The following is a 121970-nucleotide window of genomic DNA, read 5'->3' as shown; positions in this document are numbered from 1 at the left end:
CTGTGTAGATCTGAGTAGTCAAGAGATGTGTGTTTATTACAATTTATTTTGCTTATACAGATCATGATTTAACAAAGTACTTTGTGATCAGTCATAACGAAGGAGGTGCTAGCCACAGGTCGTTCGCCAGAGTGATGAAGAACAATCATAAACCCCTGCCTTATATAAACTTTAGATCAAATGATTCCTCTGAACTCTGTTGATTGGTCAGCACTGCTCAGTGACAGTTAAGACAATATAACCCCCCAGGTCAAGTGACCAAAGTCTTTTGATGTCACGGCTCTTTCTCTAAATGAGGACAGTAAAGATACCCTTAATGAAACACAAACAGGACACAGGACACAATCTCCTCTGCCAAAAAGTCAGGGCTGCTAGATCAACTGATCCATCTACCCATCTCCCTTTAAGCCTCAGAACTCAAACATCCCCCAACCTCCGTGCCCCTAGCTTCTCAATCAGGCATCATAACCCAACACCATAAATACCTTAAGACCAACTGCAACATCCATTTGTTTAAACACAACCTCAGTCTATTAAAAAATACATTCTTAGTAACTATATCAAAAAATGCCATCACAGTCCCTTGTCTTAGGGGATTCATACTTTCCTTCATAGACAAATCTCCCAATTTAGGCCCACTCTGACCTTTAACAGCCAGCTGCACTAGGCTCCTGGGCGTAAGGCCACAAATATGTCTCATAAGTTACACACATGTTCTTCTCCCCCACTCATCCCTTAATTATTCAAATCTTCACATTTTGGGTTTTACTTCTTCTACCATTGTTTAGGGATAACAATGATCAGTCAACAGCTTTGCATCTGGTTTCCAATAATATAGTATACTAAAAAGTGATTACAAGTTTCAGTAAATCCATAATCATTAACCATCTTCATAATTACAACAGTGTGATGTTTTTTTCCCACAACACTTGACAAAAGTTTGTTATTGGAATAGTCTTGCATTTCCATTCTACTCAGTGTAGGTAAGGTGAAAACGGGTCTAATTAGTTATTATTTCCATGGATTTGTGTTTAAAAAGGCTAACCCTAGACAACTACCGAACAAAGTTCTCTGCAGTGCATTAAAAGTTATGTAGTAACCCATTACTGATCTGAAGTTACACTACATTTAAAAAAAAGATTTTGTTAAACAGTATTTGTATTTGTAACCGACAGTTTTGGAAGTCATAAATAGCATGTCATGGCAATTATACTGTAATTTTAATTTGGTTATACATATAAAATGCAGGATTACATAAAAGTTACACATGATAACAAATTGGTCATATTACTGAATGTGTTGAGGGGTCAATTAATTTAATCCAGTTCTACTCATCTAGTGGTGGGTAACTCATCTAGTGGTGGGTATCTTGATTCTCCTAATTCTGAATTTTGTCATTGTCACTGCCCTTTAAGGTTAACACATTCAACAAGTACTTTTACTTACAACTACAGGGACTCCTGTAGACGTAAATGTCAACTCATGCTTGGCATGCATAGTAAACATTCAGAATAAAGGTCACAATTAGAGCAGCACACTTCTGGGTCAAAGTGCACATTTTATTATAATCAAGCAAGCAGTTGGTGAACTCTGCTCCCATAAGGTACATGGGAATGGGAAATGGGTTAGATGGATGTTTGTGTCAAAGTCAGGCTTTCATATAAATTGAATTCTATTTAGGTGTACCTAGTGGTTCTCAAATGTTTTAGACAGGCCCCCCTTTAAAATTGAAAAAAATGTGTCTGAAGTGTGTCTGTTGCAGGGTACTTATGGTGTTAATTGAGGTGCCCAAGGGCTCTGTGAATGGCTGTTATATAGTGGTTACATCAGCAAGCGGATTTTCGGATTTTGAATGGAAGTGCAGACCAAATCCTCAATACAAAGAATGTGGCTTGCGCTGCATGCTTAACCCTTGTGCTGCCTTCGGGTCACATGACCCAAAGGTTCATAACGAACATTGTTGTGTTTACCCAATTTTACCCAATACAAAAACAAATACAAATAATTTTCTTTTAACCTTCGCAATGTGGGGGGTCTGAGACAGCCCAACGGTTAAAAGAAAATGCTTTACTTTGTCTTTGTATGCGGTAAAGTTGTCGCAATACGACGGTGGGTCACAACGACTGATGGGTCAGAATGACCCGAAGATAACACTAGGGTTAATACATTTTTGTTCACCCCCCCCCACACACACACACACACATTTTTCATTTAGCACAGCCTCCTGGGGGGTGTGTCTCCTACGTAGAGAGCCATTGGTCTTGTTGATCTTCCTTGACTTGAAATGAAGTTCTCAGTCTGCTGTATAGAATACATAGTTTTGACCTGAGGAGCTTTTTATTTTATTCAAGTACGGATTCCGAGGCAGCTATTTTCTGACCTCCAGCATTCAGAGAGCTTTACATTTGGATTTCCCCACTAATCCTAGTATTCTGTTTAAAAGGTTTTCTTCAAAATGAAGTTTGAAAATGTTCTTGAGGAGACTAATGGCTTTGGATGGTTCCAAATGTTGATCATTACTCTGCTCTGTGTTCCTCGGGTGATTCTGCCTTGTCACTTCTTGCTGAATAACTTCATTGCAGCTGTACCCTCTCACCACTGTGACCTTAGCTCTCTGGAAGATGGAGTAGTCTTTAGGAATCTGTCGCAGGGGCAAAGACTGACCGTGGGTCTCCCAGTGCAGGAACATGGATCTACAAGTTCATGTAGGATGTTTGCAGAACCCCAATTTAAACTCCTGGAAAATGTTTCCAGCCATACTGAATTACCTACCATTCAGTGTAGAACCGGATGGGTGTATGACAAGAGCATGTTCACCTCCACACTGGCTACAGAGGTACAAATATATGTGTTATTCAAGAAAAACAATGATCTCTATACACCGCAGTACTTTTGGCATCACATTTTGACAAGTTTGTGGTCTGACTGTACTTATCCAGCATGTACTTGACATTACAATACCAGATTTCAACGAAACAACTATGATGATTACATTGGATATTTGCATATAATTGCACAACTCTTTTTTATTATTTTATGCATATTTAGGGGCACTGGGCCAAGTCGTCACAGGCTCAAGTCGTCACAGTGCCTTTTACTCTAAAACCAATCAAGCTTGCCAAATGTTGCTCCTTGTGATCAGATGTTATCTAAGTTGGGTAAAACAGTCTGAAAAGTCAACTACAACTAACCTCAAAATGATTATTGTTTGCAATGAAATTCCCAGTAGCCTATTACCTTTTTTGTGAAGAATTCTTAAATGTTTCAAATGACAAGAAATGCTTTAGAACTTAGGACCTAAATAGTATGAGTCAAATAGTGACAATTTGCCTCATCATGTGGCAACTTCCCCCTATATTTAATCAGTAATACAAAAATGTTGTATATAACAAAGTAAATTACTGTTTTAGAGAGTACTGTATTCAACAGTTTTTCAATTCAAAGATTTTTACAGATATGCAAAATGTCTCTCCATGAGAATAACTATTTCCACATACCTAAAAAGTATAACAACTTGCGTAGGTCTCTCTTACATATCATTTTTATTATATATATATATTTTTTATCATTTAATTGTTTCCATATTACTTCTTAACGGTGAAAATGACAGAAAGCATGGTGTGGGTAACTTAGAAGAAAGCATACTGCCTCAACTGGTAAATGACTAATAGGAATTTTGAGTTCATACAATGTTTATTATGCTCAAGTTGATTATTGCTCTCTCTATGAAGTGGGACCTTGTCTGTGACAGAAAAAGCTTGAACAAAGCAACAGCCACCATCTTCTTTGTTGGAGTTATGTTTGGAGCCATTATCTTTGGTATCCTCTGTGACAAGTATGAACTTCCTTCATAGCTATCAAATGGTTTTTAGTTGTGATGTAGTGACTAACCGCATAAGCTGACGTTTGCTGTCTAAGAAATCAGTTTAAAGGAAAAGTGATTTTGATTCACGTAACTTCAGTTTGGTATTCATTGATACTTTCATTAACCTCGGTTTTAGATAGTGTGATTTATTCAAAATTAATAAATGCCTTCCAATGCATTCATTAATGTAACACTAAATGTTTGTTTTGCAGGTATGGTAGAAGGAGCATTTTATTGGTGTCTTACACAATGGCCATCGTATTTGGAATGTCCAGTGCATTCTCAAACTCCTTCATAATGTTTGCAGTGTTGAGATTTCTCACAGGCTTTGGACTCACAGGAATTAGTATAATTTCCATAGTTCTGAGTAAGTAATTGACCTGATAAGCCAACTTCACCCAGAGCAGTTGATATCTGATCAGATTTTGTTATGTGTCTTCTGTATCTAAGCTAAATGTTTTCTGTTATGCACTTTCACAAAGAAACTTGATTAGTACTGATTACATACTATTATTGTCTGTCTAATATTTGTTTCGCTGTATTATTTCAGGCATTGAGTGGGTGGATGTAAGACACCGGGCATTGATTGGCGTGATTGGCAGCATGGCGTGGACTGTTGGGAATATAATGCTTGCAGGAATTGCATACTTAGTGAACGATTGGCGGATGCTGATTGTGGCTGTTACTGCCCCTCTAGGTTTTGCTATCATTACCTGGTGGTGAGAAGCAAAATCTTGTCTTCATACCACACCACAAATTCACATGTACTCCTTAGTAGTTAATGATTTTTTATTGTAAAGTAATTCAAGATTTTATGATGTAGAAAGTCACAATGAGTTGTAATGGTTAATTTGTTAATATAACCTAATCCTTTAGATATTTAATCATTGCAGGTGGATCCCTGAGTCTGCCCGGTGGCTTTTGGCCAATGGAAAAGTGGAAAGGGCTCACTTTTACCTGGAGAAGTGTGCCCGGTTTAATAAAAAAGATAACTTTTCTTCAAAAATACAACTTGCGGTAAATGTAAAAATTCATTCAATTCATTTTGTTTACAAATATTCCATGCATAAATTATAACTGGCTTTGTGATTGCACAGATGCTGAGCTAACACTTTCCTTAGAGCCTGTCTAATATGACAACAGATAACCAGAAGAAGACATACTCCTATTTGGATCTTATAAGGACCGCAGGAATGAGAAGGCTGTCACTACTCACAGGGATAGTTTGGTGTGTAAAGCATTGAAGCATTTAAACATTTAATAAACATTTATTCCATAAAAAGTAATTTGTTTATGTAAACGTGTCTATGTAATCACACTTAACAGGTATGGCGTTGCATCAACATACTATGGGATTAGTTTAAACATTACTGGCTTTGGCTTGAACATCTATCTTACCCATTTCATCTACGCTGCCATTGAAGTACCTGCAAAGATTATTGTCTACTTCTGTCTGAATTCCACTGGCCGAAGACGTTGCCAATCCGGCACTCTTCTTCTAACTGGAATTTGTATAGCCATAAATATCTTTCTGCCCAAAGGTAATCACTTCAAAAAGTATTATATTTTCTGTAATATAAAATGAATGACCTTCAGTTGGCACATCATTATTACCAATAATACACCATGTACAGCCTTGCCATAACATTAACAGACTTACTGTAGATAGAATTATCAGAAGTCGCTCTGGATAAGAGCGTCTGCTAAATGATTAAATGTAGAAATAATTTCACAAATACTAACATGTGAAAGGTTCTTTCTCACCATTTCGAGATTTGCTTTGTTTTCCGATGTTTTTTAAAAATTGTCTTCCGGTTCTGCTAAGGTATGTGGTACCTGCGCACAATTGTGGCTGTGCTTGGAAAAGGCCTATCAGAAGCGTCATTCACCACAGTCTTCCTGTACACCACTGAACTATACCCAACAGTTGTCAGGTCAGACATAGCTTTGAGATTTAGATTTGTAAATGATGTGTTGATTTTTTATTTTATTTTACCAAGAACACAATGGAAAGCCGTAAAAAAAGTTCATTTACCTTGTCTAAACAGTATAAAAAACTGGAAGTCATTATACAGAAACAACATATATCTGAGTATTACAGTACAGTTAGCTGACATTAAATTAAGTTTGCCACAAAATAATGGTGCTTTTAATACCAATGGTTGTGATTCGTCAATTTTGTTCCAAACAGGCAAAACGGCATAGGCTATACAAGTTTTATGGCTCGTTTGGGCGTGTCAATGGCGCCTCTGATTATACTACTGGAAGATGTGTGGAAGCTACTTCCTGAGGTTATCATCTGCTTTTTTGCCATCTTTTCTGGGCTTGTGGCATGTCTTCTCCCAGAGACCTTAAATGCAAAGCTGCCAGAGACCATTGAGGACATTGAAGAATCAAGGTAATCCAAGAATTCCTATTCATAGCAAGAAAGGTTAAACATGATTTATGTGTTCTTCTTGTACAGTATACCTTCAGCTAGGCAGTCAGGATCAGGTCTCAGCCTTAACCTTCACACTGGAATAATTTTTCCAACAACAACATTTTTTCTTATACTTTCAGAAGTAATACCATCTTTAAATCCCACATGGAGACTCTTGATGTTTCTCTGAAACCAAGGAACCAAGGAAGTCAAACACAAATCCCTTTGGGAAATGTGTAATACGTGTGTCCTCAGGATCTGAATTCGGATGCATTTATAATGAGCATACAGAGTACACTCAGATTTTTTAAAACTAAAATCAAACCGTCCAATAATTATTTCACGTTACAAATTAGATGAACTTGTTTGAATATTGAAGTGTTGTCTTAGTATCATAAAATCACCTGCATGTACAAAGGAGTTGTTAACATGCAAATTTAATTGACTTGTGCGTCCCCAAATTTAAAATAAATGCTCATGAGTTTTAGAGTTTTTATTGATGATGGGCTGGTTCCATATGTGGCTTATATGTGGCTTACTCTGTACTTCCTTTTTTTATTTCATAAAACCACAGTTAAATATTGCATGCATTTGTAAGCAAAGATTGTTTCGTCAGATGGTGAACAGAAAGCATATAACATGACAACCCACTTTTATATAAAAAATAACAGTAACAGTAAGTTACAGAGGAACTACTATTAGCAAGAGCTCTCATTCTATGTCTCAATGTCATTGGCAGCGTTCAAGAAACATAAAATAAAAAGCCAGGTCAATTTTATATGGTGTTCATCAACCATTGATGCACATGCTTACAGAGGGATCAGCCTGTCCTTCTTAGATGAAACCAAAGTTAGTATTTCTCCTTCAGAGTTGTGTTGCTTCAAATCTGCCCTGTGCCATTAAATTCACATACATCCTAATGGGAGACAGACACCATTATATACTACATGCACAAGCTGTTAAATTAGTTTTGAGTTGCATTTATTTTTATTTAGCTAACTGTGTGTACTGTGGCAAACAGTTTGTTTAAAAGACCAAGCCGGGTTGAAACGTCAATGTTCAAGTTTACAGGCCTTAACATATATGTACCTGATCAAGTACTGTAATAAGAGAAACTCCTCCCCTGGTCCTTGACGACAATCTCCACAATATCTTTTCGAGTGTTGCTAGGGTCACTCATAGGTCTCGCTCAAGTGCAAGCAACAGGCTGCCCTCTCATCCTTACTGTGCAACATCTCAGAGCAGGAGCTGTCCCCAATCCATACAGCCCGACTTCGGCCAGTCAGCCTCTTCAGCTCACTGGCTAAAGATACTCCTTTACGTCGATCCTCACGAACAGGTTTAGAGTGAGCTTTGACATGGGGTTCCCGCATCTAAGCACAAAAAACGATTTCATTATCCTTTTTTTATATATAAGGTATATAGGCACAGGCAAAGTCTGTCCTGTTTTGATGTAGCCAATTATTGAATTGTTCTGAACTCGAGTCATGGTTGCATGAATGCATTGTTTAGCATCATAAATAAAATACAAAATACAAACCAATGAAAGCCTTAGTATCCCCTAAATATTCCCAGTCAAACATCAATTTGGTTTATGAACTAAACCACCTTAAAGGTACCCTAACATACATATGCGACCTGATGTCGTTTTATGTCCCCTCATCTCATTTACCTGAACTTGGTCCTTGAGGCTGAGGATGAACTTCCCTGGCCCCCTCCACCTGCTCTGAGCCTGCTGCACACGTTCATGGTCACGAAGGACCCGCTGATGGGAGGATTTGGCAGAGAGCCTGCGCCCCCCCGGCTCTCTGGACACCTCTTCCACCAGCACATAGTCACACGGGTTGGTCATGCTCATGTGAAGGCCTGACTGTTTGGCCTTTAACAATGTCTGCAAATTGGATGAAGATAAACAACTTGCTACCTATCCAACAAGTCAAGTCAAAGACATATCATGTGCAAGGGTTAACCACCAACGATTCATGTCTATACACACTGCTGTATTCAAACTACACCGTAGTTGAATCCAATTAACTTTATTAAATCCCGAAGGATATTGAAGACTACTATTAAACTATGATCACATGTAAATGATTGGTTAACTTGAATTAGTTAGGACATTTAGAATAACATGTCTAAATGTTGATTTACTCCGTTACAGAAGCTCACCTGTTCTATGAGGTCATTGGCTGTGCTGCATTTAGACGTTTCAATTATAATTTTTTGCTGCTCGGGACAAACTCTGTGTATCTGGACAAGGAAGGTATTATCTTCCAATCCAGTTATCATTTTTTCTTTCACCACACCGTCATTATTAAAGCACTGAAACAAAAGAAAAAATGTAGCTTGGTCAACGCAGAACTATACCAACTCCGACTCTGTTTAGCTAGCAGGTGGGAAGGCGCTGAGACCTTTTCCCGCTTTTTTAGGCACAGTCGGCACAGATAGCCTTCGTTGGACTTCCATCCTTGGACCACCCGTAGAATGTCCTCCTCTGGCCTGATGAGGCGCTCCTGAACCAGAGCCCCGCCCTCGCTCCTCTCCCGGGGCATGGCCACCCTCTCCTCCTGCAGGAAGTAAGACGGAAGGGAAAGCAAGGTGGAGGATGGGGGAGCTGAGAGGATCTGGGGAAGAGAAACTGGGTTAATGGGGTTAATTTATTTAAAACTAAACATTATATATTGTTAACCAAATTAGAAAATATTCGGCAGTCATCCTGAAAATTCATAACAGTTGCACAACAAATGTATGCTTTACCCCAGTTCTTTACATTAAGTAAGTAAGGCAAACAGGTTGCAGCACTAATGCCAGATACATGGTTATATGCAGTAGATATACTATAATACATTGTACTCACATTGTTCAAGAGCTGTCCGGCTGTGGTGTTCGCACTCACGCTGACCACTGTGAAAGGCTCTGGACCAGGCACTCCATGAACAGTGACTTTATACCGCTTGGCTGCTCGATTCTCATCTGTTCTAAAGAGCTGAAACACACACAGAAAGAGTGAAAGAGTGAAACAGAAAGAAGGATTAAAAGAGAGGGAGATAGAAAGAAAGAATGATCAATTTCCCAATAATGATGATAAATACTATATGTAATACTATTTTATCATATATAATACTCATAAACTCAGATGCATGTCAACCACATCAGGTCTCAGGAGCATGACTGCTCAATGTTCATCCCCATCAAAACAGTCAGCTGCTTCACACTCACCGCAGACGCAGGCTGTGAGCCACCTAATCCATCGTCTTCAGTTCTGTGGCTGTAGATAAACAGACTAGAGACTGCCACTGCTTCATTTTGCTGGTTCCTCAGCTGCAAATGTCTATATCCTGCGAGGCACAGCAATTTGCACGGTTTAATCATTTGGCTGATCTACCTTCATATACAATGATTTATTAAATAGGTTATGTAATGTTACTTTATAAATAATTTTCATTTACAAACGTTTAGGGTGTAAGCTATGTTAGCCAACCTGTTCTCAGGGCTCTAAGTGGCAGGGTCCTCTGAGCAGTGATCTGGGAGTTATGTTCAACCACAGTGAAGCGCAGGAAAGCCAGGTCCTCCATAAACACAGAGAAGGTGAAACTTTGGTTCCAAATGGGATTGAGAGCGTTGCGATGGATGGATTTGGAACGGAAGTGGCACCCATCTGCCTGCATGCCCAGAACATCCACCTCGATACACGGACTACTACAGGGGTTTCCAGGGCATACATTCTGACCCGAGATAACCTGATGAAAAAAGAGAGACCAAAAGATGACACACAGTTGGTCAACATGTGTAAATCACATATGACACTTTTTTCAGTCCTTTAAATATTTGAGAGTATATTTCCTTGTATAATGACCAAAAGTAGACCACAGACATGGACTTACAATGAGTGAATACAGAGTAGGGCTCATGCCCACCGGTTCCCGTTCCAGGGGACGGAAATGGCGGTAAAGGGGGCAGCTGGGATCCCATAGCACAGGGGGCTTCAGGACGTAACCACACCCCCCATTATTCTCAAACATGGCTGCGCTGAGTTGGAGGGCCATGTCTATGACAAAGAAACATTCAGATAGGTAAAACAAAATATGTGAAACAAAATAAGTAAAACTTTGATTAACTTCAAAAGTAGTTGCTGCCCTGGTATCTGATGTTACCGGTTGCTAATCCTTTGGTGTGATAGCAGTCAGAGTTACTGATTAGCTAAAGTTGTGTGCAAAAATAGAGGTAGACAGATTGCTAAATACTTTAAGGTGTGTCTAACTTCACAGATGTGCATGTTGTTTCGATGTTTATAATGTGAGTTGATATGCCTAAGGGATTCCTTGGACCAGAGTTTTGGTGTCACTAGCTCACCGTCCGTTTGGTAGTTGAGTGCGACCATCTGGATACCATGGAGCCAGAAAAGGAGGGGGTTGGGGTTGGTGGAATCAATACGAGTGGCAGCAGGGTATGTGCGGAGGAGCTGCCTGATGGTGTGCTGGATGAGCTTTTGGGAACTGAGGCGGCAGAGGCGCTTGGCGGCATTCTCGTTGACTGAAGACACGTGGTAGCATTTGGGGGTGCGGATTAGTGAGCTCAGGGAGGCACCGATCGTCAGAAAGGACGAGGTAGGTTCCTCTGAGCTGCAGCGGGCTGCCTCTGCTGTGGTTTCAGATTTAGGTGAGGATGCAACAAAGACATTTCTTGTCAGACAAGAAATAAAAGTATTTACTGTGTCTAGTAATTGGCAAAACATTTGACTTTGCTCATCTTTTAATGTTGACTGCAGAATCTTGGTGAATGCTGTTCACAACAAAGAGCCTGGCCCAAGGGTCAGCTGACTCAGCTAACTTGTGAACGGTACCTTTTCCTGGTGTACGTGCCGCTGTTAAGGGGTCCCCTCTGCCAGTATGATTACCAAAAAAGGACTTCCTTCTTTTTCTCTCCTTTCCCCTTGGGGATTCGGATGGATTGAGGGTGGATAGACCTAAAACGAGGTGGATAAAATATATTATGGTTCTGTTCTTACTGCCACACTTGTTTGCTGCTGAAGGGACAAGAACCGAATTAGACCCTATTTAAGTATTGCAGTCTTGGAGCGCTATATACTTATTACATACTGTGCATAATCGAATGCCACTTGCATGTGAAAATCTCATAAAAGTAGAGAACCTGGGAATTTGACAGCTTGGCAGTATATGATCAAATCTGATAGCTCCTGGGCTATCTGTCGACCTTCCTTCTTGCTTTGAGGCAAATTGAACTCTTCCTCCAGCCCCACATCAAAGACCTGCGTTTGTACAAAGGATAGATGTCTGACAATCTCTTTAAAACAAGTGAAATATATTCATCCTATGCAGAATACCAATTAAAACTGAGGATAACTAAATAAAGACAAATACAAATATAAAAAATTTGTATAAAATGTATTATATATAACAAATATCTCACTTTTTCTCTGATCTGAAAGGAATTGTCACCTTTCTTTGTTTTCTTGGAAACATCAATGCTATGCTCCACTTGAAGCTTCTCCCCGTGCAGCTGTTTCTCCTCAGGTGGATCCTCAAGTATGTTGTCTGTGGAAACACTTACACATCTTACATTTGCAGCCAAAGTAGAAAGCAATGAAAAAAGAAAGAAAGAAAGAAAGAAGGAAAGAAGAAAAGAAAGATTATGAGAGAAAGAACACATTTTGTTAAGGTACCATCAGATAATGATTCATAATCGTAGTCAGATTCGTCTTCCTCCTCTTCTTCATCCTCCTCATTGCTGTGACTTGGGAAGCTGGGAGCTATAACATTACTAGCCTGGGAATGCATCTGGGCCAACTGGTGTGCCTATAGAGTGAAATAATCATATAGGATTAATGGGACAGTCTGGTACTAACTAAACATCCTTCATAATTATGAATAATGATCATAGCAGATGGATGTCATGTGTCAAGTGCCACCCCAGATCACTCGACTTGGTCATCAAATCACATGGGATGTCTTCCCACCACCTGAAATTGAATCTGTACAAGACAGAACTACTGTACTCTTCATCCCTGCCACGAGAGCTCTCACTACTCATACATTAACTTAGGACAACCTGGACTGCAAGAAACACATTGGTGACATGATGCAGACTTGTTCATATTCCCTACGGAACATAAAGATCTGTTTCTGACAGAGTACTAGACCCAGCTGCTCATCCAGGCCACAGTACTCTGCCATCTTGATTACTGTAATCCCTCCTCGTCGGCCTACCAGTTTGCGCCATATGCCCTCTGCAGATGGTCCGGAGTACAGCCGCCTGCCTAATTTACAAGCTACTCAAGAACTCAGACATAACGCCCCTGCTGAGATTGCTCCACTGGCTGCCAGTCGCCTAAAGGATCAGGCACCAATCCCTGACACGTGCCTATGCTGCAGCCAACAGGACCCGCCTACCTTCAGGGCATCCGCAGGGTTTCAAGATGCACTTCTTCAAGCTTCACTTCGACCAACTTTTTTTTTCACGCTCGGGCACCAAAAGCAGCACTTAACAGATCCTCTATTCCTGTGAAACCTGCAACTTTGTCCCTTCCCTGCACTTAGTCTTTGTGATTTTGTTGTTATATGATCTGGCACAAAAGGGCACTCACAAGTAGTTGAGGTTGCACTTAAGATAGGCCTGTGTTTTTTCTGCTGCACTTTCCTAGGCACTATTATAATTCAGACATAATTTCAAGGTAGCTATTGTAATCAAGATGGTATTGGTCCTATCCAGGTCTGGACTGGAACTGAAAAACGGCCCGGGACTTTGAAACGCAGACCGGCCCACGACTGTGTATTATTATTATATATATATATATATTTTTTTTTTTTTACATTATGCCGCAGCCGTTTGACCAGCCGTTCGGGAAATCTCCTGACTCTCCCGACAGCCAGTCCGACCCTGGTCCTATCTAACTATGAAGGAAGGAATCTCTGTGTCTGTGTGACAGTGTTTCTTGCAATTGTCTCAAGAATTGGGCACTGTATGAAGTTTGAAATGTGCCAGGTGTATTGCTCAGGGCCCAGGAATGTGCAGTGTCATCTGTTAGATGAACAGTATGAGAAAAATAAATATAAACACATTCAGCCACAGGCGCTGCACTATTCTTTGAAAACACAACACACACAACAACAAGCAACAATACTCATGGAAACTGGCTACTGAACAAACAAACTTGGAAACAGGCGCCACTTCCTCACTGAACATTTGATTTCTCCCAGTCACAGTCTGAAGTATATATCTTGGGCATGGCACTAATATAGTTAACCAATTGAGATGTTATTGTTGCACTGTAGTAATCTATTTTTCTTCAATATCTTCTGTATCGTTCTTTTGTTTCACTGCGCCTGTTAGTAGAGATCTGGTTACTTTGTGATGTGGCTACAAACACAGAATGTTCCTTGACTCTGACCAGTGAAATACTTTAGAACCATGCACTTCTGATCCCTGATGTTCTACTGTTGCCTACTTTGCACTATTTTTACATTGATTTGGATAAAAGTGTCACTGTAGGACAAGGCTTTATCTGGCTCAAGGAAATTTAATATTTTACAAAATGTAGGCATTTGTCTTGTGCTACTTCCACCTGGGTCTCTTTATCATGCACTGTTGCTTACCTTCTGTTTGAGGATGTCCACTGGTGTCTGGTGAGCTTTAAGCTTCTTGTTTTTCAGTAAAATCTTTCCCCTCAGTTGCCATGGAGATGGTAGCAGGGGATCATCAGAGAAATCACTCTCAAACAGGAACTTTGTCACCAGCTTGTCTCCAAAAACAGTCTTGTCGTAATGCAAAATAAATTGAGAATGAATCAAACAAAGAACAAGGCACATCTTACTGTCAAGACTTAATCAGATTTTTTGAACACCCATCTACTGAGTATGCACCTTAAAGATGTCGGCCATTTTGCGTTGTTGAAGCAGAGAGCAGTGGTTCTCTATGGAGAGCACGACAGGCATTTCAGAGTTTACAAAGGCTGAGCGGTTCACTGCATCCACCACATCCTGTGTAGATAAAATGTGTCAATTAAAATGACAAGACATGATTATTTTAATAGATAGGTAATTGGATTAGAAATACAGACTGCTCGAGTGTACCTTTTTTTTTTCTTTGTTTATTTAGATTGAGACAGTCAGAGAGGAAAACAATCATAGGAAAGCAGGGATAGACAGGAGAAGACATGCAGGAAATGACCTGTGCCACAATCAAAAGACTACATGAGCCATTTAATAATCAACAAAGAGATGAAAAAAGGTGAGAAAAAAAAGCAACCTTAAAAGGTATGCGAGTGGTAAGAGTGTGGCCATGGTAGATGATAGGCATGCCATCATCACCGTCCCAGCAGTCTAGCTCCACACTTCTGCAGCCGCTGAGCAGGACCTGGTGTTGGATACAAAATATAAATGCAAGCAACATCTGCACACGTTTCTAGCGTTTTGGCTTCTGGTCTAGGGGTAGAGTCATAACATGAGTGACCAAGATGGTAGAGGGTGTCAGTGTGGGCACATCGAGCAGAGGTAGTGGTACAGAACAAAAATAATGGAATTATTAGAGCAAAAATAATGATGTCCAGCCAACTGTACATGCCACAGAGGACAAAGGAACAATGAATGCTACCAAACATATGAAATAAATAAACCAGCCTGCCTAGACTGCCTACAAGGACTCTAAACTAGCAAGAAAAATCAATGGGTGGCATTCCTAATCTAGTGTATAATAAATGTTAGGTATGTGTTGGAGTGTAGGCTGTCCTTGGTCAGCTAACCTTTTCCAAAACCCCTGTGACGTACAACCAAACAAAAATGAATCGCTATACCGGGTATAAAACAATAAGATGAAACTAGTTAATTTAAAAAAACTAACGCAATTACAAATACAACCAGCACAACAAGTTGACAAAGACACACAAATGTTTTAAACTGTTTTTTTTTTATGGGACTCAGATACGCCTATGATTGGCCGGATGAAGTTGACCTTGAGGGATGGGAAGATTTAACCAATAGCAGCAGGACTCCTGAATTATGAATGAGCGTTTTGAGAAGGAAACACAAACACAGAGAACACAACAATACAGACACGTTTGTGGCCATAACAGTAGTGTGGTAAAACAGTAGGCCAAAGTCACACTCCTTCCTATGTGGTTGGACAGTCAGTTGAGTTGGTTCCAGTTGGTTAGAATTTGTAAAGACGGCTTAGTATCCAATTAAGACCTTTTTCAGTGGCAAAGCGATTGCTCTCACCTGGCTGTAAAGTTCCACCGATGACTCTCCCTTTAGCTGGTGGCCTGTAAGATAGGTATTGTGGGAAGACGCAATGTAATAGTAAGACAGTGGATATTGAAGGGCTTCCACCTTCACTTGGGACTCTTCTATTTTGAAAGCAAAGTTGTCTTTATCCGTCAAGTACCTTGCAGGAAAAATAAAGAAAACATTTGCATAATTATTTTATTTGTAGCTGCAAAATATTATAATCATCCACAAAAATTACACACTTGACGTTTCATGGTACTTTCATGATACATGGTACTATAGAATTAACAGCTTTGTATTTCTTATTATTTGCCACAACAGTAGTACATACAAACCTAGCAAATCCCTCAAAAGATATCCAGCCTATCTGACGCATATTGGCACACGGTTCAAATTTCTGAAAAACAAATGTTTCCTCCATTCAAACTTTAAAAGCGAAAGAAATAACCACTTCAAATCTAACTAAAATGAAGGAACATGTTACTCACCTGGATGATGCTTAGGACCTCATCATAAGAGTAGTTCTCCCCCTGAGAGTTGATCAGGAAGTCATTCAGATGTAAAATACCCATGCCCAGCGCCCCAAGAGAAGCACTTTCTACGCCAGTCCCATTGGTCACTATGCTGGCTGCTGCAATGGCGTCAGAAATGTGCTTCTGGTTCTCTGACATATGTCTCTTATTCCAGATGGACAGGCCAAGGTCAAGCCCATTCCGCATCAGAAGGTCTAGTGCAAGGGGCAGAAATGTGCAAACTTGATTTAAAGCAAAGATGTTTCGAAACAATTCACACAATTAATTCAACAAAGCACGTCAATCCAGAACCTAATCTAAATCCTGTTTCAAATATGAATAAGTGAATGTGTTTAGGTGCATCATTCAACACACCCAGGTCCGGCTGCAGTCCTGTGACACTGTCGTCTACACTGAGGTTGGTGTAGAGGGGTGCAGGTTCAGACACAGAGTGAACGCAGGGAACAGCATACATATCAAACAGGTCTTTCAGATCTTTTCGGCTTCGAATGCTACACACAAATCAAAACAACAAGAAACCTTTGATGCTATAGTACACACATTTGACATAATATCCTACATGTGGACGCATATAAGGACTACAGTAAATATAGGTTTTATAAAACGTCACAATAGGGGGCAGGGGTGGAAGCAATAAGTGGAGTTTATAAAGGGACAGCTGAAGGCTATGTTGGCAGACCATTTACAAGATCAATGCTAACATCCATCCCTGGAAAACGAAACCTCCCCCCTACCAAACTTCACTTGCTTAATAGCTTGTATCGCTCAACCATAATGAAATTTACCTACATAAAAGTACCTAGAACTTTGATGTTGTTACTAAAGATATTACTATGTACCGGTAGTTACATGGTAGCTAATGTAATCTTCATGCGAAGTGTTGCCCATTCGTTTACTTCAGGTACAGACTGCCAGGCTCAGGAAACAGATGTTTTTTTTGGCAAACTTGACCAGACAAGTCATTTTCTTCAAGTTGTCAAGTGCATCCAAGGATGTACTTCAGGGAAACTTTCTTTTGTAGGGCTGATTACCTGAAGGACTTGAATAACTCAACAAACTCTGCAAAGTTCATTGTGCCATTTGAAACCATTAAGTTCTGGAAGCTTTTGGACTGGCTTTTTCCTGGCCTAGGTAGGGGCTGATAGACCTTGTTACTGAAAATAGAGAAATGCATGAATAAATAAATAAAATGTTTATTTAAGGATTTTGCAAAACTGGTGCTATCATCTCCAAATATTCATTAGCGTGCAGCAACTGGTATGAACTTGTACATTAATGGTTATGTAACCACCAAGAAATACCCAACGACAACAACATCTTACCTCGATGTGCCCTTTTGACTAGAGAAAGCTGAAGTGAAATGGGATGGTGAGGGTCCTGTCACACTCATTTTGCGAGTGGATGAGGAGCTAGTGGAGTGGGGGGGAAGTACGGCCTGGGATCTACTGGGAGATAGAAGAACAGGCCCAGGGAATCCACCAGAGACACTGTCATCTGTAGAGAGGGATGTGATCAGAGGTGCCCGGGGTAGGAAACAACCGCAGAAAGAAGCAGAAGAATAAAAACAACTAATCTTTTGGGTCACATGATGTGTCACTAGCATACTAAATGTAAGATGGATAGATACATGTGCTTGATTGATGGTCTATATTTAAATTGCAGTTTTGTAAATCAATTCCGTTGTGTAAGAAATTGCTGATGAAGAGGTCATTTGGGAGAAGGATACTGCTCTAATGCATCACTCTTCATCCCAACACACCTATGCCTTGTGATGCATACTCCATGGCAAACTTTGTGGAATCTATGGAAATGAACCTTAACCTCACCTGGTTCATTCTGGTGTGTATTGTTTGAGGGTTTGACCCAGTTTCTTCCCTGTGCATCCCAGCCTCCCTTCACTTTCTGAGACGCCATCTCGTCATCTGTAACTTCACTGTCACCCTGTCACCATACAAACACACAACAATGCACAGGCATACACACAACACCAAATTACAGACCCATTCATCAGCAAAACAAATTACACGATTCTCCCTGATAACAAAAACCAACAAATCCTTGATTTTCCAGAAAATAACTGGAAATCCTGCCTTTGGGAATATTTTACAGACTTACTAAAGATTTTGCCAGTCATGTTTAAATTTTTCAAGTGTAGTCACATTTCCTTACCCTCATGGGAGATTTCTTTTTCTTTTTGTTTGAACTCATGTTCTTCTGATTGGTGGTCATGATGAGTGGGCTGTTCCTTTGAGCCCCAGACCTGTCCATGCCGGTAGCACCCACATTCCATCTCCTGCCCCCAAACAACTCAATGGCCTGGGCAAGGGTAGGGCCCTCATACCTGCCATCCTCCTGGAAGTTAGAAATAAGTCTTGCATCATGTTGTTTTTCAGTTCATAAATGCTTTTCCATTATTTGCTTCTGGTGGGTGTTATTGAAACCAAACAGTTACCTGATAAAGGTTGACATATTTCCTCCTCAGCCACTGCAGCCTCTGGTCTGGAAACTTCCTGATTTTTCTGATGGCATCTAGAAGTGCCTGGAGCCCACTGTGAAGCAGCCTGGCAGTGTTTGTGGGGGCCACAAAATGTAACAGCCTGTTGTCTGTGGTGTGGAGGCCATAGAGAATGGATACAACATTTTGTTGGGGGCACAACTTGCATGAGAGCTTGTTCTGCAGGCATGTTGCCTCCAAGTCTGCCCCCGGATGGCCTAGGAACACAGCCTTGGCCACCCAGAGATCAAGGAAACCGTCCACCAGGCCTTTCAGCACCGCTTGGCCGCAGTAGTGGGGTTTGTAGTGGGGCAAGCTGTGGAGCTTACTGTCAGTGGGTCCTCTGCTACTGTGGAGCTTAGCCCAGGTGAGGACACAGTTGTCAGGCTGCAAGCAAAGCAGGCAGCGGGCAGTGAGGCTGGAGTCTTTGTCATAGTGGATAACCGTGGCACCCTGCAGGAGGAACTGGTGTACTTGGAGGTGAACAGAGAGAGAGTACCAGGGGATGAGCTCCGTCCCATGGCTGAAGGCCTTCTGAGCCCTCTCTGTCCAGTGGAGGTCTGCATCCATATTCTTACCATCTGGAAGGTCCTCCTCTGGGTCTGAGAGATCTCCCACCTGGAACCTATAGGAAACAATATTGTTATTCTTTTTGTCAAAGCAACTTATATTACAGGCTGAGATTTGAACCTCTTGATATACAGTCAAGTGCGCTAACCACTGAGCTACACCCATCCCAACATTGCAAGATTAATGATTTCCCATAATACCATTAATCTTGTGTTTAAATCATTGCAATTGGGCTGCTAGATAATTGGTTCAGCAAACAGAAAACTCACTGGTTGCACTTTCCATCATTGAGGGAGTTTTTACAAGGTACATTGGAGTTACTATTGGTGTCACCCTCATCCCCATCCTCTAACTCCAGAGTTCTATTGCAGCTGCGAATAATCTGGAGAATGTTGTTGACTGTGGCCTCCTTCTTTGGTTGGTTGAGACCGTCTGTCCCGATCCGTTGCAGAAAGTTGTCTTGGCCTTTGTAGTCTGAAATAAACTACACCACAAAAGGACATGCTTATTGAGAGAAAGAAAATTAGATGTAAAAATATAATTGCACTTTGACTTCATCCATGACCTGGAATTTGTAGTCAATTAAGTTTTTACACATATTAATTTTGACATATGATAGTATGGTACTGGTTACTGTAATTGCTATTCAGTATTCAGTTACTATTCAGATATACATAACATTGTTCACCTCAACATTGTTCTCTTGGAAGTTGAGGCTGATCAGGCTGGCTGCATCATCCAGGGCTGCTCCCAAATCTTTGAGGAAGACACCACAGAAAGGCACCACCCTGCAGCCTGGGATATGGAGAGCCCGGCTCACCATCTGTCTATAGTCTTCTGAGGTTTCGTGCTGAGCCATGGCATCTTTCAGGGCATGCAGGGTCTCAATATCCCTATGGTCCATGAACTTCCACATCTTCAGCACCTTACGAGACCTACAGTACAAATCAGGGCCAATCAATTTAATGCCATCAATACGATGACAAGATGCTCCCCCCCCCCCCAAGTTAACCCTCACCCTATTCAAGACACTTAATGAATCTTGCATATCAAAATACCTCATTACCAGATGATCAAAACTACATATACGTAGGTTAACCAATCTGCAGACTTTCTCTCATCGATAACAGGTTGGTGGTCATTATTTAATCACAGTTATCTACCTGAGTCCTGCTAGGAACTCCATGACAGTGTTGTAGTTTCCCATGTTCCAGCAGCACTTGGCTGTGTGGACCAGGCAAGAGAAAACCTCTCTCTTCTCCTCCATGGGGCCTGTATTCAGAATGAGCCATGAAACCCAAGAGCTCACCTGAAAACAGACAAATAAGAAATCATTTCCAGATTGTTTTTCAATATATGCAACAGGGGTTGAACACAAAAAACATATTTGCTCAAACCTTGCTTGCACAGAGCAAAATTCAATGTATGCTATAGTAAAGCCAGTATATTTTTATGTCCTCAGGAACAAGGAACAAGATACCAGGAAAAAGGTTATACCTTTTAATGAATGCACACTGAGGTGGATCTGATACAAGGCAATGCATCATACTATACAACACTTAGTCTCTCACCTCATTGAATCGCGAGACCAGGTCCTTAACGGTCTTACATTGTTGACTTTTATGACTTGAGGGCAATGATGAGAATCTGGATGAGGAGGTTGAAACGTATAGAGGATGTGGTCTTTGCACTGAAAGCTGGTAAGGGTGGCCAGCAGTGGTGCTCAGGTCTTTAGTGAGGAAAAACAGGTAGTCGAGTGGGAGTATGCGCCTGTAGAGCTCCAGCTCCTGTTCCATCAGAATATAGGCTATTTCTTCTGGGAATGGGACCAGGTGTTGGAGCTGAGCTAGCTGGTGGCTAACTTCTACTAGGGGTATCACACTCCAGCCAGCCATGGGTGGGCTTAGCTGACGCTCTGAGAGTGGAGGTAGTGTCAAAGGAGAAGAAAAAAAAGAGTGGGATTTAATTCACACCTACATGTAGTATTCATGATATGCACAGCACAATAGATGCTAGAATAGTAAAAATATATCTGTCAAGGACGATATTGGGCAAAGGCTTTTAATGGGAATAATTGCAGATTCTCATAGTAGAAACAATCATTCTTGGATTTCAATAATAATGACAATATCTATGCATGATCCATTAGAATGTGGGTTGCAACGAAATAACTATTCCAAATGAAAGTAGTATACTTTGATGAATGCATGTAAAATGATAACAGGTCTAAGTCAAAATGCATAGGTGTTGAACCTTTCAGAACTGCCCAGCCTGAGGGACTTGTAGAGACATTTAAGGGAGATCTGAAGAAGCTCCCTTCATCGCTGAGGAACAAAACACCTTCAAGAAGTGGCCCTGAGATGAAGGTGGAGATGGCAGTTCTTTGTAAGGTGACTCGAATCCTTGGCCCCAGCAATGGCAATTCAACTTCTCTCGGTACAGCTGAGGCCAGTAAACTTGAGGACTTGTATAGATATCGCAAGTCTTTAGCCCACAATTCTGCTTTCAGTGCATGGAATGCCTGCAAATACAGCAGCACACAAAACATTTAATTTTGTTGCAGTATAAGGCCTGCGATAGTGAAATGTACAAGAAATAAGTACTGAAAATATACTTTTTTATACAAGCAATAAGACTGACAAATGGTCAACTAGACACATATACATCATCAATAAAAATAACAAAGCCTACCTACCAACCCTATGTTACTGTGCATATGAGTACTCGGAGAGGAAATTGGAAGGATAGCCGAAAAAGAATAGGAGACTGGCCGGTACAACCAAACTGACAATGTACTTTAGCTAATGCAAATATTTACCCTAGGAGTCCAATATCCAGAAATTATTTTCACATCATCCCCTCCAAATGTTCCTTTAAAAGGAATGGAGCTAAATGCACTCTCTTCAAAACTTGGGACTAGGATAAAAGCCAAACCTACACCATAGCAGACATTGGACTGGTGATGTTTACATGATCCTTAGCTCAAAGCTTTCACATTTAATTCTTAATCCTAAAAAAGGTCTAAGCATAACTTAACTAAAGCGTTGACACTGAATTGTCAGAATTTTGGGGGGATTCAAACAAGTAATTTGTCAGTGAAGGCAATCAAGAACAAGAACCCCATCAGCAACCAAAACATACGGTTCTGGATATCTAGGGCAATGACACTTCTATTCTGCAGATCTGAAGACTAACATTGTTGTATTGTAATGTTGTGTCAGACAGCTGACATCTGTCACTGGCTGATAAGTACTGTACCTGCAATCCTCACAACAACCAACCTTGACATTCAAAGGACATCTTCCCTGAACATTGCTGTGGCATTCTCTTGTGTCTGGAGAGTATCAGGCTTGACTAAATATTTTGTTTCCAGGACATTTGCGTCCCCTGCCCAGAGTGGGCTGGCCAAGTCCTTATCATTGATCAATCAGCCATGTTTTGACATGCATACCGATACCTGCATAGCTGCACTGACACCACAGAATCATTCCATCAAACTCTGGGACTTGCTTCAAACGTAAGTGTCCACAGATATAGTGAATGTCTGGCCAGTATTGGAATAGGCAGTCCATGATCTATCATGTACTGCATGATCATTTTGAAATAAAGTAAGCTACATAGCTACCACTTGCACAATCGTTTACATATTTTTTACATTATGTATAAGAAAAACTGCCAGATCAAAGTAAATAGGTATAGAACAGTGAAGGACCCAACTACAGACATGTCTGACTTAGATATTTTTCTGTACGTTAGGTGAACTTTCCCTTTAAATAACTGAAACCTGTCAAAGATGGACCAATGCTTTTGAGGAACAGGTTAACCAATTCCAAATGTACTGGAGAACAAGGTCAGTTAAACGAAAGATTAGATTCAAGGTTTTGTTTTGTTCAAGGAAGACATAGACATTGCTATAGGTGAGTCACTTTTGTTAACTGTACAGTATCTAAAACACATATACATGTATACGGTATCTTAAATGGTAGCCTCTCAAATTATTTGCCCTGATTAAAAACAAAGACCTACATTAGAATGCTTTGATAAATTCTGGTGGTATTTAATCTACCATAGATATAAGTACCTTAGATATAAGGTAAAGAGAATGTTATTTACCATGGAGATGTACATAAGAAGAGGTCTTCCGACAAGTAATTACAATTCTTGACCCTAGCTGAAAACAACCCTTTTCTCACATTTAGTGTAAATGTTGGGAAGTTGGATCTAAAATTGAGCTTGCATAACAATAACACTATACACTAATAATAATCAACTGTTTGCGTATTAGAAAGAATTGCCTGTCTGAAGGTCTGATGTACAAATGCTTCACAAATGTTTGATCAAAAGACAAACAATCCAACCCCCAAAAAATGTAAATATTACTTACGGAAGACGATTATGATAATTTCCTATTTCCATTTGATTGTCATCAAATAAGTGGAAAACTAAACAATCAGATTAGTCCAAAAACTGTAGCAAGAGTGTTGAGAAAGGAGTGAACAGAACAGAGCGAGAGAGTGAACAGTCAGTGTTGGTGTTTTGGGGGAGGTCCCCTATTGCTAAAATATATGTCATCAGAAAAGTAAGGTAAGAGTAGTACCTTCAGACTATTAACAAAATGGGCTACGATGTCCTTATTAAGCATGTGTATTTCTGAATTCTGATTTGTTTTGTAAATTAACTTGTTGAAGAGGCAAGTGAAGATGGAGAGTGGAAAGATTACTATTTCATGTTTGTTTTTAATGAATGGGCTTGCATTTCTCACTTTGTCCCAAATTATGTTTGATTCTAAAGTTATTTTTATAACCCTTAAATTGTACAGCTCCTATGACAAGTCCTGCAAAGAGTGTCTCAACTGTCCTTCTGTGTAAATGTAATTATTAAATTTTTTTCTCATATAGGTATGTCTACAGGTTTGCAATTCACTATCAAAGCCTCATTGATGACACCCTTGTAAAACGTACTTATTCATTTTTCACACATATTTGACACAATGCATCTTCCCCAAACCATTGTTGCCTCAGAGGGAAAATACAAATTAATTACCTTCGCAACCTAACGTTTTGGGGTTTTGGCATAAGAGCATACATTCTTGGCATCCCTTGCACCTCAGGTTAGGGTGGCCAACTTGTGATGGGTGTAGTACCTGGGACAATCCAGACGTGGCTAGTTGTGCTGTTTTTCGTGAGTGATTCCTGATGTTAGTTTTAGATCTACACAACTAACCACTGTATGCATGACAGAGTTCTTTGAGCTTTAATTGATGTTAATCTTTAGAAGCATCTGTTCTTTTTTTTTGTGTGTGGGGGGGTTGTTGTCTACACTTTTGGTGTAAATTACTAATAGAACTGGGTGTAGACCCACTGGAACAGAAAGCATCTATGACATTGTCTCTACTGTCTTACAAAATAACCCTTCTTGTTCTACCTCTTTAAATCACCCTCCAATCTATGAACAAACAAATGAATCATTTTTTACCTTAACTCAAAGTGAAACACTTTGCAGTCTGGGTGTTCCATTAGCACTTACAGAACTGCTCAAATTGTGCACTTAGTCCAGGGAAGTCACAATGAGGCCCCTTAGAGGATTAATGTTCAGGTAAAAATCACTGCTACCTCCAAAGACATGGGAGTTTTTGGTAGAGTAGAATAGATGTAAATATGGATATTCTTTTGGTGACACTGTCTGTTGCACTTTCACCACATTCCTTCTTACACTTGTTACACACTGTTAAAGATTTTTCTAAAATGTTCATTAAATATCTATGCTACTGTGTAATGTGTAGTTATACATGTTAATATACATTTCAGGAAAGGACTTACCTTGTTGAAAAGCTGTCTTTATTTTTACAGCTTGAAACATGAATGTAATGTTACAGTATCTGTTTGTTAGTTAGCTACCCAATACATTCATACAACACACAGTATTTAGTTAGTATGTTACACTTACCTCCAAAAGCCTGCATCCTGTTTGTAGGATATGTTGAGAACCTTGTAAAGTGTCACTTTTCAAGGTTAATCTGTATGTTGTGTATCTGCCCAATGTTTTAGATCCACAGGATGACTTAATGCGCTCATTCCACACCGGAGGCACACTCCTGCAGATGGCACCCCAGGCTTCTTCGCCAATGCCACCAGAAGGAAGCTTTCTCACAATGGCTTTGGTTCCTGTGCACACAGGCTTCTTCACCTCCCGGTTGTCTCTCCAGAATCTACGGACTAGGAGTGTTGAGCGTTCTCTCTTGGTCTGTGCCATGTCCTCTTCTGTGTCACAGTCCAGAACATCTAAGGTCATCTTCAAAGCCTTAGTTCTGTCGCAGGACTTGTTGACAAACAGGGCTTCAGAGAACCTTTGGGCTTTGCTAATCACGTTGACACTTTGAGGGCTAGAGTGTCCATCTCTAAGCCTGTGGCTACAACTGCCATTCCCCTCAACAGCAGATGGGGTTATCTGCTCCATGAGGAATACCAACTGGTAATGCTGGCTGGCACAGAAAAACCTTGACTCATCGTCCCCTTGAGAAGGTACCAGAGTGCCGAGAGACACAATAGAGAAGAGTAAGCAAACTAATCACAAACAAAATGCTTATTTTACCCAGCCCACTTTGATAGACTTGTTTTTTGCCAAATGTGGCATAACCCCTTTGGCATGTGTTATGGAGCATTAGTGTTATTTTCCTATCCAGAGCTTGGTTGAAATTTATTTGTGACTTTACGTAAGTATTTCCTTGGGTTGTGGTCTGAACTTTAATTTAGGCTTTAATCTCAAAATTATTTAAAACACACATAACATCTTAAAGAATCATAATTTCTTACCTCTTACTGTATGTCAACCATTCTTGTTTTTCTCATTTTCGTTTCTTTCGTCAACAGCAAAGCCCTCTGCTCCTAACCAAGTAGTTTGAATCTCCCACTGTCCATAGCAGAAGCAAGGAAACTAAAACCATTGAGTGAGGGAGGTACGGAATGGGAGAAAGGCAGTAAAAAGTTTAAGGAAATGAGGGTCTGTAGAGACACAGACTCCAGGGTGAGACTCACTGCCTGGCAAGGGGACCAACTTTTCTCCTACAGCTTAGTGGGACATTTTGCAATCACATTGGCCTGCACTTATACTAAAAGCTCCACAGTATTTAAAGAGGCAGTTACAGAACAAAGGCTTGCTTGTATGGCATTTATGTAACCTAAGATTTTTCAGCCAATTTAACTGAGTGTGTCATAAATGACAGGTTAGTCAAATGGTCAAATGATTGGCCGTGTACTGTAAAAAACAAATTCTGACAATAGCTTGTACTTACAGCTTCACCTGGGTGATAAACAAATACAAACATGATTCCCTGATAATACTCAAAACAACTACAAAGTTAAGCATCAACCATGTCAGTTGATTACCATTTACAACATTCTATCACTGTTACAATTTCCAGTGTGTGCTCTGCCAGGAGTAGGCCCCCCCCCCCCCCCCACCTGAAATACCCTAAATATTCATCATCTATTCCCTTTTACTTTCTATAAAAAAACATAGGAAATTTTGCGCCAGGCAAACAGACGATATTGGAGCCTACAGTAACTTGCATATGGAACTGGTTAGGAGGGAGGGCCAACACACCAGCAGAATATTGCATAAAACATATCCTTGCTGTGAGAATATTTGTAGGGGGAACACTGAAGCCAGCATTAATATGGTTCCATTTCTCTTCAGTTTGAATCTGAACCCGTTTTTATTGAATCAACAATATCCCACAAGGATATAAACATTACACCAGATCATAATGCATGAACACATTTCCCTTTGTCTACTAGTTTTAACACTTGGGAGCAAATTAGTATTAAATTATAACATTATAATCAAGATTATAGTAAACTAGAGGGAACAATTTATGGGGAAATTGGGAGGTGTGCTTGCGTCGGTTGCTGATGGGTCCGTTTTGTTACTGCAATTTTATTTAAGTGATTCAATTTTAACTGATCTGTATATTTTAAATAAGGATGAATACGTATTTATAAAGATGGCATAGATTAAAAATCATATTTGTTGCTGCTCATTTACACTTCAAAATACAAAGATGTAGACTGAAACAGGGTTCTTGTCATTTCCCTTAGTGCAAGAGGTAATGGTGATAGGAAAACCTAGTTACATGTTGGCATTTCTGCAGCTGTGTTGCCGTCTTAGGTAGCTAGCTAGCCATCTCCTAGAAAGTCAACAAGCTGCTGAACTAATGTCCTAGGCTACTAAAGCTCTAAACAGGAGTTTCAGGCAGGAGACTGGGTGTAGCAGATGGGTCCTCAGGGTTAAGAGCAGATCCCTGAGGTGCTTGGATAGGTACCCCTGCCCCTAGTGGCAGCCTCTGGAAACTGATGGCTAACAGTCAGTCCAGCTGCACCCTCTGGGCATTGTGCTCGACATATCACCAGTTCAACAACTGAATACTTTCACAAGTTTTATTGGAAGAATTAAGCTGGTAGCAAAGACAAGAAACTTGATTGCAGCAAAAAACAGAATCATAGTTTAATAGAAGGGCTAGTTTACCAGGCAGGAGCCTGTCGATGTGGTTGGAGTCCTCAGGGCCTGAAAAGGAGAGAGCTGGGAAAGGCAAGAAGGAGGGTTACAGGAAGTACATCTGAGGGTGGAATGGGTTGAAATGTGGTCCTCTCCTGAACAACTCCACATTAGAGAACAGCACCAAGAATGTGCAACACAATACAATAATTGCGACACTTGAGACTGAATTTGCGTTTACTGAATCAAATGCAGACTAGGAATCAAACATCCTCAGTGACAATGGAACCCTTAAGACATTCCATGACTGCAATCTTGGGCAAAGCCTAAAACACTGGTCTCTTCAACTACAGCATCAGTTCTATTAAACACAATATGCCTCCAGTCTACCACATTCCCAGGCCTCACTACCACTCCAGTCATGTAGTACTGGATCTCCTTTGGAGAAAGAACAGAGTTCCACATGTAGACATCAGTCAGAGAGCCAACAAAAGACTCTGCAGCATCAAAACTGCCACCATACGAGTCCTGCTCCTGACCCAGAACGATACTGGGAACCCCATCGATACGATACCCAGGGCTGACCGACTTCCTGGGGCTAGGCTTGCTGTTCAGCCACACCTGGGCCAGTCCTGTAGTGGTCTCCCAAGTGGCACAAATAGAGTTCCACTGATTCAGCTCGCTTTTCAAACCAGGGAAGCGCAACGCTTGATTATTCACCAACACGTAGTAAACATTTGGCTCATCTCTCCACAGAAGAAGGCTGTTGGCTTGCTCTGGGCTGGCGAGAGAGAAGAGACTGGAACTTCCACATGAATCAGTGAAGAAGCGCAGACACACAGTGGTTGTGTTGATGGAGGTCTGTGTTGACTCAGGGTTGACTCTCACATGAGTGGTGTTGGTCTCCCCAGGGAAGGTGAACATGCTCTCAAACAAGTCTACTGGCAAAGGGAAGACATTCCAGAAATGGTTGAGTCGTGACAGCAAACTTGCAATAATTTAATAAACATTTACCTCGTCTTGATATTAATTAGCTAAGTCCATTTAACATTTATAACTTGGCAAAGTCATTTGACCTGAAGCAATTATATTGTTCAATTATATAATGTTCAGAAATTAAGTCTAACAGTTTAATGCAGACTCCATTTTTGTTGTGACAGTATCCCTCCAGAAACATCACGAACACATAGTCTTAAGGATTTTCCAGCACAGCATAGAAATTCCCTCCACTACATTACAATAGGTGCACTGGGTACCTTGGTCATGGCCTACATCGCTCTCAAACATGCTCCCTCCTGAGCAGCAGACCATCAGTGTGACGAGGAAAACCAGCTTCTCCATTCTGTTGCCTGTTTCTTTTACTATGAATACTCTACGCTGCCCAACTGGTATTTATGGGGAAGCTATTTCAGGCATGGTACTGGACCTGGCAGCTGACGTCACTCACACAATCACTGCAGATGTGCTGATTGAAAGTCTGGTGTTTCTCAGGGTCCCGGGGATCTACTGCCCTGCATGGTCTAGATCAGGGGTGGGCAATTCCGGTCCTCGGGGGCTACTGTCCTGCATGTTCTAGATGTTTCCCTCTTCAACACACCTGATTCAAATGAATAGGTCGTTATCTCCTGCAGGAGCCTGCTAACGAACCATTCATTTGAATCAGGTGTGTTTAAGATGGAAATGTTTGATCACAACTCAACCTGTCAAACATGCAGGGCAGTGGGTTCCCAGAATCAGCGTAGAGGAACACTTCTATTATCAGTTGTTGTGTAGATTCATGTGAGATGTCTATCTCAGTTGTGAATTATTCCCTATTATTCAGTTTCTCACCTTATTATTTATATTACACATACATTTATATATGTCTATTTAATTTAGATTCAAAATGTCGACATTTATGTTAGCACAAACGTATTTGAGTGTATTTTAATGTATATAATAAATTATAAATTGGGGTTCGTTAGCAAACTAATGTTGACCTATCCTTTTTTCATTATTAATATTATTATTATGAATAATATTTTTTTTATCTTGACCATCTTACGGCGGACGTAAAGCGGGCGGTGACGTTTCAGGGGTACCGTAGCTACAAGCGGAAGTAGAAACCAAAGTCACGTTTCCTTTCAAAACCAAGAACTGTTTAACAAGCGAAGCTACGTACATGATAACAGCTAGCTTTTGATTACTATTTCCCCAACTGTAGCCTGGTAAGTACATTTAACAAATTACAATGAAAATGTGATGATATATTTAACCCATGCAGCAAAAGTTTAGTCCGCTGACCTCTACTTAACGCTGCCCAGTTAGCTAGCTAGTAGTGCGAGCTACAAACTGAATGTCATATGCGAGAAGCTTGCTACTGGTAGCTAGCAACACATTGACGCCATGGAGTTGGCTACAGTGTATTTTGTGTAGCTAGTGTTTATAGAAGATGACTGGTATCTCTTGTATATTGAACATCTAGTGTGTTATATTAGTACATCAGTAGAAGCAGCAGCTAGTTAGCACAGTCATTACTGTCACTAGCTGATTAGCTGTAGTTTATCATCTGATTTTCGTCCAACAACACACCGGAATATATGGCATTTTTTCCGGGTTAGGTTGAAACAAGCCCCATACTCACAGCCCAACGGAGCGGTATCAGACTCATATTCTGACTAGAATTATGAGTATGACAACGTCAGGCTACCATTTCTCACCCATCACCATGTAATTCTTACGCTTCTCAACCATTTCTCACTCTGAGAGACCCCCAAGATCAGAACCCCCCCCCCCCCACACACACACACGTTGTTTTGTACCCAATCGTTGACAGGTATGGTAATCTCACGACGAACTCTTGATAACACTTGAGATCCCTGTAGTTAGCTCAAATTGATTTCAAGCAAAAACGTTGGTTGACGTTAGTTGGCAAAAACGTCTGTGTCTCCCTACACTGACGCATACAAGTGTGCTTGTTGGCCAATCGAATTAGAAAGCATAGGAATTTAAGGACCTATGATCACCCAGCAGTCTATATATTGTGTTAGATGTAATTACCTAATACAGGGGTCACCAAACTTTTTTCTGCGAGGGCCAGATCATTTTTACTTTCTTTAATGTGTCTGTAACAGAAAATGACATGGGCTGGAGTGACTACCAGTATTATTGTGGAGATTTTATTATTTTAAATGTATTCATTATGCTAGATTAGTTTATTATTTTGTTATGCACCATACATCCGTACATATCAAGGGATATATGGCCTATTAACCCTTGTGTTCTCCTCGGGTCGTTCTGACCCATCAGTCATTGTGACCCACCGTCGTATTGCGACAACTTTACCGCATACAAAAACAAAGTGAAGCATTTTCTTTTAACCGTCGGGCTGTCTCAGACCCCCCACATTGCGAAGGTTAAAAGAAAAGTATTTTTATTTGTTTTTGTATTGGGTAAAATTGGGTAAACACAATGATGGTTCGTTATGAACCTTTGGGTCATGTGACCCGAAGGCAGCACGAGGGTTAAAAGAGCATTATTACTGTCGTAATGACCTTTTTTCATATTCATTGCAATTAAAATCAAAACATTTACTTAGTTCTGCACATTAATCAGTGTGAACTGATTAACTACGCGGGCCCCTGACCTAATACAATACAATTTCATTCAAGACCTGAAAGTAAAATGTTCCTTTTGACTTGTGAATTGACAAAGGTCGCATTGGCCTTTTAGAGAGAGTTTACAGGCCCAGTCTTGTCAACATCTAGTGTTACAAACTGCCTTGTTTGTGTTCTCAGGGCTGTGTGCTAGACCTCGCCATGTTCCTCACCATGGTTCTTCTGAGGAAAGGCATCCCTGGAAAGCAGTGGATTGGGAAGTACCGGCGTCCCAGGGCCATCACGTGGCAGATGAAGCGCAACATGATTGTGCATTTGGAGCGTGAGGCAGAAAACGAGTACTGGATCAGCCGGCCATACATGACACCCGAGCAGGAATGTGGCCATGCTGCGGAACGCCGTGCCCAGTCTTGGTCCAAAATCAAGGAAAACAAATTTGTCAAGTTCCCAGAGCACAAGTACATAGCAGACCACCTCAGTCACCTCAACACAACCAAGACTTGGTCCAGTTAGTGAGAAGATGTATTGACTGTGTGGTCATTTTGGAACTTTCTGTGGTGTTATTTAAACTTTCATGGTCATGTCTGTATATTATTTGTGATCTTTAAATGATATCTTGATAGTGAAAGTTTTGTGTATAAACTTTACTGATGCAATTTCAACTTAAGAAAACGTCTTTATTTGATACCTTTTCATATAAACAATGTGCACAGTGCCCCCTCAACATGTTCACACCATCGGGCAATGATTGTTACAAATTATGGTAGATTATGACACATGAATTATAAGTGGGTAGTATCAAAACCTGTGGCAAATAACCCTTGTCTTTATATGTTCCACTGGTCATCTTGGGGACTAACCCCATCTTTATAAGCCATACCAGTGTGAAGCTTTCAACTTGTATTTATGTTCACCAGTCTCTAAAAGTGAAACACTTCCATTAAGACAAGCTACTGCTTAAATAAGTATACTTTACTCAACACATAATGTACATGAAGCTGATGTGGGGTGACATTTTCCTGCCTCAGCGTAATGTCGGCTATGACAACCTAAAGGGTTATCGAAGTAATGTCCAACGGCCCTGGATGGATGCAAAACAAAGTAAAAATCAAATGTGTGAGAGTCGAAGGCTTGACTGCATGAATTAGAAAAGCCTACATATGATCTCAAATATGGTTTACTACCTAACTATGCCAGCAGATGGGGCTCAACGCGTGTGGAAGGGAATCTCTAAATCCCCAAAGCGCGCTACCGTAGTGCGATTCGAATAGGCGCACTTCAGTAGCTGGCGCACCCGCTTCAACAGGGGGAGTACTGTTTCAGATGGGTAGAGGACCTTCTTGGAGAACCCTCTGCAACCAATCTCAGTCAACAGCAGAGGAGACCATGAAGGCAGTTGTCTGGAGTAATCGCTCTGCGGATAGACACAGTAACCAGCTGTACCGACCGCTCCTACGCACGGACGACTGAATGAAGAGCCAGAATGGCCGGAGGACGGAGAGGACTTGTAGCCCCTCAAAATACTTTTTTAGAAAATATTGTCAGACGATCAAACGGTAAGAACAATTTTGTGCAATAATTTACTTCGAATCCTTGCAGGATGAATCAGTTCCATATGAACTTTTCCTTTCATATATTTGGCCCGCATCTTATAGCCTACGACGATGGAAATAATTATTGTCAAAATGTTTTTCTGAATTATTAACTTAAAGGGAATTTTACGTTTGAATATCCCACACAATCGCATAAATTATAAGACTATCAAAATGGCAGAAAGTTTGGTGTCTGCACCATTCATCCAAGTTAATGAAACGTGCGGCACCAAATCTATAGAATATGCAAGGAGTGGCGATGGATACACGTGACGTTCAAATGTAGTATTTCAAATCTTATTTCGTTTTGGAAGTGTTTTTTTATTTTTATTCCATTGAGTCTAACCTGTGGCCAGTTTATACTTTTTTGTTTAATCAGACATTCTTTCGTAAGGTTATTTCCATTTGGAGCTGAATATAAAAATTTATATTTTATTATAGACTGTTAATCTCACATTAATCTACACAAATTATGTAGAATGGTCCTATTCTGTTTCCAGCCTGCATCACTTCCATAAAATGATGATGTCGATGATAGGCTACCATTTAGGTCGATTAAAGGTCCATACATTTATACTTCAAACGGGAGAAGGAATGAGGAATATAAACAAATAGCCTATCTTAGGTCCTAGAAAAACACAGTAAATGTTAAAGCATAAACACGTTAGAATCTAAAATATGTACTTATGTGTGAGAAGAATGCACTTTCTTGTCCCAACACAACTTTATAGTAGCCGGAGACTATTGAAATCTTGAAGTGTATAAGACAAATTGACACACCATGCAGAATGAATGGGCCTACCTGCTACTCATTTAGTGTTAGTAAGTTTAAGGTGTTAGTCCACATAGAAATGTTGGTTGTGATATTACCTAAATTATATGATGTATTTAAAGCTTTAACATTCTTCTTGTTGCTGCTACTGTAACCATTTTTCTTTTCAACTTTTCAGTTTGGACATTATCACATAGACAGACAGGTATAAAGCATACTTTGGAGTGCTGCTTTTGTTTTTCCTTCCTCTAATTTCCCTCTTGACTCTTTGTATACTAAACTGTTCTATACCAATAGCTGTTAATTTACAAAGCAATTGATCCTAAAGATGCCATCCTGGTCTGGGTGCAGACCTTTTCCACTAGCTAACCCATTATTCTTACAGCTAAAATAAACACATTTTGTAACACATCAGCAAATGATGAATCATACAGATACTTGATTGAACATTGATGTCAGATGCTGCTGTCATCTATCAACATCATCCCTGTCTACCATTGTAAAATGGGACAGCATCACCACTAACAATTGTAAAATAACAAATGTTGGCATGGAACGTCTTAAACCCGTATACTGTAATTGTGTTTCTGTCAGTAGTTCTAGTGACTGTACACATTTGAAGGAATAGTATAGGGATGTGTGTATTATCTCTATTCATTATTTGGGACATAATGTTTTGTCACCACAAACCCAATTTTCTCTTCATTAGGTCTAGTGTATTATGCATTCATTAGGTCTAGTGTATTTAGTGTAAGGTCTAGCACCCTTTTTTTCGTAATGCTACAATGGATGGACCTTATGCTCTGTGTTTTCACTGCTATGTGAACAACACATTAGCACTAAGGGATTCAATTTAGTGCTCTGAAATTGCCTTTTCCATAAACAATACACATTTATCTCAGAATGCTGTGTCCATAATAATTGTATTTGTTGTTGTTTCCCCTGGATAAGCCAATTTCTCTTTCCTACTCTCTCTCGCTCTCTCTCTCTCTGTCTCTCTCTCTCACTCTCTCTTCCCCCCCAATCTCTCCCCACACAATTGTCTATTTCTCCATCATCACCCCTTTTACTTTCTCTCTCCGTCTGCACAGCTGTCTATAGCTAGCTCATGTACATGTAAGCTGATGACAGAGTAACTGTGTTTCCTGTGGTCACATGGTTGTGTCAAGGTGCAGTCTAATTGCCCATCAGTTATCCAGACAGCCATCACTGGAGACAGGGAGTTAGATCTAATGAAGCAATTTTCTTAACCCTTGTGTTATCTTCGGGTCATTCAGACCCATCAGTCATTGTGACCCACCGTCATATTGCGACAACTTTACCGCATACAAAAACAAAGTGAAGCATTATCTTTTAACCGTTGGTCTTTCTCAGACCCCCCACATTGCAAAGGTTAAAAGAAAATTATTTTTATTTGTTTTTGTATTGGGTAAAATTGGGTAAACACAACGATGGTTCGTTATGAACCTTTGGGTCATGTGACCCGAAGGCAGCACAAGGGTTAAGCCATGTTTACTATAGTGTTTGTCAATTTTAGCAATAGCTAATACAGCGTCCCTTACACTGTCCCTTATATGTCTAATTATAAGTTTAAGGGGACATGTATTAACATTCCCCTCAGTGCTTGAACTTGTTGTCCAAGTTATAAATGTATAGTTGTTGTTTGAGTTAAAAAAGGAATAGTCTTAACTATTACAAAATAATTACTCATGGTATTGACTGTTTTAGCTACATGAAAATAGCATACCTTTTGTTGTTAAAATCAAGGAGTTGGCTGCTAACTGATTAAACTATTTTGACATTTTCACAAGTTTATTTGATATGACTGGGATGTGTCTTAGATATTTCATGTATTTTCCAAGAGGATCCTTTGTAGGCTTACCGTCTGTATAGGAAAACACATATCAGTCAAATATGCATGCATTTCACTAAGTCATCTTTACAAGCCATCTTTCCAACTATGACACAATACCCCACAAATGATACAATGTGCGGTAGAATTCCATGAGTAAGTAACTGAGAAACGTTCCTCTTTATATATAAAATTTTAGTTGTGCACTTGCATATTATAAGTGTGTTATTGATGACTCTGTGACAGATGTCTTTGCATATCTGAAAGAAATCACATCTTATTCAAAAGGCGAATAAGTTCCTTGAGTTAATAGTGCAGGAGGTCAGCTACCCCTTCAAGAGTAACTCGCTTTACTCACCCTCCCTACATGCAGTACTTATTCAGCACTGAGGGTAAGGATAGTCTAAGACTGAGATAAGTACTTGTATGTGAACAACTCTGCTGCTTCACCACTCGTGTGACATTGTGGTTGCTTCCATTGCGTACTGACTGTGTTGTAGCCCTAGGGTTAGCGTCAACACTTTTTTGGTTCAAGCAAGTCCGAAAATCATTGACCTTCAATTTGTGATTTTGAATCATTGATTTTCATGACCCACATGTATTTTCCCCCCGATTTGTGAATTGTATCAGTTCATTAATTGATTTAACATTTTAATGAATTTGACTCCAACCTTGCTTCCCCTCACCTCTATTTTCATGTATCATGAAAATTGTACAAAGCAATAGTTGAGAGAGATAGCTTTTAATTTCAGGATTATTTGCTTTGTCATTTTCTTCCACATCTTAAACAGATACCAACTTTGTGCTGGGAAACGCTCAGATTGTGGACTGGCCCATCGTATACAGCAACGATGGCTTCTGCAAGCTGTCTGGTTATCACAGAGCAGAGGTCATGCAGAAAAGCAGCACCTGCAGGTAGGCCACCATTAAGTTATTATTGTTTTAAGTCACTTATAGCTTCTCATTGTTCTTGAAGACATGTAGGGATTGGTACCAATAACCCGATAGCCAAAAGCTTGTGAGGTTGCCTCCTTAACTCTGATGCTGTAAAGATATGAGTTTGATGCCTATAAATGATACCCTCTTCAAGTGAAGGAGTGTAATAATAATCTTTTTTTAGACAAAGGATTTAAGTACATCACAGGGGCCTGCCCTACCCACGCTTAGTGTGCTGAAACATGTTCCTGTCTGGTGACATTAGATCAGCTGCCTTTGGTAGACGTTGTGACTTTGAAGCTCTGAAAATACTGCCTCATTAGTATTATGCTATCTTTCACAGTTCCCAGAAAACTCCACATTTATTTTTAGACTTACCCAGAACCAACAGCTCCTAAGGATGGGGATAGTAAGGCAAAGTGGGTAAAGAAGTGTAAAGATGGGGTGTATTTACCATTTCACAAGTTTTCGAAAACAAATTCTTAGTGTGGAAATGTATTTGAAACATTTGTTGTTGAACAATTTTTTTTGCTACATATCTGTCAGCGCAATTGGCATTGTGGTATTCAAAACATCCCAACAGAGATTGAAGAGTCCCTGGACATAATCCCTGAAGTATCATTCCAGACTCCCTGACAACAATCTTACTGCTTGACAGCTTGTGGGTCCTACAGGGAAAATCCATAATCATAGCAAGAGTAGGTTGGCAGTGGATATTTGTTGACACATTTTAGGAGAGAGAGGGTTGTTATGAAGTCGATTCTAAATGCATTTTAAATTTGATTATGATGATGGTGGTGGTTGCAAAATGGATTGGCAAACTAAAGTAATGAGATTTTGACTTCTATTCTGAGCAGGGGTATCTTGTAATTTGAGGGTCTTGCCTTACACTTTGACACTTTGTCTTGTTTTGGTTACCAGTGTTTCTCCTCATTAACACGTCTCTGCTTGTTTTATGTAGATAATAACATACAATATTCGAAAGGTTTTTGCTTCATGTTTTCCAGCTTCATGTACGGGGAGCTCACGGATAAAGACACAAGTGAAAAAGTGCGACTAACGTTTGAGAATTACGAGATGAATTCATTTGAGATACTCATGTATAAGAAAAACCGTAAGTGCCATGTGCAAAGACTAGGTTTTGGCAAACCCTTATCATGCAAATGTGTTCAGCCATCCCTAATAAACGTCACTGTTCAGAGACTTCTGGAAGCATCTGTAGCCCTGTAAAACTACTAAGACTAAGACACAGAAAACAAAAATCATTAGATGAAAATAGTGTTGATGTATTAAGGTGAAGTGGGGGGGGGGGGGGTATTGGCTAGAAAGTAGTGCCAAGATTAATGTTGTTAAAAAATGTTCTATGTATTCCTGTGCACCTTTGAATTATTCTTGATTGCTTATCATATAATAAACAAAAAAACTAACATTCTATCTGATGAACAGAGACCTAGATTGTAAGGTAGGAACAAATTAACTCTCTTTGATTTGATTAAATTGATGAACATTGAAAAATAGAGCAAAACGCTGAGCTATGCTACATTGATGTACAAAACTTGTGCCTGTGCTCTTAAAGGGAAATACTTCATAGTAAAATGTACTGGCAAGTATAAATATCGACGATGGGTTGAGTAAAGATGAATTCCTCAGTGTTTTCTTCTGTTTCAGGGACACCGGTATGGTTTTTTGTGAAAATAGCCCCCATTCGCAATGAACAGGAAAAGGTGGTTTTGTTTCTGTGCACATTTAGTGACATCACAGCCTTTAAACAGCCTATAGAGGATGACTCTTCCAAAGGTAAGTTTTATAAGAAAGCAGTGTGATTATCCTCCAGTCACTCGCTGACCCTCATTCACTGTTGAACTGGTCTATTTGTACAGTCATTTTTGCATAAATCCTCTACTGTTAGTCTACATGTCAGTTATGTCTCCTTTCCCCATGAACCATTTTGTGTAATTGAGCTTCAAATTGTGTTCTCAGGTTGGGGAAAGTTTGCCCGTCTGACGCGCGCTCTGACCAGCAGTAGGGGGGTACTACAGCAGCTGCAGCCCACTGTTCACAAGGGAGAGAATGTCCACAAACACTCCCGCTTGGCCGAGGTAGGATCATTCCTGTCACATTTGTATTTTCTTTCCTTGTGGTCTTTCTTGTTTTCCTGCATTCAGGTGTCATACTGTTCCTTCATTCAGAGGCTGTCAGCCATACTGAAGATATTCCATCTCCTTAACATTTGGCAGGTGCTGCAGCTTGGCTCTGACATCTTGCCCCAGTACAAACAAGAGACCCCCAAGACTCCTCCCCACATTATTCTACACTACTGCCTCTTTAAAACCACCTGGGACTGGGTCATCCTCATCCTCACCTTCTACACCGCCATCATGGTGCCGTACAATGTCTCCTTCAAGACCAAGCAGAACAACGTCACGTGGTTGGTGGTAGACAGCATTGTGGATGTCATCTTCCTAGTCGACATTGTGCTCAACTTTCACACCACATTCGTGGGGCCAGCAGGTGAGGTCATCTCGGATCCAAAACTGATCCGAATGAACTACCTAAAGACGTGGTTTGTCATCGACCTGCTGTCTTGCCTACCCTACGATGTCATCAATGCCTTCGAGAACGTAGATGAGGTCAGTGCTTTAAGCAAAAGGGTATCCTTGTTTTGCTTCTTTTTCTATTACTCCATATCTCTTACATTATATTGTCACTGTTCCTTCTGGCAAGCCCATCAACCTGCCTTCTGTCTTCTGTATTTCACATGCATCCTCACTAAACTATGGAGCTGTTTCAGTCAGAGACTCAGCCTTCATGCTGTTTTGACAACAAACAACAAAAACTCCTTGTTGTGATTTGCATTTACGACCATAACCTGCTTACAAGGAGATAAGCGAGAGAGGAGGTTTTTTTTTTCATAAAAAATTTCAAAAGCATTGAATAGTGCATTATTTCCTCCCTTATTCTACTCTCAGGCTTAGACTATGGAGCCAATAGACTGGCTTATGGCGATTTAAGCTTAGAGAATATAACTTTGGTGTCAATTTTTTTCCAGTATATAGCTCTGTTTCTTTATAATATGTCTGCTTTCATCTTGGGTTTGAGTGTTGGGTGTTCTGAGACTCAAGTCTCACTGAAGTGTAGTGAAAAGCATTGGTGGCTCTTTGGGGTTTTTTGGGGGGGAGGGCGGATTAGCTTCTGCTACTTACTCTTTATGAAATAATGTTTTGTCAGGGCAGTTTGATGTGTGTTATAATTGGACGTCGGGGGACTTATGATTCCTGTTATGGAAGCTCTCTGTGGAGAGGGTTGTAGCTGCAGAAGCATCATTGGCCAGGCGTGCCTTAAACACAGCTTTTGTTAGCAGTAGCATTCAGCCAAATAACAGCCAAATGAGCAGTTTCCATTTTCACATAACTATTGTAAAGTTTTTGTGAAGTAACTGTAGCATGTAAAACAGGAATTATATACTTCGGGTGTAGTTATTTTGTGTGGTTTGAATCATAAGAATGCTATGTCTCCTTATTAATCTCAGTTGCTGTACAGGTTTAGCCAGGGAACCAGACCAATCTTTGAGTTTATGGTTTATTTGCTCTGGCAGATCGGTCTGACCAACAACCTCCTATTCAAACTGATTTCCACCCGGCCTGAAATACCGGGCTAATCACAACCGTTTATCATAGGCCAGGTTTAATATGATGACAGAGGAGAGCCGTTGAGGCATTTTCATGAAAAACCAAGGTTACGATTCTTTGCTCTGATTGGTTGTATTTATCCAATTATATTCAATTGTGTCCAGAGGCATTTTGGTCTGCGCCCATTGGTAACAGCCCTTGGATGTAGAATATGAACTGAAAGGTTCCAGACTTACTATTCTGAAAATTGGTCTGGCAATGCCAGCCAGGCTACTGAGGCTAGTATCTTAATGGTTACAAGTTTTGAAAAAGTATATTAGACAGAGTATTCATTTATAAAAAATACTCTGTGGCTAATATTATGCCACAGAGGTTTATTTACCATAGAGTATGTCAGGCAATACATCTTTAACATGTGCAAATACAACCCCACATACAACACTAATCAGCCAATTCATAGTTTATTGTGTCGGGGAAAGGTCATATTTTAATTAACAGATTGTAAATTGGATTTATTGTCAATCCAATGAATTACTCTGGTCTCTTTAATATTAGTACACAAATGCGCACACATGCAGAGACACCCACAAACAAACACACACATACGCACATATTTTTGCTCTTGTCAGTTGATATTAAGTTTTTCCCTGCCCTGGTAGGAACCAGTCACTGGTTTGTCTACAGTGTGCATGTGTGTGTGTTTGTGTGTGTAGGTGTGTATGTGTGTGTAAGTGCTATGAAAGCATTAAATGGCTTGACGTGCTACTCAGACCCATCACAGACTGAGTCATTAACTCCTGAAGGCCATGTATTCACAGACATCAGTGTAAAATGCTTAAAGGGCTAGTTATTCAGCAGTGGGCAGCTCTGTTCTTGCAAGTGCAGCATTCTGTCCCATTCTAGTCTTTCAACGTTTCAGCAGTCTTGCTGCTGACAGTAGGACACTAGGACATTCATAGTAAGCGGTGTTGTTCAGTGTTCACCTCTGTCTGATATTGGCAGTAGTGTGTTACTTCATTCATTTCTGCTCCATTATCATGCATTTAGACCTGTCTTTTGTTGGGATTTTGATATTTTCCTCTGGCAGTCGGGTCTAGTGGGGCGGAATGCTCTTACATTTACATTTAGCAGACGCTCTTATCCAGAGCGACTTACAGTAAGTACAGGGACATTCTCCCCGAGGCAAGTAGGGTGAAGTGCCTTGCCCAAGGACACAACGTCATTTGGCACAGCCGGGAATCGAACCAACAACCTTCTGATTAATAGCCCGACTCCCTAACCGCTCAGCCATCTGACCCTCTTAATTGGATAAAAAAAGAAAATGAAAAGACAAACCATACAAGTTGTATTAATGCAGGCAGTCAGTCATTGAAGGCATGAAGAAAAGATTATGAATGAATGTAGGCCTACTAAACATACTACTCCACCACACAGGACCCACATGTGAGGGGATGATGACGTCTAGCCTGTGATTCTTTTAGTTTTTGGGTAGCTTTTTCTTTAACATGAATATTATTTGCAGCAATGGACATGTGTGAAATCATCTGTTATTTTTTGGATCAAATGTCTCCTCTCTTCTTTTTGACCATGCTCACTTCTTTCTTTTCTTCCTCATCCCCCTGTTGTGTTTGCATGGCCCCTTCCTCCTCTGCCTGTGTTAATGTATGGAACGTGGAAGAACTGGAACCACCGGGCTGTCACTCAAGTAGGCCTTTCATTCTAAAACTCACTTTGAGTCGGTTTGGGTCTTTGATAACGATAAACATTGCATTACAATATAATGTGCTTTTATCAAGCGCTGGAGGGATCTCTCTTTCTTTCTAGCTTTTCCTGTTATCTCTGTCTCTCTAATACTTAGTCAGCTAAATATATTCATAAAGTATAAGGTCAAATTTGTGTGTGATGTTTTGCTTGTGTACAAATGCTTAATGTCCAAGGCATTTTTGTAATAGAGTATGTTTTATAATATAATAAAATACATTGTATTTAAAGGGTTTTAATGGAACTGTCAGCATACTCTAATCATGTAAAGATGAGTGAAATAAGAATAACACATACTGCACCTTCTCCACATTTTTTTAAAACAAAATAATGGCTGAGCTCAACAAACGCAACTCAACTGGAACAAGCAGACATACCATGTCAACATCCATTTTTCTTCTTTCAGAGATCTCCAAAAATCCATTCTTTAATCCTTCCCATGCTCCTTTCTTTTCCTTTCCTTATCTTTATATCCCCTCTGTCACCCACATTCTCTCTGCCCTTTCTATTTCTTTCTCCTTGTGCTCCCACCAATTATTGCTTTTATTACAAATGCCTCTTACCCTCACTGTACCCACCCTTTCCTCTGTTTCTCCCTCCCCCTCTCTCTCTCTTCAACAGGGGATCAGCAGTCTGTTCAGCTCTCTCAAAGTGGTAAGACTGCTTCGATTGGGTCGGGTTGCCCGTAAACTAGACCACTACATCGAGTATGGGGCAGCTGTTCTGGTTCTTCTGGTGTGTGTTTTTGGCCTGGCTGCCCACTGGCTGGCCTGCATTTGGTAAGGTTTTACCTGATCAATAAATGCCCTACACACAGATTAATCTGTTCAGTCGTCCTAGAAATGACATTAAATAACCTCGCCATACTGATAATAACAATAATACCATTTGAAATAATAAAACAAGTAATTATTGGGCTAATATCATCAATCGATCTTTACCTTTAAGTGAAAGACCCAACAAACACAAAATAAGCATGATCGTTGTCTCATTGGTACAGGTACAGCATTGGGGATTATGAAGTCATTGACGAGGACACCAACGTGGTTCGTACTGACAGTTGGCTCTACATGCTGGGAGAGACTGTTGGGACACCATACCGCTTCAACGCCAGCGGCTCTGGAAAGTGGGAGGGGGGGCCTAACAAAGAGTCTGTTTACATCACCTCCCTCTACTTCACCATGACCAGCTTAACTAGCATTGGCTTCGGCAACATCGCCCCCACCACGGACGGAGAGAAAATCTTTGCTGTGGCTATGATGATGATTGGATGTGAGTGACATTCCATTTTTCTTTCTGTGCTCCATGATGTGTGGATTGTGTGTCCATGGCCTATTCCTCAGAATTGTAAGAAATATACTTTTAGCCCTTTTTCCTTACCTTAAGCATCCCAGTTACTGAATGAATCTTGTTACTATGAGCAAGACTTCCTACAGACAGAATTTCCATTGGTTTCAGAACTTAAACACCATTACTGTAACAACATGTAAACAAATTTGTACCTAACTCAATCCAAAACATTTGTGTTTGTCAGAAAGTGTTAGTGGCCACAACCCAGTATTTACAGTATTACATTGAGCAAGAACAATGACGCACAACAATGAATGAAATGAATGAACATTTGCCTTGGAACATCATGTAGCACCAATTGTCCTAAGAGCCATGTTAAAAATGGATTCCATTAACTCAGTAGCTTATATCTCCATTCTCTGTCTGCATGGATGGCACTACTGTCACCCCAGCCAGGGTAAAGAGGGCATGGCACAGCAAGAACACTGAACCTGATCGAAACAGCTGCTCGGGGAGGACTTGAAGTCCTCCTTCAGCAATTCAATTTGTATGAATGTGTTCTCTGGTTTGCGATCATAGGGCTAATATTTCCATAATCTGATTGTTAGACTGGAATTCCATAAAATAGGGATTGGATCACCAGAGCAGAGATCATTTTTACCCAGTGATTTGACAGTTGGCTTAACACAGACAGGTCACGTTGCCTGACTATTGGATAAAACTCAGAAACCATTCCTAAAAAAACCTATTTAGATTTGACCAGAAAAATCATTTTCATCAAAATCTTTGTTTATATTTCATTCATAAGGGTGGCAATCGTTATATTATGTTTCAAAATATATTTGTCCTACTGTACTTCATAATTCAAGATGCATGTAGAAGTACATTATACACAACACAGGTGTGATTAAGATTATTAAAACAAGGTTTCTAAAACAAATGCAGTACCCTACTGTAATGCTCCATCTCCTGAGACAGCTATAACAATCACACCCGTTTTCGAGATCACCGATATTCCGCCTGCCTTGTTTTCTGCTCTGACAAGACAGGAACCTGAATATTTACGACACGCAGACTCATGCAATGTAGAGCACAAAAGATAGATCTGTTATGTATGCCTCTGAGTAGAGTAGCTGTAGAACAAAACCCAGGGGCGAAAAACAGGCACTGCCTGGATCAATTTAGCGCAACTCTCCCCGCAATCCCTCTGCAGTCACTCTCCACCTAGCTACCAGCTCTTTCAGCTGTTCTTCAACCCTGGTTTCCATGGTGAAGAGAGACTTCTGTCAAACTTTGTCAGAGCCAGTGGGAAATAGTAAGCTGTTGGCCTACTCTGAGTTAGGGCTCAAAGGAGTGTGCGTAATCATATCTTCAAGGAGCTGACACAACAAAAGTTGTCTCATGTGTTATAAAAATCTGATGATCTTCAAAGAACATAAGCAGAACACAAAGGGGACTCCTCTACACGGCTGAAGCCTAATCTATGTCTTTTCACTATAAAATATAAATGTCCTGTGTTCTATTTTTACCGTTCTGCGGTGGATCGGTGTTGGCAGCCGAAGATCACAGCGACGACAGTGGAGGGCTATACATCTGTCCTGTTGCTATGGCAACAGCTGGCCTGGGGCATTGGTTTCCGACAACTGTCTTTAACTACCTTCAAATGCTGCAGCTGTTTACAAATATATTATACAACACAATATCTTCCTAACACAGCTAACACAATCTGATTTATAGACTGACTGGCTTTGCGGAGGGATTCTGAGATTTTCAGTGACGGAAGTGAGGTTGAGAAGTCTTGTTACTGAAAACAGGTTGAGCTGTGAGTAATCTAAAATTAGCCCGACTTGCAGGAATGGAGGCTCCTTGAGACCATGATAATCTTCTCAGAGTGACCCAACACTACATATTTATTGCTGACCTCAGGAGCTCTCAGTCAGTAGTGGAGGACTACAAGAAATTACAGTGTTCCAACTAGTGAACACCTACTGTCAGGGGGGATTTGAAAGATGTAAGATTAATCATCAACCAAAACCTAACTATAAAGTTGTATCCAAACCATACCACCACTTCAAGCATACACAATAATTAGAATATTAATTTAAGCTTAATGTTCAGCAAACGGTTTGGTTGAAATATATATACATTTAGGCGGTTGAATATTCTTTGTTAAAACATTATTGCAAAGATCAAAATCCAAGAATGTCACTAGTATAGCAGGGGAAATAGGGTTTAGTTCACTCAGAGTGTGCTTTGAGAATCAGATGGGTACATTTCTGATATCCCAGACACACACCTGCATGCAAGCAAGCACACACACACACCACTCTGTTCCAATACACAATCACACATACAGTTTGCATCATGAAATCTTTCTATATCTATTCTATTCATATTTAATTCACTCTGGAGGCGCATAATGAAGAGTCCTCCTGGAATGACTGTTCATAGTTCCATGTACTGTACATGCTTGTACAATGTTTCAGGGGAATAAATATTGGATTATTAAATTCACAACATTGATTTCTCTATATACACTTCTCTTTCCGGCAAAATGCACAATATGCTCACACATGAATGCATGTGCGCACACACAAACAAACGCACACACACATATTCACATACAAACAAACACACAGGTTTACTACCTTCATCTAAGTATGATTAAAAGATGAGGGAGGCTTGTTCCCTCTCAGTCCCTTCCAGCAGGGCTAATTAGGACCTCAGCACCAACAGACCACTACATACACAGAACAGAGCAGGCACCAGATGCCTTTGATCCATACACACTCCAGGTGTTGCCTTCCAGTCCAACCACCGTGAGCTAGCACCGTGGCATGCCTCCAAGTCAAGTCACAAGCACCTTAAAGCAAGATGTGATTGGTGGAAAAACTGTGTCTCTCTGCCTGCTTGTCTGTTTATCTGTCTGTTTGTCCGTGTGTGGAAGAGACACTGGAGATGTTGTGTGCCAAGTAGATTAAAACCACAGAGTTGTTTACTGAGAAGTTAGAGTGAGAGTGAGTGAGAGCGCACAACTTGTGTGAATGACTGCAGTCAAATGGACCTTTGTGTCGTCTGATCTTCACCTTCAATCACAGACAGTGTCAACGTGATGATTTAATATTCTGTCACATACTGTCGGCTTCAAACGGCATGCAGGATAAACTCATGCAAGAACATCTTTATCTAACAAAGTTGAAAAATACACAATGTCCTCATTACTCTAGGACTATGTTGCAAATAAGTAAAACAAGAATGAAACATATTTTTTCCGATTGGAAATACAAGTGCTGTAAAATAAATTATTGATCTATCTTATTGCAGTATAAAAGTCCTATTTTAATTGCTATTAACTGATAATGATTATCTACAGTATGTATACTCATTATTGCCATTACACCCTCTGTGTGCATTATCATATGCCCGACACATTCAAACAAAGAAAAGAAAAACATATTTTGATGTACTGTCTTCAGGCGTAGTTTCCGAATATTTGTTTGGAGGCCTGTTCATAACATATCTTTCTTGGTGGCTCATAATGCCATGGATGTACTTTGAAGTCTTGTACAGAACAGTACAGTGTTGAATCAGCAGTAGGGGATCCTGCTATTTTAGTCTCTTTGGCTGTTGGAGCCACTCAGCTTGAGAACCAAATCTGTTCTTTGCCCACGCGTTTGATCTGGGCTCGACGTAGTTTATATTGCTGGTCTGCTTTGAAAAATGACTCCTATTGTGGCTTAGGCAGGTCCTTTCTCATGCTGTTATTCTAGTGATAAGGGGTCAATGGCCACATCCACTTATGCATGGTGGGCACATTGCTTCATACTGTTAGACTATCATTTAACCCAATGACTTAGTTTGTGTGTGCATGGATAGCTACCAATCTTTACAATCCAAACTCTATTAGTTTCCATCGAAATAGCCATTGACTTAATAGATCTTTTCATGTAATAAATTATAAGATCAAGTGCATCATCTATAAACAGTGATTTCAAATGTGCACAGAAGCAGGTCCAATCCAGTGGTTCTGGTTTTCTATGTACATATATAGCTTGATACGAAAATTATGCTAGAAGTGAGTGATGTTGGCTGTCATCGATCATTGACAGAGCCTTTCTTTCCCATGATGGAATTGATAAAACATGAACTCAAAATTGGCAAAAGGATTAAATCAGTAGGAGGATCTAAATAGCACTATGCAACAATTTAGTTCAAACATAGTTACTGTCCATTGTTATCTCTGGGGCAGTAGGCTATTAAAGATTTTCCATTTCAGCATTCCAGTGAGACATTCAAATTGAGGTTGACGCCTTCTCGTTTGATCTGGAATAAGCACTTGGACCCCTATCAACTAAAATGGAAATTAAAAAGTAGTTTCTGTAAATAGATATATGATACTTCTGTAACGTGATTTAAATGCATAGCATCATTATGTATGTTCCTACCATTGATGGGACATCATGTCTCATACTGCAGCAGTGGAAAGAATGATTGCTTTCCTCAAGGTCTTTTGTATCTTAATGGATGATTTCTTGCAAGGCTATTTCAACTTCAGCATTTGGCACTACAGTTTATAAACATTTCTTCTTCCTCCATCAGGAGGAAACCTATTGTTGTTTCATTTATTATTGTCGTTAAAGAGAGCAACATCAGGAATGGTCAGGAGCCTATGATTTGTTAGTAGATGCTCATAGTTTCTTCGAGGTACCCAGGACCTTTATGATTCTGCTGACTGCAAAATTCTGAAGGAGGAAATGAAACTCCCAGAGGGGGGACATCCGGAATATCCACGCTGTGGCCTAAACGCTTGCACACGGCAAAGTGTGTTTGACACTGATGGACATCTGCTGTCAGAGAAGCTCTTTGTTTCTGTCATATTTCTGTCTACTTTCCTAACTAAATCTGAAAGTATTCTTTTCCAAGCTTTGTCTCTTGACTACCCCAACCTTGTTTATAGCCTTAGTCAAAGCCAACAGGACTTAATGACTACAGACCCGTAGCCCTGACCTCTGTGGTAATGAAGTATTTTGAGCGCCTGGTGCTGGCACACCTCAAATCCATCACAGACCCTCTCATCCCTCTCACCATCATCCCCACCCTGCTTCAGGACAAGCTCTCCCAGCTGAACGTGCCCGACTCCACCTGCAGGTGTATCACAGACTCCCTGTCTGAGAGGAAGCAGTGCGTCAAGCTGGGAACACAAGTCTCTGACTCCCAGTCCATCAGCACCGGATCTCCTCAGGGCTGTGTTCTTTCCCCTCTCCTCTTCTACCTGTACACCAACAGCTACACCTCCAGTCATCCGTCCGTCAAACTCTTGAAGTTTGCGGATTGGGCTCATTGGGCTCATCTCTGGTGGGGATGAGTCTGACTATAGGTGGGAAGCTGACAACCTGGTGACCTGGGGCCTCATGTATAAAAGATTGTGCAGCTTTCATACCAGAAGATGGCGTACGGCCAAAACTCGAAAAGTACCTACGCACAGAAATATTCACATGTATAAAACCGGTCGTACACCAGGTCCTGCGCACCTTTCCTTTATAAATCACAATCAACATGAGATTGACCGCACATGAACGAGCCACTGACCCCGCCTTGCCTCCTCCCATAAATGAAAATGCAGATGGCCCATAAATGCGCTCCTGAGGTCATTTCTTTGTCTGAATGACCGTATTTCTTCAAATAAACGCCGCCCTCGAATAAACGCCGCCCCAAAAATGAACGTTATTTAATAAACGCCGCGGCCTTTATTCGAAGAAATACGGTAAAATGGCTAAACACGCAAAAAAGAAAACATTCACAGACTGTGAGATCGAGGTTCTGACAACAGAGGTGGAGGCGAGAAAATGTGTCCTGTTTGGCGGCCTGTCATCAGGTATTAGTGACAAAAGAAACTCGGCGGAGTGGAAAACTGTCACTATTTGCGACCTTTCTTGTTTTTAACCTGTAGCACCTTGAGATTTAGCTAAATGTAAAGTGCATTACAAATAAAATCATTATTATTATTTTAGGGCCGTAAATGCTGTGGGTTCTGAGAACCGGACCATGGCGGCAGAAATTAAGAAAAAAAATGGTCCGATGTAAAACTTGAAAGTAAGAAACGAGTGGTGGCCCATGGTAACAGCATGGCAGCCATAGGGTTAGCGCGACATGCATATCCTGAGTGATTTTGTCGTTGTGATGGCGGATTAAACAGTAGCCTATATATATCATTTCCCGTTTTGGCATTTTGATGTGATCATCCATCAAATTTTTTATGTTTTTGGAATAGTCAACGTCATAGAAGTATGACAGTAACTGTAGTGGAAACTTTATTTTGTAATGTTTGGTGAGTTTCGGCACTTTTCAGTTAGAATTCGCCATGTTACAGAGCCAGACAAGACTTTGCGGACGGTCCGCACATTCTCACGTCTGCTCAAAACTTTCTGTGACGGCCCGCACATTCTTACGTCAAGTAAATCTTTATACATCACAAAGTGTGCGTGAAAACCAGCGTACGCAAGCTTTTTGTACGTACGCAACGTTTATACATGAGGCCCCTGGTGTAGCCAGAACAACTTAGAGCTCAATGTTCTTAAGACAGTGGAGATAGTTGTGGACTACAGCCCCACTCACCTCAATAACCCTGTGCAACTCCCCCGTCAACACTGTGTGTTCATCCGCTTCCTGGGCACTATCCTCTCCCAGGACCTCAAGTGGGAACTGAACAACATCTCCCTCACCAAGAAAGCACAACAGAGGATGTACTTCCTACGGCAGCTGAAGAAATTAAACTTGCCAAAGACAATGATGGTGCACTTCTACATAGCCATCATTGAGTCCATCCTCACCTCCTCCATCACCATCTGGTACACTGCTGCCACTGCCAAGGACAAGAGCAGACTGCAGCGTATCATCCGCACTGCTGAGAAGGTGAACCCTCGGGGACCTGCACACCTCGAGGACCCTGAGGCGAGCGAGGAAGATTGTGGCCAACTCCTCCCACCCTGGACACACTCTGTTTCAGCCACTCCCCTCCGGCAGAAGGCTGCGGTCCATTAGGTCCAAAACCTCACGCCACAAAAACAGTTTCTTCCCATCCGTCGCTGGCCTCTTCAACAAGGCCAAGGGCTCACACTGACTTTAACACTTTATCTGCACAATGACACCCTGTCCTATTTGTATTTCTGTATTTTTATATTGTATATTATAGCTATTTTATATTTTATTTTATTCTACATTTTGACATACTTTAGCCCCTTAGTATTAGTTAGACTTTGTACCTTTAGTATAGTTAGACTTGTACACCACTTATTTAAGATTTATGCATCCTATATGTTGAATGTATTTCATGTTGAATAAAACCCTTTTTGATTCTGATTCTTAGAATACAAACTGTTTGTCACCTTGTCTTTGTTATTCTTGTTATGGATGCCTGTATTGTTCTACTGCTGACCTACAGTGACACTGTCACTGTAGCATTTCAATGACAACTGAAGTCTGGCATATGGTAACAATATTTTTGTCTGACTACTGGACAGTTGAGTTCTCAAAAAAGGTTACTTAAAAAAAAACAATTGGCATACTGTGAAATTAGGATTCAATTATGTTTTGAAGACATTTCCCCCTAAATTCTTTCAACACTGTAGTTAAAGAGTGCACTACTCCTTTACTATTAAATAAATCAATTGACATATAGTGATTACTAATACGTGATAATCCTTGTCATTTTTACTTAGTATAATAAAATGATAACCATTTCATTCAATTCCTATCTTTGCTTAACCCACCTTCTCAGTCATGTCATATCATCCTTATCTTCCCCAGCCCTGCTGTATGCCACTATCTTTGGAAATGTGACAACAATCTTCCAGCAGATGTATGCCAACACAAATCGCTACCACGAGATGCTGAACAGTGTCCGGGATTTCCTCAAGCTCTACCAAGTGCCTAAGGGACTGAGTGAAAGAGTTATGGACTACATTGCATCCACCTGGTCCATGTCTCGGGGCATAGATACTGAAAAGGTATCTCAAACTGTAAGCCAGATATTCATTACCTTGCATGCTGTTCCCATGTTGGCTTTTACTGCATGCTAGAGCTTGCACACTTGGTTTGTGTTAACGTGGTATTAGGTAGCAGACCTGAGCAAAACTTAAGTTGATTCAAAAAGACTGACATCATGCAGCACATGGTATTGTCCCAGAAGTGCACAAACAACCTGACATCGTTTACTCTTTGCCCAGGTCTTTTTTGGTACATAGTGGTTATTATGTGGGATTCATTGTGGTGTAGGTCTATGAATAGAGGGGGTGCATTTTTGTAAGTAAAAAGTTGAGTCAGCAGTTTGATGTGGCCAAAAGCAGCTTGATGACCTTTGATATTTACACAAAGAGTGCAAAGCACAGGGTTTCATCCTATTGATTGGCTTATGAAGCTTTATGTAGGTGTCCTGGTCTACAATATTGATACAAGCATGATTATTTTATTGACATCTTTTTTATTCTTCTTTGTTGGAGTGAGTGAGATGTATTTGCTTTGCACTACTTGTTAGTATCAGAAGTCTTTTGGCTAAATATACAAAGCAGCATGAACAATCCACACAAACCTAAACACTTTGCATAAAATGTTCATATTATTTAAATATTTTCAAGTATAAGAGCGTGTATTTGACTAATATTAGGCCAGCCCAAAACCCTTTGTCCCGCAACCAGTCCACCCATCCAATACACCAAGAATATTTCAAATGTTCTCTTTTTGAAGTGACATGTTGTACATACATACAACATAAAACTCTAAAGAATTGTCAATTGTGTGTGCTTTGTCTTACAGGGTATTATTTTGGTTACTTAATGTCATCACATGACGATGACAGGAAGTCCACTACCCACGTTTTAAGAACATTTCTGTTGCTGTTGCCCATTTCAATTAGGCATGGTCTGAGCGCACAAGTTCACACCATTGACTTTTGTCCTATACTTTGAAATACTTGTGTTAATGTATGTAGGATTTGCCTCCAGGGGAATAGTTTTATTGTATAGCAGTATCAGGGACAACTTCTCTCACTTTATTTCCTTTATTTCTCCCCACCCACCCTCCCCTCTTCAGGTGTTGCAGATATGTCCCAAGGACATGAGGGCAGATATCTGTGTCCATCTCAACCGGAAAGTATTCAAAGAGCACCCAGCTTTCCGATTGGCCAGTGATGGATGCCTCCGAGCCCTGGCAATGGAGTTCCAGACTATCCACTGTGCCCCAGGGGACCTCATCTACCATGCAGGCGAAAGCGTGGACAGCCTTTGCTTTGTCGTGTCCGGGTCCTTGGAGGTCATTCAGGATGATGAGGTGGTGGCAATTCTGGGTGAGTTAACGGCCTTTTCAGAATCAGAATCAGAATCAGAATGGGATTTATTCGCCATGAAAGTTTGCACAGACAAGGAATTTGCTTTGGCAGGAAGGTGCATACAATAAACATATACCTAAAATGTAAATATGTGGACTATCTATACTAAGGGTACATAAACTAGCAGTACTAAGTGGGATTAGAATAGAATTAAATATACAATAAAATAAAATATAAGTTGCCGTAAATTACAATATAAAAATACAAAAATACAAATATTACAAAAGATACAAATGTACAAGATACCATTTTGTAATGCAGTGCAAAAAGCAGTGTGTTTTAAGCAAGAAGTCATTAGAGTCAGTGTGGTCCCTTGGCCTTGTTGAAGAGGCCAACAGCGGAAGGGAAGAAACTGTTTTTGTGGCGTGAGGTATTGGTCCTGATGGACCGCAGCCTTCTGTCCGAGGGGAGTGACTGAAACAGGGAGTGTCCAGGGTGGGAGGAGTCGGCCACAATCTTCCTCGCTCGCCTCAGGGTCCTCGAGGTGTGCAGGTCCTCGAGGGTAGGCAGATTGCAGCCAATCACCTTCTCAGCAGTGCGGATGATACGCTGCAGTCTGCTCTTGTCCTTGGCAGTGGCAGCAGCGTACCAGACGGTGATGGAGGAGGTGAGGATGGACTCAATGATGGCTGAGTAGAAGTGCACCATCATTGTCTTTGGCAGGTTGAACTTCTTCAGCTGCCGAAGGAAGTACATCCTCTGTTGTGCTTTCTTGATGAGGGAGCTGATGTTCAGTTCCCACTTGAGGTCCTGGGAGAGGATAGTGCCCAGGAAGCGGAAGGACTCCACAGTGTTGACTGGGGAGTCACACAGGGTGATGGGGGTGAGTGGGGCTGTGTTCCTCCTGAAGTCCACAACCATCTCCACTGTCTTAAGAGCATTGAGCTCTAAGTTGTTCTGGCTGCACCAGGTCACCAGGTTGGCCGCTTCCCACCTATAATCAGACTCGTCTCCACCAGAGATGAGCCCAATAAGGGTGGTGTCGTCCGCAAACTTCAGGAGTGTTGCACTGTTCAAACATGATGGAACCTTTGTGTCGATCAATGTGCTATTGCCAGACTTGGAGATGACGACATCCAAGATACAAGTGTGGCAGGGCGTCATTAGACCCTTTTTACTAGGGCACGTGCCCCAGTATAAATCTGCTGTGCCCCAGTAAAATCTAAAGTTTGAGTTTTAACAATTTACTTTATTAGTCAGTGCATTAATTTAGATTAATAATCCCAGAAAAAATTTACGCAGTATCCCAATCAAAGCTTGTAAAACTGTTTAACGGAAAACACAAACCGATGCATGCAGAATTCCATGTCAGCGCACACTTCTGAGCTTGCCTAATAGCCACTGCAGCACACAGAAGTCCAGGTGTCAGACTCCGCACACAAGTTAGAATTGAGGTAGGCTAAGAAAACATTATAAAACTAAAGATAGTTTCTAAATGATAGGCCTACCGATCATCTTATTTTGACTAAAACATAAAAACAATATTACATGAAACTTAAAAAAACAGTATTTGTGCTCAAATGAATGCGAAAAATATATAGGGGCCTGTGCCCCAGTAGAGTTTTATGTCTAACAACGCCTCTGAAGTGTGGCATCCTGACTGGGAGCAAATATCAACATCTTAACTCACAAATTGCAATGGGTGTGTAGCTGAGGCACAGGAGAACTGGTGTTATATCACCCAAACAAAATGGTCTCTGAGGGAGCAATACTATTATTACATAGCCGCAAGTAGCACAGCCATGGTTCTGTGTCAGGTCCTGTCCCTTACCTACTATTAGAGCTTCCTCTTTGGAATGATTGGTAACACTTTATAATAAGTCAACGTTTTTTGGCATTTACAAAGTGTTAACTAATAGTTAGTTAATCCTTTATAAAACATTTTGAAACATTAACAATACATTATTAAATAGTTAATAAGCTTATTATTAAATGCTATGTTAATCATTAATAAACACTGTTAAACATTATGGATTTGATTCATAATACAATTCATAAGGTGTTTGATAACTGCATTACCATACTTTATAGACAGCTTGTTAATATAGTTGCAAACCTGTAGTTTATAATCTGTTAATGGTACATGAGCTGGTATAGAAAGCATTAGCAAATGGTGAACAAACCATTTACATTACCTTTACAAAGCATGAGTAAATAACTAACAACATATTTACTTATGTCTTTAATTAATGTATGCCAAGTCGAATACATGATGTACACTAATACTTAGCAGATGTCTTAACAACTATTTTATAAACACTTACTAATGATGCAACTTGTGATTAGTAATGCAAGTTATAAAGCATTTACTAACTGTTAGTTAAGGCTTTTGTGTTATTTATTAAGGTGTTCTTGTCCATTCTCAAACCTCACATTCACAAAGGTATCATAACAACTATTTTATAAACACTTACTAATGATGCAACTTGTGATTAGTAATGCAAGTTATAAAGCATTTACTAACTGTTAGTTCAGGCTTTTGCGTGACCTAATCTAAAGTGTGAACTATCTATGCCTTATTAAACATTTATAAGTTATTTATTAAGGTATTCTTGTCCATTCTCGAACCTCACATTCACAAAGGCTGAACATAGGTTTCTCAAAAGGAAACAGACACAACACAATGTGATACACAAAATTACTATTTTATTGAAGTAATGACAGGCATGTGTCTTACTAACTACAGTACTTAGTTAGCTCTACTAGCCGAGAGTGACAGCGGTCGATACGTTATAACCTCAGTTTGATATTTCCCGGCATGACCGAACGGTCGAGGTTAGTAAGTTGTTTATTATATGGCATTTTTAGCTCTTTTCATTTAAAACCGTGGTTTTGTTCAGCTCTACTCAAGTCTTCACACGGTGTGTTTCAGGTGTTAGCACCTACAGTACTGTACCTAGCAACCAATCTGAAATCTGAGCAACCAAACCTAGCAATCTGCCTAGCGCTTGTCGTTTATATCTCTGTGTTCACGCTTTTCTGCTCTTTTAGGAAGTTAAGAATTTCCTCGTCGCTGTTGATGTCTTCATTGTCATCTGGATAGTAAAACCCCTCGATCTCGCTCATTTTGAAGATGACATCAGCGGAGGGCAATAAGAATACGTAGCGTTATCAGACCGCAGGTCAATACGCGCATAGAATATAAAGACTTAATACGCGGCTGGCATGACTACCCATTAGCCAATCAGAACGCTCGTACTGTTGTTGCAATTGAACCAATATGCTGTTCTTATTGGATCAGAAGACGTTCTCAAAAGAGTTGTTGATATGTTGCCTTGGAGATGTAGTGACGTCACCAGTACAAGTGCAGCTGATTGCTCCGACAAGATGGCGTCTGCTCCAGATTCGCAGTGTTTGATTTGGGATCTTCCCACATATTGTTGTAGCGTTAGTATATAAGAAACCAAATGTTTACTCTTCGACAGGTCAGGAAACGCTTTGTCGCCTCAATTTGTTAAAACGATTTGTTTGTTTGTAACCCTCGACCTACGGTCTCGGTTAACAAACGTTTTAACAGATCTCTGCTTTCAAAGGCGTTTGCAGACCTGTCGAGGAGTAGCTAGCTAAACATTTGCAGTTTATTACAGCCATTTTTTGAAAATAAAATACAGCTTTGGGTAACCAACTTTTATACCAATTCTACTGTATTGCTTCTTAATGGAAATAAAATACTATTTTATTACCCAGGTAAATAAATTAACAGCTATTTCTTCTAAAGAACAAAAACACAACATCTATAGGCCTATAGTCTTTCTATAAATGCTTAATAAGGCATAAATAGTTCACACTTTAGATTAGGTCACGCAAAAGCCTTAACTAACAGTTAGTAAATGCTTTATAACTTGCATTACTAATCAGAAGTTGCATCATTAGTAAGTCTTTATAAAATAGTTGTTAAGATATCTGCAAAGCATAGTGTACATCCTGTATTCGACTTGGCATACATTAATTAAAGACATAAGTAAATATGTTGTTAGTTATTTACTCATGCTTTATAAAGGTAATGTAAATGGTTTGTTCACCATTTGCTAATGCTTTCTATACCAGCTCATGTACCATTAACACCTTTTAAACTACTGGTTTGCAACTATATTAACAAGCTGTCTATAAAGTATGATAATGCAGTTATCAAACACCTTATGAATTGTATTATGAATAAAATACATAATTTTTAACAGTGTTTATTAATGATCAACATAGTGTTTAATAATAAGCTTATTAACTATTTAATAATGTATTGTTAATGTTTCAAAATGTTTTATAAAGGATTAACTAACTATTAGTTAACACTTTGTAAATGCCAAAAAGCGTTGACTTATTATAAAGTGTTACCGAATGATTGATATAGTTTTCACTGGATAGTCTATTATCATTTTTTTTCTTCATCGTTTTCGTGTTTTGGGGGTAGTTGTCACAGCTATTACCAGCTTGTCACCTTCCATATGCTGGTAATATTGTAGCTTTGAATCCTCTTTTTCCAAATTAACATTTAGGATTAGGAATATGCAAGCACAATTTTATTTTACTAGTTCTATTGTGTCTGTTCAAACTAAGCAAGCATACAATTCACCACATGCACTGTACTGTAGCACTCACCTAATTGAGCCATTCTACTGTATTGTAGTTTGAGATATTCGATTTCCACACATAACCTTTTACCGTATGTATATGTCCCAGAGGAGTGAATGAGTAAGAGCTGTATGGTACAGTTTCACATTTCTTAACCAAAAAGGCGTTGATATTTTTTGTGCTTGTATGTTTATGATACATGGATAAAGGGCTGATTTAGCATTTCACAACACAATGAACCAGGGCAGTGTACTGTGCACAAAGCATTGGATGTCAAAATGTTTGTGCCAGTTGGAGGTTGTGTTTGTTTGTTCCAAGGAGTTGATCAAATGCAACATGTCTGGGAGCTGTGCTGTTTCTGACAGTCATATGTCGGTTGGAGCGGCAACCATGGGAGCAGATTATGTATCATTTGAGTGTTTTCAGACTACAGTCACTCCTAGAAGATTCTAGTAGCTCAATTCTAAGATATTTGGAATAACTTTTGTTTTACATTTGTTTCCACATTTTTGCCAAATGAAGTAATTGTCTGTCATGTAGTTCCTGCTCCCATTTCTATCCCTGCTTAATTATCCCAGTCAGTTAACCTACTAGATCTATCCTGGAAACACAGGACATCTTTAAGATGAGTATATAGTATCTTGTCTTTTAAATCCAACATTTACCAATTCCATCAACAAGCCTCCACTTTCCTGCTCTCTGAAGCCACTTGTGTATATTTCACCTGACCAGACGGATCATCTGCCATCAGCTTCCTAGCCAGAGGAGTCTGGTTCTTCTCCTTGAACTTTCTGTATAAGACTTTGGCTGAACAGGTCTGGGTGCTGCAATATTCAATGCTCAGAAACCAGATGTTCCTGTGCTACGATTGAGTGCCCTCTCACACTGTCTCTCAAAGTGTGTCTTTTTAAAGGTGTGTCTTCTGACGTGAAGACATTTTCTCCTCCATGTATTCTGAATGTCCAGTCTCGGACGTTACAAGGGATTCATTGTCCAGTCAGTTGGGCTTGGCTCAGAAATGTAGATGCAAAACTTTAGGTGTGTTTGAAAGTATATAAGGTGCTTTGTCTGTCGCTGGCATGATTTGCCAGCGACATACATTTCTGCACCCCAAACACTTTTACCTTCTCTCTCCATCTCCATCTCTCATTCATGTCTTCAATAAATCTTTGACATTTATTTTAGTGGGTGGTCTGTTCTTTGAGAAATTGACTTTGTATATATTCCACTGAATTATGGAACTACTTGTCCAATGGGCTTGTGTTAGAGAATAACCCCTTGGTGTTAGGTCATACAAGCAACTTATTTTATGATTTTTTTTTCTTTTTTCTACTCCTACAGGCAAGGGAGATGTTTTTGGAGATGTGTTCTGGAAGGAAGTGACCCTTGCTCAAGCATGTGCCAACGTGCGTGCATTGACCTACTGTGACCTCCACGTCATCAAAAGAGATGCTTTGCAAAAGGTTCTGGAGTTCTACACCGCCTTCTCAAACCATTTTTCTCGGAATCTGCTGCTTACCTACAACTTGCGAAAGAGAGTGAGTATTATTTTTGAGTTGCATCTTCTCTCTCGTTGAATATTTCCGTTCTCCCTGCCTCACAGAGAAACATTTTTCTCATCTAATTCACGGTTTTCATGTCTCTCCAATATGTAACCTTGGCTTCATCGATGCTCTGTTTTCACTCATGTCTAAAAAACCCACTTAAAGGATCCTTTAAAATAACAGTGATATTCAAATATATATTTGATTATGTGCTGCTTAGTACTGTTTTACTATAGTCCTGAGATACTTTGTACGTGTAAAACATTGTAATCCGTTTCAGAAATGTTTACACAAGCTTTTCCAAACATGAGGTCTTCTGATGAAACATTATTTTAATGCTTCTCTGAGAATGGCAGTGGATCAGGTGGAGGGCTGTGTTGAACACTAATTGCTGTCATTAGGTTCAAATTGAGGGATGCTCACAAATGAAATACAATAAAGACTGCCAACATAAAGAATAGTGTGCTCGTGTCTGCGGAAAAACATGTGGTCATGGATCACACAGCTGAGCCTCTGTGGGGGAAATGAAATAAAGGGCACATCTACGGATGCTGTTCAGGATTACTAGTGAGTGTGCTAGCAATTGAGGAATATTGATGAAAGGCTTGAATGTAAATGAGTGCTGCACACAGTCCCACTGTGTCCATTTCCCTGTCCTGCCAACTGTTGAATTAAGACACAGAAGAATAATAGGCTGACAATTCCTCTTTGAATATGACTAAATAAATAGAAATACATCAGTCAGTTTTAGCAAAACCATACCTGTATTCCAAACATAAGAGCTGAATAGAGCTGTACGGGGAAATCGTGAAGCACTTTCACCAATGTTGACATTTTAAGTGCTGAATGTCATTTAGAATTGTGTCTAGCTGATCTTTTGGCATATTGTGTGGGTGTGATGTGAAAACTGATGTTATTATGAGCTCAAATTTTACACTTACCTGAAAACTGATGCTGTGTCTGTACTCAGTGGGAAAGTGTGCTCGTTGCTGTAAAGTACTTGCTGTCAATGAGCTCTTGGAGGGCTGCCTCTGGCAATACGATCAATAATGCTGCCTTGAATATCAAATGACTGGTTTGAGGTAACTTGAGTAAAGGAGAGAGAGAGAGCGAGAGCGAGAGCGAGAGCGAGAGCGAGAGCGAGAGAGAGAGAGAGAGAGAGAGAGAGAGAGAGAGAGAGAGAGAGAGAGAGAGAGAGAGAGAAAGGTGTGTAAACTGTAATCTAATATATGTATTCCAAGCAGCCTCTGAAAACGGCTTGTCAATTGTTATTATATGTAATATATATATATAGATACAGTATCTCAAAAATGAAGGTCCCTCTGAATTTACCACAGCATATTAACGATGTGAGTTCTAAAAACAGGAGGTGTACTGAGTCAAGGCTCAAATAGCCTCACTGTTAACTGGTTTAGGACATACTGGAAACCCAGAACAACACTGAGAATCGTTTTGTTAAATGATTCATACATTTAATATAGATAAGATACCTTATACAGACATGAAATGCTAGGGGGATTTCCTCTGGGGAGAGGTAATCAATGTACTCTCAGCCCCCAAAGTACTATGTCTCCGTAATTAGAACTAGGGAGGCAGCAGGTCCTAAATATGCCCTTGACTTGTAGATCTTTAGAGGTCTAAGGTCATAGTTTTAATCATCAAGTTGGGTTAGTCACATCATCTAACAAGGTCTAACTAGATTTAATGAATCCCAACATATTTTGTAGACCATAGCCAGCCCAATAACATAGACCATTGATTCGACTGTATCTTTGGCACTATTTAGTTTGTAATAGATCTCACATTAGCCAAACTAAACACACAAAATATGCACTTTCATTCTTAAATGCATGTCAAGTAAAAACAATGGTTAAGTGCAGTGCATTTGCAACTAGGAATTCCCCAATATCCAGGGTCCCAGTACTTAAATCACAAGAAATGTCCCAAACAACCTCTTATATACAGTGTACATACCTTGATCGTAGGAGTCACATAAAAAAAAGCTGATTCCAGTTTTAGCAACACGTGGCCAAGCATCTGTGTAACACTGACCAGTGAAATAATTTACAATATAATTTTGAAAACAGATGGCTGATATTAGATCTTTCAAGGTCTCTTGTCTCAACTGACTTAATTAAATAAAATAGCATTTGATGATGCAACATTTTACCAGGGATTTATTTGTTTACCTAATGCTTTGACCAAGCCAGCCCCACACTCTCTCTGAGGTGAGAAATTCCTGAGGAATTAGTTACCTGTGTATTTGATCTTACTGATGATAATTGTAGAGTGAAACACCTACAATTACAGTGTCTGGATCCCTAGGCACACGCACACACCTTTCATCATCTTGTCAAGACAATTCAGTGTAACCATGAATAATCACTGAAAACACAAAATAAAGTTGTAATACTCCCACCCCTTTAGGCCATCATAAACTTTAGTACTTGAATTAGGATTGATAAGAAATCCTGAAGGTAACGGGTGTGCGCCTAATGTGCACAAAAACTGCAAAAAAGTAGTTCCTATGTAACTGCAATGTTGTTACAATAGGAATTGACATGTAGTTACATGGTAGTTAATGTAACCTTTCTGTGAAGTGTACATCTATCTATTTATCTCCATCCATCCATCTATCTACTGTATCTTGGCATGACAAAAAAGATTACAGAAGTTAACATCTGGTAGGCAATCTCGTAACTATTCTCAAGAGTGAAAACCATAAGAGAAAATATGTAAACAAAGCAATGCTTCAGTGCTTTAACGCTAAACCCTTGAGTCCTCCGAACAAATTCAAGGAAAAAAGAATTGGTTCAACGCAGCCATCTTGATTTTATGAATGTCGCATCCATGTCTAGGTTAAAAAAGACTGGGGCTGGAATAGCTACTGTTTATCGAAATACAGTTAGGTCCATAAATATTTGGACATTGACACAATTTTCATCATTTTGGCTCTGTATACCACCACAATGGATTTGAAATGAAACAATCAAGATGTGCTTTAAGTGCAGACTTTCAGCTTTAATTTCAGGGTATTTACATCCAAATCAGGTGAACGGTGTAGGAATTACAACACATTGACACTTCAGAATTCATCCTACTGCTTTTGTCAGCAGTCACATCATCGATAAATACAAGGGAACCAGTTCCATTGGCAGCCATACATGCCCACGCCATAACACTACCTCCACCATGCTTCACTGATGAGGTGGTATGCTTTGGATCATGAGCAGTTCCTTCCCTTCTCCATACTCTTCTCTTCCCATCATTCTGGTACAAGTTGATCTTGGTCTCATCTGTCCATAGGATGTTGTTCCAGAACTGTACAGGCTCTTTTAGATGTTTTTTGGCAAACTCTAATCTGGTCTTCCTGTTTTTGAGACTCACCAATGGTTTACATCTTGTGGTGAACCCTCTGTATTTACTCTGGTGAAGTCTTCTCTTAATTTTTGACTTTGACACAGATACGCCTACCTCCTGGAGAGTGTTCTTGATCTGGCCAACTGTTGTGAAGGGGTTTTTCTTCACCAGGGAAAGAATTCTTCTGTCATCCACCACAGTTGTTTTCCGTGGTCTTCCGGGTCTTTTGGTGTTGCTGAGCTCACCAGTGCGTTCTTTCTTTTTAAGAATGTACCAAACAGTTGATTTGGCCACACCTAATGTTTTTGCTATCTCTCTGATAAGTTTGTTTTGATTTTTCAGCCTAACGATGGCTTGCTTCACTGATGGTGACAGCTCTTTGGACTTCATATTGAGAGTTGACAGCAACAGATTCCAAACACAAATACCATACTTGAAATGAACTCTAGACCTTTTATCTGCTCCTTGTCAATGAAATAACGAACTCCCATGAGGGAATAACATACACCTGGCCATGGAACAGCTGAGCAGCCAATTGTCCAATTACTTTTGGTTCCTTAAAAAGGGGGGGGCCACATATAAAATGTATTGTAATTCCTACACCGTTCACCTGATTTGGATGTAAATACCCTGAAATTAAAGCTGAAAGTCTGCACTTAAAGCTTGATTGTTTCATTTCAAATCCATTGTGGTGGTATACAGAGCCAAAATGATGAAAATTGTGTCAATGTCCAAATATTTATGGACCTAACTGTATAATCTATGGTTCCTCCAGGAACGAAAAAAACATGAGCAAGGGTTTCCCTTTGTTCTGAGCAGGGTAGTGGACATTTCTTAGGCAGTAGACAGTCTAGAAGTGATCTAGACAGTTTCATTATATTGGCAATTTGGTTTCAGTGCAAAGCTGAGGAAGTAAAGATGTGGAACTGATTTAACATCTGTGGGGTTTCTGGTTACTGCTCTGAGACCATAAGATAGACGTAAACCCCAAATAGCTCCAGAGTTTAATCTCATCTATGGCGTTTGTATAATTTGAAAGGCTTAGTGTAAGACAAACTGCTTCTGTGATGGCAGGGACATATGGGCTAATTAAATGAATAATTCACCTAGTCATTCAAGTGAGAGGTGGAAGAGACAGTAGAACATGTGCAAACAACAAACATGTGCCCCAATTAGATAAGAAGTTTAGCTATAAAATGGATGGGACATTGATTTACAGTATTATCGATCTGACAATGCATCATTTGTTTAATTATTCATTAACACCGCACCAAAGGACTTTGAACTGCAAATCAATGTTTGTGTCTCATAAATCAACAATATACTTTACCAACATAAAAATACTTTTATTTTATAAAATACAACATTTTATGGTTAAAAGCATTCTCAAATAATATTACCGGGTACACGGTACTCATGAACTGTACTGTGCCATTAGCCCCGACTAACTCTCTTTCACCAACCGTGACCAACGTGAGTTTTTCTGGGAGTTTTCCTTGCCTTCCTTGAGGGTTTAGGTTGGTTATGGGGCAGTTCTATGGGCGTATGTGAATCCCTCTGTGACATTGCTTGTAAAAAGGGCTATACAAATAAATGTTGATTTGATTTGACTAACACACTTAAAAGGTTGGAAAGTACAGTTCCACATTCTGTTTGCATGTGCAATAAAACCTACAGTTGAATCACTGCCCTGACAGGCTAATGTAAACCCCCCAAAGCCCCAATCTGATCTCCCTCTGTCCGTTCCTGCAGTGTCAGCACACCCACTGCTGAGAAGAAACCTGCTGAGCTGCCGTTATGCTCTCTTCCCGCCCTTACGGGCAGCAACTCTGCAACCAAGAAGCTAAATAAATAACAACACCATTTCCTCATCTTCACAAGACATTAGACACCTCCCTGAAAATAATGAACCTAATTAAGCAAATGAAGTGAAACCTCAAGTAAAACACAAGCCTTGTACTCTGGGAGACAGCATAGTTTATTTACAACGTCAAAGACACATCTTATATAATTCCAACCACCACATCTTAAAGAGGCAGAAAGGATGGAGTACACTAAAAGACGAAAGAGTGAATGTTGAGAGAGTAGGGGGGATGGGTGGCCGGAGTGGACAGGGGAAAGCAGTGCGTGCTGACTGAAGTTGTAGTGACAGTTTCCTTCTCTTGCATCTGCAGTGTGTTTAATAGCTGAGGGCATATTTATAGGGCTAAACTAAACTCAAATGATTAATGTAGACAGCCTGCCTCCCTCTCAATAGCATCAATCTTACCTAGAACTGTACGGATGTGTAAGAAAAATGTCTTGTTTTACCAGACCATTTCCTGTGTCTAGGCACAATACCAGACATTGACAGAGGACTATGTGCTAGGTTAATGTGTACAATGAACTAATGAGAAAATACCTGATAGGGGTCATGTTTAACTGGATATAGAATGGTAAAAACTGGATATAGATAGATTGAAATGGAAATGTTTCTAGTTGTAAAAACACAAAGTTCATAGACAAATATCTCATAAACATTCACTTTTCGGGGACTGAAGGAATGTGTACAATATAGAAGTGAATAAGCTTGATATGGAAAACTAGACATTAAAACAATGTAACTTTCCTACTGTGGATTTCACTTGTTTCCAGGCTGTTCAAACTCAGGACAAGCTGCACTGCAGTCTTGGCCTTATTGACATGTTTTGCGCCCCTCCCCATGATACAGAAGGTGACCTTTTGCCATGTGGATCCTTCACCAGAGTTGGCCCTTTGTGTGTAACCCTTTCGACCTAGTCTATTTGGCTCAAGTGCACCTTGTGGTGCTGAACAACACCTTGGTCCACAGCCGACAGGACTGCCAAATTTGGCTTTATGTCTCCTCCAACAGCACATGTTGGGATATTTTATAAATACAATATTTACAAATAAAATACAAATCCCAAATAGTGTAAAATGTCGCTAACATCATGCATGGTTGGCTGGTAGTTGTAAAACATATTTCGTGTAAATCTCGGTAATAGTAGCAAGAAATATTAATATATATTAATTGATCAGATTTAAAGGCAAATTTGAAGCAAATATAAAAGTGTGCTGTTGCATTTGGACATTGTTGTAGTTCAAGTTAGTTGCAGCTGTAGTGAAGGGTTCAGTTAAAGTAAAATTGTAATTTAAACTATTCAGAGCTGTATGTGGTTTCCTGAAGTATGCTTTCAGAAGTGCATTTGATATGCAGAATAAGAACAGTTTTCATGCCCCAAATTGTCTATTATTATTGATTCATTTAAACCATTTATTCTGACTTGTGAAAGGCCGTGTACATGGGAAAGTGAGGAATCTATTCCTGAGTAAAAGGCTTTCTGGGATTTGGGAAGTGAAAAGAGAACATTGCTTTCAACCTGGCTAGATATTTTATGCTTTTGATTAAAAATGTAAGAGCTGCAAGGCAGAAAGATCTGTAGTTGCCAAAAGTCTTTCTCCTGACACAATGACAATCTACAAAGAGAGACACTTTATTATATCTAATTAATGTTTATTTGAATATCTGTTTGTTCTAAACAAAACCACACAGTTTATTTTTATTTAGCCTAGTCTGATGTCTAGTTTGATTACCTATTTTATTAACGTTTATGTAATATTTGTACTTTTTATCCAAGAGTACGTTAATTAGTTATACTTACAAAAATCCAGCATCTTAATTTAAAATGTATTTTAGCATTGTCATCTTGGATGGATTGTCGAATTAAGAATCATATTAGCAAAACAATCCCAGCTGCAATAAGACCAGAGTGGTCTCAGCAATAATTTCGTTCAGTGGGTTTTATGACTAACTTGAGTGCTTGGTTCATAAAACTGACTAAGCCTATGTTAGCATAACAGCCCCATGAGAAATTAACAGTTGAGCCACAGGCAAGATATGAACTTCAGAGCTATTACAATATTCTCTTTGTTGACCTTTATCAAGCTCACAGATGTCTTAAAATGCATTCAAGAGGATTTTATTTACTCCAAATGTGAGAATTGAATACATTCAAAAATGTATTCAAAGCTAAAGTGTAGATGTTGGTTAGTCATTATCTAAAGGAGCAGGACTTTTAATCCAAACAAAACATTGAAGTGATACGGAACTGAATAACACATCCACATCCTTTGGTATTTGGCATTTGATTGTGACGTGGTGCTTTGCTCGAGGGTTTTCAAATATCTTAACAGCCTCTAGAGAGGTGAAATACATGATCTATTAGCAGACCTGTTCCACCAGAAAAAGGAGTAACACTATTCATTTTAATAATGCAATTTTATTGAGATTCTGTATTCTAGGTATGTCTCGAGTATGCACAAATGTGTTGAAGTCCGTGTTCATGTCAATCCACTGACAGTATAAACTGACATAACTGGACTTATGATCTGTGGTTATGATGTAAACATATAGGCCTTTTTGTATGTTGATGAAGGGTCTTTTTCTTTGGCAGATTGTGTTTCGAAAGATCAGCGACGTGAAACGGGAGGAAGAAGAACGCTTAAGGCGAAAAAACGAGGCTCCATTGAATCTCCCTCCAGACCACCCCGTGCGTCGGCTGTTTCAGCGCTTTCGGCAGCAGAAGGAGGCCCGTGTAGCCGCTGGAAGTACAGACGCCTCCGAACATGACCTGGAGAAAGGATCAATATGTGTGGAGCCTACTTTCAATCAGGATGTCATAGCGACCACCAGCATTGTCACAGTAACAGAAAGCCCAGCAACACCTATTCCAAGTGTGTCTGTCTCCTTCTCCTCCTCCATGTCTGGCACCTTGGACAAGGCCAAGCTCCAGGCACCGACTTCTGTTGCCTTTGTAGGCATCCGGCACTCTGAGCCTGCTAAGGTCAAAGGTTGGGGTCGATTCAAGGATTCTATGTCTAAGCCGGACAATTGGAACAAGGTTTCCAAAGCAGAGTCCATGGAGATCCTTCCAGAGAGGACCAAGGTACATGAGTCACAGACATCCCTCAAGAAGACGGACTCCTGCGACAGCGGTATAACCAAAAGCGACCTTCGTTTGGATAACATGGGCGAAAACTTGCGAACCCCCACGCAGGACCGCAGTCCTATTCAGCTTGAGGCCAAGCATGCCTTCTACCCCATCCCAGAACAGACACTCCAGGCTTCCCTCCTGGAACTCAAGCTGGAGCTGAAAGATGACCTGAAGGCCCTGAATACTAGAATGTTCAGCTTGGAAGCCCAGCTTGCAGAGGCACTTCGGCTCCTGAAAGCCAGGAAAGCTGCGGGCGGCTCACCCAAACCACTGTTCGAGATCTCCCGACCTACCTCACCTGAGTCAGATAAGGAGGACATCTTCTCTTAAAGAGGAAAAGAGGTTGGTGAGACCTAAGGACAGTTGTGCATGCTTAGCTGAGGCCCATTACTCGGTGCCTTGCTGACGCCTGTGCATTCACTGGTCGACAGAAGTGCAATGCGATAAACGCCGCACTCTTATCCTCTCAAGGAAGTCATATAGGTTGTAGCCCTTGCAGCTATGATTGGACTAGTGGTCGCCAAGGAGATATTGGGATCCATACAAAGGTATGGATACAGTGGCCAAGACCACCTTGGGTTTTGGAACCAAAGCAGCATTACAAGCTTAGAAAACCTGATGAATGCGACACACTCACAAAATGACTTTTGTTCATGGTACGCCAAGCATCAGCCGTACCCGTTGGTAGCGAGCATTTTTATTTTAGAATGTAACAAACAAATCAGTGTTTATGTTCATCTTTTCAGAATCTCAATTTATATACTTAAGACAAGGTCAGGTTGCATCAAACAGCCTTCTTGATTAGAGTCATTTTCTCACTGACAATGATCCATTTCCTCCTCCTGTAATAATCTTTTGTTTACATTTATATATTTGCCACTAATCTTATAGACTGTAATAGATAGGTAGGGGAGGAAAGTGTACGGTAAATAAGTTATTACCACTTACATGTGCTTATCTAAAGTCTGTCACCAAGCTATGGGTGTGAGATGCAAATCCATTTGCTGGAAGTAGGTTTGTTTCATAACAGTGTACTCCAATGATGGACACTTTGTGCCTGTGAGTTTAGCATGGAATAAAGCTGTTGGTGTGTCTCACAGATATCAACAGGGACTGTGGCATATCAAATCTGTAAAATATCCTTGATAGTTGGTTACAGATATATGTATATTGTACGGCATTTGATTGAAGACGTCTGAATTCTTACTTCAAAAGTTGTGATGTACAAGCCGTAAAATAATAAAGATTAAATTTAGGGCCAAGAAATTAAAGTTTTGAGGTGAAAACTAGATTTCCTATTTGGATATACCATACACACCAATGCAACGCATAGGTCTCCACACTTAAATCATAGCAATAATTATGGATATATTTCTGGTTTGCAAATCTGTCCTACAATGAAATGAAGTATACTGTGTGTGATATATTGTAATTACTGCAAACCATTGTTGGTATTAACCAATATTCGAAGCAAGTCACACAGGAATGCAGACTTCAGAATATACTGAATGACTCGAATAAGTCACTGAGTTCAGAGGAAGTGCATGTATTGCTGACATTGCTAAGCAATAATTATGAATTGCTACAATGTGTTCAACCAATGAACTTGTTTGTGTCTTTATAATACTGAGAAGTGAAAGTTGGGAGAATTAAAATCATTTTTTTACATATTATAAAGTCTGTCATGCTGTACAGCATCTCCAAACTGTGGGTTCCAAAAGGTCATGCAGAGAAAACAATGGGCCTATACATAATTATGAACTTGCTCCACATGGCCTCTATAAATGGGAGAACCAGTGAATAAAATCATAACATAGATCGGACCAAGCAGCTTACCTCCACTTACTTCGTCACTGATATGACATCTTGTAAAGTGGCACCTTTTTTCAAAAACTTTGCTAAAACAATGTGACAGTTTGAGTCCTAACAGTTAGATCAAGGAATCACGTAGACTAGAGCTTGTTTGAATATTATCTTAGGAATGAACCATTGTGTTCAGTGAACCATCCTAAAATGTGTACTCAAGGACACACATTATTAACTTACCTACGCATAATTTTTGAGTTTCAATTCTAAATGAAATTGGCGAAAAAACTTTATTTGAAAATGAGTTTTTGGTCTTTCAATTCGAGCATGTAAGGTGGAACAGTATGAGAGTGGTGCAGTTCAAGCTATTTTATCACGTCTGGATGGGATGTAATTTTTGAAACTACACTATGCATTACATAGCTCAATTGTTTCAATATATTATAGCATGCTTTGTAAAATGTGTGCTCTTCCACAAAATGTCCCTGGGTTTGACAAGTGTTCACATTTTAAATGACTATGGGCGTTAAAGACTCAATGTTTTACTTCAGACAAATAGGGTTCATGTTGGGCTCACACCAGATTGCATTAAAACATTTATAACAAACCTGCCATGATAATAGCAGACCTGTAAAGAATGAGTTATAGTGGGGGGCACCATCCACAATTCAATACCAGAAGTTAAACTTTGATCCAGATGCTCCATTACAAGATATCAGTGACCATCCTGTTGCTTTTTCTGCCTGTCTGCATACCAAGCCAAAAGCACAACATTGTCTACCCATAGCTTGCATATCTAGTCTCCATCTCTGTTTCTTGTTCCTGACACATAGCTCTATGGCTTGTTTGCACAGAACTATAAAGTCGGTCAACACAGCCTGAATTAGCATGCTAGATAATAGCCCCAATACATTACACCATTTTAGATTGACTCCAAATCTTAAAATATTGAAACATCTGGCTTTTGTCTGCATTGATAGTTAGTGCCACTGATCTTGTGGTGTGATTCAATCATCTTTGAGTTGTATCTGTGTTATATCTTGGAAATATTGAGTAACTCCCTCTAAAAGAATGGAAGAATAATTAGATGCGGATCCATTTACTACAAGAGCTGTGTCAATGTGATTGATTTTTCATGATATACAAATGATAATCATGGATACTCTATAACAATGGTGCATCACGTTGGCTAAAATGTCAACAACTTGCCTAAAAAGATTACCAATAGAAAACCAGTCAAAATGAACCCCTGAGGAACTACTTCAATAAACCATGTTAGCATCTATTGCATTAATGCAACTCTTTCATGTAGGCTGTAGTTAGATGGAAGCTTTAAATCCATCTGGTTACATATAGTTACGTATCTCTAACTTCCTGCATGAGCCAATGAGCATAATCATGTAACCCGTTATACAACATCCCCATATGCAGTATGTCTTGTCATGCACCAAAGTATCTACATCAAATGTTGCACTTCTGAAAGACATGAGCATGAGCACTCGTTGAACAATGTGAAACTGTTTGTGGTCTACTGCTCAGGTGTTCTTGTAGCACTTTGTAACATTACTATGGAATGTCATGTTAGAAGAGAGTAAAGTGGCCGACTATGAGGAAACTCATGTGATTTATGCACATGTTGGTAGATAAATACATTTTCTGTGATGAAACATGTACTTGTAAGCACAAAGAGGTATTTGTAATGTAAACTGCTATTTATTACAATAAATATTTTATATAAATAACAGACTTTTTACTGTTTATAGGAAACACCTCAATATGAACAATCACAACAAAAATGTACAGCAACATATTGGGACCATCTTAGCCAGAGTTAGTTATGTTGTGTTAACATTCAGAAACATATTGTCTAAACAGCCATATTTTCATAAAATGAAGTCAGTACATGCTTGTGCCAGATATTTTTGAATGTGGGCCCCTTAATGAGTGATGACATCCTGTATTCCCAGATGACAAAAATAAAACAAAAGACAGATCCAGAGATTGAAAAAGGGCTACCATTTAAAGGAGAAAATGCTTATAATACACAGTGGTGCACAGGGTCAGTGCCAAAGATTAAGTACTGAGTGGGCATTTGACACATCATTAAACATGAAAAAACTGATGACAAACAGGGTAGACAAATGAAGGATGGGCTTCTCTTGAAGCCATTACCTGTGATGAAATTATTTGTGTACAGATAATCCTTCACTAATAGGGTTGCATGTCTTACCATAAGCTATTTAAGATTTAAATCCACAGATGTATTCTCTTGGCAGAGCTGTTTACAGAGCTGATCACAGACACATGTAAGTCCTTTCAGTGTTGTTGTAATTAAGCAGGATTCCTCTCTGATATCTCAAACTAATCTGATTTCGAGACACTGTTCTGATGCTACCTTAGAGACAGATATAGGATTGACACAGCTACATAGGTTTCTCAATTAAGAACATGCACCTTAGCTAGCCATTTCAAACACTGTGACAGAAAAGCAAAGTATGCTTTAGTAGCTCAAAGATAGAAGGAAAATGTGATACATGGAATATAAATGACTCACGCTATAACCATTTACAAAATTGTATTTTATTTTCATGTATGATTTATTGTCAACTGACAACTGTCAATTGAAGATTACGTTTACTTATCTATATATACTGTGTACAAAATCATAAAAACACAGTATTTATAATTATTCCATGACATTTACATTCTGTTTTCTTAATGTCACAATTCATTTTAAAATATTTAATCTGATTACAAAAGTAGTGATGCACAGAAATCTACATTTCTAACTCAAACCCAAAAAGTGCAATTCAGTCATGTTTCCTACAGATTAGGTTTTCATGTTGTATTTGGGATTCAAGTTCAACTATTTGAAAGCAAATAACAGTTTATCCTCAAATGTATTTCGAAGTTATCAAACTGAATATAAAATTGTATTACGGATACAGACATTAACAGTGTATTCGTGGAAACCTTCCTAGTTGAACACTAAATAACTTAAATGTTATGTTAAGGAACATTTGACAAACAATTACTTAAGTGAAGCTTGCCAACACTTAACTAAAGGTCACCTAGACACAAGACAAGATTCCTCCTCCTATCAAAACCAGTGTGTTAAAGACTCAGAGTGTTGCAGTTGTTCTTCCACTCTAGACCAATCTGGGCAAAGCAGTAGAGGAAGGCCAGCATCGATGGCACCATCGTGGGCCAGCCTAGGGAAACAGAAACATGTTGAGATGCACTGAAAAACACATATTTGAAGTGGTGTTGAGAGCTGTGGGATCCATTTGCAACGTTTACAAAAAAAAAATCGACAGTGACTCATGTTTTTCAATGTGAGATTCACTGCCCTTGACTCATGTTTTGTGCAGAACATGTAAAATAACACATTTTCATTGACTGCACACTGCACCTCCCATTTATACACCACACATTTAGGTGTGTGTGTGTGTGGGGGGGGGGGGTTGGTAAAAAGTACCAACAAAACAAAAAGGTTTGATGTGTGGGAGTCAGGTGGCTGAGCGGTTAGGGAATTGGGCTAGTAATCCGAAGGTTGCTGGTTCGATTCCTGGCTGTGCCAAAATGACTGTGTCCTTGGGCAAGGCACTTCACCCTACTTGCTTCGGGGAGAATGTCCCTGTACTTACTGTAAGTCGCTCTGGATAAGAGCGTCTGCTAAATGACTACATGTAAATGTGTGCCTTCAGTCTCTCTTCCTCCTCACTGGGCCTGTCATTTTAACACAGCATCAAGAACCTGTCAGTCTCCATGCCTGTCTGAATGTCTCTTGCTTTTGTCACACTTTTTACCCTTTGTAATAAATTATATTCAACTATAAAAAGCACAACATTATTACAAGACATTATTTTGATACATAGTCAAAACGTTCACTATTCGTCCACACTGTACCCCAGCCAGGTGCAAACTGGGTGGTAGTTTACAAATGTATAATCTAAATATCTATAGTGCCAGTAGAGTTAGTTCCTATCTAGTCACTCTTACAGTCCAGTATTACAGTACAAAATAGTTTCTAGGAGGAGCGTCCTGTTACCATTAATTGCGCTTCGCCATTAACGTTTCAACTGGTTGCTGTGATTACATTTTAGAAGCTGGAAATTAGTCATGATTTGAATTAGCTGAGAAGGAAATATTAATTTTTTAAGGGCAATTGTAAAAGGAAAGGATTAAATAACATTTCAAGAAATGGTCCATGAGTGACCGCTTTGGGATGACTTTGCAGTTAAAGTTTGACTGAAGAAGAAGAAAACCTGTTAAGACTAGCACATTTCTGGGTTCCCTAATGCCATCTGTGGTACCAAACCATTTCTGCTGATACAGTACAAATTACAACCCGGTCTCTGGATTTCAAAGTGCAATGCCCCAACTTTTTCACAAGAGCTGCCAGCTTTCCCCCTCCTCCTCCACACATGGCCTGCCTCCAACCTCTCAGTGCAACACTTAGGGAGTGCACACCTGCGCCCACAGAGCACAATGGCAGACGCACAGCACTTCAACGCTCTTCACCCTGTTCAAAATCTCATTAGCATTTCAGAATTGACACAGCCCACAGCTGCAGAGATACCTTCTGTCTGAGGTAGAAGACAACAAACAGGAGCCTCACTAGTCAGACAATTAGACAAGGTAGACAAGGTATGAGCAATTAACCTGTAGTAACAACATTACAGGAGCAGATATGTAGTTACTTGATACCAGGATTAAGAGGCATAAGTTATTATGTACATCATGCAAGTGTGAAGGGGGGCACAGGCACTTTAGATTTAGGTATTGTAGCATAAACCTTTAGCCACCCACTGGACCCCACCCCCTTTCCCCATACCGTGTTCTACTTGTGAAATAGCCTATGCTGTTAAACTGCACTGCCAGTTCACTGCACACAAGTTCCTATGTCACTATATGCTACAGTGATAACAACTTGAAGTGTGTTATAAATGTGGTAACCAGTCTATTCTCTGATAGTCCACTGACAACTACGTCAAAGGTAAGAATTTCCAATAGATTAAAAAGGTTATTTTACATTGGTTAACCATCTCAGAGAGTCCTAATTGAAATAAAAAGAAATTCCTGAAGGTGCAAATTGGCCTTCGAGGCATCTCACACCGTTGGGCTAGTATACGACATGTGCAGACACTAATTCTGTCTTTGGATCAAGTCGTCCAGAGTCCAGCTCCGGGAACTCAACACACTTCATTATCACCCTCAGTATGGAACATTGTTATTCTCATAATAACCTAAATTATATTTCAGACTCATCCTGAATACTGTTCTATTTATCATCCAATTGACAATAAACTAAATGGCCCTGATTGTTCTCACACTGAGACAAGGAATGCACTCAGTAAACTGCAGAGATAATGGGAGGGGGGTGGTGGTGGGGAGGAGGATTACTTTCAAGGTGGGTGTGCGTGTGTTTTGTGCATGGTTGTACGCACTAAATCCAGCAGGATCAGAACTAAGTCCCTGGAAAACTCTTGTTCTTGCAAGGACCAACTGACTGAAAATTATATTTTCTTTATTCTATCATTAAAACCACTACTAGCTTAGCTTTAAATACATGCAAGAATGGTACAACAAAAAACCCATTCAAGGTTACCATTTGGCACACGAGTGGGCATTTGGACTGTGATTAGTCTGGAGATGACTTTAATTACATATTATTCAGGATCTAATCAGCCAGCGCTGAAATTAGCCAAACGTGGTTGCCTTTGTCTCCTGATTAGAAAAGAGAGGTCTTTATTAAGAGCATATGGGGTGAAAAGGGCACTCCTGGAAGGGATACAATTTTGCATCTGAAATTCTACAGGCAACAAACAATATGGTACGTATTTTAACTGGAACAGACAATCTATTTATAATCAAGCCATCTAGTAGATCAGTCACACCATCTTTTTTGATAATTTCTGGCCCCAAAATCTTTTTTTAGATTTTAATCTTCTCTAATGGACTAAATAAATGGATATTGTATTCATTCATTTTATAACATGGCAAGCCAACATCAGTAAGACAACTTTCATGTCAAAGCAAACTGGCTTGTTTCAAGAACTAAGTGTGCACAAGTCTGACTACTGTCATAAAGCTTATGAAAAAGGTTTATCATCCAACTAACAGCGAAGGCTAGAATAGGCGGTGGACGTGTAGAGAAAAGAGGAAGCAAATCTATCTGCTTTAATAGGACAAGGCTGGTAGCACTGTTTGCTTTCATGTGACTGCTTTGAATCCAGAGGTTGCGATCCAAGCCAATTTTAATAGAGACGCTGGCATTCTTCTTCTTGACTGTGATTGTCGGCATAATTATCAGTGGGTGGGCATTACTACATAACAGACATCCTCTTAGTACAGTTATCAACATCAGATCATTTAAGCAGGGGTATCACATATCACAAATGGTAAATTCAAACAATCAATATCCCTTACTAGCCCTTTGGTGTTTTGTTTAAAATGGAATAAAAGGGTGAATGGTGGAAAACAAAAATCAGTCATTTGAAATACAATATCCAAGTGATGGAGCCAAAAACATAATTCTCCAAGTTTCAGAGGCAAGCACCTAAATCACGGTTGCAATTAATAAAGCACCTCTAGTGAAACTAAAACATGTTCCAGTTAGGGTTTTATAATCAAATTAATTGTCAACGGGACCAGTCATAAAATATTTCATCTAAATCGAGGAATAACAGTTTTGGGAGTAGGCAGTACCATTCTTCAATTGTGGCCAGGGTAATGTAAGTCAATTTTAGCACCATTAAATGAGTCCACTGAATTATTTAAAGGCATTGAACATGTACAACTGTGCTGTGTTTGTTAACCACTCATTATCTGTATGCAAATACAATCCAGTTGACCACGCACTGTCTCCCCTGAAATATTTTTCAATGACTTGATCATTTGTTACTGAAAAACCTTGAAATTGTCCACCATTTTCACACAAAAAAGTCTAGCAATTATCTTACGACGTCATGACAACACATTTAGGCTCTTACAGTTGTGGAGACTTCAAGGCCTTGTGTTGTCAAGGGCCTGATTGGCAAAGGAGTGTTGAGAAACACAGGATGGGTAATCTGGTGGGCTGTAACACGGTTGATATATTTCTTTCCCCAAATGACTCAGAAGGCCAGTGTCTTTGGAGATAAACAGTCCATATAAAGAGTATGTAACATTGAGCAAGTTTCAATGGGGGATAAACCTTATAAAACCTTGCATTCGACTCAGCACTTTGGGGAGGAAGGCATTCATCTCTGGACGTAGCAGCTTGATTTCAGATCACATTCTCCACTCCACTCTGTCTCCACTCAATTCATCACTCAAAAATATTGATGTCCTGAATGAATGTGGGGTGGCTGGTAGAGGGAGACAGAGAAAAAAGAGACAGACAGAGAGAGATGCCCTATAATGGGAGGGACTGGAGTCATTGCTTTGGGCACTAATTGAGCAGAAGAAACGAGTCCCGGGGGACATACAAGTGCTGGCACAGCACTTTGTTACAGATGTCTCCCAGAACTGTTTGACACAATGTCACCAGCCACCACAGCATTCCCTGCACTCCAGCACTGCCCTGCCAACCACGCTCTGTCCCAGCAGCAGAGAGAGCATCTCTTACACACACACAGCGTGCGCGAGCGAGAGCGAGAGATAGAGAAACTAAGGAGATACTGAAGAGTAGTATGAAATATCAGTTTCTTTTTTTTCGGGCAATACCATCCCGTTAAGACTCCCACCTTTCATGACCTGTCTATATCACCAATTGTAAATTAATTTTATGCTTTATTTTCCTATTCATATCCTGCATGTTATTTAAACAAGTCTATTATCATGAGATTTGAAGAACTTTTCAATACACTGCTTTGTCCACTTTTAGCCTCTACAGCAACAATTCCCAATCCTTTAGCCCACACTTTTCTTTGTAAACCAGAGCTTTTTCTTAACACAAATAAAGCTAAATGCAATTGCTGTGGGCAAATAGAGGATAAACTAAACACTGACAAGTATAAATGAAGACAGATAACCTTTGGATTTACTCATAAATGAGTATCGGTGGAAATCAACAGGAGAGCATGGCTTGGCATAACCTAAAAAACTCAAATTATTATCACACAAATTAAATCAACAGATGCTGAAAGTGAAACCCCATGCTAATATTGCCATTTGTATCCCTGGTTTGTTCACCGGAAGACGGGCTCACCTTGTATGATGACCCTTTTCCAGAAGATCCTGCCGACGTGTATCCCTCCGAGGAAGACAAGGTTTGACAAGATGAGCATGGCGGTGGAGACGGCGAAGAGAAAGGCCGTGCAGCGTCTTCTCATTGGGGGCGATAGGCCACGTTCCTGAAGGAGACAGAGCCAGTGTTCGTGACCGAGCGTCGCGCTGCCTGTTTTGAGGGTAATTGAATGCATGGCAATCCTACTTACAATGGAGGGAAGGATGAAGGGTGAGGTTAGGAGGGCCCTCAGTCCGTTCTCCACCAGAACTCCGGCCCAGTTCATCAGGGCCCAGTACTGCAGGTAGTCATGTCCCCCGTGCCAGAGACAGACGAAGCCAAAGGCCAGACCAGTGGACATAACCTTCCACAGAGGGCCATGGTGGGATCCTCCCAAAGGAACATAGACATATCTGAAACGGGTTACATTTACATTTAGTCATTTAGCAGACGCTCTTATCCAGAGCGACTTACAGTAAGTACAGAGACATTCCCCCCGAGGCAAGTAGGGTGAAGTGCCTTGCCCAAGGACACAACGTCATTTTGCACAGCCGGGAATCTAACTGGCAACCTTCAGATTACTAGCCTGATTCCCTAACCGCTCAGCCACCTGACACCTGACTGGTTACAGCAAAATTGGATTACCGAGCAGACTGTAGTCCAGGGGAAGCAGTGTCTGCAGTCCGTATATTTGGGACTGCAGTTCTCAGGTCTTTAGACAGAATATTCACATGGCTTGAACTGTCAGTGTTTTGTAGATGTATACTTTTCTATAGAGGCCCAAAGCAAAGACTGTTTCCCCACCTTCAAGAAAAGGCTTAAGACGCACTTGTTCCGGGAGTACAACGGTACTTAGGAATGATTTGCTGTTCCTGATGCTAGTTTCCTCCAGGATCACAATGACTCTTATTGAGAGACTTGTTGTTCTTGTTGGTTAGTTGTAACTGATTTAAAATTCTTGTACCCGCTGTGAAATATTTTACTGTTGATTGCTTTTTTACAGGTACACTCTTGCACTTTTTGAGGTTCATGTTGTTCAATGGTAACTTGTTTAACTACATGCTCTTATGGTTCTTCCCTTTGGTGCTTGTTTGTTTTTTTCACAATGTATGCTCATGTTTTCGATTCCCGGTCGTGCCAAATGACAGTGTCCTTGGGCAAGGCACTTCACCCTACTTGCCTCGGGGGGAATGTCCCTGCACTTACTGTCAGTCGCTCTGGATAAGAGCGTCTGCTAAATGACTAAATGTAAATGTAATGTTTTGGCTACCCGCAATGTTTGGGGCTATCTCTTTGTTATGATCAGTGACCTATGCACTTTTGTAAAGCTCTCTCTTGGAAGTCCCTTTGGATAAAAGCGTCTGCTAAATGAACAAATGTAAATGCTAGTGTTATTTTACCTTTCTTTACCCTTCTAGTAACTTGTCATTGAGTAGTTTATTTGTTAGGCCTTCCTTGTACATTCCTTCAGCAGGGCAATGTATGAAAGCAGTTCGAATAATCATTTTATACCATCTCAATTGTCCACCCCAACAAAGCACAACTGAAATGTATACTCCCAGCTTGTAAGGAGTAATCTACACAAGACTACAAATAAGGTTTCTGCCAAGCTGTGTCCCTGTCTCTGTGGTGTTAGGAGTAACTAAGTGCCACTCACCCACGGCATGAAGTTATTAAACAAAGAATTGTAAGATGAGCCACAGGAAAATAGCAGATGACACAAGGTGTATTATAGGCAAGCAAATAATTTGAATATAATATACATAATGGTGTTTATTATAATTTGCGAATTGTTAATTCTGTGTTTGTCTCAGACAGCCACTGTAAACATCTCACTATTTAGCTGGGTGTGGATGTGCAGTGATGTTGTAAAGTAGATACTGGTTATTTGTTTCCCCATCCCCAGACCCTCCTATCCCAATCATCTGAAGGACACAGGTAGGCACCGCTTCCATTTGCATTTTATGTCTTGGATCTCACTGAAACAAAAGCTCACAGAATCCTTTCCACTAATTCTTTAAGAACCCTCTTCATAATTGCATGTGGGTTGAGACCATCGACTCAGCAGTGTTGATGAGTTGATGCGTATTGCCCACACTAACACACAGTATAAGTGGAAGGAAAGTGACAGGGGTGCCTAATAAGAGCCTGAAGAGACATGAAACACCTACACACACTTTGGAAAGGGAACGCTTCAGACCGTCTAAGAGGATTTAAAACTGCATTAGCACCACTTCAGATCCACTTTAGAGAGGAGACAGAGGGTATTATGCATTTCATTTTACATTAGCAGCATCATTGTCACACTTTCATGTTTAATCAGAAACACTTTGCACAGTAGGTGTCAGAAACTAAGTTCACATTTCAAAATACCTGAAAGACCAATTTCAGCATGGAACTTACATGTGAATGGCTGGGGATACATCTTTAAGATGAATAAAACATTTTTTTAAGAATGTTAAGCAAAAACTAGATTCTTCTAATAGCTGGTCATCTTTGTCTAATATTGCTACTATAATGTATTTGTAAATGCTCAAAATGAATGCTCGCAGCATGATATGGTTGAGGTGAAAAGTAATCCCTGTAACAAAGTTAGCAGGCCAACTACTAAATCCTGCTCTTCTGGAACATCTGTTTGTAAAATATACTCTCAGATATACACATTGTGTATATCTGACAAAGACCAAAATAACACATTCAGCTTTCTGTTCATTGTGAATGGGGGATAGAAAAAATATGATTGTTATTTAAAGTAAATAGCACTTATTATTTATGTGCATATTTAACAGAAAAATATTCCTGCTACAAGCTGTCCACCTGCATTGAAATGATGTGATGCATCTCATGATAATGAATACATGCATGTTCTGTTTCTGATAGTGCAACAAAGATGGAATCTGTAATGCCTCAGGCAGGAAAATGTCCAAAGACAAAAGCTAAAAAGAATACATGAGTCCTCAGGTGTAAATCGCTGATGGCACAGTAGGCTAAAATGTATATTCTTGGTAGTTAGACAATTAGACAGACAGTCATTTCCTCTATCCCACTCCCCTTTAATAAAACAATTGAACATCAAGTCACTGGTCGTGTTTTGAGTAGAAGTGACAAAATACAAATAAAATTGAATCTTGACATTCATTGGGCTGAAGCAAATGCCTACTGGTCTGATACTACTGAGCCACCCATCATCCCAGGCTCATGCCTATTCCTTACACCCCTACATGTACAAACTCAGACAGACACCCCATCCTCCCATCCTGCTACCAATTCCCACCCATGACTGATCAAATGGATCCACACCATACTGGGCAAAATGCCAGGTGGAAGAGAGAGAATGAATAGTGCTGAATAAAATTCCCTTTGTGCTCTTGCCTCCATTTTTCCAATCCACTTTACATCTTTAATAAAATGTCCATTATGGAAATGTGAGGCTGTTGAGCAGACAGCTCACTTTGTGTTGAGTTCTCCAGTCCCATACAACAACTAATGATATCCTACATGGAGCACTCATTAAATCAACATGAAGAAACATTTCAACAGCCCAAAAAGTGAAAGTACTTCATATTAATGCAATGTGAGGGTTACCAATAACCAACCACCTTTTAGCAAATCAAAACTATTTTACCCCATATGGAATGGACATATTCATGTCAGTGTTGCTTAATATGCTTCAACAGTGATGTTCCTCCAGCTGCATAAACTCAAATGTACATTTGTATTTCTTCAGGTTGAGTAACTTATAGTGTTTAACTTTATATTGATATATAATCTTACCTGATCAGCCACAGATACAGCCCTTCATCAAAATGCCTGAAAAACAAGAAACATTTGTATGAAAAATAGAGATGATAGTTGAAATACACACAGATATTGTAGAAAACCCATCGAACCCAACAAAATATTTTTAATTGGCATTAGGTATTTTAAATTGCAAGGCAGCTGGTTAGCATTTTTATAACAACCACTGAATGCACATTGATTAATTTACACTATCTGATAACATTTGGTGAAGAAGTTTGTTTTCTTTTTACCAACAGGCTGCATTATATCTCTATGCAAATAGACTGGGCTACCGTTGACAAAGGTAAACTGTAATATAACCCATCACTATCAATAATATTACTTTAACTAGAGAGGGTACAATTTCTGGGGAAATTGTAGGGTGTGCTTGCTTGCGTCGGTTGCACAGGGGTCCGTTTTTGAATGACATTTTTTTTTGCTGCTCATTTACAACTGAAAATACGAGTGAAGTGTAGAATGAAATAGATGTCTTCTCATTTCCCCTGCAAGAGGCAGCCTCATCGTTGAATCAAAACGAATACATTTGGCAGACCGGTGTAAAAATGTACCTAATCTCTATGACTTAAACGTCATTTTAAGTTTTTCCCTTCTCATGATATTTTCAGGCATTTAGCCTACTCATTGCATTCATTCATTAATAAAGAACCCCCTTTGAAGATTATTCTACGACGTTACCCGGCAGTAGAAGATGGAATCGCGATTCAAACAGTACCATCTGCTAACTGAAAATATGCCCCCCAAAACGTAAATAAGCTTGACATTTATTTAGTGGAAAATCGCTCATTCATAAAAAGCTCACTGGTAGCGATCATTGTCAGTAACAACGCAAAATGCGATATAGCCCTGTGTGGAGAAGCTGCCCCGGTAAATTGTACTACTACGGTACAGTACTAGACTACTGCTGTGTTCGTCTTGGTAGCGATTGCGTTGGTTGAATTGGATTTAACGTTCCGTTGTACGGTTTAAGATGAAATTAATTATTTTCATGAACAGATTGACAACGTTTAGGCTGTGGCAATGAAGTTCAGGTTAGTAGTTAGATAGACTTTTGATTTAAGTAAGGGGAGTGCCGAACATGTTCTGTCGCCGTTTGACTTCCTAAACAGCTGTGTAGTGTAGATGTTTTTGTAGTGTGTCTCACGTAAGCTACAGCGTTGCAGTGAGCTACACTGGTTTGAAACCAGTTAATGTTAATTAAACCAGTTAATTACCATTTCCACAGGTAATGGTAATTTCACCTACAAATCGTTTACTAATGTCAGAATAAACCCTACAACGAAAATGTATATGTGAGGAATGTTTATTTTAACGATTGAAAACAGATAACGCTACATCATAGACCACTGTAGTATGTGTTGCCCGGGCAACACAGGCTAATGTCATGATGCTAATACTTCAGTGAAATAGTAGACTACTGTTTCCGAAAGTAGATGTACTTCCTTAATAATATCAGCTTATACTGTACATTACACATGACAATTGTGTGTCATATCACAAAGTAAAATGAGTAAATAGTTATCACCCTGGCCTCTTTGCTTGTGGCGTTTCTGCAGCTGCCTTGCAGTAAAGCTATAGTTAGCCTAGCTATCCCCCAAGTTAACAGATGCGAAACGAATGTTCTGCCAAAGGTAGTCACGCGTGTTTTCGTGACGTTAGTGACGTAGTGACGTTAGTAACGTCAGTGACTGTGGCTAGCAAATTAGCCACCGTTAGCTTCACTTTTCGCCACAAAAACTTAACTTCAGCCTAAACCATGCAACGGAACGTAAATTCCAATAGAAGCAACTCAATCGCTACCAAGACGAAACTTTTGACACCTACTTTGTCTATGTAGGCCAAATATTGACTGAGTTTTAGGGGGGCAAAAAGAATAATAATAATAATAATAATATATATGTGAGAGAACAAAGGTTGTGCCCTTGCCGAAGGCAAAGCACACCCAATGAGCAGTGTGCTTTAAATTATTATTTTTTTATCTGTGCTTTCGCCAGATAAAAACTTGTACACTTGGGCTGAGGATATGAGCTGACTAAAGATAGACATTCTCCATTTCTCCAGTAAGTAAAAAATATCGAAAAAGGGGTAGCTAATTATGTGTGTTGTGTGTGTGTGCACTGCTCTATATAATGACTGCACTAAGATATGTGGAATGCATCACAAGATAGAGGCAATCCCATTTTAGCGCCATGGGGATACCCAGCAGAATAACAAAGGTGGGTGCAATGCAGAGCAACTGAGGGAGGGTTAGATTCAATCAATGATTCAGTGTACACAATGGACACATAATTCAAGCATTAACAGCCACAGACTATTTGTGGAGTTACATTTTACATCTGTTACATTTGAGCGCTTCACACCTTAGACAGTCATGTTATCAAAGACAGCATTCCTTAGACGTCACAACCAAAGTAACATTGTGAAATTCATATTACGGAATTCCTTTAGAGCTAACCCAGATCAGCCAGCAGGGTTTGATACTATCAGAATTTCATTCTGGAAGGTTATAAAGGATAAAGTATAAACAAGCAATAATGTTGACCTTTATGATGCCTCACATATTAAATACATACTTTTCAACATTTCAAACTTGTTTTCAAATTGGGATAGGATTCCAATGTATAAAGGGCATTCACAAATGCTTCAGTTCAGCATTTAGGTCCAGTAAACTAAGTTCATACTGCCCTCTTCAGCATGAGCTTGATAAAGCATTTGAAATGTGACAAACCTGTTTGGTCTTGTTCTCAAATAATTTAATGTTATTAGGTCTTATAATACTCATGGATTTGACTGGTCTAATATGTCTAATGTCTAATTAGACATATGTAATATGTCTAATGTATAATATGTCTAATATATATGTCTAATATGTCTAATATGGTCTAAATGACTAAATGTAAATGTAAATGTAATATATTAGTATGTGTGTGTGTGTATGTGTTTCAAACCCACCTCCACATCCCTGTAAAACTGTACATGATGCTGACACAGCGAGGAAGTTTTGGTGGGACCAAGTTGTCCAGTGTAGCCAGTAATGACGGCAAGCCAAATAAAACCAAATATTTCACATAGAAGAACTGGACAAGGGCTAGAGCCAGTCCACCTACAGGAAATAGTGATAAGGTGAGAGACAGAGGGAAAAAGAGTGAGGGGACAGTCACCAGTTCGCTGTGTATTTGTCTTAATTCATTCAAAAAGATGAACAGAGGAAAAATGGATGTAGGCCGGCAGTAACACATTCTTACCCAAGGCCCAAGGGGGAAGGATCTCCAGGTAGGTTTCATTGGTCTGAATTGAGTGCATGTACATAAAGTGGATCATGTACTCTGCTGTCAGCCACCACACAACTATCCTTCCTGCTTTGGCCAGCAATGGGAGGAGAGTCATTTTATCCCCATTCTTCTCAGCTGGTCTCTGCATCTACAATATGGGGATGGTGAGAAATATCCTTATATAACAGTGCCTTTGGTAGGTACACCTTGCCTAGGGCACCAAATAGGACCGGCACTGGTGCAGACTGTGCAGAACAATGCACTGTATTTTCTCCAGTAACACATGTAGACAGAGCAGAAATGACTAATGAAGACATGCTAAATACTGAAGTGTATTATTTCCATATTGAGTTCTTGCCGCTAACAGACAAGCAGACGTTTAAAACCCTTGTGTTATCTTCGGGTCATTCTGACCCATCAGTCATTGTGACCGACCGTCGTATTGCGACAACTTTACCGCATACAAAAACAAAGTGAAGCATTTTCTTTTAACCGTTGGGCTGTCTCAGACCACCCACATTGCAAAGGTTAAAAGAAAATTATTTTTATTTGTTTTTGTATTGGGTAGAATTGGGTAAACACAACGATGGTTCGTTATGAACCTTTGGGTCATGTGACCCGAAGGCAGCACAAGGGTTAATTTGACCACCCACTTGTGGTTCCTATCCTTAGTTCAAACTTCCCTGTGCTTTTATTAAACACGTACAACTCATTGGATGAACCCCTTTACCTGTTCGACGAAGTCTTTGAAGGTGACGATGGGTCCATTGTAGAACAGAGGGTGGTAGAAGGAGTAAGCAGTCAACCAATAGATCTGCACTAGTCCTCCAGCCTCTAGTGGGTGCCAGCAGTGCTCGAGGCTGAAACTGATGAAGCGGAGACCACAAACGGCAACGCTGAAGAGTAAGAGGTAATACTCCTCCTCTGTCTCATACCAGCTTCTCTGTGGGAGACAACAAAATGGTTACTTAGCGACGCTACACGCATTAACCCTCGTGCTGCCTTCGGGTCACATGACCCAAAGGTTCATAACGAACCATCGTTGTGTTTACCCAATTTTACCCAATACAAAAACAAATAAAAATAATTTTAGTTTAACCTTCGCAATGTGGGGGGTCTGAGACAGCCCAGCGGTTAAAAGAAAATGCTTCACTTTGTTTTTGTATGCGGTAAAGTTGTCGCAATACGACGGTGGGTCACAATGACTGATGGGTCAGAACGACCCGAAGATAACACAAGGGTTAAGGCATGACTGGCATCGCTCTTGTTTTCATGTCATGGAGTCCCATTCATGAAACATCGCAATGAATTAGATCCTTTGTAGCACTTTGCTGTACACTGTGGAGTTATATGTGGAATGTTCTGGAAGCGGTGGGACTCACCTTGAGCTCCTGTACAGGGGGAATGTGGAGGGTGGAGAGCAGCAACAGGGCACAGCACCAGGACATGCTGGGTCTGCAGAGCTGGGCCACACCCAATGACAGGCCTAGATGGACCATTATCACAGCCACACCTTTAATACCCAGAGTGCCACAGGCTACCAGGAGGCCATACCCTGAGACCACCGCCACCTTGAGCTGGAGAACAGCATACAGAACATGTATTTAAAGACTATGACACCAGGTTCATCTGTACTTTGCATATGTCACAGGCATAGCCTTGTCACTCTTCAGTGATGGTTCCTCCCGATCTTGCCCACACCGGGGTTCGTACTAGGGTCTTCTGACATACAAAAGTGATGACCACCTCTAATAACACCTCTTTTGCCAGCTATGACACTAGATCTTCAATGGTGGAGGGTATTTATGAACCAATTCAACTCAGTTACACACACTATGTTTAATTATTCACCTACTCCAACCAATAAAAGTTGTTGTGCCTTCTAAGTTATAATTTGCAAGATCAATCACAGCACAGTCATGTTCGCCTCAATATGTTTAGCATTTGTTATTTTTACCTTGGGAACCAAGATGGAGGACAATTTGGAGACCACCGCATGCCCAAACAAAGTGCACAGCAAAGACTTCTTGGCCCAGTTGCTCCAGAAGCTCCATTCAAAGTCATTTGGGTCCTAAAAAATATTCACATTTAATAACACTGAACAGTTCCATCTTGTACTTCAGTTGAATTATAATTGTTACAATGATTACAAGGAACACCAAGAGAGTATTAACCAAAAGAAAACTCACATTCTGGAGAATGTGAGTTTAATGACCGAAAATATAATCACCTTTTTAAAACCCCCAAGAAACCCTTTCTGAAGTTGGAACTCTCTCTCCAGTCCAGCTTCATGCTCTGGAATAAGATGGTAAACAGTGCCGTCAGTTGTGTAGCATCATTTAGACTCTTTATTATCATTATAAAAAGTGTGATGATGTTAACAGATTACATGCAACTCCAATAACGCCTACAATTACAAAGCAAGTTAGAGTACGTTCTTTGGATTTGAGGATGGCCAAAAAGGTTAAGGCATAACAAAACAAATATATACTTTGAGGTGGCAGAAATAACAGACTATTCAGACTCTGCAAAGACTCGCTTGGCCTATTCATTGAAATACATTTAACCTATTTACCTTTAGAGAATCTGTGCAGTTCATAAAAAGAGTACAAATGGGAGCCGAACGACAAAACCCAATAAGCGCATATCTCAGAACGTGGCAATGCAGCCAGGCGAGACTTGGATTTGGATGCCATTCATGTCTCGGTGTGTCTAACAGTGAAGTAATAGACGCAGGAATTGGTGCAATGGCTTATTAGATGGGTAAAGTCTACGTGAGAGGATCTCCCAGAACGAAAACTTGTGATCTGATATAGGCTCTGAAGCGAACCTGCGATTGACGGATTGTTCATGCCTTTGCAACGACACAGGCCAGAATGACTCTTGGACGGCACAAAGCAAGTCTTACTCAACAGCTACATAAAGTCGTTTTGCTGGTCCTTGCAGTGGTTTTAAGTTGCCAAGCGAATAAAAGATAGAGACACAGCTTCTATTTTTTGAAATTGTGGAAGGCTAATGTTGCGTAGCTATACATCTTCGCCAAGAGTTGGAGTTGATACTAAGCTTTTTCCGGCCAAAGCGAAAATTTAACATTTAACTTGTCGAACACTGCGACGTTTGGGTGGTTTGCGCGTCCATCAAGGCAAAGGGGGGAGCTCACATTAAAGCTACAGCTACCTTGTTTCGTAGGCCTACTCATTCGAAATTCATCAAATTTGTTGCCTTCAAGCAACAAATAAGCAAGCCTTCCGCGACCTCAACAAACACAACGACACATACGAAGCGAGAGAGAACGAGCGAAAGTCGTACTCATTCCTCGTCTTCTGGTTTGTTGTGGTCTGATAGTTTAGCCAATGTGGAAGCAAGGGGGAGGGGTTATGCAAATGAAGGGAGATAACGTTATTTTGTTGTAGGCCTACGGCGGTTGGTTGGTGCTGATGGGGCGCTGAGTAGGCCTATGTATCGCTGCCTGATGCTTGTAGCTTGTTCCCAAATAACAAGTGTAATTGAGTGTTGAGAATGTTCTCCAGATGGGTACCTGTGATGATTAGTATTCTGTGGTGTTTAGCTTGTAGTTGTGTGGCGGTGAGTAGGGGCGGATCTAGAGATTTTCATTCGGGGTGGCAATGGGGTGGCAGAAGGAAGTTGTTGGGTGGCCTCCTGGAGGCGAATCAAAACCCAAAGTAGGGGGGTACAGTACTCCCTATGGTAAATGATTAGGCTATAACATTAACCCTTTCACACGTAGGTTCTAAATTCCTTGACTGGTCCCCCAGAGTGAGTTTTTTATGCGCGTGAGTTTGGATCAATCTCAACGTTCCAGAAATTGATTATGACGCATTAAAATCGAATTGCTATACAATTTAAGTATTTATCGGTTCGCATTTTCCATTGACCTAGTTTGCACCCCGTATTAGTGACGAATACTCCATTCATTGGTTGTTTTGTTAATCCACCTTCTCGTTACGTATTTCTTCCGCTTCAGGGGACTGGCGGAAACCTTCAAAATAGATATTTTGGCTATTATTCTGGTGACTGAAGTATTTGTATAACTCAAATTATACCACCCATATAGTTTGCACGATACTGAGATGAAAGCATGAACTGTTGTATTTCACGAGGTGATGTTTTTGCCAAACTAGCTAGCTCGTAGTGTAGTAAAGAGTCAATCAACAAGTTAGCTGTTGCTAATTTACTAGGCTATGTTACGTTGTTTGTGTGGTCGGATTATAACGAATACAAAATAATTTGGATACATCCAGTCAGTCTAATTTGATTTCTATTCATCGTTTTGTTTTCTCTAGCTGGCTTCCATCTCGTAAACCTTCTGAGTTGGCAACGCAGCCAGTGTTCACAAAATAAGTTACTGGATGGAAGCCAGCTAAACGAAAACAAAACGATACATTACAATCCTAGTAATACGTTAGACTGACTAGATGCACTTGCATTACTTTGTTATAATCCTACTACACAAACTACGTAACATAGCCAAGTAAATTAGCAGCAACTGTTGATCGTCAACCAAATTGAGCTATACTGTAGGCGAGACTGGAACATGACTCCCAGACACCTCGGCGAAAGGCGATCAAGCAAGCTCATGCTGCTTGGATACCTTCAAACCTTTTTGGTTGGCTTCAATTTATCTGGGAAACTTTTCTGGTGAGTAGATTATTTATACCCACAAAATATACACATATCTGTGGCATGATATTGAGACGAAAGCATGACCTGTGGTTGTTTTCCACTATCTGATGTTTTTGCTAGCTAGCTCGTAGTAAAGGGTATTATTCAGGTAACTAGCGATTACTAACTTGCCATGTTTAGTCCAATTAAAGCAAACACAATAATTCAGACATCCATTCTATATTGATGGCTATGTTTTGTGATCTCTTGCTACCATCTACTGTCATTAATTTCCGTGTTGATAGAAAATGTATTCCTCATTTATTGTCAGGCCACAGTTCAAGCAAAAATGAGAGGCAAGTGTAATTTGTTTGGAAAATCTGGGCTAGGGCTAGTTGATGGACGACATGTAGAATAAACCAGACTTTATGCTTATTCAATCTAACAACCTATTGAAATGACAAGACGGCAATGTATGACTGTAATGTTTCATAGGGTAATGAAACGCACCACTTGTCATACCACTTGATTGCCTGCTGTTGACCGTTTTCTATATCTTGAACATCTCCCTATAATTTTACAGGTGAATGTTGGCCCGCACAGGCCCCGTTCCAAGAAACAGAACATGACAGCACTGCTGTACAAATTGTCCATGTATAGTACATGGCCTTCTCTCAGGTGTCGAGCAAGTACGGTCAGCACAAAGTGACCATTCCTTGCTGAACATCAACGAGACCGTCAAACACCTAATTCCTTGATGTACCAGCAGCATGTTTATTTTTTTGCAAAGGCTGAAAGCCCATCTCCCATCCCACACCCTCACCACATTGCATAGAGGGACTGTAGAGAGCATCCCAAGGAGCTGCATCACGGCCTGCAGAGGACAGTGAGGACAGCTGAGAAGATAGTCAGGATCTCTCTGCCCTCCCTCACAAACATCTATACCAAATGCTGCATCCCCAAACCCACACGCATTGTGGACAAACCCATGCACCCCACACGCTCCTGTACATCATCAAACTCAATATTTTTGCATATTGCTGCTACCTCAATAACTGATGTCCATGTATTATGGTATTAGTATGTTATGTTTACATTCAGTTTCCCTTGCACTAGCTTACTTGTTTACATTCACAGTATCCCCACTTCTTGGTGTTTTGAGGCATTTGTCACGAATTTCATCTTGTCTTATTGGACCAATTTTATTGACCTAATTCCACACAGTTGTTGTAGTTGTCTAGGTTATGTCTAGGTCCTGGAAGAACGTTGTTTTGTTTCATTGTGTACTGTAAGTATATGATGACAATAAATACCAGTTGACTTGTCATGACAACAGATCCAGAAATCCCAAGCCCTTCATGATCCTGGATGTCCATAGTGGATCCTGTGTAAAGGATCATGTCCTAAACATAGCCAGTACATCACACAACTCAAACATGCTGTACCTTTTTGCCGATATGTTGACGGAAGCTTTGCCTACCCCTACACAGTGTCAAGGTTTTAAATAATTTTGATGTGATATTTTTTATAGCTGTGTGCTAATGATATTCATTGATATGTAACGTGACAATGACGAGATTGTACCCTTTCCTGGACATGTAATTAGCTACCTGAAATTAGTAAAAGGATACGTGTTAAAAATTAAGAAACGTGTTGGTGTGGGCTTTTTAACTTATTAAAATATTTATTTAAATAACTTAGTACTGTCATTACTGTTCCGATTTTTAAATATTCACACAGGTGAATCCACAGTGAATTGATATGATATAATTATCGTAGTGTAGCTTTCGAGAAGCTAACTTGGCTAATGACGATAATGTAGGCTGCCATGTTTTTTGTTTTGATCAGTACTCTGCATTGTGGGTGTCAAATGGTCAACGAGATGACCTACTCTTCTCACGAGAAAATACTGAGGTGTACGGGGTCAAGGGGTACATCATCAAGGGTCATATTTGTTGCCGGAAGACAAAAAAATCAAAGATGGCCTCTAGTAGCTCAAAACGAGACGAAAGACAGACGAATGTCAGATGTTTTAGATGCATATTTGTGAACGTATATCTATTATTTCGATCTCTGGTTGGTTGTACATTAGTAAAATCTGTTGAAAGCGATAGCCAAGTCAAGGAAAACGGATAATATTATGGTTTACTAGGTGGCGTGAGTAAAGCGTGAGTTATTTTTGGTTAGCTGTTAGCTAACATTAGCTAAACTAAATTGTTTGAATGTTTTCTTATGGATAATAAAGGTAAACTTTCTCAAAATATACAGTAAATTGAGATTCATGTTTATAACATACGCGTAGGCTAATGCTGAAGAGTTTATTGTTACGTAATAAGCCAAACTGGACATTCTAAAGGACGCGTTCCAACACACCGGTGTGTTGGTACGCTCCAGGGACCAGCCAGGACTCAACACACCGGTGTGTTCGTACGCGTCAAAGGGTTAATATTATTTATTGAAATATTCTGTAATGTACAAATAATATGTTTCCATGGGAAGATTGAGGTTCATGTTGTTTAATTGTAACTTGTTTAACTATATGCTCTTATGGTTCTTCCCTTTGGGACTTATTTGGTTTTTCACAATGCATGCTTCATGTTTTGGCTACCCACAATGTTTGGGGCTATCTCGTTTTTATGATCAGTGACCTATGCACTTTTGTAAAGCTCTCGCTTTGGATAAAAGCAACTGCTAAATGCATTAAAAGAAAAAATTATTGGGGTGGCAGCTGCCACCCCTTGCCACCCCTTAGATCCGCCACTGGCGGTGAGATTCAATGTGATGTATGTCTGCAGTGAAAAAAGACTGGAAGTTTCTCCCAGCACATAGGGGAGGTGGAAACACTGCTAGTATAGTTATCAGACCAAGTTGCTTCAAAGAATTGATGATCAGATAAACAGTTGTGATCCTTGCCCCTGTGCTCTACCAAATTCTGGTCAGAGGGAAATCTGTTGGGAGAGTGGCCACATCCATCATGGCCACTGATTAATCAGGTCCCCGTGCTAGTTGCACACAGGTTCAGTGTATAGAAATGAGGCAGAAGACAAGCCTTCTTTTTCTCACACCTGAGCCTTACATGCACACATAGTGAGTGCATCCAGAATTGCACCTTTACATTTCACCTTTATGCCTGTGGCCTATTAACACTATTACATATTTTTACGGACTGTGCACAACATTTCGAAGCAAACCTCATGTACAACTGCGTTTAACTCTGATTTATTGGATGGAAATATGGATGTGAAAGTTGAGAAAAGCTCAACTTTTGGATCCATGCGGATAAGTATGACCAATCAGAACACAGATATTTTAGAAGTCCTGAACAGTAGCCTATCTGTATGTAACACAAACGTCTGGAGTATTTTCCCATATCCTGCTGAAAGAAACCCACTTTAAGCACTGATGGAGTTCAATATATAGTCAGGTGCAGGGGTGTCGTTAGACCCTTTTTACTGGGGCACGTTCCCCAGTATAAATCTGCTGTGCCCCAGTAAAATTTTTGAAGAAAAAGTTAGATTTTTAACAATTTACTTTATTAGTCAGTGCATTAATTTAGATTGATAATCCCAGAAAAAGTAAACGCAGTATCCCAAGCAACGCTTGTAAAAGTGTTTAACGGAAAACACAAAACGATGCACGCAGAATTCCATGTCAGCGCGCTCTTCTGAGCTTGCCAAATAGCCACTGCAGCACACAGAAGTCCAGGTGTCGGACTCGGCACACAAGTCAGAATTGAGGTAGGCTAAGAAAACATTACAAAACTAAAGATAGTTTCTAAATGATAGGCCTACCGATCATCTTATTTTGACAAAAATATAAAAACAATATTACATGAAGCTTAAAAAAACAGTATTTGCGCTCAGATGAATGCAAAAAAATGTGTGCACTTGCATTAAGTATTGATGTCCCTGCCAAAGCTGACATCAAACTTGCATCCCTGAACTGTTGTATAGTGGGTTAAGCAAGGGGAGTTTCTATAGCCTAGTAGTGCATTGTGCGCAGCAAGCTTGAAAAAAAAAAAAGAGATATGAATAGGGGCCTGTGCCCTAGTACAGTTTTATGTCTAACAACGCCTCTGGTCAGGTGACAGTTCAGGATCATGCAATCTCTTCATTCATGCTATTGTGATGTAGGCAGCCATGTCAGTGTTGCCTAGTAACTTTGTCTAAAGTTAATGATCATAAAAACAATAAGGAACTGAACTCTGTTCCATGGTTATTTCAAGACAACTCAACTGTAGCGTGTTTTGAGTCAGTATTCACACACACATTGATTGAAAATAGCTGTAAACCTTTCCAGTAGGAGTACAGGAAGAAAATTGTGAAAAGCAGATGATTTACCTGTCAAGTTCCTGGTAGAGAAGCAGAACACAGCACAGACGAAGCTTCTGACAACATACAGGTAATCCAGAACTCACCAAACACGCACACTTACAAAGAGACACACACTTAACAAATGTACATGCTAATTTACTAAATAGCCTGTGTGTATTTGTATGTGTCTGATTGATGTACCAACAAAACATTTTATCACAGAGAAGACAACCAAAGAACCATGAAGGTGGAAGAGAAGTTACACTTATTGAAATTCTTCTCAGCCATTTTCAACACCTTTTTTGGGGTAAGATAAACAGCCTACCTTACTAGTGCTTACAAAGTTCTGAAGTATCTTGTAAATAAAATACTCTGTTGGGTCTTTTGGAGGTTCAAGAAAATCTATCAGGTCAGGTAAAGGGTTTAATAATGTAAACTCTGCTAATGTATTTCAGTTGATAGACTGGTTTATTTAATTGGACCATTTGAAACACTATTCAGGAAGCATCACAAGTCAACAAAGACATATACTTTAGTTGATACTGAGAGGAAGGTTTGGAGTTTAACCCTCCTATAAGGTCTATAGGATTTAGACACAATTTCAGTTGTACAAAATTAGGCACACAAGTATAATAGCTGCCTTTGTTGCTGTAAAAGATAAGTTGTGCTTATCCTCCTTCTGATTATCTTTGTCTGTGCAACATTTAACAAGCCTATTCTTTATCCTCATAGATTCTGGGTGTCAGTATCTTTGGATGTGCATTGTGGATTTTGTTTGATACAGGAAGTTTTGTGGCAGTCCTCAAATCTGGTAGGAAAAACTATTTTCTTTAAGAGAATTATAAAAACCCTTCTTTTAAAAGATTACGGTAGAAATTCCAGGATGGTGAGGTGCCCCAATGGCTCCCTGGGTAAAGCGAGTTACAGACAGGCTGAGGCCCTAATGCACCAGCTCAGGTTCAAAGGTCATTTCTGCATGGCTTCCCCTCTCAGAATCAGAAATACTTGATACTTGATTTCCCGAAGGGAAACTCTTTGTTACAGCAGCTCGCCTTTACGTCAGTGCACACAGGAGAAAGTACTAGCAAAGATAAAATACAATACACTATAAAACAGGTCAGAAAATAAATTAAGTACCAGGTGGGTATAAGTATAAATAAAATAAGTAAGTAAGTAAGATATAAGTAAGTAAGTGTGAAGTACTAAGTGGGTTTACCGGTTGATGATGATGATAATATGGTATAATGCAATATAATAGTATAAGTAATAAGTAGTAGTGCAACAGCAATAATGGAGGTATGAATCATAAATAGGAAAAACAAAATATTGCACAGAGTATTACACAGAATATTGCGCTATTATTTCAAGCATGGCAAGATGTAATTATCAATGTCGAGTTTAGTGACCTAGGCTCATACAGACTAACCCTTAGAGGGAAGAGTTAAAGAGTTTGATGGCCACAGGCAGGAATGACTTCCTGTGGCGCTCTGTGGTGCTTTTTGGGAGGATGAGTCTTCCGCTGATGGTACTCCTTTGCTTGACCAGCACGTCATGGAGTGGGTGGGAGACACTGTCCAAGATGGCATGTACCTTGGCCAGCATCCTCCTCTCTGACACCACCGCCAGAGTCCAGCTCCACCCCCAGAATGTCACTGGCCTTACGGATCAGTTTGTTGAGTCTGTTGGCGTCCGCTACCCGTAACCTGCTGCCCCAGCATGCAACAGCATACAGGATAGCACTGGCCACCACAGACTCATAAAATATCTTCAGCATTGTCCGGCAGATGTTGAAGGACCTCAGCCTTCTCAAAAAATAGAGGCGGCTCTGGCCCTTCCTGTAAACAGCTTGAGTGTTCTTGGCCCAGTCCAGTTTATTGTCTAAGTGTACTGCCAGGTACTTGTAATCCTCAACAATGTACACACTGACCCCCTGGATGGAAACCAGGGGGCCTACGTTTTTGTCTATTCTCTATTTCTGTAAAAAAAAAAAAAAATGCAACAACAACAAAACTAACACAGGACAGATGTTATTCAATCGTTTTTGTTATTCCATGTGGCTGATTAAAGTGCTAAATTATGGTTAATGTAACCAAATAAAATGTGTAACTATGTGTGTGTGTGTCTGTGTGTGTTAGACGTGAAGACATTTGCTGGATGTCTGTTCGTCGTTGGCCTGGTGGCAACCTCTGTGAGTGTAGTAGGTTGTGCAGGTGCTCATTTGGAAAACAGGTGCCTGTTAGTGTTGGTGAGTGACTCAAATGTTGACAAATATATCTTCTCTCGGGATCATTTCATTCCAGCAGTGATGATGAAAACTTGATCATTGTTTTGTCTGTCTCTAAGGACACGATCTTCCTCATCTGCATTGTTCTTGGCCAAGTATTTGTCACAGTCCTTCTACTACTTAACCAAGGGAAAGTAAGTCCAGTGCCAATAAAAATACATGGGCTTTACCAACTTACACACTGGCAGGTTGCAGATATATATGGAGACAGACAAATATTCAGTTTGACTAATAGCAATGATTCAGCAGGTGAAGGTAATAATTGCTGAAGCCACCTACATTGAAAAGTAGGGATGTCTGAAGGATATTAGCATATTCTCCAGCTATGCATGAAAGAAAAACATGCTTTTACCAATTTTGGCATTTAGTTCCAAAATGACACTGCATGGTCTGACAGATTTGTCTTTCTCAGGTAGAAAATATACTGTCTGAAAAAGTGGATGCAATCATTTCTGAGTATGGAAATGGCACCTCTGGACTAGAATGGAAACTTCTAGATAATGTGCAGCACTATGTAAGTACAGCCTGACAGCGAAAGAACTAACTTGACAAACATGAATGATCAAGTATAACATAATGTAACATGATCGGGGCCTCCTTGTAGTTATTGTAAATCACTAGTACATCCTACTTTGTCAACTTAATTATTCATCAGACCATTAAATTACATGATAATTTATGATTATGATTTATGTAAAATCTGAAGGACAGTTCTATATATATACACAGTTTGATTTGGCAATACATCAATATTGAATCAACATTATTTGTAATGTGTTTTGAAGGATTACTACCCTGAAATAATAATAATGATAATAATAATGTATGTTAGAATATGTAATACATATCACGGTTGTTGTTTCTGTGTTTAAAGGGCCAGTGCTGTGGTAGAGAGAGCCATGCTGATTGGATGAAAAACTTCTTCATTTCGAGTCTGAATCTAAGTTGGGTCAATTCATCAATGGTGTTTCCATGTTCCTGCTTTAATTCCTCAGGCTGCTCCATCCTCGCAAGCAATATAACACTTTTTGGAACAGGATCACACTATACAGAGGTATCATTCCAGAATAGCTTTCTCTCTTACATAAACATTTTCTCTTATTGATAAGATTATATACAGTTTCTCAGCCTACTAATCTACTTTATTAATGTACTAATACAATGTATTGGTGCACTTTGTACATTTTATGACACTTAAAATTACTCTGAAATGCATGTTAACAGAATATTTATTGAACCAGGGCTGTCAAAACAAGATACTGAATTGGCTGAAAGAGAACATTTTTGCAATACTGGGCATTGACCTTGGCCTCCTACTTATTCAGGTACAGTACCAACCATAAGCTTGTTTAAACCATCTCATGCAATGAGTGAATCTCTAGTCTCAGTGTGAATCTCGTTTTTTCCTTAGGTGTTACAGTTTGTGGTGGCAGTGTATCTGTTCCAGAATGTTGGTCTTAAATCCAGACTAAGACATGCTTGTCAGTTGGTCCAGAACCCAGAACCAAGTAACAACTCCCTAGAGCCCAACCATGGCTACCCAGAGCCCAACCATGGCTACCCAGAACCCAACCGTGGATACCCAGAACCCAACCGTGGCTACCCAGAACCCAACCGTGGCTACCAAGAGCCCAACCTTGGCTACCCAGAAACCAACTGTGGCTACCCAGAAACCAACCTTGCCTACCCAGAAACCAACCTTGGCGAGTCCAATCTAGGCTACCCTGAGACTAACTATGCCTACTCAGACCAAAACCAAGCAGTACAGTACTATGCCCACCTAGAACCAACTCAAACCTACCAAAATCCAAACCAAATGAGGTTTTAGGGTGGAATTATATTAAATTATTCCATAACTCATTCAAAATGAGTGAAATTCACATAAACCATGGTACTGTGCCCAACATTCAAATTAAGTGGCTCTGTGTATTTGTTCACTATGAGGATGTAGAACACATGTTAATTGCTTATATAAAAGCCCTACCTATATAAATAAATACATAACAGATATATACATGAGTAGGGAAAATATATTACCATTTCTTGACCAACTGTTCTACACTACACACTGCTCATCTTCAAAATTGTCTCACATATGAAAAACCTAAACCTACAGCCTTGTAAAGCAAATGACCCAAAATGCTTTATATTTAAGTTAAATAATATTTATTTAAGTATGTGATTTTGCTTTTACAGTAAAGGCGGATTTTAATCTCTGGTTTTGTTTCATTGAACAAGGGACCTTTTAAAAAAATACCTCAGGTTAAAAAGGTATTAGATATTGCAGCCGGAGGACAATTCACTGTAGGGGTAACAGTTTAACCCTTGTGTTATCTTCGGGTCATTCTGACCCATCAGTCATTGTGACCCACCGTCGTATTGCGACAGATTTACCGCATACAAAGACAAAGTGAAGCATTTTCTTTTAACAGCTAGGCTGTCTCAGACCCCCCACATTGCAAAGGTTAAAAGAAAATTATTTTAATTTGTTTTTGTATTGGGTAAAATTGGGTAAACACAACGATGGTTCGTTATGAACCTTTGGGTCATGTGACCCGAAGGCAGCACGAGGGTTAAGGGAAAAAACTAAAGCACGACACAGCTGTCAGTGGCATCTTTACAAATGAAATGCTTAGTCTTGTGCATAGCATGCTTAGTCTTTTCAGTACAACCCATGCTGGGTCACCAACACTAACTGAACCTTGTAACAAAATGATGCTCACCTATCTTGTAACTGTATTAAACCCAGTTTTTCACTGGGTTGTAAATGAACAAATTGTATTTTCAGTGGTTGGTGTCCTTTCCTTACACTAGTGGAGGAAAATACTGTGTTCCTTTCTCCACTAGAGAGTGCTGTAAGCTTTCCTTTCACAATGCTTTTTAAGTTTCACTTACATTGACAGAAGATGGCGCTGTCATTTGTTTACATGTCAAGAAACATTGATAGCACCGTTCACCTTCATTAACTACTCTGTGTATTCCCTTTATGAACGTTTTATATCAAAACAATTACCATTTGCAGCCCTCTGTGCAAGTAAAACAACAAAAATCCAGACCATTCATCACTAAACCGAATGTTAACGTTTTACACATTCTTGTTCAATCTATGAATCTAGGTCCTACATTTACAAGGTTTTATCAAAAGTTGCTTTTTGTTTTGTATACCTCCTTCACTCTACCTTTGTTCAAAAGCCTTACAGAGAATCTCAAAGAAGTGGTTTCTAAAATATTTATCTAACTCTGCATTATTACAACACTATTTAACCCATGTGTTGTTGTAGAGAAACACAAGGCTCTGACTTGACTGGCACTGTCAGCCCCCTCTATACTGATGTAATAATAAATGTATGTAAATGACCTGTCCTGACCAGATAGAACAAGATTTGACCAGCCTAATCCTGAGCAGCGACTCATTCCAAATCTTGCACGTGTAGCAGTGAATTCCAATGCCTAAACAAGACTGATACTCAACTGCTGTTGAAGGAAATTAACATAGGCTGTAAACTATTCAAAACCGAATTATGCCTTTCCTTGAGGTTATGAATTTACTTAACTTCCTCTACTATCCAAGACAAGTCGATATTAGGGTTACTTTAATAGCCTTTTACCCTTTAGGCAGGTCCAAACAGTTAAGTTGTGTCACTGAACTACTGTAAAGGGCTAGAAAATAATAATAAAACAAAATATATATATATTTCAAAAAATACAATTTAAGAAATAATTGTGCTGTGTTAATCGTTCCAACAATATGGCTTAATGTTGACCAGTCAAACAGACCAGAAGTTCCATATTGTCCATACCAGGTACAGGTAACAGACCACACTGGATGTTGGGGCTATTTTAAGATTTGTAATTGCATAAAGTCAGATGACCTTCTGAAATGTGAGTTTTATTTTGCTTGTTTTTTTTAAGTATGGCGTTCTCAGAGGTTGATATACACACCTAATCAAAGTCAGAATAAACACAATTTCATTAGACTATGTGTATGGATCTAAGCAAAAGGCCAGATGCTTGGTAACTGAACCTCATTTAAAACAGGCTGAAGCACACAAACACTAAAACACATGGTCAGCACATTACTTACCTGTTTAGACAATGTTATTTGATATTAACAGCACATCATACAACCTTGCAATGACAGAATAAATAAATAAAAACATCTGAACATGAATGATCAGTGATACTATGTTGCTGGGTAAAGTATAGGGCGTCCTTCGAAACCCTTCCTAGATGACTTTACTAGCTGGCTTGTCCATAGACTCACACTAAATCCAGTATTTTTCCATCAAGTGGCGCGCTGAGTCACGTGGTTTGTGAAAAAAAAACGATGTGATCTTCGCATCTCCAGCCTCAAGCAGCTGCAATATAATATGTTTGCACTTGAATTGAGCAATTTCACTTAAGTTCATTTATTTCTGAATATGTTGTTAACATTTAATAGCTACGTCGTCCACATTATATGCAAGAACGTTTTCTTCGGGTCGTTGTTTAACCTCGTGCAGTTGACGAACCATGTAACCACTCCCACCCGTGGCTGGTGGAAAATTACCAGCTTACAAGCAACAGCCTAGCGAATGGTGAAAGTGTCTTTTATCCTTCATTAATCGATATGCAGAGATAAAACATGTACATTGCACTGAATCAAATGACATGCCTTTAAATGTGAGGGTGACTTGTTCGCTAAAAACAATATCCGAGTAACATTCGAACTACAATTGTGGACCTAAATAGCTTTATCATGGCCAACGCAATGGATATAAAACCAACTGTTGAACAGTCTGAGACTTGGCTATTAGTTGGTTTTAACATAAGTACGAACTGTCAAGTCCATTTGCCAGTTACCACTCTTCGTAGAGGCATCGAGAAGTCCATTCTGCACAAAATCCGCCCTCTTTTTCTGACCACGGGTGGAGTGAGCGCGTGGGTGCCTGAGTGAATTGAAGTAAATGGACAGCTAAAATGTCCAATAAGATTTTGTAAAGAAACATCGTAATATGCTTATCACCAATCAGAGTATAACGTGGGCGTAACGTCAGTACAAACTTTCCGCGGCGCCATCGGCTGAAAACTAAACCGAGATGGAATCTCCCAGTCTGAACCGGTTTCAACCGGTTACGAGTTAGTTGCTTGGGAGAGGAGAAGAGGCACACCATCTCTCATACCGCCCCGCTGCAAAATTATTCAAGTAAAGAAATTATTTGTGAATCAAGGTTTATTTTCTTTTGTAACATGAATCGGAGTGACATATTACTTAGCGTGCCGTGATAATAGTTTTTGGAATCCACATCAGTGGTCCTTAACAGCCAGCCATCAATACCAATTCTGGAATTGGAGCTAGCCAGCGTTGCAGAGCTAGACTGTTTCTTCTTTGCTAAGTGACAGTGATAAAAATATAGCCTGATAACATAAGATTCTCAGGCAGAAAAGCCACTCTTCTTTCCAACAGGCTTGGAGTTTTTGGTAGGTAACTGGATTGTAAAGTAGTTATTTTCTAGGTTATCTTGCTACTTGCTTAAACGCCAACATTTGATATGGGTTTGCATTAGACAGCTTTAGTAGTTGAGAAGTCAAGATTAAGTCTTTTCGGACTCACTTTGGAATTAACCATTCTAAGGAGGGCAACAGTGCCTAAACGTTGCTGTAGGTAAGTAGCCATATTTCAGTATGGCACGCCAGTATTGTAAACAGTGATTGTGATGTGTGACCAAACTCTGGACTGGTGAATGTGATGATGGTCGAAAGGCGCTGCAGTTCAAGGAGCTGGCTAGCTATCATGCTGAGTGTGTCATTGCCTCTCCCACTTCAACAGCCGCCACCACATAAGTGTTAAGTGTTGCGCGTGCGCTTGATGAGTAGTCAGTAAGCGTCTATAGATAACTTTATACCTAACAATTAAACATGTATTAAATAATTAGACGTGACATCGTTTTCAATTGTGCAAATTTCACCTAGCTTGCAACAGTTCTATCTTTTAAGTTAACCCTCGTGCTGCCTTCGGGTCACATGACCCAAAGGTTCATAACGAACCATCGTTGTGTTTACCCAATTTTACCCAATACAAAAACAAATTAAAATAATTTTCTTTTAACCTTTGCAATGTGGGGGGTCTGAGACAGCCTAGCTGTTAAAAGAAAATGCTTCACTTTGTCTTTGTATGCGGTAAATCTGTCGCAATACGAAGGTGGGTCACAATGACTGATGGGTCAGAATGACCCGAAGATAACACAAGGGTTAATAAGCACGAGCGATTCGCCAGGAGCGACTGGAAAGGGGATGCAACCGGAAGCGAGTGTGGTAGTCATAGTAGCATGCAGGTTAGCTAGCTAGCTACCACAGATCACACTGAACCTCACCAACTAATGAACTTCAGCAAGCAAGCAAACCACAGATGGTATTCACTGCAGCAAAAGTAGCCAACTGTTTAACGCCGCCAACTTTAAGATCATGCTTAATTGGTAGCTCTAGCTAGTTAGACTAGGTCTAGTTAGATGTGGAGTGAAACGTGTGACAGAAATGTCCGGTATGTACTGTAGTGCTACATAGCGGGGTACTGTACTGTACACTAGCTAGGGTTCGTGGGCCCATTCAGGAAACTATCCAGCCAGTCAAATGACAGGCACCCTATATTAAAATGTTGTTGGCCCTGTTTGTTTGTTTGCTTGTTGCTAGCTAACATTTACTAAAATACGTAACGAAATGCCTTGTGAATGTGTGACAATGTTACCACCCACCTGTTATGGAAATAATTTAGCCATTGTCTGGTACTGTAGCTTGCATCCAAATATACCGTTAGCAAAGAGTTAAATCGTTATTGCTGCTAAGTTGATGTTCATTCTTGTTAGTATTTGATGCAGAGATGTGTTCAGCGACAGAAGCCTAGTCTTGTCAGTTTCAGATGTAAACAAAGTGACGTCGTTAAAGTTTCTATACCACGTGGTATGTGTTCAGCAGATTCAATTTATGTAAGACATAGTATTACATAACTACGTAACTATTATCCCAAAACACAGTTTAAGACAACTTTATTTAAAAAAATTGGCCCTTTATTGATGAGCCAGTCTTCCATTTAAGTTAACTTGTTCATAGAATAGAATAGAATATAACTTTATTGTCCTTCCAGAATGGACCTTTTTCTTTGGCATCACCTTCCAATGAAAAAGATAATATACAAAAATATTCCTAATTTACTAAATGTATTCTACATTTATTTTACCTAATCCCTAAAACCTTAAAGGTTAAATATTCATTAACTCGCGACTAACCTGTCTTTTTCACAAAGTTAACTTTGTGTTTAGTAGTCCAACAGCACAAGAAACAAGTTTGTGTTTGAATACGTTTTCTTGATGATAGGTATTCTGAAATATCAATCAGATGGAAGCTTCTCTAACTGAGGAAGTTGATCATGGGAGGGGTTGCCAACAACAGCCAGTCCCTTCCCTTTTGGTGGCTTTGTGTAACAAACCACTCAAATGTGCTCTTGGTCAACCAGTTATTTTGCTGGTTGTGTTTATAATACTGGCCAGTTTGCAGACTGCCGTAGCAGTTTGTCAATTTGTTTCCCAACTCTCTAGGTATTTGAACTGCACCACCACCTCCACTTTGTTTGTCCAGAGAGAGTGATTTAGACATTGGCAAGTGGTTGCCATAGATCATCAGCTCCTTTGTTTTTCCCACATTGATGTGTAGGAATCTTGACTGGCACAATTTTTGAAGTTTGTTGGCGTGGGTAAAAAGCTGTAGGTCAGTAATAAGGTGGTAAATTCTTTGGACAGGTAGAATAAAACATATTCAACCAAAGGATTGAGGTTTGAGTCCACTTTGCGTATTGTTGCTTACCCAAAATGGCGGAAGGGCCTGGGGAAGGAGGTTAGAGGTTGGTCAGCTGCATGGGATTGTGTGCCCAAATGCTCGATTCACATGACTGCCTGTCAAATGTTTTGTGTTCCCTCTCAACTCCACCTCCCTGTCGTTGCAGATCTCTATGCCAGCAATTATGACAATGTTAGCAGACCATGCAGCACAACAGCTGCTGGACTTCAACCAGAAACTGGATATCAACTTGCTGGATAATGTAGTTAACTGTCTGTATCATGGTGTGGGACCACAGGTAAGTGTTGGCATCTTTGGTACTGTAGATGGAAAGCATCATGTTTAAAATGGAGGTTGAACATTTAAAGTTGTTTCCTTGCAAGCACATCACATTAGGAAATATGAGAAAGTAAGCCTGGTGTAAAGTGCTGTCTGAAGTGGTTACGTATTATGCACAGAATGATGGCCATGAAATGCCTTCTTTTCACTAGAATTTCAACCGCAGTTTTTGGAAGGGTTGGCATTAAAACACTTTTTACACGATTTGAAAATATGCACTTTGGTGAGAATCCAGTAAATCCCAACACTTGAAAAAAGGCATTTGACTGTTAATGCATTTGCCGTGTTAAGTGTTTTTTGTTGGTCTAGTAGAGGAATGCAGTACACTTTTAATCTTATGTCATGCAATCTCTTACGTTACAGCAAAGAATGGCACAAGAGGTTCTGACTCATTTGAAAGAGCATCCTGATGCGTGGACGAGAGTGGACACCATACTGGAGTTCTCCCAGAACATGAACACCAAAGTAAGCCAGATCCTGGACACACTGCTGAAGGAAATCACATCTCTGTACTTTGAGGAAGAGCTGCTATGAATCTTTTTTTATCAGCCACAGTTTGCTAAAACAGTCTTACACACCATGATGTGGATCTGTCTGTTGAGCCCTGTCAGTTTCCCCAATAACAAACAACAGGATTTAATTTAATATAGTAGAGGGATGGTGACTTGCAACTTAGAATTCAGCTGCTGGTTTATGTGCATTGCATGCCAAATAGCCTCCTTTATGAATCCCTTAGATACAAACATTTATTATATAGGAATAATCGATATGGTAATAAAAACAACATCAAGCCCATTAAATTGGAAGGTGGAACACTTACCATTTTTCTTAAACCTATATAATCTGTTTCAGTTCTACTGTGGCTAGGTGCCAAGTGGCCACCATAGACTTCCAAATGGATCCACAGTGATTTAGGCCTGCTCCCAGCCCTTAAGACTTCCTTGTTCCCTGAATACCTTTCAGCTGAAAAGTCTCGAGCCTTCCACAATCCCTACAGTGAAATACCTAAGTATGGTGCCCATGGTGCGCTCCCTCAGCCTTAGCTAGTCTGCTGGTGCTGAATACCATGAGCCAAGTGAACGTAGCCATCTCAGGATGGTGTCCAGTTTTTTTTAACTACGACCAATATAGATCACTGATAGAAGGAATCTTATCCAGTATTTTGATGCTCGTATTTCGAGTATGTCTGTATGTACTTTGATCTACAAAAGTGCAATGCATCTAAGACTTCCTCAAAGTGCTGGTAGCGTTTGCCTTGTTCCTTTTGGCTTGCCTGTAAGATTGCTCTTAACACTGACATTCATTACTAATGTCTGGGTTGATCTATCAACAGTATTGGTAGTTTCAAATTCGTAACTTGCCACAATGAGGGCATTAGAGGAAAAGAAAGGAAACAGAAAAGGTAAACACCTCTTGAATTTGTCTAAATTCTGTATTCACCTATTTCATTTGCTGAAAAACAATAAATAAATAAACAGTGCATAACTTAAAGAAGCACTTGTGAACATTGGGCTTTCATAATTGATTATTTTACTTAATTTTCTTTGTGAAGAAATTGAATTAATTCAAGTTGTGACTATTTGATATTAATCACAATGTTCCATTATGTTGATTGCTTGTAATAGGAAGAAAAGGGGTGTGTCATCCTGTGCACCTTGACACAGCTAGGCTTTGACGGCAGGCCTCCACAAGGTCTACCCTTTTGATTCCCTTTGACTGAATTCTGTTCATCCGTTTCTATTGCATCTATTTCATTGGACAGGGTGCAGACTGCAGTCAGTAGGCTCCATTGTAGCGAGGTGTAGTAGTGACGGATGCCAGTAATTTCACCTGTAGGGATCATGGCTCCCTCCCTATCTTATCGTCTCTTCCCCTTTCTTCCTCTCTGACCTGATCTCTTCGCCATCCTCAAGACCTTGCAATTAGGTGCTGGTAGCAGCTATGACGACAGAGTTGCAAGGTCTTGCAGTGTCACTTTCTTTCCTCCTTTGGCCTTCTTTGTGTTCTTTCTGTGTCCTACGTGGGAATTAAAGGTGCAACAAATAAGGTTCCCAAAGGGTTTGATAACAGTTGGATGATGGCTGTTATTGGTGTGTAGTTTAATTACTCAGTCAGGGTAGTTCACCTTTAATACCTCCTCCCCATCCCAAACCATTGTCTGCACATTACCAACCCCCTACCCCTACTCTCCCCTGCCTTTTGACACATGCACTTTCTAATGCATCTCATTTGTTATTTTGGACCTGTTGATGATCCCTACAGTTGAAACACTGTTGATCCAAATAACATTAGATCAATAACAAATAAACTAACTTGTAAAACATGTTCTTTTTCTTCTTGCTTGAGTTAATAAAACCTAGGGATGGCTATATGACCCAAAACGTTTATACCTGTGGTTGGTCTTGCTGTTCCTTATAAGACACACCAGTTCAAGGTGAAAACAGAACTTTTTGTGGGTGGGGTTTTGATGGGGTGTAGTTGTTTAGGACCATTACTCGCACTCTGAAAAATACTCTCATCTTCATTTATTGCAAAGTATGCCTGAAACATAAGCCGAGTCGTTGCAAAACAATTATGACTGGGGCCATTGTTCCAGTTTGAGGAGGTCCTCTTCATTTTACTATTGTCCAGCACCTGGTGAAAGGTGTTGCACGCGCAACACCTTGCGCATACAAGTCTTTCTATTCAAGGTCAAACATATAGTCCAAATTTAGTTATACACAGTAATTCGTAATGGCCCAATTTTCACTATTGGGTTCCATAAAATGTATCTATTCATTTCAGGCCAGTAGACTTGGAGTAGCCTTTAAATGGTGAAACCCTACAGGCTTGCCTTGACACTTCTCCACTGTCTTTCACTGTCTGGTGTGATGCTGGGAGAAACAGCAGGACTTCTACAGGGTTTCAGCCTAATGTTGGCGTGTAGAAACCAAATGAATATCCAACTGAATGTTTGCATACAAAACATCTGCATGAAAAGGTCCTATTCAAGTATTATATACTGTAACAGGCAGGCAGGCATTTTATTTCAAAAAGTGAATTTGTTTTGTTTCTAATGGACAGCTTGTTGATGTTCACTTTTCATGTATCGACATCCGTCACTAACGTTATTCTCTTTTTACATATTCCAGTACTATGCTCTGCAGATTCTGGAAACGGTTATCAAAACAAGATGGAAGATTCTGCCTAGAAATCAGTGTGAAGGTAAGTTGGAATGACACCACCTGTATGCTCTCTTCTCCTTTCTTAGCTCCGCTCTTCATCCAAATCCACCACACTCCTGACTTAAAACAGGGTAGCAAACACCAGCGTTATTTCTAATGGTAACCATCATCTCCGTTGCCTTGTTTGACAGAGGCTGTCCATACATGCTCAGGCTCTCCTATTGTATTTGACAATCTAGACGCTTAGTGTGGCAAGGACACTGGCTCTCTAAATCTGCCCGACGTTCTGTTGCCAAGTTGTATTCCCACAAAGCATGTCGTTTTTTTTTCCCCCTGCTTGGCTGCATTGTGTAGACCACTGTATAAAGGCTGGAGTCTGTGTTCTGGCAGAAAGACAGGCAAAAAAAACAACAACAAAAAACACACTAGCTACTGCTTTAGAACTGGCTGTTTTCGTCTGCCTGCCCTGTTTACCTTTGTAAACAGTATTCAAGGAAAAAGGCCAGATAAGCAAGCAAAAACTGTTCATCTTGGTTGATTAAGAGTATTGATTATTTTCTGCATTGTTTACAGAAGATGAGTATGTGATTCTGTGTCTTCCACTCCTACTTCTGCATGGTCCACCCAGCCTGTTAACCACATGGGAATAGTATTCTGATCATGTCGATCAGATACAAATATAATTACATTGTTTTTAGAGGTCAATGATTTTGTTTTTATTATTTATTTCCTTGATTGTTTTTGGTTAATGGATCTCTGATGGAAAGTGAGCAAAATGCATCTGAGACAAACAACCATTTGGAGGCTGTCTGCTGTCGTTCCCCCCCTTTACTGACTACTCTGCTCTTTGCTCCCACCTGCTGGTCCACATTTATATTCACAGAACAATGTATTGAGAAAAGGAGATTTAGTTACTGACACAATGGAAGAGAAGCAACAAAAAGGGATACAATACAATCTTAGGTTTATTTCCTGCTTTTAATCATAAAACGTCAAAATACATGAATCTATTTGCCAAATATCTGATCAATGGAAGTAGAATTGGCGGTAATCACAATTTTAGTAATTTAAATGATTTTCTAGTTTTTTTTTCTCATTTTTTTTGTAATCTTTTTTTTTTTACCCAACCAATTATTCTCAAATTTTCTTTTTCTCGTTGACCTAAGACTTCCCCACTTCTGACCGTAGATGCCTGACTTTTGTTCAAGTGGCAAACCCAGTGCAGGGCGACTGGCAAGTATGTCTTTTCCCCCTTGTGTCAGAATTGCGCCTTGCTTCCGGGTCTGTCCACTACAACCCAACCACACATACATTTACAGAGAAGTACAGTAGAAAGCACTGTTGAGAGAATGCTATATGGGCTCTCCATGTTCAGTCAACATAGAGCTGTGAAATGTGTGTTTGGAAACAAATGGATGCATATGGGCAATTGTAACTGTCACAGAGATGTCTGGGCTGTGCTGCAGTCAACAACAATTGAAATATCTCAGTGGAAGTTACATCTGATTACCATACTGATCCATATGCTGACAAACTGGCCAAACAGGAGTTGTACCTCTATTAAGGACACTTCTTTGATGTTTTTTCTTTCATCGTTCACATCATTCAGCAGCCCTCCAGTTTAAGTCAAATCTGGTAGTTGAACAGCTGCAGTACAGAGATGCATGACAGCAAGCCGACTCTGGCAGAGTCTGAAAAGATGTTGTTTAGAATCCCGCAGCACGACAAACTCTCACAATCCATCCCTGTTGGTTCTGCTTGCTTGCAGGGATCAAAAAGTATGTTGTTGGTCTTATAATCAAGACATCATCGGACGCCACAAATGTTGAGGTGAGTCTATTTAGGATAGTGGGGTTTGGCAACGTTGGCCTATTTGTGGAAATGTTTAGAATCGATTTTGATACAGCCAGCATTCAAACATTAACCGACTCCTCTTTGATTCCAAAGTACCAAAGTACCAGTAAGTTAGGTCCTAGTATTATGCAAGCATCATCAGTACCATGTGACATTGGTATTAAGGATTACTGTATGTTAAACTGTTTTTTTGGTGTATTTCTTTTCTTCCAGAAAGAGAAAGTATACATTGGAAAGCTGAACATGATTCTTGTTCAGGTAAGATGTGTGTCTGCATATATGCATACATTGGTATGATATAATGTTGTTCTCTCTAGACTGAATTGGGAGTCATTGAGTCATTGTGTTGTTGCTCCTGATGTCGTAAGGGTAGGAGTGGTTTAGATGTGTAAGAAGAGTATGTGCGTGAGTGTATGTGTGCGCGCGTGGGGTCAGATGGCTGAGCGGTTAGGGAGTCGGGCTAGTAATCAGAAGGTTGTTGGTTCGATTCCCGGCTGTGCCTAATGACGTTGTGTCCTTGGGCAAGGCGCTTCACCCTACTTGCCTCGGGGGGAATGTCCCTGTACTTACTGTAAGTCGCTCTGGATAAGAGCATCTGCTAAATGTAAATGTAAATGTGACGGTGTGCGTGAGCAAGTGTATGTGTGCGTGACGGTGTGCGTGAGCGAGTGTATGTGTGTGTTACAGTGTGCGTGTGTGTTTCACGGTCTGTCTGATGGAATACAGTTGCATGAATGCCTTTGCCTTAGCGCTGTTGAGAATGAGTCACAGCCTCATGTCTGAGGAAAGTCCTGATGTAAACCCAGTCTGGTCTGACACAGGCCTCCACACGTACAGTACGTGTGTTTAGAAACATACCAAACTAACATGGTTATCTGTGCATATGCATCCATTTCTCCCCCCGTTCCCAGATATTGAAACAGGAGTGGCCCAAGCACTGGCCCACTTTCATCAGCGACATCGTGGGGGCCAGCCGCACCAGCGAGAGCCTCTGCCAGAACAACATGATCATCCTCAAGCTGCTCAGCGAGGAGGTGTTTGACTTCTCCAGTGGACAGATGACCCAGGTCAAGGCCAAGCATCTCAAAGACAGGTGAGCTCTTCAAAGAACACCTCCCTAAAGCCCCAAAGCTATGAATGGGCTTCGTGAAGCACAACCGTGCACCATCTCTAAACTATACCTTCCTCTCCACTTAGCATGTGCAACGAATTCTCCCAGATATTCCAGCTTTGCCAGTTTGTTATGGTACGTTATCCCCACCCCACACCCCCACTTCCCCAGTAAACATGACAAGGGCATTAACCCATTTCTTAATTTACACTGTCTGAAAATGTCTATTAACGGTCTTAAATCCGATTGGTTGCTTCCAGGAAAATTCCCAGAATGCACCACTGGTCCACGCCACACTGGAGACCCTCCTACGGTTTCTCAACTGGATTCCTCTAGGTTACATATTTGAAACCAAGCTCATCAGCACACTTGTGTATAAGGTAAACCCCAACGCACTCAGTTGAGGTCTAGACTGGCATGCACTCGAAATTAGTAGTGCTAAAACTTTGAGAGCCTTCCTCAGTGGTCATTACTGCATTAAATGCCATTTGTCAAGAGCTTGGGAGCCGAGTATAATATGGACAGGGATCTTGTCCGTAATACAACCATCCATTGTCATTTTTCTCACCATTACTGTGGTCATCATTGGCTTTTGTTTCTCCTCTCCAGTTCTTGAACGTGCCCATGTTCCGCAATGTGACACTCAAGTGCCTGACTGAGATTGCCGGCGTGAGCGTCAGCCAGTACGAGGAGCAGTTTGTTACCCTCTTCACCCTCACCATGTGTCAACTCAAACAGGTGGGCCTGGACTCTCTCACACACACACACACACACACACAGACACAGATACACACAGTTAACCAGGAGAAATAATTTCACAAATGTTATGGTTGAACTCAAACAAGGTATCCACTCACACACATAAGTATTGACTTGTCGTTGACCTACACACCCGACACCTCTTAAGTTGTGTGTGTGTGTGTGTATGTGCATGGGTGGGTATGTGTGCTCCTTCTCATCGCCCCCCCTGTACCCTTCTCCAGATGCTCCCATTGAACACCAATATCCGCTTGGCGTACTCCAACGGCAAGGACGATGAGCAGAACTTCATCCAGAACCTCAGCCTGTTCCTCTGCACCTTCCTCAAGGAGCACGGCCAGCTCATAGAGAAGAGGCTGAACCTGCGGGAGACGCTCATGGAGGTGAGCCGTCAGGGAGAGACGGGGCGAATGGGGGAAGAGACATGGATGGCTTCACTTCTCAAGTCCAAGGCTCCTAATCATCTGAAAAAACACTTTTTGTTCTCTGTTTCGGCCTAAGTACAGTAGCTGCAAAGTCTCAAGTTGGCTACTTTGTTACAGACAGTATGCACTATGCCAATAGTATGTGGACGTCACTCAGCACAAAGACACCTGCTTGTCAAGTCTCTCATGCCAAAGTCATGGGCATTAATATGGTTAGTTCCCAACTGCTTTCTTTTTTCGGGGAAGGCTTTCTAATATTCAAGAAATATTAGGGAGGTTGGGACTGGTGTTGGGTGATTAGACCTAGCTTGCAGATCATTAAATATCGTCTCTGTCACAGTGCAAAAAAAACATTTTCTACATACACAGACAGCACACCCAACTGTAAACAAATAAAAAAATCCTTTTAAATGCCCATGGTTTTGGAATGGGATGTCCAATAAGCTCATATAGGTGTGATGGTCAGGTGTCACATACGTTTGACCATAGAAAGTGCGTGTATGTATAAATACTGTGTGTGTGTACAGCTCTGGAAAACATTTAGATACTTGTCAATGTTGTGAAAACAAATCAAGTTAAATTATTACTGTGTTATTTAAAAAATAATATGAACTTGTTTCCTTTAATCGAGGCTTCATAGATTTTCATTTCATACAAACTCATACAATGTAAATAGTAAAACCAGAGAAACCGTTCATTTTGCAGTGTTGCCATAACCCATTCCAGAGATGTATATACATATCTCAACTGGCCCTCAGTCCCGTCACTGCCTTCATACCTATCTCATTTCCCCAGGCCCTCCACTACATGCTCCTGGTGTCGGAGGTGGAGGAGACAGAGATCTTCAAGATCTGCCTGGAGTACTGGAACCACCTGGCGGCCGAGCTGTACCGGGAGAGCCCCTTCTCCACCTCCACCTCCCCGCTGCTCTCCGGCAGCCAGCACTTTGATGTTCCCCCCCGGCGACAGCTCTATCTCCCAGTTCTCTCCAAGGTATTGACAATCGCATGTCTGCAAGTGTATCACCATTCATCGAAGCAGAGCTTCCTTGTCAAACGGGATGTTAAAGCCCAGAGCCTGTTGGATGCCCGCTGGAAGGAAGGCAAAATATGGTCACTATGCTTGCGTGTGGTGAAATTCCCAAGTGTGAGTGTGTTACACACTGTGTGTGAGTGTCTGTGTGTGAGTGTCTGTGTGTGAGTCTGTCTGTGTGAGTGTGTGGTTCAATATGCGGAATGTGTGTGCTGGGCTTGACAGCTGTTTATCCCTTGCACCAGGTGCGCCTGCTCATGGTGAGTCGAATGGCCAAACCGGAGGAGGTGTTAGTGGTGGAGAATGACCAGGGGGAGGTGGTCAGGGAGTTCATGAAGGACACAGACTCTATCAACCTCTACAAAAACATGAGGGAGACACTTGGTAAGTGTGTTGGGGTTTGTGTGGGCATGTGTTATATTTGAATTTTAGGAGTTAATCACCCATAGGGGCGCAACAGTCTACAAATAGTCCACCACAGCACAGTAGCACTAAACGGAGTGTATATTCACTTAAATACTCGTGTTACACACACTTTCTCTTGCTCTTTTTCTCACGCACACACACACCAACTCGTGAGTTCTCATCCCCTCCCCTCTCTCCAGTGTACCTGACCCATCTGGACTACGCCGACACGGAGCGCATCATGACAGAGAAGCTACACAACCAGGTGAACGGCACCGAGTGGTCGTGGAAGAACCTGAACACGCTGTGCTGGGCCATCGGCTCCATCAGCGGGGCCATGCACGAGGAGGACGAGAAGAGGTTCCTGGTCACCGTCATCAAGGTGCACACATCTGCTAGTTCACCCTCAGTTTCCATTCATCCATTCGTTTATGTATCATTTTGATGACTTGCACACTATTTTTTTCTTCTTCTCCAAAAATCAAATTCGCTTTGAAGGGATAGCCCATGTATGTTTATAGTGACTGTGTAGCACAGCTTCCCCATGTGGTGGTACTCTTTACTTTCTATCACACTATAATGGACATTATAATTTTTTTGTTGTCTTAACTTAATGTCTGGGTAACTGAGTCTGTAAAGTCACTCTGGATGGATGTGTGTGTGGTCACGAAAATGGCTGCAGTGTAAATATACAACCCAGCAAACAATGGCCCGTTTGATTCATTTTAACTGTAAAGGTCTGAGGTGTTGTTAAGAATAATAAACTGGTGTAGGGTCCATACCTGCAAAAGTGTTGTGTGGTGCATTCAAATGTCTGACTGTGGTGTGTATGTGTGTGGGTTCCAGGACCTGCTGGGCCTGTGCGAGCAGAAGCGGGGCAAGGACAACAAGGCCATCATCGCCTCCAACATCATGTACATCGTGGGCCAGTACCCCCGCTTCCTGCGCGCTCACTGGAAGTTCCTCAAGACGGTCGTCAACAAGCTCTTTGAGTTCATGCATGGTCAGTGACTGGACGCAGCACAGCTGTCACACCCTGAAGTGTGTGTGTGTGTGTGTGCGCGTGTACTGCTGGGGATTTTCAGGCTATTGTGGAAACTGTGGCAGGGGTCATTTGAATGGGAGTGTCCATCTCACCGTGCTCCTACCCTTGGCAGAGACCCACGACGGCGTGCAGGACATGGCGTGCGACACCTTCATCAAGATCGCCCAGAAGTGCCGGCGCCACTTTGTGCAGGTGCAGGTGGGCGAGGTGATGCCCTTCATCGACGAGATCCTCAACAACATCAACACCATCATCTGCGACCTCCAGCCGCAACAGGTTTGCTTGGGGCTGGAATCTACCTATAGTTATCCGAGGGGGGATGACCTCCTAAACCTTTTCAAATACCGTTTTTTACTGTCTTTTATCCGTAACCATTGTTTTACAAACTAATCTCTACACCGACGATAGTCACCATGCTGTACGTTTCCCATGTGCGTGGGCTTCCAGGTGCACACGTTCTACGAGGCGGTGGGCTACATGATCGGGGCCCAGACGGACCAGGCGGTGCAGGAGCACCTGATAGAGAAGTACATGCTGCTGCCCAACCAGGTGTGGGACAGCATCATCCAGCAGGCCACCAAGGTGAGCCCCAGAAACACCTGGCCACCTAGAGGGAGGAAGGGACACGTCAAAATGCCACATTCTTTTGGAATGAGTTGCCCTAGCGTGCTATGTGTGTTATGAGCGATACGTGTCACCGTCTCAGTCGAGGCACAGCCAGAGAAGTGGAGGAACTCTGACACGTACTCTTAATAATTGGCAGAAAGAAATGATTTGAAGATTGTGTATCCTAGTCATGGCCCTGTCCTATATTTTCCTCACATTGTAATTTTCAATGGACTAAAGGTGATTCGTGAATGTATTTTCTTCACAAAAGAGCCTGTGAAACCTGGTCCATGTTCCGATCTTGGGACCTTGAGAGGAACCATAACGACCTCTTCCTCCCCCAGAACGTGGACATCTTGAAGGACGCGGAGACGGTGAAGCAGCTGGGCAGCATCCTGAAGACCAACGTGCGTGCCTGCAAGGCGGTGGGCCACCCCTTTGTCATCCAGCTGGGACGCATCTACCTGGACATGCTCAACGTCTACAAGTGCCTGAGCGAGAACATCTCTGCTGCCATCCAGACCAACGGTGAGGGAGGGAAGCTTGGCATGTGTGTTTGGAGAGAGGACGGGCGAGGACGAGTGTTTTGTACGGTGTGTGTGTGTGTGGATTGAGTTGGAAAGTGTATGGACTTTTTTACATAATAATAATCAGAATTCAGGCTGACTACTTTTGACTAGTTCAGGGGTTCTCAAACTTTTCAGCCCACGACCCCTAAAATAATGGTGCCAGTGACTCACGACCCCCGCATCCACGGAGGTGGTTTACGTATACGTGGGAGTAAAAATAGGCCCTGGATCTGATCCAGACCTGCCCACCAGAACCGCCCCCCGTATACGCCACCACAGCTAACCTGTTAATGCAGGCAATGCTCGATGTGATGCTAGTTCGGGAGTTCGATAGAAAATGCGAGCGCGCATAGCGCGCGAGCCAAATTTTTTGGCCTTTATTTGAGCGAAAAATATTTTTTGTGCTTTAGTGTAAAATAAACAGCTTTTTTTCAATTGGTAAAACCTTATCTAGTGAAGGTGATGTATTTTTGTCTCTTAATTTTTCAGCCCCACCCTTACGTTTCTTAGCCTGGTTTTCCATCGTTATTCTTCTCCCGGTGCTCCCGATGGCCAGTCCGCTACTGCGGGGCTGTGCCGCGGTGGTGGATTTTCAAGTCATATTATTTTAAATTATCGTGCTATCAAGGGGTGTTGCAGCACCCTCATCGCCCCTAGTTCCCACGGCCATGGGTATTCCCTCTCCACTGAAATCCAAAACTCAGCCAGTGTCTTGGCTGAGAACGCTGTCTTTAACGTTTGGTCGCTTGACAGTTCAACTAATGCGTCCTGCTGCTTGGATGTCAGATGGTTTGCCGTACTTACAGTGAATGGAAAATCAAAAGGCTGATGGCTTTTTTAATCATCTCGCGAACCCCCCTCGTTGTCTTGCGACCCCCCGAGGGGGGTCGTGTGTTTATTGCATTACAGCTTGTCTGCTTTCATATGAGAATATGCATCTGAGCATTGTCATCGTGGTGTATATGTGCCTGAGTGTATATGTGCCTGAGTGTATATGTGCCTGAGTGTATATGAGCCCGAGTGTATATGTGCCCGAGTGTATATGTGCCCGAGTGTATATGTGCCCGAGTGTATATGAGCCCGAGTGTATATGAGCCCGAGTGTATATGAGCCCGAGTGTATATGTGACTGAGTGTATATGTGCCTGAGTGTATATGTGCCTGAGTGTATATGTGCCTGAGTGTATATGTGCCTGAGTGTATATGTGCCTGAGTGTATATGTGCCTGAGTGTATATGTGCCTGAGTGTATATGTGCCTGAGTGTATATGTGCCTGAGTGTATATGTGCCTGAGTGTATATGTGCCTGAGTGTATATGACGGGTTTGACATCCGTTTGTTCCTGGTGTCCCCCGTGTTTTCTGCAGGAGAGATGGTCACCAAGCAGCCCCTGATCAGAAGTATGAGGACTGTGAAACGAGAAACGCTGAAACTGATCTCAGGCTGGGTTAGCCGATCAAATGATCCCCAGATGGTGAGATAGTGTTCACAGATGTGACAGAGTATATTTTTACCCCCCCACAGACACACACGCCCCCCCTAGAAATGCAAAGCACCGTGGGTATCAATGAAAAGCAACTTGTCTGCAGATTTAGGAAAAATGAGCCTGTTTTATTTTTAGATGGAAACCTTACAGTTCTTTCCGATTGCTTAAGCACAATTTTTAAAACAGGGCTCACTTTGTCAAAACACAACACACGATTCACACAACCAGACACACAAGTATCAGAACACCTCCAATCTTTTTGCTAAATGAAACACTTTGTTCAAAACTATACAATCATGTATAAAAACCCAATTCTGTCACCGTATGCCACACAGATGGTTCATAAAATTTGACTGTTTGAACCAGTTACACACTGTTATGCACAATTTAAAACACTTTTACACTAACTATTCTTTTCTAATGATATAACCTGCCTGATTTTGTCAGAGATATTGTTACAGTAGAGTACGTAAAAGTACATGAATATGTTGACCAAACACAACACACAAGACCCAGTACTGCACACTGATGAAAATATTTACTGTATTTCTCCACCTTGTCTACGTAAAGGTTGCATTTTTTGCAGAAAATCTGAACATATTTCAAATTGAATACTGTATAGTAGGCTACATACTGTAAACACAGCAAATACATTTGTGGAGACAAATGAAAGTTCAGCAAATGAAATACATTGTTTCAATCATGGACTGCAGTGAATGTGTACAAAAAAGTACTGATGTAGCTCATATAGTAGGTTACATTTTACTGTACTGTAGACCGTAGAGTTTTCAATTGTGCTCTTGTCGAAATGTCCAAATTACTGTTGCAACAGTATATCTGCTGAGGTTGGGCTGAACTCTCTGTCCAGCCTCTCTCAATGTTGCCCCATGGTTCACAACATGGTCAACCAATGTTGTTCGAATTTCATTAGATACTGTAAATTTGGCCCTATTCTTCCACGGCCTCCAGGTCTACCTCCCCCTGTCCCTACTACTCTTCCTCCACGGGCTTCCCCTCATCCTCACTCTTCCTGCAACATTGCCTTCCATTTTTGATGAGGACAGGTACACTGACCTGTTGCCTTTTTAGTGCTTACATCTGATTGGTATGTTTACAATTAAGCACTTTAGTGCTTGTACACCTGATGCCCGTGTTTGATCCATCTGTTCACATGTGTGGCATTTTACAAGGCAGTGTCTTGAAAAGGCAATTAAGTGGCAATCTTATATTTCTGTGTCTAATGTAGAAAGGTGTGTTTGGTGATTTGCAAAACACTGTGTGTAGTATTTTGCAAATAGTGTGAGGCTGAGAATGTGCTTATAGTTGTCCAGATCTGGGCGGCTGTTTTGCTCCTTGAGTGTCAGGTTTCACTAACTGTGTGTTATTTGAAAATGCTGTGTCTAAGCAATCGGAAAAAACTGTAAGACAGTTTTCTATTGTAAGTAAGCTGCCAGCCTCCAAAGCAACTCTGAAGTCTACACTAAAATACTGACATGTAACTGGTAGCAGAGTACTCAAGTCCCAAGAAGGGATATCAAGATTGTTCGATTAGTGTTTTATAAAACATGTAGTGCACATGTAGTGAGAAAGATAGAGAAAACGACATACAAAATCTAGGCAAATATACTAACTGGCAACTTAAGGAAACTTTATTGATGAAGACACAGATTTGACGATGGCCGTTCCTAAGGCTGAGATCGAGCTTGTCCTAAATGATCTGTTGGATCGTTCTGGTGCCACACTGATCCCCTCTAATCCCCATGTTCCAGGTGGGAGAGAACTTTGTCCCTCCGCTGCTGGACGCAGTCCTCATCGACTACCAGCGCAACGTCCCTGCCGCCCGGGAGCCCGAGGTCCTCAGCACCATGGCGACCATCGTCAACAAGCTGGGCGGCCACATCACCGGGGAGATCCCGCAGATCTTTGACGCCGTGTTTGAGTGCACACTCAACATGATCAACAAAGTGAGTGCTGGGAGGGAGGGATCGTCAAGTTTGCGCTTTCCTCAAAACTCATGCAAAGGCGCACCAAGCGTGCACCAGAAGTTGGAGAATCTGAACAGACAACCTTTTGCTAATGATTTGTCCTGTGATTGAATGTAATCTCAGGGTGTCTCACCTTCATCCCACTAAGGTTATGCCCACCCCTCTCTGTCTCCCCAGGACTTTGAGGAGTACCCAGAGCACAGGACCCACTTCTTCTACCTGCTACAAGCTGTCAACTCCCACTGCTTCCCTGCATTCCTGGCCATCCCTCCAGCCCAGTTCAAACTGGTGTTGGACTCCATCATCTGGGCCTTCAAACACACCATGAGGAACGTGGCCGACACAGGTGAGACTCTGACCTTGATTTTTTAAAAGCCACGTTTGGGGAGTTCTATTTTCATGTAATGTGATATTTACCGTGGCTCTCATGCCCCCCTCTCCCTCCCAGGTCTGCAGATCCTGTACACGCTGCTCCAGAACGTGGCCCAGGAGGAGGCGGCGGCCCAGAGCTTCTACCAGACCTACTTCTGCGACATCCTCCAGCACATCTTCTCTGTGGTCACAGACACCTCACACACCGCCGGTGAGTAGGCTCCGCCTCTGCAGCCCAGGAAAACCAGCCTCCTCTTCAAGGAGCGTTGCTTCATTTTCACGGTTGATAAGGAAGATGAATAAGTAGTCTTTAAAAAATATATATATATATTTTATAAGTACATTTTTACTGTACATGCTGCAGTATGAATGTCTGAGTTTGCAAGTGGTGCCCTTGTCCTCCAGGCCTGACGATGCACGCCTCCATCCTGGCCTACATGTTCAACCTGGTGGAGGAGGGCAAGATCAGCACAGCCCTCAACCCCTCCACCCCCGTCACCAACCAGGGCTTCATCCAGGAGTATGTGGCCAACCTGCTCAAAACAGCCTTCCCACACCTACAGGAGTGAGTCTCTGTCTCTGTCCTTCACATGCACCCTCACAAAGGCCTGGGCAATGCCCCCGATCGAAGATCAACCCCAGGATCTTGTTGCTGCAAGGCGGCAGTGCGCCACTGTACATTTAGTGTTGGCTAATTCAAATACCCAGCCATGTCTGCCACTTACAAATGTTTTTAAATTGCTTTCCCCCAACCTCCCCACATGTTTATGGTTCACTGTCCGAGTTTTTGCACTAAATGTACAAACTCTTCTGTCTCTGCCCTCCTGCAGTGCCCAGGTGAAGGTGTTTGTGACGGGGCTGTTCAGTTTAAACCAGGACATTCCTGCCTTCAAGGAGCACTTGAGGGACTTCCTAGTACAGATTAAGGTAAGGGTTTGGAGTTAGCTATGGGTACGGATACCTCACCTGAGGGACTTCCTAGTACAGATTAAGGTAAGGGTTTGGAGTTAGCTATGGGTACGGATACCTCACCTGAGGGACTTCCTAGTACAGATTAAGGTAAGGGTTTGGAGTTAGCTGTGGGTAAGGATACCTCAGCTCAGTCAGGAGTCTCGTTTTACTTTATCTACGGGACCCTTCATAGACCACCACCACCCTAAAGTGGGAAAATAATTAGTTCACCATGATAATCTTTATAAATGGGATTTTACTGACTGTTAGAACCAATGGAATACTTAAATGCTCTGCTGGTATCTTGGAGATTTTTTTTACCATTTTTATTAACCATTTTTTAACCATACTCACCATTGGTAAGGTGAGTACATGAAGTACTGTAAACCCACATACTGCAGTTACAGGGATATAACAGGTGTATTAGCTGTATATTAGAAAACCTTGTTTGTGCATTGGGGTTGTGGTGCTCATGAATTGATGCATTGTGTTGGTTTGTGGGAGTGTTGGCTTATTGTGTATTCTATGAGAACAGTAGTTGTTATTGCAAGCTGAATGGTAGGTTTGTGTGGTAACGATCCCATACAAGAACATTGGAAGTGTAGGGCAGGGTGTTTAAATCAATGGGGTTATATTAAAGGAAATCAATAGGTTGTTGTGACATTGCGTGTGTTCTGTACACAACGCACTGACGGCCCATTGCTGGCTCCCATCCAGGAGTTTGCTGGCGAGGACACCACAGACCTGTTCCTGGAGGAGCGGGAGGCGTCGCTACGTCAGGCGCAGGAGGAGAAACACAAGCTGCAGATGTCAGTTCCAGGCATCCTGAACCCCCATGAAATCCCAGAGGAGATGTGCGACTGACCATCACCCCAACCAAACTGTACAGTCATCCAAACAAAACAACAAACGCAGATCTAAACCCGAACAACCAATCCAAACGCGAAGCTGGTGCGAGGTGGGAATCCCCTTCCTCCAAACCAGTGTGTGCATCCCCCATTGGGTGTTTGTCGACCAAAACAATTTCATTATATGTACAGTAAATGATACCGCATCACCCTGTGGCTCTTTTTAGTACATGTTTTATATGGCGACTGTTGTGTGATATCTTTCCAAACTGTTCACCCAATGTTTGGTCTACCCCCCGCTCCCCCATATATCCCAAGAGCTGCATGATGAGGGCATATCAACTACATTTTTGTTTTGTTTTCCCACCCTACTTTTTTGTTTTTCCTCCTTCCAACTCCTGATATATTTGTTAATATATATATAATATATACAGTTGTATATGTAATATACAACTTTTAGTGCAAAAAGGCGTACGTGTCAAAAGTCATCTGCAAAGAGGCTTCTAGAACTGGTGTTTTAAACTGGTGGACAGACAGGAAGCAGTGTTCTAGAAGTGTGTGTTTTGCGTCCGATGCCCTGCTGCAGTCTGGAAGAATGTGAATTGTACGGATTATGAATGAAGGTCTGCAAGATGCTGCTTTGTGTGTAAGATGTCACGGTCGGCATCTTTTGCTCATCAGTTTTGCTTCACTAAAAACAAAATCTAAAAGAAAGCCCACAGCTATTGGTTTGCTGGGCAGGGCGTTTCTGCGTAAACTGAAACGGATTATGTGCATATCATCCCAATTGTATAGCATCTTTAATACTATGGGAACATACTTGTTTTTTTTGTATTATTATATTTTTCTTTTTGTGTGCGTGTGTGTGTGTGCTGTCGCATAGACGACATCAGCGTTTTGTTTTCCTCTAAGAGGATTGTTGCTCATTTGTGAGCCTTCATTAAAATGGACGTTTAAAGAAGTGGTCTAGATATTTATGGGTTCCTGTTGGTTGCATATTTTTAACTACTCCACTTTAACTCAGATGGCTTTAGAGATTTTGAATTATACTAATTTACATTGTTTACCATGCAGTAGTGCTTCAAGACACTACCTTTAGAGCAAATGTAATAACAAAATAAACTTGGTTTACATTTAATTTTGTATTTTTGCATTTTCACTTTCAAATCAATTCAAATAAATGTCAGGCTTTTAGCCACATAGCAAACTGATTGCAAACTATTCTGATTAGGCAAAGAATGTATAAATCTTAAAAACCTAATCTCTAATGGACTGCCCCCTCTCTTAAGTGTTACATTTGTTGTGGAACTTTTTTGAACTGATTAAAGGTGATAATTTTATAACAGTCTCTCATTTTTGGTTTTATATAATCATCCAGTTTACAAGATGCCTTAAAGGTAGATCTCTGCTAGCAAGCTACAGGACGTACAAGCCTTTTGTCATGGACGAAGAACTTAATGATCAATCTAGTTTGTAAGGAGACATTACCTTTAAGTCAGCAGTAGTGGTACAAAGTGTTTGTGCTTGGCTGCAACGAAAGCCAGCGCGTCTTCCCAAAGGCCTCTGATTCAAATGAATGCAGAATGGATGGATGGATACTACAGTCATATTCTGTGGGGTAGGAGAAACACACCTGGGTTGGAGTGGCCCAGTAGCTGCTGGCCTCTTATCTGTTCTGACAAGCTCAAGGAAGAAAGTTCCCCACTTCCTCTCTCTAGCGATGCCATCACACTGGAGATCTGGGCCAGAGCCAGTGAAGAACACTTATGATCCCAATTGAAATCTAGTGAGACGAGAGTAGCTGATGACAGTTCTCTTGCAACAGCTATTTAATCCGCGTCTGTCAATTTTGCTGTATTTAGCTAAGGTTGAGCATGAGTTAAACAAAATGCAACTTATCACTGCAAACAGTATTCCATTAAAAGTTAGTGAAACTCTATTACAAGGTAACTAAGATTTCTGATGCAACAACCAATATAAGTCTTAACTTTTTTCCATACACATTTTGGAA

At 40.6% G+C, this 121970-nt stretch overlaps 8 protein-coding genes and 1 long non-coding RNA gene across 23 annotated transcripts; 6 read left to right on the top strand and 3 right to left on the bottom strand.

The window, feature by feature from the left end:
- The first annotated feature begins 2455 nt into the window (after window positions 1-2455).
- LOC134022171 (solute carrier family 22 member 7-like) lies at window positions 2456-6563 on the top strand. Its single transcript, XM_062463485.1, has 10 exons — window positions 2456-2836; window positions 3732-3835; window positions 4078-4232; window positions 4416-4584; window positions 4759-4882; window positions 4987-5093; window positions 5192-5406; window positions 5691-5799; window positions 6057-6263; window positions 6425-6563. Exons 1-10 carry the CDS (start codon window positions 2456-2458, stop codon window positions 6522-6524), a joined length of 1671 nt encoding a protein of 556 aa, XP_062319469.1. The 3' UTR covers window positions 6525-6563.
- On the bottom strand, window positions 5657-21018 carry LOC134022755 (1-phosphatidylinositol 4,5-bisphosphate phosphodiesterase epsilon-1-like). The gene is made up of 29 exons (XM_062464503.1): window positions 20695-21018; window positions 20287-20432; window positions 19812-20058; window positions 19393-19607; window positions 18512-19178; window positions 18229-18411; window positions 17886-18000; window positions 17382-17553; window positions 17091-17213; window positions 16414-16550; window positions 16015-16253; window positions 15862-15923; window positions 15518-15683; window positions 14550-14657; window positions 14165-14281; window positions 13898-14056; window positions 11968-12100; window positions 11715-11839; window positions 11436-11553; window positions 11128-11250; window positions 10638-10925; window positions 10169-10332; window positions 9766-10024; window positions 9504-9622; window positions 9142-9270; window positions 8696-8908; window positions 8454-8606; window positions 7957-8175; window positions 5657-7657 (listed from the first exon to the last, which is right to left on the bottom strand). Exons 1-29 carry the CDS (start codon window positions 21016-21018, stop codon window positions 7457-7459), a joined length of 5424 nt encoding a protein of 1807 aa, XP_062320487.1. The 3' UTR covers window positions 5657-7456.
- A 6817-nt stretch (window positions 21019-27835) lies between these two features.
- On the bottom strand, window positions 27836-29031 carry LOC134022861 (C-reactive protein-like). Of its 2 annotated transcripts, none has more exons than XM_062464595.1 (2): window positions 28873-29031; window positions 27836-28554 (listed from the first exon to the last, which is right to left on the bottom strand). In XM_062464595.1, the coding sequence occupies exons 1-2, from the start codon at window positions 28955-28957 to the stop codon at window positions 27908-27910; spliced, it is 732 nt and encodes a 243-aa protein (XP_062320579.1). In that variant the 5' UTR covers window positions 28958-29031; the 3' UTR covers window positions 27836-27907. The 2 variants fall into 2 exon arrangements, with proteins under 2 accessions (XP_062320579.1, XP_062320578.1); XM_062464594.1 differs by having other exon boundaries at window positions 27836-28557; window positions 28873-28973.
- A 648-nt stretch (window positions 29032-29679) lies between these two features.
- On the top strand, window positions 29680-31874 carry mrpl57 (mitochondrial ribosomal protein L57). The gene is made up of 2 exons (XM_062463484.1): window positions 29680-29823; window positions 31393-31874. The coding sequence occupies exon 2, from the start codon at window positions 31414-31416 to the stop codon at window positions 31723-31725; it is 312 nt and encodes a 103-aa protein (XP_062319468.1). The 5' UTR covers window positions 29680-29823; window positions 31393-31413; the 3' UTR covers window positions 31726-31874.
- Window positions 31875-32007: 133 nt separating this feature from the next.
- On the top strand, window positions 32008-70454 carry kcnh1a (potassium voltage-gated channel, subfamily H (eag-related), member 1a). 4 transcript variants are annotated; one of them, XM_062463476.1, is made up of 13 exons: window positions 32008-32768; window positions 33755-33781; window positions 36220-36343; window positions 37372-37478; window positions 38033-38161; window positions 38345-38463; window positions 38602-38994; window positions 42376-42533; window positions 42755-43026; window positions 50851-51050; window positions 52132-52384; window positions 58337-58533; window positions 66354-70454. In XM_062463476.1, exons 1-13 carry the CDS (start codon window positions 32696-32698, stop codon window positions 67221-67223), a joined length of 2922 nt encoding a protein of 973 aa, XP_062319460.1. In that variant the 5' UTR covers window positions 32008-32695; the 3' UTR covers window positions 67224-70454. The 4 variants fall into 4 exon arrangements, with proteins under 4 accessions (XP_062319460.1, XP_062319459.1, XP_062319463.1 ...); XM_062463475.1 differs by having other exon boundaries at window positions 50851-51062; XM_062463479.1 differs by lacking the exon at window positions 33755-33781.
- Window positions 70455-71263: 809 nt separating this feature from the next.
- Window positions 71264-87338, bottom strand: hhat (hedgehog acyltransferase). 4 transcript variants are annotated; one of them, XM_062463480.1, is made up of 12 exons: window positions 86812-87136; window positions 86557-86693; window positions 86212-86276; window positions 85939-86052; window positions 85364-85558; window positions 84712-84924; window positions 83955-84129; window positions 83662-83812; window positions 80686-80721; window positions 77123-77324; window positions 76894-77038; window positions 71264-71911 (listed from the first exon to the last, which is right to left on the bottom strand). In XM_062463480.1, exons 2-12 carry the CDS (start codon window positions 86675-86677, stop codon window positions 71814-71816), a joined length of 1515 nt encoding a protein of 504 aa, XP_062319464.1. In that variant the 5' UTR covers window positions 86678-86693; window positions 86812-87136; the 3' UTR covers window positions 71264-71813. The 4 variants fall into 4 exon arrangements, with proteins under 4 accessions (XP_062319464.1, XP_062319467.1, XP_062319465.1 ...); XM_062463483.1 differs by lacking the exons at window positions 86557-86693; window positions 86812-87136 and adding an exon at window positions 87291-87338; XM_062463481.1 differs by lacking the exons at window positions 86557-86693; window positions 86812-87136 and adding an exon at window positions 87159-87218.
- Window positions 87339-92799: 5461 nt separating this feature from the next.
- si:ch73-139j3.4 (tetraspanin-19) lies at window positions 92800-97120 on the top strand. The gene is made up of 9 exons (XM_062464593.1): window positions 92800-93005; window positions 93140-93224; window positions 93650-93728; window positions 95053-95162; window positions 95261-95335; window positions 95614-95715; window positions 96076-96255; window positions 96443-96526; window positions 96613-97120. Exons 2-9 carry the CDS (start codon window positions 93159-93161, stop codon window positions 97027-97029), a joined length of 1113 nt encoding a protein of 370 aa, XP_062320577.1. The 5' UTR covers window positions 92800-93005; window positions 93140-93158; the 3' UTR covers window positions 97030-97120.
- Window positions 97121-97373: 253 nt separating this feature from the next.
- LOC134022859 (uncharacterized) lies at window positions 97374-97988 on the top strand. The gene is made up of 2 exons (XR_009930701.1): window positions 97374-97517; window positions 97773-97988. It is a non-coding gene; the product is annotated as an uncharacterized LOC134022859 (long non-coding RNA).
- A 2291-nt stretch (window positions 97989-100279) lies between these two features.
- Window positions 100280-121302, top strand: xpo1b (exportin 1 (CRM1 homolog, yeast) b). Of its 8 annotated transcripts, none has more exons than XM_062463468.1 (25): window positions 100280-100386; window positions 103177-103308; window positions 103713-103814; window positions 106481-106553; window positions 108282-108343; window positions 108581-108625; window positions 109279-109460; window positions 109565-109613; window positions 109739-109858; window positions 110088-110216; window positions 110462-110620; window positions 111458-111655; window positions 111940-112078; window positions 112300-112481; window positions 112946-113102; window positions 113257-113420; window positions 113592-113726; window positions 114095-114278; window positions 115685-115791; window positions 117573-117767; window positions 117966-118134; window positions 118237-118371; window positions 118566-118725; window positions 118991-119087; window positions 119829-121302. In XM_062463468.1, exons 2-25 carry the CDS (start codon window positions 103183-103185, stop codon window positions 119973-119975), a joined length of 3216 nt encoding a protein of 1071 aa, XP_062319452.1. In that variant the 5' UTR covers window positions 100280-100386; window positions 103177-103182; the 3' UTR covers window positions 119976-121302. The 8 variants fall into 8 exon arrangements, with proteins under 8 accessions (XP_062319452.1, XP_062319450.1, XP_062319453.1 ...); XM_062463466.1 differs by having other exon boundaries at window positions 100323-100661; XM_062463469.1 differs by lacking the exon at window positions 100280-100386 and adding an exon at window positions 100680-100845.
- The last annotated feature ends 668 nt before the right edge of the window (window positions 121303-121970 follow it).

The sequence above is a fragment of the Osmerus eperlanus genome, chromosome 6, assembly GCF_963692335.1.
Source record: "Osmerus eperlanus chromosome 6, fOsmEpe2.1, whole genome shotgun sequence".
NCBI classification, from domain to species: Eukaryota; Metazoa; Chordata; class Actinopteri; order Osmeriformes; family Osmeridae; genus Osmerus; species Osmerus eperlanus.
Note: the sequence above shows the minus strand (reverse complement) of the source record. Positions and strands in the feature narration are given on the sequence as shown.

What these genes read in the sequence shown, in the direction of transcription:
- LOC134022171 (XM_062463485.1), top strand. Translation starts at nt 2,456, where the DNA reads ATGAAGTTTGAAAATGTTCTTGAGGAGACTAATGGCTTTGGATGGTTC. An exon ending in TTTGGTATCCTCTGTGACAA is followed by an intron (nt 3,836 to 4,077) that starts GTATGAACTTCC and finishes TTTGTTTTGCAG; the next exon opens with GTATGGTAGAAGGAGCATTT. An exon ending in AAATATCTTTCTGCCCAAAG is followed by an intron (nt 5,407 to 5,690) that starts GTAATCACTTCA and finishes GGTTCTGCTAAG; the next exon opens with GTATGTGGTACCTGCGCACA.
- si:ch73-139j3.4 (XM_062464593.1), top strand. Translation starts at nt 93,159, where the DNA reads ATGAAGGTGGAAGAGAAGTTACACTTATTGAAATTCTTCTCAGCCATT. An exon ending in TTTTCAACACCTTTTTTGGG is followed by an intron (nt 93,225 to 93,649) that starts GTAAGATAAACA and finishes TTATCCTCATAG; the next exon opens with ATTCTGGGTGTCAGTATCTT. An exon ending in CAGGATCACACTATACAGAG is followed by an intron (nt 96,256 to 96,442) that starts GTATCATTCCAG and finishes TTATTGAACCAG; the next exon opens with GGCTGTCAAAACAAGATACT.
- LOC134022755 (XM_062464503.1), bottom strand. Translation starts at nt 21,018, where the DNA reads ATGGCTGGCTGGAGTGTGATACCCCTAGTAGAAGTTAGCCACCAGCTA. An exon ending in AATATGTCAACCTTTATCAG is followed by an intron (nt 18,412 to 18,511) that starts GTAACTGTTTGG and finishes TCTAACTTCCAG; the next exon opens with GAGGATGGCAGGTATGAGGG. An exon ending in TACACACCAGAATGAACCAG is followed by an intron (nt 17,554 to 17,885) that starts GTGAGGTTAAGG and finishes CCCTCTCTACAG; the next exon opens with ATGACAGTGTCTCTGGTGGA.
- LOC134022861 (XM_062464594.1), bottom strand. Translation starts at nt 28,957, where the DNA reads ATGGAGAAGCTGGTTTTCCTCGTCACACTGATGGTCTGCTGCTCAGGA. An exon ending in CGATGTAGGCCATGACCAAG is followed by an intron (nt 28,558 to 28,872) that starts GTACCCAGTGCA and finishes TCCCTTTGCCAG; the next exon opens with TAGACTTGTTTGAGAGCATG.
- xpo1b (XM_062463468.1), top strand. Translation starts at nt 103,183, where the DNA reads ATGCCAGCAATTATGACAATGTTAGCAGACCATGCAGCACAACAGCTG. An exon ending in TCAGCACACTTGTGTATAAG is followed by an intron (nt 109,859 to 110,087) that starts GTAAACCCCAAC and finishes TCTCCTCTCCAG; the next exon opens with TTCTTGAACGTGCCCATGTT. An exon ending in ACTTCCTAGTACAGATTAAG is followed by an intron (nt 119,088 to 119,828) that starts GTAAGGGTTTGG and finishes GCTCCCATCCAG; the next exon opens with GAGTTTGCTGGCGAGGACAC.
- hhat (XM_062463480.1), bottom strand. Translation starts at nt 86,677, where the DNA reads ATGGCATCCAAATCCAAGTCTCGCCTGGCTGCATTGCCACGTTCTGAG. An exon ending in ACTGCACAGATTCTCTAAAG is followed by an intron (nt 86,277 to 86,556) that starts GTAAATAGGTTA and finishes ATCTTATTCCAG; the next exon opens with AGCATGAAGCTGGACTGGAG. An exon ending in CCTTCATCCTTCCCTCCATT is followed by an intron (nt 77,039 to 77,122) that starts GTAAGTAGGATT and finishes TGTCTCCTTCAG; the next exon opens with GAACGTGGCCTATCGCCCCC.
- mrpl57 (XM_062463484.1), top strand. Translation starts at nt 31,414, where the DNA reads ATGTTCCTCACCATGGTTCTTCTGAGGAAAGGCATCCCTGGAAAGCAG.
- kcnh1a (XM_062463475.1), top strand. Translation starts at nt 32,696, where the DNA reads ATGGCCGGAGGACGGAGAGGACTTGTAGCCCCTCAAAATACTTTTTTA. An exon ending in ATTATCACATAGACAGACAG is followed by an intron (nt 33,782 to 36,219) that starts GTATAAAGCATA and finishes CATCTTAAACAG; the next exon opens with ATACCAACTTTGTGCTGGGA. An exon ending in GGCTATGATGATGATTGGAT is followed by an intron (nt 43,027 to 50,850) that starts GTGAGTGACATT and finishes TATCTTCCCCAG; the next exon opens with CCCTGCTGTATGCCACTATC.